Here is a 116,091-nt window from a genome sequence, read left to right as displayed (position 1 = left end):
TATGACTAATGAATGATCCATTTTTCTGCTAGAAATGGATAAAAATCCATCAAAAGTCACATACAAAAGAGACATCCATGAGGAACCTTAATTTCTTCCAATATGCTCAAGATATAAGGTCTAAACTATGTAGTTGATCATTTCTTTTAAAATCGTTATAGAATTGATGAGAGGAGAATATTTGTGACACTAATAATAGATGATTAATTTCTTTCAATGAATTCTATTTCAAGTCATGCATGATATAAGGTCCCAACTTATAAAAACATTTGCCACCTCAGACATGGAGACACTGCGTGCAACACGTACGAAGAAAAGTCAAGAGACAATATGATCGGTTATCAGTTCCTGTGTAGTATTATTGGTTTTATCTTTTGGCTTCTGCAGTATTATTGGTTTTCTTTTGGCTTCTGCTGGCCCTGCATAGCAGCAATGGCTAAGGAGCTTTCATTGAGATATTGATTTGTCAATTGTCATCAAGTCCGGCTAGTATTATTGTTGTCCTTTAAACATTTTTTCTTCTGGTAAGTGTGGTGTCCATTAATTTGGTACATGTTTCCTGGTTGCGCCCTCTAGATGATGTACTGTCCTTTTACACCGAACTTATCAAATTTGGTGGTACAATTTTTTTTTTTTTTTTTTTTTGGTACAAAGACAAGTTTTATATAGAAAATTTTGGTACAATTTTTTTGAATAATGAGTTTCAGGAAGATTGGCATGAGTCTAAATCGTGATCTATGTGCTCCCTCGATAGCTATTGACCACAAATTACAGGGGACTCATAGAATTAAGGTGATAGGTTTATTTTTTAAAATATTTTATTTATTTTTTACTTGTGGGCCCTCACATAGTTTGTGGTTGTAAAACTATTGGGGGAACACAGAGTCAGGAGAAATGATCCACACTCGATTGGCACTCCTTGGTTTCGTGGAGATATATAATTGGGATAAATATTGTCGTCCCCTGTAATTTGATTTTATTACTATTTTATCCCATGTACTTTTTAAAATTACTATTTCAACATTTAGTTTCATCAATAATTATTAATGCCTTCTAGGCTTCTACTGTTAAGCTCTATTAGTTTACGAGTGATATGACATCTATATATTTTATCAAAATCTCAAAAATAATCCTGGAGTTATCTCTTTTACTTATTTATCATTTGATCAAGTTATAATACTATCTTAAATTAACTGTGGAAAAAATTAACCTTAAATCCATTTTCTTCTCTAAAAAGAAACTATCGAATAAATGAAATATGTGATTAAATAAAACTCAAAATATAAACTAAATATAACAAAAGATCAAATTTAATTCAAAGTTAGAAATTGAAAATCATCCAATATAATATATGCTAATTATTGTCAATGTAGGGTTGGTAGAGTGGTAGAGATCCGAGGTTGTGGGTTCGACCCTTGCAAACAACATCTCCCCCCTAAGGATGTAATTAAGGTATGCGCAAGTTGGCCCGGATGAACCTCGTATCCAAAAATATAAAAAAATTTGTAAAACTTCCATCATTGTGATTGTGAAAAATTTAAGTCAAGTTTGAGAGTTTCAACAACCATAAGTATGTGGTCCCACCATTTCCCAAATTAAATTATCATAACATCCACATAACAACGTTGGAAGTGAGGGGGACAATAGTAATTAGCCCTATATAATTCCTTGCCTCAGCTTTGCTGCCCGAGTAAATTAACTTTTTATTAAAAAGAAAATCCAAGGAAAAAAAAGTTTTAGGAGAATTTTTCAATGCCACCCAGAGTTACCCCCTAAAATTAATGCCACCTACTAAATTAACCAATATATCAGTTAGATCTCCTATTACTGAAAATGTTAGTCTTAGTTTTTAGTCATTCATTTTCAATATTACCCCAAAATCCTAAGCAAAGAAGATGGAGAATGAGGAAAACAAATTTGGGAGATAATAGAAATCAAATAGAAGATGCAAGAGTGGAAGAAGACGAGTGATTGCAGATGGTAGAGGAAGACAAAAACAAGTTGAGCACGATTTTCATTTGAGAGTAGTATTCTCTATTTGAAAAGTTTAACTTACTTATATCAACAATTAATTGTGATTTTCTAACAAAAAGGGTGTCATTGCTTTTTTTTTTTCTTTCTTTGTAGGGGGTTTGATATACAAATTAGATAACTCACATTGTGGCGCCATAACATTTTGCATAAGAAAAGATAAAACCTAAACCAGTGTAGCGTAGCTTCAACTTAACGTTGAAAGCCTGAAAGAGAAAATCAGGTGGGTATCATCACAAAGTTGGTAGATTGGTAATGATCAATACCTCTTAATAAAGAGGTCGTGGGTTTGATTTTTTGTGATGGTATTTGTAATCTTCTCATTCTTTACATGTAAAAAGCGCCATTGTACCCAAAAAAAATGAAAATCGGGCGGGTCCAAATATGAACCTGACTTCTAGTTAAAATTGTTTTCCAGCTCTTCAAAAATGGTACTTTGGGTTGGGTTGGGCTGTTTAACTGATAAATTTAGCCCAACACCAGGCAACAACCGAATTAATAGCTCAATCTAACTCGAGAATTTAATATTAGGTCTCCATTTAAGCCCATTTGGGGATGCAAGAGTTTCATGTAAGATGAGGTTTCTCTCAAGTCTGACCAGCAAAAGCCTGTAACTAAATAGACTGGCTTTGGGCGCTTCTCACTAATTAACTTGTGATGGAAAAGTTTTGATGATTTTTTGGAGGCCGAGATTGTGGATTTTTATTTAAGGCTGCTGCCGACGGCTCAGTTTTGGCCACATAATTAAATTATTATTTTATCTAACAGTTTAAAAGTTTTGAAATTTACAAAATCAATCCTTGGCGTTCCCAAACCCTTGTGCGTTCCGCCTCCTCATCGTTCCACCACCACCACAACCTGCAGACGGCACCAACCAACTGAAATTTATCAAATGCTTTTTTGTACTGAAATTTTAGTTAGTTGGTGCTGTCTGCAGGTGCAAGGTGGTGGAACACACAAAGGGTTTGGGAATGCTAGGGATTGATTTTATAATTTTTAACCTTTTAGATAAAATAATAATTTATTATATTTACATATGTACCCTTATTTTCTCTCTAACAACCGTTTGATATAGTCTTAATTATGTGGCCAAATTTGAGCCCAGCTGCTGCCGCAAATAAAAATCCCTAGATTGTATGCATTCCACATGATTTTGGTAAAGACATTCACTTGAAATAGGTGACGACACAATTTGTCCCTTGTCATATTCATGAAGTATGAATTCAGCGGGCAAAAGCCCTGGCCCTGCGGGATGGGCTCCATGTTTTTTTTGGTAAAGGAAAAGCCTTGAGTTGGTCCAGGCCAATGAGGCCCAGCAATTCCAATGCCCACTAGAAGTTGTCACCATCTTAAAATACATTAATGCCTATGTTTGTTGAGTGTCAAGTTTGTCATATTTTCAGAGAGATGAAACTGTGCTGACTCTCCAACAAGGAGGGTCTTTTTTAATCCGTGGATTTAGGATTTGATTGCCTTGGTTCCGTTAATAGTTGTTTTCCATTCTTTATCTCAACAAACGAGGTTTACCAAAAGAAAAAAAATAAAATAAAAATTCAACCAAAGACTTTTCAATTAACATAAATAATAATAAAAAAATATCTAACCCATAAAATGTTCTTGATCTTCTATCTTTTTTGGATATTTTAGAAATGATGCATTCTAGTTCTTTGGTTGGACCCTCCCTTTCTTTAAATATGAAGCTTTAGCGCAAATCTACCTTGCATCTTGAGAGTGGGCCATTCTAGCACGACACAGACACAGAGTTGGCTGAATGATCCAAGCGTCTTGATCAATAAGTTGCTTTGGCTTGCCGTGCTTTTATTTAAAGATAAGCAAGACTTTGTTAGTTAGCCAGTAAGTCTATTTGCAGGCAGGGCGAAAGCAACGAATCGGCATCTTTATCCTTATATTTATGTGATGTGATACCTTAAAAAAAAACAGGTTTTTTAAAAATAGAATAATGTAATTAAAGGTGTCAATTCAGTGCATGATGCGTCCAAAAATTGTTAAGCCTCTGGATCTAAGAAGATGATATGCAAAACAGGATTAGACGTGGACCGATCGCTAAGGTCGGGAGGCCACTTCCGAAGCTTAAGTCAGTCGCTAAACTGATCACAATGCTTTAGCTGAATATAAAGTCTAAAAATGAATACAAATAGTAGAGAAACGATTCAGATACATCTGGAGTGAGCGGATCACTCGTTTATATAGTATGTTATTCCCAATTTTCGACCGTTAAGTGAATTCTCGATCTCCTTAGATGATTGTCCGATCGTAAGGTTTTGCCCTAGATATTCGGGGGTGCAGGTAGTTACTGTTTTTAGTACGATTCCTTCTCCGTCTTGATGGTAGTTGCTTTCTACAAATTAGCTCTGCCTACTGCAAGATTTGGAAGGTCGTTCGTGACTGATAGCAATAGTGCGGCGCACTCATCCGATCGTGAGATTAGGTTAAGGTGGGTCCCGATTGTGGTCTAACCAGGATGGAAGGTTCGAAACCGGTCTGACGGGTTCGGTGTAATTTTCTTTGTATTAGTACAAAAAAGTAAAAAACCAAAACCGACCATATAAAACTAGGCCTGTAAATGGATAGCCGAAATCTGCCTCCGAATTCATTCGTATTCGTTTAAGGGTATCCGTATCCGAAATTTTTATTACCGGAAAATATCCGTATCTGTCCGCTAAACAACCGGATTTGGACTCGGATAATTGCTTATCAGATCGGATAATATCTGGATAAATTTTTATCCTGGATAGAGTAAAGTATTTAACATTTTTACTTTAAAAATAGATGATAATCGGATTCGGATATCGGTAATCGGATTCGGATAGCGGTATTCAGTAATCGGAAATTAGAAATTTATAATAAAAAATGTAAAAAAGTGATAATTATCAATCAATAATCGGATATTTTATCGGATTGGATTATTATCGAATATCCGATAAAGTTTCGGATTTGAATTCGGATGCCTTTTCTAAATTTTTCCCGGATTCGGATTCGGATACTGGTGTATTCGGGATGAATCCGATCCGTTTATAGGTCTATATAAAACCATACAGTTCTCAACCATTATGATATTTAAAAACCATTATCTTAGTTGATTCGTAAAATATGTCCAAACACTGAGGCTATGCACGAGAAAATGTAGCCACATTGTCGACATGATGTTCTTGATTTTGTTAATGTTTCGTAACCTTGAAGGAGCATTTGGAGTTTTCCAAAACTAAGATGTATTTTTCTGTATTTCAACAAACCTTAGGGGTACATGTGAAAATAATCCGCTTTTTCTTCCTAGTTAACACCGAGTCGAACTGCAGAGTGAAATGGCGAGTCTCTGCAGTTCCGTGTTGTCTTTTTTTTTCTTTAAATTTTTTTGATAATTGCCATTCCCGTCGGACGATATCCTCAACGATCTGAGAAGCGTGAAGGCTCTGAACCCCAGTTTTGCAGAAGTCGTTGATTTCAACATTGGAGTGGCTGTAAAGAAATGGCGATTTCGAACGTCCTCCACTGCTCCAACTGTCATTTCTCTCCCAGAAGACATTTAGCTTCTCATATTCCTGCTCTCCCTCAGTTTGTAAGGTAATATCTGCCTGGAGAATTTCAGTAGTTTTGAAGTTTAGTTTTGTGCCCTGTACGCATCTGCTCGATATTGTATTTACTTTCGAGGTTTTACGATTTCTGAAAATTTCATGCTTGCAACTGCAGCTGAAGTCTGAATGTTTTACCATTATTAATGATTTACTTCACTTAATTTCATATTATTGAGGTGATGTTGGTACTTCATTTACCCGATTTTGTCATCTGTAGTTCAATTACGAAAAATAGCGTCGAGGTTTGATGAACATACGCTTGAAGTGGTATACATACTCGAACATTTGAATTTATGAGTTCGGTTTCGGTGAATTTTGTGCTTATTTATTATAAATCGCGAATTGTATCTGGTAATGTTCCTGCGTTCGTTGAAGCATTGGGGACAAAGGTTTCTTCTACGTGGAACGTGGACATGGCATATCTTGATTGCCTATCTGAAAGTGGACCCTCTGGATTAATCACCTCCGAGGCTTGTCAAATGATTAAACTTTTTGATAACACTTTGCAGTCTTCAAATTTTAATTTTTAATCTAGGGTGAATGAGTGACTTCATCTTTCCCATGTGGAAGATTATTACCGAGGCAGTGCTTAAATGGAGCTGGAATAGCAAATAGACAACCCTTTTTCTTCTTATTCTTCTTTCCCTCAGTGCCTCAGTGTTATCATGGTCTTGGTTTGAACAGGTATTCTGGAACAGTTCCCCGGAAGTCGATGGTTGTTCGTATGGCTTCATCTGCTGCAGGAAGTTCTAATCCCAATAGTGATATCAACCCATATGAGGTAACGTCAGTTCATTTTGTTGTTTGACATTCTTCTCAGAATAATAATAAGCAGTGGCCAGTAACAATTTTTCCTAATTCCAATTTGGCTTTTTTGCGCATATATTAGGTTCTTGGTGTAAGTTCCATAGAGGGCTTTGATATGATTAAAGCAGCATATACGAGAAAACGGAAGGAAGCTGAGAGAAGAGGTGATGATGCAACTGCTGACCTTGTAGGTTACAATGGCTCTTCTTCTTCAATTTGATATCTTGCTTTGGTAGATTCTAGAAAATATGTACCTAATTTTATGTTCTTTGCAGTTGGAGAAGGCATATGATAAAGTCATGATGTCACAGCTGACAAATCGGAAGAAGGGCCTAACAGTTGGTTCATTTAAGGTGGATGAACTTCCCTTTTTGTGCAACTTATTATTTTAGAAGCAGGAAATATTGAATCTAATTTTCAAATTGAAAGTGCCATTGTAAACAAATTCCATCAATTACATGTATTCAACATTCAAACTTCTTATTAGAACTTTGTGTTGAACTGTACGTAGCTAAATGTGGTTGAATGGTCCTTATGTTGTAAAAGCTTAAGGGCTCTGATGTAGCCTCAAGTGAATGAGGGCCTGTTCTTCTAGAATCTTATAAAAACCAACTTTAGCTTGACATCCAAATTATGGTTTTAGGTTTAGGGTTTGGCAGTCTAGGGCAGCAAGGAATTAGGGTTTAGGATATGGGAATTTAGGGCAGCAAAGGAATTAGAGTTTAGAATAGAGTCTGGGAATTTTGGGCGGCAAAGGAATTAGGGCTTAGACTGGGGTCAGGTTGGTCCGATACGGCTGAAATTGTGATGAAAGGTCACTAGGGTTGGGGGGATGAGGTTTCTAAAGTTTAGGACAGATCTAATGGTTAGATTGGCGTAGATCTGACCTTGAATTTTGGGGTCCCTAAAAGACTCCAGAAAATTCAAGAAAAATGAGAAAGAAGAATGGTTTGAGAGGGGGAATGGGATGAGCTGAATGATTACTTACCAAATATCATGGGTTTGGGATGGAGATAGAGGGATGGAGTGAAGGCTGACCAACAGTCTGCTGATGGAGAATTCCTTCTAATTGAAACCCTAAAAACTCTTCTCAAAACCTTGGTCTCTCCTGTAATAAAGCTCTCAATAATTTTATTCATTCAATCTGTCTTTGTTACAAAGTATAGGCTGTCTATTTATAGCCTTTAATGATGCTCCTGATAGAATTCAAATAGGACTTCCACTTTAATTAGGACATCTACTTTTAACCTTAAAAGACTCCTTATCATAACCTAGACTGGACTCAAATAATATGTTTAAAACATAATTGAACTCCTAGCAGTACTTAACATCAAAATAGGGCTCTTCCTTATCTCAACCTAGACTATCTCAAGTAATAATTTAAAAATAGATCTGGACACCTAACAAACTCTTAATTTTAATTGTCCTTCGGTCAAAATAAGCATAATCAAGATTTTGAAAGAAAAAAGTCCTTCCACTTTAAACTTGTAACTCCTTGAAAATTGAATTTTTTTTGGAGTTCAGTCTCAAGGTCTAAATAGTAGGTATGAATCATCGATTCATAGTTCAAATATTTTTTGATTTATTCAAAAGGTTTTAGGATAAGTAGAACAAAAACAAGGTATGTAATGTGTAACTTAAGTCAAACTGTGGAAAACAATGAAGTTCTGAGATTTGAGGATCAAGAGATATCGCAGACCAATTATTTTAGGTACTTGGACTCTACCATTATAGTGAAGGTGATATAGATGGAGATGTTTCTCAAAGGATAAGGTAGGATGGTTGAAGTGGAGATCTGCATTGGGTGCGTTATGTGACAAATGTGTGCTTATTAAACTCAAAGGAGAATTCTATAAGGCAGTTATTAGATTGGCTATGATCTATGGTGCAGAATGTTGGGCAACCAGGAAAAGCCATGTGAACAAAATAAGTGTAGCAGAGATGAGGATGCTGAAGAGGATGTGTTGCAAGACTAGGAAAGATAGAGTAAGGAATGATTTTATTAGATTCAACTTGGATGTTACACTAATTCAGGACAAGCTAAGAGAGTGTCGCTTGAGGTAGTATGGGCATGTTCCAAAGAAGGCCGTTAGAGGTGCCTGTAAGGAAGAGTGATCAGATTTGACTGGATGGATCTAAGAGAGGAGGCAGGTTAGGCATAAATTGACTATTGAAGAAGTAGTAAGAAAAGATATGCATGTGCTAACTGCTAAGACTAAATGCCTATAGAGTGCTGATAGAGCTGTCTGGAGTACTAGGACCCATGTGGCTGACCCCATGTACAGTGATGTTCCTAGAATGCTACCTTGACTTTGTCTCCTAACCATGACTTTGTCTCCTAACCATCTTCATATATGTTTAAATTTTACCACTGTTACTTCTCTTTCTCTTTTACTTAACTTTGTAAAGATCCATGTAATTGACCCCATTGATTTGGGATAAAGTTATGGTTGTTGTTGTTTCTGTTTTATTGGCACATAAATACAGACTGGTATTATCCAAGCAAAAGATTCCATTTTTTTAGTTCACTAGCACAGAAATACACCATAAACAAGGAATAGAAATGTTACCAAAAGGGCCCTGTATTACTTTTTGAAAACAACCCCCAGGGTTTCTATCTTTTGTGTTTTGGGATTGGGGGGGGGGGGGGAGTATGATGCATGATTTCCAACGGTCATTCCTGGTACCAATAGTGAAAGCATTCTGATGCAAACGCCTGGTCAGAAAAGCCTATCTGAGTTTTCTATGGACCTAGCTGGATAATATGAGACTAAATACAAGACTTAAATCGTAAAACAGTAAGTATTTTTAACATACAAGTGTGATTGCAGAATTGTAAATAAAAGGCATTATAAAGGGTGATTCAGTAGGTAGGTGGGGGAAGGATTCAAAGGGAATGTATCAAAATAGGTGTGGTCTTGGAACTAAAATTCATTAAAGCTGAAGTAATTGAATGTAAGAAGGGGAAACTAAGTGATAAAAATAAAAAAGTTGAAACCAATAAAACGTGTATATGGTTTATATTCTTCAGCTTTCAGCAAAACAGTGGCAGCAGAATAGCTTTTGGCTTTGATAGGAAGAACTTACCCGAATGAACTCAATTACTTTCAGATTGTAGGATGCAATTCCTATTTGACATGTCAATTATGATAATGGATCCTACATTCCTACTTGTCTAGTACTGTATCCTTCCTTGTCAATCTCCTCTTATTTCCTTCTTCCTCCCAAATCTTCCTGCTACGGTTTGGAGTACCATGGAATAAGAAACTTTTCTACCTTTTAACCTCCATTCTTGTTTTAACCACTATGGCATTGCTACCCTACATAAACTCCCTTGGTTTGTACACTCAATAGAGGGATGGCCGAAATTTCTCTTGAGGCAGAATATAACAATTAGATACTCTTCAGTCTTTTTCTGGACAAATGTAGCATATTTTTGCTGTCTTCCTATAGTGTTAAAAGGAAGGTTAATCTATCTACTATCTCCTGATGCCACCCCATATGCATCATTGTCCCCCGCTAGGAAAAGATTTGTCCTTGAATTTGCTTCGTCTTCACTCGTATCAATCACTTCAAGTGTGGTTTCTTCTGAATGATAGGGTGACAGATTTGCTACACTAAAGGTGCCAGAAACATTGTACTCACTAGGCAGTTCAATCTTGTAAGCATTATTTTCATTGATTTGCTCAAGAACTTTGAATGGTCCATCAGCTCTAGGGTGTAGTTTGCCAAACCTGCCAGTTGGGAAATGCTCTCGCCACAGATGAATCCACACTAAATCACCTTCTTTGAAGACAACCCTTTTTCTATGCTTATCCACCTGTTGTTTGTACTTCATATTTTGTTTATTGATACAATCATGAACCTATGAATGTAATTCCTTGATCTGCTTAACTTGTTTTTCTGCATCTGAACTGAACTGCTTGTGATTTGGCAATGGTGTGAGGTCTAAATGAGTAATTGGATTATGCCCATAGACTATCTCAAAGGGACTTTTGCCTGTAGTGCGATTCTGTGACTTGTTGTAGATGAATTTTGCTTGAGGTAGCACCAAGTCCCATTGTCGCGGACTATCTCCAATCAAACTGCACAATAAATTTCCTAAGCTTCGATTGACAACTTTGTTTGCCCATTTGTTTGAGGATGGTGAGAGGAATTGACCTGCTGCTTGGTTCCCAACTGTTTCCACAGGGTATGCCAAAAATGACTCACAAACTTGACATCATGATCCGAAGTTATGGACTTTGGAACTCCATGCAGCTTGACAATTTCCTGCAAAAACAAACGAGCCACCTGCAAAGTATCAAATGTTTTGTTACAGGGAACAAAGCGTGCCATCTTTGAGAATCTGTCTACAACCACCCATTATAGAATCTTTACTCTGCTGTGTTCTTGGTAAACTAAAGACAAAATCAAGATTGATATCCTCCCATGGAGTAAGTCGAACGAGCAAGGGCATATATAAACCAACATTAGTACTTTTGGTTTTTGTCACATGACACACTAGACACCTTTCCACAAGTCCAGTCACATCTCGCTTCATTTGAGGCCAATAGAAATGTTCACCCAACAAGCCCATCGTCTTATCCACTCCAAAATGCCCAGCTAGACATCCTGCATGACTCTCATAATGAGGGCCTCCCTCAAAGAGCACTGAGGTATGCACAATCTATTATCCTTAAAAAGAAATCCCTCCATGATTTGAAACTGTTGACAGAGACCTATTTTGCACTTCTGCCAAATATCTCCAAAACTAAGATCATCATCATACAACTCCTTAAAGTGTCTTTGCTCAAGGCATCCGCCACTCGATTCAACACCCCTGCTTTATGTTTGATGGCACAGGAGAAAGCTTGAAGAAACTCCACCCATTTTGCATGTCTAGAATTCAGTCTGTGTTGCCCTTTAATGTACTTTAACGCCTCATGATCATAATATAAAATGAACTCTTTTGAAACTAGGTAATGCCTCTAATGCTCCAAACTTCTCGCTATAGCATAAAACTCTTTGTCATAAGTTGAATATCTTCTTTTGGCTTCATTCAACTTTTTACTAAAGAATACCACAGGTTTACTTCTCTGACTCAAGACACCCCCAATGCCAACTCCTAAAGCATCACAATGCACCTCGAAAACTTCACTAAAATTTGGCAGCACTAAAACTAGAGCTTTAGTCACTTTATGCTTCAACAAATGGAATGCAGCTTTGGCCTCTTTAGTCCACATAAACCTGCCTCCCTTAATACAATCCATAATAGGTGCAATGATGGTGCTGAAATTGCAAATAAATCTGTGATAAAATGATGCTAGCACGTGAAAGCTACGAATCTCATGAAGATTCCTTGGTACTTCTCAGTTTGTAATTGCCTCTATGTTGCTTGGATCCATCCAAATGCCATCAGTTGACACAATATACTCCAAAAAGTTCACTTGATCAAATAAAATTGACACTTTCTTATATTAGCATATAATTTCGTCTTAAACACTCTCTTCAAATGCTGCAAATGTTCCTCGACTGAAGCACGATAAATCAAAATGTCATCAAATTAAACAACAACAAACTTACCTATGAAAGGACGAAAATCTTGATTCATCAATCTCATGAAAGTGCTTGGCGTGTTTGACAACCCGAAGGGCATAACCATTCACTCATATAGACCATCTCTTGTCTTAAATGTTGTCTTCCACTCATCTCCAGGTCACAACCGAATTTGGTTGTAACCACTTCTAAGGTCTATTTTTGAAAAGATAGTTGCTCTATGTAATTGATCAATTAAAGCATCAAGTCGAGGGATAAGAAATCTATACTTGATTGTTATTTTATTGACAACACTACTGTTGATGCACATTCTCTAAGACCCATCTTTCTTAGGCACCAATGAAGCTGGAATTGCACAAGGACTCATGCTCTCTTAAACTGCTCCTTTCTTTAATAGTTCTTGCACTTGTCTTTGCATCTCCTCGTGCTCTTTTGGACTCATTCTGTAGGGTGCTTTATTGGGGATAACAGATCCTGGAATGAAGTCAATGTAATGTTGAATGTCTTGCATAGGTGGCAACCCTGCTGGTATTTCTTTTGGTACAACATTAGCAAATTCCTTAAGTAAAGGCATGATTTGCAAAGGAATATCTGGCTGTCAGAATTCTGTTCCATCACAACACATGCAAAAATCTCAAGTGCTTTAACTGCCTCCTCCTGAACTCTAACCTGGACAACATGCTATTCTTTGCTTATTTTCTTAAGTCTGAAGGACCAAGTGTAATGGTTTTACCATCCTTCTTGAAGGTGTAGGTATTCTTGAATCCATCATGTTGTGTCTTTCTATCAAATTGCCACGGTCTCCCCAATAGAATATGACAAGCATCCATGGAAATCACATCACATCATATTTCATCAACATATTTCTTCCCAATGGAAAATTGCACAAGACATCTTTTTGTTACTTTCACCTCGTTCCCCTTCTTAAGCCATGATAGCTTCTATGATTGAGGATGATCCATTGTGTTCAGTCCCAATTTTTCCACCATGATAGTGGACACCACATTCTTGCAACTTCCTCCATCTATAATCATACTATAGACTTTCCTTTACTAGTGGACTTAGTATGAAAGATGTTATGCCTAAGCCATAATTCATCATTTGCTACAATAGTGTTTAAAACTCTTTTAACAACTAGGGACTCACCAATTTCAGCGTAAAGGTATTTCTTCCTCGCCTGAATTATCAGCCTCTTCTTCACCATTGGATTCATCAAATACTAGGGCGTTATCAACTAGGTTCAATCATAAGTAAAAGAGGTGATTTAGAGGATGAGGTTTCCCAAAGAATTAAAATAGGGTGGATGAAGTGGAGAGGTGCGTCCGGGGTCTTATGTGATTGGCGTATTCCATTAAAGCTTAAAGGAATTTTTTTAGGACCGTTGTTCGACCAGCTATGATGTACGGTGCAGAATGTTGGGCTGCTAAAAAGAATCATATAGATATACTCAGTGTAGCAGAAATGAGGATGCTAAGATGGATGAGTGGTAAAACTAGGATGGATAAGATAAGAAACGATCATATTAGAGTTGGTCTGGGAGTTGCTCCCATAAGTGATAAGCTTAGAGAAAATCGTTTGAGGTGGCACGGCCACATTCAACGGAGACCTATAAATGCTCATGTTCGGAGAAGTGATATAATCCATATTGAAGGAACTAGAAGAGCTAGGGGTAGACCTAAGATAACCTTAGGAGAAGTGGTGAGAAATGATATGTATAGCTTAGGCCTTGTATCTAGCATGGCCTCAAACATAACTGATTGGAGGGCAAGAATCCATGTAGCTGACCCCATTTAGTTGGGACAAGGCTTATTGTTGTTGTTGTTGTTGTATCAACTAATGTCACAACCTGTCGGTTTGGATAATCAGCAGCAAAATGCCCAATTCCCTGACACTTGAAACATCGCTTGGCTGTAGCTTCTTCCTTGCTGGTTCCACTACTCTGACCTTCTTTGGGTGTTGTAGGTTTTGAATTCGCACCCTTAACTGTTAATGGTGTTGAACTCGCTGTTGAATTTCCTTATTTGTTTGGAAATCTATTCTAGAATTTGTTACCAGAACTGATGCCCTTTATCTTACACTCCCCTTCCACTTTCAAAGCCAATCTACACACATCCTCATAAGTCCAATACCATTGCAACTGAACAACATTTGAGATCTCTGATCACAGCCCTACCAAATATCAAGCAATGGTTTGTTCATCTTCTTCTACCACATCGTAGCGCATTCGCAAGCGATCAAACTCATTAGTATATTACTCGACAGTGGAGTCTTTTTGCTGAATATTATGGTCTCAATAAACGCTTCCTGTCTATAATGAGTGGGTATTTTTTTTTTTTTTTGGCAGCAACTTCTTCATCTTATCCCATCTATCTATTTTCACCTTTCCTTCTCTAGCACGTTGCTCTTTAACATGTTCCTACCATATGGAAACATGTTTTCTCAATTTAATAGCTACCACTTTAACTGTATTAGCCTTAGTCAATTCTTTTATATCAAAAACTCATTCTACTGTATGTAACCAATCAATGAACTTGTTAGGATGAGCCTTACCTTCAAAATCAGGAATTTTGATCTTCATTCCGATATTTTGAAAAGGATTTTGTGCTCTTCGATTCTATCCACGATTTGGATTGGCAAAAGGATTGACGCTCTCTTCTTCTTCATCATAGATGTCCTCCGATTCCTTTCCTTTTTCATAGTGAGATTGGACGTCCAACCTAACCTGCGCAAGTTGTTGTTCCAAATCTTGGATCCGTCTTCTCTGCTTCTCGAGTTCTATGTCTCGCAGTCTCTCTCGAGACGATTGTTCGTCTGCCACAAGAATGCCTCTACGTGTCCTACCTCCACGAGCACCTCGCTGCCTCTGACCACCACGATTCTGTTCAGCCATTGGTAGAAGCAACCTAACGCTCTAATACCAAAATGATGCCGAAATGACATAAAAAAGGCCTAACAGAAGATTGGATAGAAAAATAGAGAACTGTGTTTCTCAAAAGTTTCTTCAGAAACAACAATATTCAATTGCTCTCCAAAAGACGTACAAATCATGGTTTTATAGTGCCAAGAAACCCTAAAACGAAAAAAACATAAAATTACAAAAATGCCACTGAAAACAGAAATGCCCAAAACGCCCTCAAAACGATCTCGAAATGCGAAAAAATGACGTTCAGTCCTTCTCACGTGCTCGTTTTGGATCAATGTGATGAATTTAGGTATTCCAAGTCTAGGACCCCGAGATACCTCATGTGCCACCCCATATGCATCATTTCCTTTGCAATGTTTTTCATGCACTTTCAAGATTTGTGGTTTAGCTGTTGGTTTTTGTGTTAATGTTGTTCTATAATGTTCTTTATGTCTTACTATTTTTAATGCATTACAATGTAGGTCTCAAAGGACATCAAATATGCTGATAAACAACCAATAGTACCGTGGGGCCCAAGGTAGTTCCTTGCATCAACTAACACAAACATACATCTCTCTAACCTAAAAAGTGATGTCCTTGGTGGATGGTATCTTTGTATCTGTAGGGTTATAAATAAAGCCTAAGAATATATTTACATATGACAAGATTGGTTCTGTTTAGTTCCTTTTTTTTGTTTTTGGTTGTTAGATTCATTCAATTAAGCTATCAATGCATTTGGTATTCTTGGTATAAGCTTCATGACACCATCAAAATGAAAAACATAATTCAGAGTATCCCAGTGCATGAGGTTCCTGCTACCATAGAGTCTGGAAGGGGCAAATGTATGCAGCATCACCTGCTGCTTTGTCTCCAAGTTCTGAAGCTGCAACCAACAAGCTGCAATATGCAAGGCTCGCCCACCAAAAATATACTTATCATGTTACTGCAAGAGAGGCAAATGGGTCTTAGAAGGTCTAAATAGGCTTTTCCAAACAGGCCTTAGTAGCCTGTTATGGAGAATGGCAGGTGCGACCACCAGCCAAGTTTTTAGATAACTTTTAGGTAGATATTTATTTTGTTTTGCTTCTCTAAATTCAATTCAATTGAAGCTTCAATTGTTAAAGGACTTCCCATGTTGAAGTGTCCCGTGTAGCCTTTTGGCTTTTGTGTTGTAGTTTCCTGCTAGGAATTGAGAGCCAAGGCTTCAAGCATTTGATGTGTAGAAGTCTTTATTGTTTTCTTGTGAGGCTTCTGAGAGGACCAGTTTACTGTGAGAAACAGCTGAAAAAGTGGGAAACTCTGGTTTTATTGGGGGGGGGGGGATTCCTGTGGAAGAGTTCTCGGAGATTGCACACTCTGTATCTTCCCTCTTTTTAATACAAAAATCACTTGTCAAAAAAGGAAAAAATTGGAGGGATTGGTAAGAAATCATGTTAGCTGTTTTACAAGGTAATTTCTGCTCTCTTTTTTTGTTGATAGAACGCTGCAGTCTTGAGGATCTGATTCATTTATTCTGGTGGGTTATTCTTTAGTTCATTATCTTGCTGTTGTTTCCATCAGAGGTTCTATTTTAGAGCACCTTTTCTGCCACAATTGAACTTGCTTTACGATCTGACTAGCAGATCACGTCCATCTTCTGGACCATCTCCTGATTGAGACCTTTGACCATGGCTAGGTCGATTTGAATCTCCCAATTCCTCCCTTTTCTTTTTCCAGATTTGGTTCTTTGTTAATCCATCTGAGTCCGACCTTTGATTGTTAGCATCTTTTGGGGATTTCATCTTCTGTTTAATTACTGAAGTCAACCCTTCTCTTAGGCAGATCTGAGTCAAGGATTGGCTGTAATTATAAGAAGCACTTCCCTGCCCCCCTCCCCCCCTTTATTTGCAGCAGTGGATCCATAACCAGGTCCCTTCAAACTGTCCCTTTGTGGTCAACATCAGTGGGGAAACTAAATGGAGAATTTATCCACCGAGGGGAAGCCTATTGCAGTAAAGGCTCTTGGCAAGTCACTATTCTGGCATGCTAGCAATTGTGGAAGCTCATCTACAGGCACCCCTGCTTCTTTTCTCATTTGTTTAGTGGTTTTCTTTGCTTTTTCAGGTTCATTCTGTGATGTTGGTGTTTCCAACCTCTTCAGGCTTTTTCCTTCTTGTGAAGCCTAAATGCATGGGATTGGAAGGACCTATAAGAGATTCCGAAGGAGCATTTTCTATACCTAAATATGCCAAAATTTAGAAACTTTTTCATGTTCTCTGGAGAAATAGTTCTTTGGCTTTGATTCCAGATATGATGTAGTAGAAAGAAGAGTCCTTTGCCTAAGAGTGGAATTTTAGTAGGGCCTGGTGAGTGACGAGAGATTGAAAGCCCTACCTTTAACCGACCCCACTTCCCTCTAACCCACAGCCTACCTTTCAAATTCACAGATGATGATATTTATTCCTCACATCCATAGTAAACTTAGTGAGTGAAGTTGAATCACTTGCTCGTTAGCTGGAGCAATTTTTTTTTTGGGATAAGCTGGAGCAATGTTACCTCTGTGTGGATATGAGCTCTGCCCTACACACTTAAGTGAAGATCAGAATTTTTTTATTTTATTTTGGCATCAAGTTGCTGATATGATTAAAAATCTATCTGATAAAAATGGTGTACATGAACGTGTGTACGGTATCACATATTGGGACACTACACATCAGCCAATTCTTGAGGACCATGGTGGTGAGCAGTACTCTACCCTTGCGCTTCATGGGATATCAACACATTCCATGAAAATTTTTCATAGAGAAATCTTACACGACAGGCACCACCAATTCTGTTTCTGTTTGAGGATCACATAAAAACATACTTTAACAAGAAGTCTAGTTAAATTGGGGTGTAATTTGTCTTTTTTTCTTTTTTTGAGGGAAAATTTCCCAGATCTACTGATTGTGAAAAAGATTTACCTAATAAAATGTCTTTAGAAAAGTTCTACTCAAATGGATTTTGTTTTAAAAAAGAATTACCAAATCCCTAATTTAGTGCTAATGTTTCCTGCCCAACTAATAGTTGACTCTGAACTCCTCCTAGTAAAGTCATTGTTAGGGACCTTTTTTCCCCCTATTTTAATTCCTAAAAGTTAGTTATACAATCTTGTGTTTAGAATTATATCACAAAAACTTTATACGTGAGATTGTGTAACTAACTTTTAGAAATTAAATTAGGTAAAAAGAAAGTTCTCTAAAAAGTTAAAAAATAATAACTATATTTTTATATATATAAAAAAGACTTTACTAGGAGGATAATTTGGGTAGTTCAGAGCCAAATATTTGGTTTGGCGGGAAAAATTAGCGCTAATAGGGATCTAGTAATTCTTTTCAAAAACAAAGTCCATTTGAGTAGAACTTTTAAAAACATGTTGTTGTGTAAATCTTTGTTAGAATCTGTATATCTGAAATTTTTTCCCTTTCTTTAATTTCTGAAAATTTTTATTGTTGCTATTCATATAATCAATTCAATCATTGTCTATTCTCTATTCATTTCTGTCCCTTTCAGTACTCGTTCATGCTCATCTGGCCATGCTTTTTTTACATCTATATCTCCACCAAGGCCCCAGTACTTTGGAGATATTTAATGGCTTAGAAGTTTTGAGCTACTTGTTATCTGCACAATATTCCATTGTTTGCTCTCTGTTTGCAGGTTCAGCAAGTCTAGTGTGCAGGACATGCGCATAAACATGGCCATATCTGCTCTCTTTGTAAGTTAAAAAATAATTGAAACCTGAAATTTCCCCCTAAAGCTTATTTTGGTAATTTCAGTTGGTGGGATTGTTATCTTCATGAAATGTGATTATCTCACTAGATGTCTTTAGTGTACTTATATATTTTTTTAATTTTATCTGCACTATCAAATGACTATGAAGATGGAGTCAGGATTTAGTTCTAGTAGAAGCCATGGAAGAAAATTCGATTGAAATGGTCGAAATTTCGATCGAAATGCCTGCAAAAATCCAACTCGAAACGAAATTTAGTAGTAGGCACGAAAAGTATCCATTTCGTTTCGGATCGACTGAAATTTTGGTCGATACAAGTCGAAATTTTGGTCCGATACCATCGGGCCGAAACGACACTTGCGTAGGCTATAAAATACCCAAAATCAAGCTCATTTTCGACCTACCGTCAGTTTTGTTTCGAGCGATATCACCCAGGAGATTTCGACCTGATTTTGCATTTTTTGCTCATTTCTCTTGCTTTCATCCCATTCTACACCTAATTTATAATATTCCATTTCCTTCAAACACTTGATTTGCTCCTCCATTTGTGCATTTTCTCAAATCTTGCAATGTGAGTAACCAACTTCCTCATTTTTTGATTTTTGTTTCATTTGTGCCTTAAATCATGTTAGATTGCTTCCAAATTTATATATGTTTACTTTAGAGTGATGATCTATGAATTTGTAGTGTCAAAATTATTTTTTGATTCTTCCTATTATTTTTTTATTTTTCTGTTATTAAAAATTATTTGCTAAATTATGTATATTGTTAAAAATGTTTATGTATAGTACATGTATAAGCTTCAAATGGATGTATGTGAGAGTTGAGACACCATATTTCTGTGATGGTGTTGAATTAATTTTTTTTCTTCTGTTAATTATGTAATTTTACTGTATTTAATATATATTTAAATATTTAAAAAATTAAAAAAATAATTAATTTCTGTTTTAAATTTAAAAATAGGAGAGTATTAGTGGAAGCATGTATGCAATTTTTTGAGCATGTTGTGGATATTTTTAAGATAGTTAGTGTGTATTTTATATATTTTAAAATTATTTATATATTAAAAAATACTTATATAGTTATACATATATATATATATATTTTTTTTTTTAAAAATAGAGGTTATTATTAGAAGCATGTATGTCATTTTTGGAGCATGTTGTGGAGCTTTTCAAGATACTTAATGTGTGTTTCTTGTATCAGGCACTCTATTTTAAAGATGTCAGACATAGCTTGGGATCATGGGAGGCCACTGACAGCTGATAAGAGGAAGAGTGAGTGTAATTACTGCAAGAAACAAATAGGAGGAGGTGGGGCCACTAGATTGAAGGTGCATCTAGCTGATGGCAACAAGGATGTAACAGGGTGCCCAAAGGTGCCTGTAGAGGTTAAGAAGGCAATGGCCTCATATATTAGTGGTGGAAAGCAAAAGAGGAAAGAGAAGAGAACACAGAGGGATGAGTTCTAGGATGTCTGCTTAGATGACCTTCCTGATTCTTGAAAACTCAATTTCGAGCCTCAAATGCACTCAGGAAGGTCATCTAAGGAGGCATCCTCGAACTCATCCCTCTGTGTTCTCTCCCTCTTCCTCTTTTGCTTTCCACCACTAATATATGAGGCCATTGCCTTCTTGACCTCTACAGGCACCTTTGGACACCCTGTTACATCCTTGTTGCCACCAGCTAGATGCACCTTCAATCTAGTGGCCCCACCTCCTCCTATTTGTTTCTTGCAGTAATTACACTCACTCTTCTTTTTATCAGCTGTCAGTGGCCTCCCATGATCCCAAGCTATGTCTGACATCTTTAAAATAGAGTGCCTGATACAAGAAACACACACTAAGTATCTTGAAAAGCTCCACAACATGCTCCAAAAATGATTCTAATAATAACCTCTATTTTTAAATATAAAAAATATATATATATGTATAACTATATAAGTATTTTTTAATATATAAATAATTTTAAAATATATAAAATACACACTAACTATCTTAAAAATATCCACAAAATGCTCAAAAAATTGCATACATGCTTCCACTAATACTCTCCTATTTTTAAATTTAAAACAGAAATTAATTATTTTTTTAATTTTTTAATTATTTAAATATATATTAAATACAGTAAAATTACATAATTAACAGAAGAAAAAAAATTAATTCAATACCATCACAGCAATATGGTGTCTCAACTCTCACATACATCCATTTGAAGCTTATACATGTACTATACATAAACATTTTTAACAATATACATAATTTTTAATAACAAAAATAAAAAAATAGTAGGAAGAATAAAAAAATAATTTTGACACTACAAATTCATAGATCATCACTCTAAAGTAAACATATATAAACTTGGAAGCAATCTAACATGATTTAAGGCACAAATGAAACAAAAATCAAAAAATGAGGAAGTTGGTTACTCACCTTGCAAGATTTGAGAAAATGCACAAATGGAGGAGCAAATCAAGTGTTTGAAGGAAATGGAATACTAGAAATTAGGTGTAGAATGGGATGAAAGCAAGAGAAATGAGCAAAAAATGCAAAATCAGGTCAAAATCTCCTGGGCGATATCGCTCGAAACAGGCGAAACTGACGGTAAGTCGAAAATGAGCTTGATTTTGGGTATTTTATAGCCTACGCAAGTGTCGTTTTTATCGGGCCAAAATTTTGACTCGAATCGATCGAAACGAAATGGATACTTTTCGTGCCTACTACTAAATTTCGTTTTCGAGTTGGATTTTTGCAGGCATTTCGATCGAAATTTCGACCATTTCGATCGAATTTTCTTCCATGGGTAGACCTATCAAATAAATGGTTGTAAACTACGAAATGCAACATATTGACATCTATTTATTTTAGTCCAAATGGGAGAGACACCCCAAAAATTCATCTTTTACTCACTGACACCCTTATTGTAGTATAAAACTTGCGTACCTTTTTCTGGTAGAACCATTAGAAATTGAAACGAAAAAACCATTATACCCTTCTATGGAAAGATTAAGAGTGAAGATATAAAGATCAAACCCTAATTTTTTTCCCTTTATAAATCCTTCACTGCAACCCTCGTTTTCCATCTCTTGGTTTTGTGCAAGCTTTTACCTATTTTTAAAATCTAAAACCATTTTGCATCTTCTTTATGCTGAGAGTTTCTGATTGATCAAACCAAAGATGGGGAGAAAGGAAGAGAGAGACAAAAAGAGTGAGTGAAATAAGAGAACGGCACAGCAGGCGAAGAGGAAGCAAAAGCTGAGAATCACAACTGACATTGGAAAATGCATGGCAGATTTATGTGTGTTGGAGGGTTTAGTGAAAGAAGAACCAAGTTGCTCAGGTGCACTATGTGAGAAAGGGGTCTGCAGAGTTTGGTGGCAATGACAAGAAAAGAAAAAAAGTGAAATAGAAGCACAGAAGAGGCTTCCACTTCCATCTGTTCACTGCAATTTGATGATTATGAGGAAAAGAATAAGAAATCTATGAAAAGGTAATAGCAGGATTGAAAAGATCTAAATAAGAGAAATAAAAGAAAAAAAGGTAAGTTCCAAACCCAATCAAAGTGCATCTTTGAACGGTTAATAAACCTTACATCTCTAAACACTGTACTGCTTCAATGCAAGCAAAGCTGCAATGGAGGATTAGGGAAAGAGTTCAAAAACTGGGAAACTAAAATGTGCTAATGGCTGAAGTGGATTTCTCTCTTCATTGTGATCTTTTCAGAGAATATCATGGCTCGACTTTCGAGAGTTAGCGTTTTGGCCTTCAAAGACAAGGATTTAGGGTTTTGGGATTAGAACAATACATTTAAAAAAAGGATTAGAATCAAGAACTGGTGAATTGAATGACACAGTTTCAGGATCACTCTAGGGTTTTGCAAATCGAGCAACACAGTTGAAGGATGAGATCAGAGTTTTGGCTTTCAAGTGCAAGTTAATTAACTACCCCATTTCAATTTGGCCTTGTGAAATAAAAAAAATGAGCATTCACTACTTTATGAAAGTAAAATTTTTAGGCCAAAAAATGGGATCTTGATCTACGGTTGTGAAAGTAATTAAACCTTGGAATAAGTTTGGGCTTCCAGTAGTTTTTGTTTTTCTCCAGTAGAAGCTAAATTAAATCCACATTCAGAAGAGGTTGATAATACCTGTTTTGATTTTCTGTCAGATAATATAAATAGCAAGGACGATGTGGAACTTCAGGTTATTTTTAGGGATTATGTTTAAGGGCAATTGAGTAATCTCATAGCTGTAAACTGGTATTATAGGAAATTGAAAATGAAGCATTATTTTAACAGAAATCATTAACAGATTGGAGTAATGTGTCCAAAGCATGTCAATCTCTAGGGTGTTTGCTTATGAAGCTTAAACTGCATTGTCAGCAAACAAAATGTGTGTTTTAAAAGAGTCTCTGCCATATGCTTCTTATTCCAAAGGTCATGTTGAACCAGCAGTTTATGTTAGTAAATGTCACTTTCTTAGGCAAGGTTTTGATTGAACTTTTCATGGGTTACACCTGAGCTGAGCTAGGGTGCTGGTTATAAGTTATAACATAGATGAACTTCTTTTATTACTGTAAAGAACCCAGGTTCTCTGAATGATATCTTGGGTGACTGTAAGTTGATCTGCCTGTTTTGGATAATTTCCTTAACATTGTCTTGGTCCGTTGCTTTTGGTTTTCTGCAGACAGCTTGGATTGCAATCAGACGCAATGCTGAATGGAAGCCTCTACAGTTCTTAGCATTTGTGTTTGTGTACCGAATGTTTGAGAAGTTAAAGGCTTCTGAACCACCTGTCTCTCCAACATTTACTGTGAGTTAAGAGTGAATTATAAAAGTTTGTTCTTTTTTTCCTGGCATTTAGCTGCAGAACTAAATTGTTCCTTTTGACTTCAGGAAGATGGTGAAGATGAAGGGAGGGGATTGAGAATGGGAAAGCGTTTACTTCGTTCTCTGGCACTAGTTTTTGGCTGTTTAGCTGTTTCCTCCTTGGTTTGTGACTCTGCCTTGTTGTTTGAATCCGATTGTGCTCTGAGTGTTGGTTTTTTCTGATATGATTGTGCTAAAACTGATGATAGGATTATTTGGATTGGTTTTGCTACAACTGTTGGTTAAAATTCTAACTGAGGGGAACATCCTAATCTGCAAATTATGAGAGAAGTAAACAATGAGAGTGAAAATGGTTTCTGTAGCCATGGGAGTTATGACTTAATGTTGAAACACCCTGTTCAATTCAGTATATGGTAATGGGGTAACACATTACGTAGAGGCAAACCGGCGGATACATAGTGTTTACGTGAACAATACCCAGAACATGTTAATGCATTCTGGATGTGTAAAAAACATGAGATCCTCCCTGTGAGACTTGATACACTTTGCATCTTGGGACTGATATGCTATTTCCATTGATGGACATGTCCTTTTTCTTGACTATTTTGGAAGTTACCTATGTCTTTCTTGCTCTGGAAAAGAATGAAAAAAAAAAGAAAAGGTCAAATTCATTTTTCTCACTAAGTTCCTTTTTCATGCAGGGGTTCACTGGTGTCCTAAACGTAATTGAGCTACTTGGTCAATACATACCTGTATCTCTGTATAATAACCAGGTACGCTGTAAACTTTGTGATTAGCTGAAGATTTTAAACATTTATAGGGGGAAACAATCATGGCTGTGTATTTGATCATTTGTTTATTTATTTATTTTATGTAGTTGTGAGTTTTATTTAGCACAATCCAGTTTCATCACTCTACCACTCGTGTGGAGTCAGAATTACAGAACTACATGCAAATTCCAACCGTGCAAAACTGCACCTCAACATTACATGCTTATGCATGTGTATATGTATGCATCCGTTTCTGTTATGTGTATTCCCTGATGCCAAGCTTGTGAAATGTGCAGGAACTCTTTGTGACAGTTGCAACTGCTGTCATGCTCTACATCATGGCTTCTTTCTACAGATGATAATATGCAATATCAGTGAGTTACCGGTTTCTTCTGTTTGAATTTTTGACCATCAAATTTTGTAAATTGAGGTACTAGTCCTGTAAGAGACTTAGAATGAAGAGAAGGGGTGTGGGAGAGGTAGAAAGTTTGGAACAGCAAAGATTGTCCTCCGTTAAATCAGATCAGCTTCAAAGCAAGGGAGCATCTCATTCTTATTTGATGAGATGTAGCTCATAATTCTGGTTCCAGAATGAATCTTCTCTCTTCCTAACCAAGGGGAAGCCATCTCAGCTGATCAAATAGCCCAGCCCTTTTTTCTGGGATTCTGATCAAACAGATAGCGTTAATACAGATTTTATGGCTCTTCTTTTTAGTCTTATTGTTTTTGCTGAGGAGCCTGAAAATCAATGGAACATGTAACCAAAATACACAGCCAGCATGGTGAGTGATGGTTTGGACTCTTTGTCAATTTTTAGATATTAATTAATCATGTATCCTTTTTACCTTGGTATTGGCATGTATGAACTGGAGATGAAAATGCAATTATCCTTTATATTCCCTAATGCTTCACATAATCAAATGAATTGAAGTTATACTGAAAAATGAATTGTCATATAGATGGGTTTGCCTCTCTGGCTTCTCCTCCATCCTCCTCACATCTCTGCAACTGCAGAATACATTGGTGATCGTATTAGCATAGTCTTCACCACTTTTTTTTTTTTTTTTTCTCCTTTGGTCAAACTAAGAATTATATTAAGCTATCAAGACCTACTAACTAACCGAAAAGCTACATAAGAGAAACCAACAGATAGCCTCTGAGTTTCCTAAATTTTCTAAACCAAGCCATTGCTTGGCTAGTTAAGAGACTGGGCTTGACCTTTTAAAGCCTTAATGGCAGGGAGGCAATCTGAATAAAACACGAGTTGTGCACAATTCACAAACAGCAAGATGATGTGTCTCTAATTGCTTCCAGCTCCCTCTACTAGGGCTGAAAAACTAAGACTAAAAGTTGTTTTTTGCTAACACAAAGTGCCCGATGGGGTTCCAAATGATGCAGCCCCTTCCTGAGTGGTTTGAAGCTTTGTCCCATGATGCTTCTTAGTACACTTTAAAGCTGGTGGGAGGAAGAGTGAACCCTTTGGCTGAGACAATAGACAAACTTGCTGAATGTTGAAACGTTGTTGAGGAATTTGCAAATACATTTGAACGCTTGTTCTCACAATACTTCTTTTGAGCTGGAACGTACCAAAGGTATTTTCTTTAAGGTATTTAAAAACTCCGATTTGTGCAATACGGGTTCTATAGTGTCTTCACCACAAGATTAGTTAGCGCAACCTTTAATGTTGCACTCCAGAAAGGTTACTTAAGGTGTATCAGGTTATGTTCATTGCTTAACAGAACAACAACAGGGAGAGAGAGAAAGAAAGAGGAGGAGGAAATCCAGTGTAAAGAATGAACACGAAAAGGTCACCTCTCTTTGTGAGGGTACATTTCAGCTCAACTCCCTTTAGGAAAGTACCTATCCAGCTAACCTCCCTACAAGAGAGTGCCTCTCTAATGGCATTTCCACATTTTCACCCAACAGTGGGCTTTTCAGAATAGGGCCTATGACAAAATGGGCCTTCCGGATCGAGGGTCCCGACCCAAGTCCCAAATCATATAGATTTATTAATATTAATATTTATCTATATAATCATGGTAGGGTCACAACAAGATTTATGCTCGATTCATGTTGCATAAATTAATAATATATGGGCCCTTACTATATATAAACCATATAATCATATCCTCTCAACCCGATGTGAGACTAAATAAAACCATAGGATAAAAGACACAATTAAAACATATATTTATATAAAATAATATTAAAATTTAAACATATTTACAACATTTCGTTTTTTTTTATAGTATAAGATGATTTTTTTATATAGTATAAGTTTTACATCTAGTTTGTAATGGATTTTGAAGGAATTATACGATTTATTATTTTTTTTTTGGTAAACAAAAGAGGGGATGAAGTAGCGGCGACCTAGCACCCCCTTCGCTACACAATATTCGGACTTTTTAACCAGTGTGCCTATGCAAGCATTAGTCCCGTACACTACCAACAAGTTGGTGTTTGCTAAACCCCCGTTTACTTGAAAATGAGGCGTATAATCCCGAGTAGCACTCATACCTAGGTCAAAGAGCCAAAATATTTTTAAAACACTAAAAAGAATATGGGATTCAAACCTGGACATTTTTTTTTGGATTGAAAAATAAGTTGGTGTTTGATAGACTTGTTTTAAGGGCTTCCCGTAATTTGAACTAATGTTAAATCACTTCCGGGATTATACTATCTAACATTGATAAGGAAAGCATCTTTTTTATGCCTCTACAAGAAAGCTTTAGTAGAATTTGATACATCCAATATCTCTGATGCATAACATGATAAAATGAAATGTTATGAAGAAATGGAGACGAAGAAATTGAAGATGATTGTTTAGGATTGAATGTAGATAGAGCAAGTTTGGAAATAAAGTATACGAACGACTAACAGAAAAAATGCAAATTTACCATTGGGTTATGGATATAAAAAGTTCACAAATTAATCTTGCATGCTTCAGCTTTATCATATTAACAAAACATTGTCAGTATTATTTGACTTATTGAAAGAGGCAATTCCTAAGCTCAACTCATTAACAAAGTCTTTGTATGAAACTCTAAAGATTTTTAAAGACTTGGGCCTCAAGTATAACAACATCGATGCATCCTGCAACAATTGTATGCTGTAAAAAAACTATATATATATATATATATATATATATAAAATATTTTTTTAATTTTTAGTATTATATAAAAAAGTTTGAGGTATGATAGAATGGATGTGATAGTTCCTCGATGTTTACGTAAGGGTGTCAATTGGTACGGTTTCAGTAATTCGGTACAATTTTAGTATGATATCAACTTTGAATATCGAACGCATCGCTTGGTATTTGCAAAAACGGTTTAAACATGATATCTAGTGCGGTACAATTTTAATAAGAACGAACCCATGTCATTTTTGTTATTAGTTATTAAGATATTAATGAAATTACGATCAAATAATTGATATAATCTAATATTAATAGAAACAAATTGCAAGATAATAGTTTAGGATTGAATGTAGATAGAGCAAGTTTGGAAATAAAAGTATACGAACGACTAACAGAAAAGATGCAAATTTACCATTGTGTTATGGATATAAAAAGTCACAAATTAATCTTGCATGCTTCAGCTTTATCATATTAACAAAACATTGTCAGTATTATTTGACTTATTGAAATGAGGCAATGATCCTAAGCTCAACTCATTGACAAAGTCTTGTGTTTCGGGAGTGGTGACCTCTCAAGATTTTGACGGACTTGGGGCCTCAAAGTATAGGAGGGCGACATCTCCACCTCCCTCGTAATCCTCCTAATCTCAATATATATATATACTCTTCACCCTCTCAATCATTCCCTCACCTCCGCCTTCGATCCTTTCTCTCGCATCTGGGTTCGCATCCGCAACACCACCCACTTCACCACCATTACTTCCGGCAACGCGCCCCACTCCGCTCCTGCTCTTAACGCCTCATCTAGTCCCTTCCACCACAAATGCTTTTCACCTTGATCCCTCCATCTCACTTGGCACTCGCACCATGTCATGCCCATTCGTAATGCGCAGAATCCCATCATTGTTGCATTGTTTGTTGTTGGTTATTAAGATATTAATGAAATTGCGATCAAATAATTGATATAATCTAATATTAATAGAAACAAAACATGAGTAAATCCAAAAAGATGAGTGAATGACGAAACGAAAAACTAAAATAATAAATTAGGGATAGGATAAAGGTAAATGTTTTAATTATAAAATTACATTCATATTCCTGTAATTTGGTACAATACCAATTCGATACATAGCCATACTGAAGAAATTCGATTTTGGTACATTCGGTACTGAATTTTGAACTCTACGATGTGGTTTTAGATGGCGCTGTTCTTAAGGTTAAACAGTTTCGGTATCCAATTTATACTCTTTTGTATACGTATGCATAACGTCCCCAGCCATCTCTCACCTTCTCGAGAACCAAAAGCCAGAAAATCAGATTTCAGACATTAGGAGCCCATACCTGAATCAAGCTTCAAAGAATGTCGAGAAGAGTAAAACGCTGTATGGGACACGAAAGAATCTCACTTTTTTGATAAGCGTGCTGCAAGGTTCCAGTGCAGGTAAGCAAATAAGCATTCCTTGAGGTCAAGTTAGCTGATTGTCCATTTGTGGAGTAACTTGCGAGGCACTAATTGGATGTGGATTTACGATCAAATCTTCTGTTTCCCAGGCCAATGATTGTCGGAGTTCATCAACAAGATTGGAGTGACTTCCTAGATGGATTTAAAGAACCAGTGCACACTCTGTTGTAGCAAAGTCACACAAACTGATAAACCGTGAGATGTAGGCAGAGCCATAGAAAATGGGGACGACCCTCATTCCCTGTATGGTAAGAAGGCCACAAGTCAGCGGGCTATTAACAAAAGCAAGGATCTTTCCATCTCCTTCTGCTCACATTCAAGATGTTGTCAGGCCAAGCAAAGACCTTTCAACACCAGGAATACAGGTGCTCTCTCAGGAACTGTTTGAAACTAATACCCAGTTAAAAGAATTGATTAACACTGGTAATCTAAATGATGCCAGGCACATGTTCGACAAAATGCTTCAGAGAGACAAAATTTCATGGACTACTATAATTGCTGGCTATGTCAATGCATCTAATGCCTCTGAAGCATTGGTACTTTTCTCATGGATGTGGGTCGACCCTACAGTCAAAATGGACCCCTTCATTCTCAGTCTTGCACTCAAGGCTTGTGCCCGCAATTTGGAACTGAAACATGGGATGTCGATTCACTCATACTGTGTGAAAAGTGGTTTAGTGAACTCTGTCTTTGTGGGAAGTGCCCTTTTGGATATGTATTTTAAAGTTGGATCCATTTCTTTAGGTTGTAGAATCTTTGATGAAATGCCTCTAAGAAATGTGGTCTCGTGGACTGCTATTATTACTGGGCTTGTCAGCAATGGTTACAGTAAGGAGGGTCTATTGTACTTCTCAGAAATGTGTGGATCTGATGTTGAGTGCGATAGTTACACGTTTGCTATTGCTTTAAAGGCTTGTGCTGACTCGGGTGCTATAAGTTATGGCAAAGCAATCCACACACAGACAATGAAGGTGGGCTTTGATTCGTGCTCATTTGTGGCAAATACTTTGGCTACCATGTACAACAAGTGTGGGAAATTGAACTATGGGTTGCGCTTATTCGAAAGGATGAGGATCCGTGATGTAGTTTCTTGGACAAATATCATTGCTACATATGTGCAGATGCGTCAAGAGGAGGATGCAATCCAGGCTTTCATACAGATGAGAGAGTTGGATATTAATCCAAACGAGTTTACATTTGCTGCAGTTATTTCAGGTTGTGGTGCACTTGCAAATATAGGATGGGGTGAACAGTTCCATGCACATACACTACGCACTGGTCATATTAGTGCCCTCTCTGTTGTCAATGCCATCATGACCATGTATTCAAAATGTGGATGCTTAGCTTCAGCTTCAAAAGTCCTTCATGAGATGAAGAGAAGAGATGTGATTTCTTGGAGTACAATAATTGCAGGTTATTCTAGTGAAGGAAATGGTGAGGAGGCTTTCGAGCTATTTTCTTGGATGAGGAAGGAAGGTCTGAAACCAAATGAGTTCACTCTATCAAGTTTGTTGAGTGTTTGTGGAAATATGGCAATTCTAGAACAAGGGAAGCAAGTCCATGCTCATGTCCTGTCCATTGGTTTAGAACTTGATATTATGATTAATAGTGCTTTGATCAATATGTATTCCAAATGTGGGAGCATAGATGATGCTTCACATATATTTTATTCATCAGGAAATGAAGATACAGTCTCGTGGACTGCTATGATTAATGGTTATGCTGAACATGGGCACAGCAGAGAAGCTCTCAATCTCTTTGAGAAGATGTCAATGGTTGGGGTTAGGCCAGATTATGTTACCTTCATTGGTGTACTTAGTGCATGTAGCCATGCTGGACTAGTAGACTTTGGTTTCCACTACTTCAACTCAATGAACATGGATTACCAGATTAAGCCAGGGAAAGAACACTACGGCTGCATGATTGATCTTCTCTGCAGAGCTGGAAGGCTAAGTGATGCAGAGAGCATGATTAAAAACATGCCGTTTCAACAGGATGATGTTGTTTGGTCAACACTGCTCAGGGCATGCAGGACCCATGGTGATGTGGAGTGTGGGAAACGTTCAGCAGAGCGCATTCTTGAATTGGATCCTACTTGTGCAGGAACACATATCACACTAGCCAACATCTATGCTTCAACTGGTAGGTGGAGAGATGCAGCAAATATGAGGAAGCTGATGAGATCAAAGGGGGTAATAAAGGAGCCAGGTTGGTCATGGATTAAGGTCAAAGACAAAGTGTCTGCCTTTGTGGCCGGTGATCGCAAACACCCACTGGGCGAGGATATATATTCGATGTTGGATTTATTGGCATTGAAGGCAGAACCGGCTGGGTACTCTCCGGATAGTGCTTGGTTGCTGCATGATGTTGAGGATTAACAGAAGGGGCTCCAGATTATTGTGTACCAGGTAATTTTCCTCTCTCCTGGGCAGTTCTTTTTCCCATTCTTTAAACTTCAGCATGCCTTTTCAAATAAGAAAAATCATTGTCAGACCAAGTATAGATCCTTGTTCAATTGGTCCTTTATGCGTAATGAGAGAAGGCTGGATCAACGATTACTAACTCCTAGTGGGCTCATGCAAGGTAATAGCCAATTTATTACCCAAAAGTCTGGGTTTAGAACAACCAGCATTGATCTAGAACAGCAGTTCCTCCATTCTGACCAGATGGTCAGAAATTTGAGTCTGGAAACAACCCCTTATCAAGGGATAAGGCTGTGTACACTATGACCCTCCCCAGACACTGCAGGGGTAGGAGTCTCATGCACTGGTTATGTCATAAAGGATTACCTAGATATTGAGTTCTGAAAATAGGAATCAGATTTAGAAACTACTGAAATTAGCAATTAAATCAAGAGTAATAAGTACATAACAGAATAGAGACATGGTAGAGATTAGCAACTATATGGTGGTGAAATTGAAACTGAACCAGTATTTGCAACATATATGAAAATTGGAAGTTGCAGTAGTTATACTGCTGAGTAAAACACTCAAATTTAGGGATCAAACAGGTTACCAGTCAATTGAATGGAAAAGTGTGTTGGCAGTCAAAAGAGGAAGAAAAAAAAAGGTGTGATACTCGAAAACTGACGATGGTTAAAGATCAAGGTGGCAGTTCAAGTGAAAAACATGAATTGGGAGTTGCATGGGCAAGGATCAAGAAAATTAGACTTTGACCTTTAGTAAATAAAAGAAGAGAAAGAAGGGAGATTAGGCCTCTCATTCACTGTGGAGAAGGAATCCCCGAGGTTCTTTTCCTATCATACTCTGCTTCTCACAAAACTCAAGCAAGCTCAAGGCTAATTTGTTCTTCAATTTGTTGGGGTGACCCCCTACTCATTTAACCTCAATGAAAAATTGCAACATAAGAAAATCCCCCATGTGTGGAAGGAGGTTTCCTTATTACTGAAGTTTCACCCAAGATATAAGATCTTTTATAACTCAGCAAAATATAATCCACTGCCTAATTTCATATATTACTCAAATGCCAAAACTGCCTGACCTACAACCCATAGGGCACTTAAACATATTGGTCCATTCTTGTATGATAAAGTGGCCTGGTTTGTTGCTGGCTTTCTTTTTCTTCTGAACTAGATCATATGTACAACGGAACTGGGTACTGATGCAGACTAAGGGTATATGCATGAGGAAGAAAGGCTGGCCCAGCAAAGTTTCTAACTAGGCCCAATAACTTTAGTTATAAGCCATAATTAGGTCCATGTGTTGATAATACTTAAGCCCTTCTTCAACCCCAAATCCTGCCTATATGTAACCACTGACCAACATCTATGGAGAAGATAGTGTGGCTAACTGTGTGGGTCTAAGTTGCTGCTACCTGTGAAGGTAATGTTGTTAGTTACTTCTATCATATTTTGTATTTGGGAAGATTTCTATTGTCTCTTGAAATATTGCATCATTATTGATTGAACCCTGCACTTTCTAAAATCACAATTAACCACCTCATGCCTATCGGTGTTAAATATTTGTTTTGGAGTAGCTCCATAAGTGATAAGCTAAGTGAAATCATTTGAGGTGGCACAGCTGTGTTAGATGGAGGCGTCTAGATGCCCCTATACAGGGGAATGATTTAATCCAGATCAGGAGAACTAAAAGAGATAGGTGCAAACCTAAAAGAACCTTAGGAGAATTGGTGAGAAAGGATATGCATGGGTTAGGCCTTGTATCAAGTATGACATCAAATAGAGCTGATTGGAAGGCAAGGATCCATGTAGCCAACCCCGTCTAGTTGGTATAAAGCTTCTTGTTGTTGTTGTTGTAGTGGTAAAAGTCCATTGCAGCCTCATTCAAAGTACTAAAGTCTGAACTGCCATTTTGCTGTCATAAATCAAATTGCCATACTACTGTTATCTTAATCTCCAACCTCGAACACCCACCACTGCCACCCCCTCACCATCTCAACTCTGAACTACTCTCTTCTATATTGCCTCCATCCTCAACAACTGGATCACTGACATCCAACGTGTTTACCAGGATAAACTTGACCAGAAGCAGTTTGTTATGGGGTGAATGGTGCCCCAGCTTCAGCCATAGTGTTGAGCACACAGTCACAAATACATTCATTTCTAATAATCCTTTGGTTGGACAAGCAAACTATGAAATGAGAGTAGAAGATCTATGTGACAATTTAAACGGAAATGGAAGGTTACAGAGACAGGAAGACAAATAAGAGGTGGGCACATGTGTACAGCGAGTAGCAACGTAGAGCAGGGTTTCAGTTCACTGTCCCACTAAGAATCGAACTCTTTCCTATCAGGGAAGCATCAAGGGAAACATACTTAACTTTATCATAGGTGAACCATTTCCTTCCCAGAACCTCTCTCGTCAGCTCTTTCAACCCAGAATTCAAAAGGTCGGGGAACCATTTCTTTGTAGAAGGAATGAAGGTCCACAGTGTTACCACTTTCTGTTCATGATTCACAAAGAGATCCTTGACATTCCCTTGGATTCCAACTCCAATGAAGATGTGTTCACCTACTTCTCTTTCTTGGCCTTCTGCTTGTCAGTCATTCACATCAGTTAAGCCAAAATCCTTAATCAGATCACCATACACCAGCATTGGTGGGTTCCACTTCTATTTATTCTGGTTCTCTGAAAAATCTGTACATGGGCTTTACTAATGCATTCTGTTCTCCAGTGAGTGTGGGTTCTTTCTGAAACCACATTTTGGAGTGAACGGCTTATCTGTAATGGTTTCCAAGTTCATTTCTGTTTGGGGCTCTTATGTTTTTCAGTTGGATAGGGGAGATTCAGGCTCTCAGCATTCTGGGTTGGCTTTAAATTGGATTGGAGATATTGAGAGGAGATGTGCGGTTTTAGTGTATCCAGAGATTTGACTGCTCTTCTGGCCACAGAACCTGTTGAAAATGAGAATTCATCTTCACCCTGTGTTGAATTACAACAGTTGTTTTGAGCAGTAGTATGAGTCCAAGATATTACACAAGGATTTGAGTTCTCTTCCAAGTGGTTTATATATAATATCTGTTTCCTTAGTATTTTGTGTTTCTATTATTAATTAATTAATTATGGGATAATTACTGTTGTCCCCTTGTACTTTGATTTTATTACTCTTTATCCCCTCTATTTTTTTAAAATTGCTAATCCAACTTTAACTTTGTCTAAAATTACTAATGCCCCCTTCCGTTAAGCTCAGTTAGTTTACTGATGATGTGGCATCTATATATTTTTTCAAAAACCCAAAAATAACCCTACAATTATCTATTTACTTATTTACTCTTTTGCAAGTTATAATACTATCCTTAATTGACATTGTAAAAAAATTAACTTTAAATTAATTTTTCTTTTCTAAAAATAAACTACCGAATAAAGAAAAGACTTGATTTTTCTTCTCTAAAAAGAATGCGCCGAATAAAAGAAATATGTGATTAAATAAAACTTAAAATAGAAACTAAAATATTAGGAAATATCAAACGTAATTCAAAGTTGAAAATTGAAAATCTCCTAATATATGCTAACCATTGTACAAAGTATGTGGTCCCACCAAAGCCAAAATTTATTGTAGAATATAAGATTTTAAGGATATAATTGACATTCAATATAGTTTCTAAAAATGAGGGTAATGTCATATTTTTTAACTTATTTATTTTAATGAAGGGCAAAATAGACATTACATATTTGATGTTAACAACCACCTTTACCCCCCTTTTTAGTGGGGGGGCAACAATAATTTCATAAAGAAAGAGGTTTGATTAGTAATAAAACCAAAGTACAAGGGGGCAATTGTAATTATCCCATTAATTATTTATTTATTTCTTTATTTTGTGTGTGGATGTTGTAGTTGAGTGTCTGCAGTAATTGCAGACTTCAGTGAATGTTGATAATGTCGACTGCTATTTTGTTCTTCTTAGTAGTTCTTTGGCTGCAGTGATGCTTGTTAAGAGAATGCTTCTTCTCAATCAGCAAATTCCAGAGTCAATTTAACTTTGCATATTTGTATATCAATATATATCTAAAGCTAATTTTGCACACTGTGCATGTCTGTCTGGCTTTAGAGATCTTGCTCCCTGGGTTCGTTGCCTTCTCCATTATCCTCTCTGTTACATCTCAACAAAGTGGTGCTGCTCCATTCTCCGGCTACTCAAACCTTGGGTTGTGCTGCTCCAAGTTTTATCGTCTTCTTCCTCACATATCCAAATTCCTTCAGTGCAGGTAAATAATTCTGTTCTCATCCTTCATTCACAGATCTGAACTGAAAAACAGTTTTAGAAAATTGTCATTTAGTGTTGAAATTACTCTATGCGGGAAGAATCACTCAATGCTGGTTCATGTAATGGACATATCTACAACAAATTGTAGGGAAACTCTTGCCTAATAAACTTTAAATAATAAAGAAAAGTGGAAGGGGATTGTTTGAGTCTTATGGTGCTGTTAGTGTTGCCTCTGGATATGGAGCAAAAAGAAATAATAGAAAAACACAAATAAATAAATAGAAAATAAAAAGGTAAATAGTAATTTAGGTGAAGGGTAAAATAGTAATAACATACTACTCTGGGTTAGTTTGAGCATTTTGAAAAATACACAAATGCCATATTGCCATGTCAGCAGTTAATAAACACCCGTTAACAGTAGCGGCTACAGCAAACCTATGCAAACCATAGGGTTTGATAAGTAATTTTAGAGCTAGTAATTTAACAATAGTAACATTAAGTTCTCCTTTTCGGTTTTTATGAACTAGTTTCAGTAGTTAAGCCATCGGCAAAATAAGAATTTCTGTTTTGATGTTTATTGAAACTAAAATCTTAAAGAAAATTCGTATTTTTAAATTCTTCAGCTACTTAGTAGCAATAACTTTGTTCTGTAACCTATGCTTCATAATTTATAGATACGAGAGGTGGGTTACAGCATCCCATGATTTTGATGATTAAACTACTGTTCTATTGTAAAATTGTGCTGGTGTGATGACTCAATTGCAGATCTGAGATGATGAGACCTAGGCTAGTTGGTAATGAATCTGACTCTGAGGTTTTGTGGGTGAATGAAAGAATTCATCACCAAAGGAGAAAAGCTACATGGCCCACAAAGGGGATGGAGGAGAGAAGAAAAAGGAGCAAGCGTTGAGCCTCAGAAAGAGAGTGCTTAGGCTTGAAGGGAGATAAAGGGGAGACCCCAGGAGACAATAATGAGCCTGTTCCTTGGGTGTCAGGACAAGTGCCAGAAGAAGAAGAGATGGATTAATTTCAAGGGAATTGGAGTTCCAAATATGTTGGAAGAGCCTTGAGTTAGTGGTCCATTTCCTGAAATTGTGTTCCATCCAAATGTGATTGGTAGCTGCATTGAAGGTCAGCCTGCTGATTGAGTCACAAATGGTAGAACCAACAAAAGCCTTTCAACCAACTGGCATTTTCTAGTGAAGGGGAGGATTCTTCTACTTCTGGGCCAACATTTGGCTTGGAGCCTTTTCAGACTGAGGCTGAGAAAGAGCAGTTGAAGAATAGATGCCCAACGTTTTCATTTGAATTCCAACAAAGACAGCAGCTATGAGAAGCGTTAAGTTGGTGATGGGAAAGAAAAGACTGCATTGGGAGGTACTGAGTAGAAAACACCCCAGACTGTGAAGCAAAGCCAAAAAGTGTGGTGTTTGGACAAAACCAGATTGCCCAAGGAGCAGAGGAGCTTTGAAGTGAACTAGGTCCCAAGCATCTTTAGCCTTAAATGGACAGGAAAAAATTATTCCTCAAGATAATACTGTCACTTCCCCCAGGAAGACATCTAGGTATAGAGACCAGCATACTCCAAATGTGGGTAGGAATCAGTTGGTTTGAGGTTGGAGGGGCCCAGCCTGTGGATTCTAAAAGATCAGCCAACAAAGCAGTCTTAGGGAGTCCCAACTCCTGTATGATGAATGATTCTCGGGATGACTTGATGGAGGATAATTTCAAAGGGAGGTCAGTTGTCTTACCAAAGAAATATAGATTTGCTGTCACCCAATAAGAGTGCTGATTGAATCCATCGCCTGGGGTGGGCAGCAAGGATTTTGTGCCATGCACAAGAAGAATTCTTAGACACTGAAAGAATCCAAATCTAATCATGCAGTAGAAGGCCTGAGTATAATCAATCAACCCAAATGCGGTTCTTTTTAGAGATGATTTTCCAAAGCTTGATGATTCATGCTAAACTCACTTCTTTGACTCTTCAAATACCAAGGCCACCTTCTTCTTTATGGAGGCAAGCAGAAGCCCAGTTGATGGAGTGAAGGAATCTGCAGATCTCCCTTCCTTTCTAGAGCAAAGAGGTCATCAAAGATTCTAAAGATTTGATGAGTGGGAGATCAGAATTCCAGACATATAGATATAGGCGGATTCCAGGACAGATTTCACAAGAACTAGATGACCCAACTAGGAAAGCAGCTTGCCTTTCCAGAGTTGGAGCCTTTTTCCTCATAAGGTTAAGCATGGGAGTGCATCGGTGCAGTGGTGAGCAGAAAGCCTAGCAGGAATCAGAGGTAAGCCCTACTACTTGGATGGAAACTAACCAAGAGAGATACTAGTCTTATTGATCATATGAGCCTTATCCAAGTCATTGACACTGACCAGAAAAGATAAGAGATTTTGAAGCGTTGGTGTGGCAGGCCAACAGATCTTGGAAACATTCACAGCTAAAAAATGGATTCCAGGGAGGAGATCGAGGCTCTAGGGTTGGTTGTGATACAAAGCCATACCATTCCTTCTTTCCTTTTCTCTTTTTCTTATTTTCCTAAACTGTTCTATAAGTTCCAGCAAGCAATTCTTGTTCTACCATGGCTGTCATTGGATAATTTCTAATCCTTTCATGTCTTATTCATCTGCCATTACTGTCATCTTGTTGCTTTTCTGCATGGTTCCCTTCAGTATTCCTATTCCAGTGGTTTCTATCCTACTAATCACCTATTGTTTATTATCATTATTATTTTGTCCCCCCCCCCCCCCCCCCAATACTACCTTTGGCAAGAATTGGGGAGATAGCTGATCATCCGATTGTGAGTTAATTACTAATTTCTGGTTTTCCTAGGTTTCTATTGTCTGACTGACCAGAATGTGCTCGCCCAAACATATTTCTTTGATATTCTGGCATATAATCCATCTATTAGGACCTTGTTTTAAACCTAGTTCCAGCCCCAATAAATAAAGCGGTTTGGGTTATACTGACCATATTCCCTTCTTCCCACTTGTGCTTCACTGTAGTTCTGGCTTTCTAACTGGTTTTCTAGTCCTTGTGTATTCAGCCTGATCAACCTAACATTTCAGTTACTGTCTTAAAGATTAGAATGAAGTAGTTTCCTATGTGAAAAGTACCACTCCACATAACCTTCTTACATGTTGCATCAGTCTGAACAGAACGTTTACCTAATTTGAGTTTTCCAGTGATGAAAAGACCAATTATGTTTGTTACAATCCAAGACCTCTGTAATAAGCTAAGGAACTGAGAAAAAGAAAGAAAACAGAAGAAAGAGAAAGTAGAGAGGTTTCACAAGCTTTGGAGGAAGCTGCGATTAGGTTGCTGTTTCTCCTAATCGGAGGGTGTATTTATTATTATAATAACAAGTGAAAATTCCAGTTCTGCCCATCACCACTTGACTTCAACAATGTTCAGACAAATGGAGAAAGAATACTGAACCAATTTGACTGTAACCTTCCATTTTACTTGGTCATCCTGCAGTCTTGGGCTACATTGAGTTGTCAAATCATCCCTGAAATTTGTCAAGAAACTGGTTATCTTAGTTACATGTTGCTCACTGAACTTGGTAAAGACGGCTGACTGACCTCTAGAGACACTTGCTGGTACTGAGTCATTCCAGTTAAGTTTTTTAGATTGAGGAGGTCGCGGGTCTGGGCATGGACATATACTACCAGGAACCAGTGCAGATTAGGAGCTTGAGTGTTTTGAATTCCTTTCCTAACAGGAGAGGTTACACTAGTTTCAATTGGAGATTTTAGGTTTTGCCTTGGGATAGATGTCTTAGAATTCACCGATTCAGTATTACCTAGTTTGCTAAGATCTACTTGACCAGGTGGTCGATGTTCATATCTAGCTTTACAAATCGAATTTTTTAAGTTGCTCGATTAATTAAACTGTTTCTAAGGTATGTGAAGTTTTGTTATCGACAGCTAAAAGGAAACATCTATGACTGCCAGTTTTAATGCTTAAAAGATGTAACTATGAGCAAATACTTTACAGGGGCTTGACAAAAGTTGGTAACAGTTGGAGAATACCGTCTGCCTGAGGTCCAAGACTCCCAAGTTGGAACTGTAATGTACTTCGATTTTCCAGGACAGGTGCACCCAGCCAGATCACCTTCAAATTTCATGGAGATGTCGCAGTTTTTCCTGATGATTCAGATGAACATGAAGACTCTTATTCCAGAGCTCCCCATATTGGCTAGAGGATCGTCTTCGTCAGATAAAAAGTACACTGATCCTTATGAACTTGGGAAATTGGCAAGCCTTTCGACTGCTTTGAATTTTTTTTATGGGTAAATTACATATAAACCTCCGGTGTTCAAAATCAATTACATATACTATCCCTGAAGAAAAAAAAAAAAATCAATTACAAATGACCCCTTACTTTTAAGAATTGAAAGCCATAAATGAACAGCTTGTGCTGAAACACTAAAGGGTATATGTAATTTGCCTTTCTTTTATTTATTTATTTATTTATTTTTGGTTAAAATAAATTTTTATTGATATGATTGGTTCTGATGGGTTTTGTCATCAAATGTAACTTCGTAGGAATGGATCAGTTGTAGACTCGGTCGTGAAGAAAAAAGATTTCTGCTGGGTGTAAAGTAAATGTTAAAATCAGATAAAGATCAAAGTCAGGTCAGGTCCGTTTGTGTTGGGTCAAGCTTTTAATTTTTACCTGTCAAGCGTTGTAAATGGGTTGTCGAAATTCACATCCAAATTTGCTTTCGTATTAGTTTAAGAGTGTCTCATATCCAGAATTCTCTTACCATAAAATATTTGTATTTGTCTACTAAACAATCGGATTTGGATTTGAATAATTGCTTATTGGATCAGTTAAATATCTAGATAAAAGTTAATCCGGATAGAGTAAAGTATTCAACATTTTTCTCTGAAAATGGATGATAATTTGATTAAAAAATCTTTAATCAGAAATAAAAAATTATCCGGTTAGAGTAAACTATTAAACACTCTCTCTAAAAAAGGGCTGATAGCTGAATTTGGGAACTGGTAATCGGTAACCGGAAATTGTAGATCGGAAAAAAAAAATTAAAAAAAATGACAATCACCAATCAATAATCAGATAGTTTACGGATCGGATTATTATTGGATATCCAGATAAAGTTCTAGATTCGAATTCGGGTCCATTCTCTATATTTCTACCGGCTTTGGATCTGGATTCGGATTTGGATAACGGTTTGTAGTTTACAAGTCTACCCTTTTGGCTTAGGACAGTCCAATCATTCAAGACAAGTTGGGATTGGCTAAGGATCCCTTTGATAATCGATCGCATAACAATTTTCTGGTATTTCTTGCTCGAGGAAAAAAAAAAGCCGAAAACCATTGGATAAAATTCTTTTGTTTCATGTGATTTTTAAATTGAAATTTATGAAAATTTTTGCTTCAAGAAACATTTTTTTAGGTGCAGCATAAATTTAAATAAAAGAGTTTAGTGTGCTAAGAAGAACCTGTTTCTAATTTTAGAAACAATCAGAATTACTTTTAGTGTTTTTGGAACTAGAGACATTACAAAATCAAACCCACTCAAAAGTCGAGTATAAACTAGTAATCACCGGAACCAAGCCGCAAGAAGCCCAATCAGAGAGTAAAGCAACCCATTAAGGACATTAATAGTAATCTTAAAGTCATTAAGTCACAAAAAATCTGGATACATAAGCAGAAGGCAAAACCAACAAAACCATCACAAATTACTAATTCAACAATGAAAAAAAATGAGTTTCTTCCAGCCTTTGCCTAAGCCACCACATGGAGCTTATCCAAGTCACTAATTTTTCATACCCTTTAGACATTTTTATCACCATTTAGGTATAATCAATTTTAGGGGCAAAAGTGTCCAAAGAAATGAAAAATCACTATTTTAGTTAGTTTTATAAATGCAAACTCAATTTTTATTAGTTTTGTAAAGTGAATCATTGAGTGATTGCTTTTGAAAAGAAAAACCTAAAGATAACTAATCACGTAATTTTTCAAAAAAAAAAATTCAAACCATGTAAATACAATAGTCTACAAAATATAAGGGTTTACATGTAATGTCTCATATATTTTTGTTTTTCATTGCTGTATTGTAACCAAGGTTCGACATATCGCTTCGTGTCGCCGTGTCGCCGTGTCGGTGGCTAGCGACACCACCAACACGGTGACATATCGCGATATATCGAGCGACATTTGGAGGGGGTGTCAATGAAAAATCAACCCTCACTTTTGAGGGGTATTTGGGATCATTTTTAGTCTGAATTTTATTGTGTTAGTTTAACTTGAGGTCAATAAATACATTGGGAGCGTTATTTTGACTTAAAACATCACTTAAACTAATGTTCTTGATCGACACATGTCCGGCTGTATGCGGGTGGAACAGGAAATTTGGAAAACCTATAAATTTATATGAAATCTTGTTTGATTGATATAAACAATATAATAGTTGGCCATAAAAAAGCCAGATGTATTCGTAAAGATCAAAGATTAGAGCAAAATAGGGTTAAAAACTTAAAATACAAGAAACAGGAGAGAGAAGAGACGTTGACAACATATCAGCAACGTATCGGCTATATTAACGATATATCGGCGACATGTCATCGACATATGGAAAATATCGTGTCGCCCCTAAACAACATTCCGATATATTATCGCCTATATCGGCGACACATTATCATGGTTGTAACTTGTAAATGCCGTTGCTTGTTTCGGACCAGCATAAATCTACATAGCGCGCACCCAAATAGCGTTGTGCTTGTTAGTATTTGTTCGTCTTGCCGGGTTCAAACTTCAAACTCATAAACGATTCTGTATAGTCTATACCATGGGTGATCCGTACGAGCGAGTGAAAGGAGGGAGACTAACCTTCAAAGGTGGAGCTCTCGCAACACTCAAATCGATAGATAAGAACAAGAAGAAGAAGAAGAAATCGAAGCAGAATCTAAATAAAGAAGAAGCTTCGGAATTCGCCGGTGAAGGATCTGTTGCTACTGTTGACACCGGTGAAGCAGCCGAAGAAATTTACACTATTGATCCCGCCAAGAAATTGAAGTACGAGCAGCTCTTTCCTGTCGAAGCAAAAAAGTTTGGGTATGACCCTAAAGCGAGTTCTAAGTCGGTCGAAGATGTTCTCGATGACCGAGTCAAGAAGAAGGCTGATCGATACTGTAAATGAGGTAAGAAAAAATTGTGGCTAGGGTTTCCCGTTTGCAATGATTCTAAGAGCGATAACTCTTTTTGCGTTTATTTGTTTAGAAGCTTTGTTTATGTATCCGTTACATTGGTGAAATGCTGTTGATTTTTAGTCCATTGAATGGTTGTGCTGTTTTTGTTCCCTGGAAACTGCTCATGATAGATTTCATACTGATGATAGATGACTAGATATTGGGGGTTAAGGTGTGAATTAGATATTTTTGGATGAACTGGAACGAATGAATTAGAAGAATAGATGAATAAAATCTTTTTTCAGCTCTTAGGAAATTATATCTGGATTTGGATTTTTATCATGTCATAAACATTTAATAAAGAGCTATCGTTTTGGTTTTGTATTCCTGTTTGATGGAGGAGTAAAAATTAGCTATGGTTTTTTTGCACCCACGTCTGAATTCACTGCATTTCTTTCTCTCAAGAACTGTTATTAATTCTATGTTTGTTCCTAGTTATACTTGGGCAGTTACCTGAATCCTGTTCTACCATTATATCATCACACTGTAAAGCATTAATTAGATAATTGTGGGATCTGATGACCTACCCCTTTGGTATATCAAAGAAACCATGTATTGATGACTTGCAAGCTCAATAGGTATATAGGTTTTGTCAAGGGTGACCTTGTTTTGTGCTACTTAACCATCCTTGTGCATGGATCATTTAGGAACAAGGATTATATATGATTAGAATGTGTCACAAGCTGTTGGAATTTTAAATTATAAGATTCAAAATATTTTTTGTGTTCTACAATGAAGGGTTAGAGGTAATGTTATTCCCTATTTAGATACCTAAATAGCCAATGGGTAGTCTATGGAAAGTCTTGTTTGAATGGCTAACAAACAAGACCTAAGGGAAAAGACATGATTTGGGAGGTACGTTTTAGAGATACCCTTTATAGGTGTCTCTTCCTCTTCTATAAAGAGAGGAGTTGATCCCTAATAACTCTAACAGTTACCCAATAAGCTCTCTCTTGGTTTCTAGGGGGAGTGTGCAGTTTGTGAGTACTACCAGGACGTTCTTTGCAAGTAGATTCCATTGGAGTGCATGCCATTGGACTAGGGATTTGGATTGTGGGGGGGGCCCCGGCAAACCGGCGTTCTAATACCTTAAGGAAAGTATGATATGTACCCCCCCCCCCCCCCCGTGGTGTCGTGGGGTTTGTTTCGCCCCCGAATACGGATGCATAGGGATGTGTTCGATTTCTTCTTCAACTTCTACGAAGATATGTGTTCCACTAAATCAGATAAGTTGTATTTCATTTATTCTATAGTCTTATACCTTCTGCCCATATTCTGTTTCCAACACAAACTTATTGCATTCATTCTTGATATTTAGAAAAAGGTCACTAGTTATGTATCCTAGGAAATAAGGCACTAAAAGTCTCAGAGCTCTCTCAAATATCCATCCATGTTCCTTACGGTACTCTTTCTGAAGAATTTGAAGTGGGTTGGGAAAGTAAACTTTTCCACAAAACTTCAAAACCTAGATTATTTGGCTAAGTGGAGTGGGAAAATGACCAAACAAACTTCCTTAAATTAAGGAAGTTTGCTTGCTGATGTGGCATTCCACTTTTCCCACCCCATCTCTTTTTGAAGTCCTACATTTTAGTAGGACTTTGTGGGAAAGGAAAGGAAATGATAAAAGTGGGATCCACGATTTCAACTTTTCCATAAAACCCTTTCCTTTCCTTTCCTGTTCCCCCATCCGACTACTAGTGGGTCCCATCTGTTTATTTTCCAACCTTTTTATTTCTATCTTGCAAACAAATGACGGGTAATGGAAAAAAAATATACTCTGAGCCCAGCCTCGTGGAAAAGTCATTCCAAGATAGCATTTGGTACATGGTTAAACATTATTTAGGTCATTCTGAGATTTTATGATATACTCCTTAAGTACATTATAGGAATTATGTAATGATGAGTTTCAAGGGTTACCATGTTTTATCCTTTGTAACCTTATGCAAGCATCATCTGGAACATGAACCATATATGATTTGGGTACATCGCAAACTAACTGTAGTTTTCCTACGTGTGAAGAAAAAAATCCAGTTACGTATCCTAGCCTAAAGTGGATTGCCAAAGAAATGAAGGCTTGAAAGGGTCAAAGCATCCCCTCAAATGTCCATCAACATCCCTCAACATAAAAAATGCACTACGCCAAGTCCTACGGAAAAGACATTCCATAATAGCCTTGGATGTATGGATAGGGGTTGATTTCTGGTCAAAGATTGTATGACCTATTGCTTAAGTATATTGAAGGAACCATTAATGTAACCAGGCCATTGGCGCACCAGCCTAACCCTTAGAAGGGCATAATGGTCTTTCCCCACCTCCTTTTAATGCCAAAAGGGTCCAGTAATTTCCAGGTATATTTTTAGGATCCTATATCTACTTCTTGTTTCATTTGGATTAGTGTTTAGAGTCCTTGTCTGAATAGGAGTACCGGTTGGAATTCAATTTTCTGAGTAGGATTCCTTCTGTTTTTTGGTTATTGGTTTTGTAAGTTATTTTTCATTAGGAGATCTCTAGAAGACTCTTTTCTAGTTTTGTTTTATTAAGTGGTTGAATTGTAAAGGGAATCCTAATCCAAAGTGGACTCCCTAATTTAGTCCAGTAAAGTTTCCTAGAGTGAGTTTAGTCTGCTTCCCTCATGTGTATGGCTATATAAACCCCCCACCTCATTGTAAGCAATTCTGTTGAATCATAATGAAGTTTTAGAGAGTTGGAGTCGTGGGAAGCTAGCCCACGACCTGGATTTGAGGGATTAAGAGTGTCTCTTCAAATTCTGCAGTTCTTCTCAACTCCTTCACTTTGTTAAGCCTGTGGCAGCCTTGAAGCCTCATCAAATCAGCAACCTTATGTCTGGCCTTTCCCCAAACAAGTAAGTCAAACCCCTACCCCATTCGCTTACCCAAACCACATCGCAAGCATTCCCCTCTCCCTCTTCTTTCCTTCCCCCCCCCCCCTTTCTTATTGGAAACTCGTCACCTTCCTCCTTTGGATCCCCCCTGGATCGCACCCTTCTTCTCCCCTTTTCCCTACTTCTAAACTAAACTACAGCCCACTCCTTGAAGTTGCAGAATTTTCCTGCACTTCATCTTCTTCCTTAGAAACCCTATATCTCCTCCACCCTTAATCCAAAGCCTAAACCCTTTTAGGACTAGGAACCCCACCTCTTGCCCTACCGTAAGACCCTAAGCCCTAATTCATTAGAAACCCTATATCTCCTCTACCCTTAATCCAAAGCCTAAACCCTTTTAGGACTAGCATCCCCACCCCTTGCCCTACCTTCGATCCAAACCCTAACCCCAACCAAGAGTCTTAGGCACACTAGGAGACCTAATTTTACTTGGAAATTTTCTGCAATAGCAGTTTGTATAAAATAGAGTATTTTCTCTTAATTCCAGACCTCTTTCTAACCTAGCTGAACTCTAAAACGCTATCCAATTCAACCCTGTAACTGCATATGCCTACAACTAAGAGTTGGAAACTTAATCAGACCTAGCCGCTGATTTCCTCAAGTGTTTTGAGTACGACACAGCTGCTGTCCTTGAGTTCCAGACTTGAGCTGCAGGGTTTCAAGTCTTTAATTGTTGCCGTCCTTTGAGATTAGACCCCAAACAGGAACCCTAGGCTGTCTGCAGTAATTAAAATAAAAGTAGATTTGGAATCCATATAAGGAGTGGACTCTACTAAGTGAATCTTTCTCTCTAAGTGGGACTCCCAACCAGACTGGGACTCTTCAATAATTTGGCCAAAACAAAATCAAACTCAAAAATAAAAGTAGATATAGACTCCTAGCATCAGCCTGCATTTAACTAGCCCTACTACGGCTCCAAAAAGAGGGGGTAAAATGACCACAATAGCCCTGGTCAGATTTGGCCAGCCCTTGGTGCACATCTTGGGGTTTGTTTTAGGGCTTAAAATCTGAGGTGCCCTATGGTTGCCAATCTTGGTTACATCACCTTGTTTTGTCTTACTCAACTTTCCTTATACATGCATAATTTATGGACATATACTATATATGACTGGGATGTGTCACAAACAAACTGTAATCCTCAATCCTGTTTTGTAAATATCACTAGTTATATATCCTTTCCTAAAGAGGGTTGCCAAAGAAAAGAACACTCAAGAGGCTCGAGTGTCTTTTGAATGTCCCTCAATGTTTTGTAATGGAATAAATGGCTAAGCATTTGGCCTTCAGGTATCCATTCTATGGGCAATACTGAAGTCATCATAATGTGTCACAAGTAGTAATGTACCAACATCAACTTAGTAAATTTGTTGCTAGGATTAGGGGTTTTTAATTTCTAGTAAGATGGATCATGAATTATCATGGACTATTTTGTTTTGTTTAACTGATCGATTGTATGTTTACTCGTTGTAGTGGTTTTAATGCTGCATGTGAAGAAGGGATACATTAGGAGTTTGCGTTGCATTTGCATTTCCCCATGCTTAGCTTGTCTTGGAAACATAGTTGTCAAGGTGTCGCCTAGGCGTTTGGGCACCTTCGGAGCGCCTCAAATCGGTGTCGCCTCATTTTCAAGCAATAAGGCGACCACCTTGGGGTATGAGGCATTGCCTAGGTGTCACCTCAAGAGCCTCGGACGCCTTATTCCCCAAGGCGTCCGCTTTTTTCCCTCCTTTTTTAAATCACATGAAAGATGTCAAATCAAAGGCATACATTGAATTACTTATTAGATGCCAATTGTAAAGTATATATTGTTTGAACCTATATGCATATTTATAACGACAACATGTGATCAAATGTTAAAAAAAAAAAAGGAAAAAAAAAAAAATCGAAAGAGAATAAGTTCTTGACTCGAGTCTCATAGTCTCACTCTCATTCTCACTCTAATCCCTAATCTCTCTCTCTTCCTCTCTTCTTCTCTTCCATTCCCGTGATGACACTCTGGCAAGCATCGGCCAGCGACAAATGACTTCTTCTCTTCCTTTCTTCCCCAACTTTTTATTTAGGACCTATACTATGTGTGGTTTGTAGTATGTTGGATGACTTGAGGTAGGCAAATATTAGTTTTTTTATTATATAAGATATGATAGATTTAGAATGAATTGGAGTGAATGCGATGTACGTTAAAAATTTCACTTAAAACGCCTCAATCGCCTCAAAAGTGCCTTGGAAGGGTGCCTCGTCGACTCATTGCCTCAACTAGCCTAAACCGCCTCACATCGCCTCATTGCCATGACAACTATGCTTGGAAAGCATACCCTCATGACATGATTCTTTTTTGAACTATGGTATAGGTGAGACTTCAGTTCTGGAGTACACTTGGTTGGGTTAGGAGATTGACACCCATGATGTGAATTTCATGTGCTGATTGTGTGATGCAGAGCCAGCACTGAATTAGTGTATTTTCCTTTCAAACCACCTGGGCTTGATAAATATGAGTGTTGGGCCTATGTTTATTATGTTTGTGTGGTCATGCACCTATCATATGGGCCTAAAAGTTCAATGCCTAGGCTTAGTACGGAATAATTGCTTTAATTAATGTAAATTCTGCTTAACATATAAGGGTAAAATAATATTTTCTTATGTTCTATTTCAGTTTTAAAAGTCTAAGACAGTTCAGTTAGTTAGTTTCTATTGAGTTCGTTTCTAATTTCCAAATCAAGAGTCCAGCTTTAAATATAAACAGACACCTCCACTCTATAGGGGAGGGTTTGGATTTTAATATTGAATAAGAAAGCTTCTATTCGAGTAACTCGTGTATTTGTTAGTAAGTTCTAGTGCTATCAATTGAGAATTGAAGATCCAAGGCTGAGAAGCGTTCTAATGGCTAAATCAAGCCTAGAAATCTACAACTGGTTGAAGATTGGAGTTCATTCTTAATTCTCCATCAGAGGATTCCATCCTCAAGGTGAAATCTAGGTAGCTGGCTGCCTACATTCCATTCCCCTTCTTGTACCACCATTTTCTCTATTCTTCTTGAATATTTTTTGAATTTTTGGAGTTCCTAAGACATCTGGAATTCAAGGTTAGATCTATGCCAATCTAACCAGTAGAATTGTCCCACACTTTAGGTACATCATCCTCCTAAATCAAGTTGCCTGAGATCTCAATTTGACCCATTCTGACTGTCTAATTTTAAGATATAGATATCTTCTTGAATTTTTGTACTCCCTCAAACCCTTAAAACAACTCCTATCTTCTGATTAACCATCTAAACCCAGCCAAACTTTTTATTTATTTTATATTTTTGGGGTGGGGGGTTATCATATCTCTATATCATTTACATTGCTTCCAAGTTTTTCACCCCATTCCAATAGCTTTTCATCCCATATCTTAATAGTCTAGCCCATCCACTAGACATCCCAACATTCTAATCTTTTCCAAAACTGGCACCTTATCATCCTTGATGCTACTCCATTCCAATTAATCCAACAAGGGAATTTAGAGGCCACTAACCAGATCCATCCTTCCAAGTAACACCATCCCATTACAGCCCATATCTCTAAGAACCCTCATATCCCATAACCAGAACTTCAAGAAAGTGTTTCTTGGTCTCATATGAGTTGGTTCTCTTAAAAGATCTTGGAAGGAGTGGCCATATTATATTGGGGGTGTGTCATTGTTCCAAAAAAAGGATCATATAGGTTTAGTTACTTCAATTGATTTTGGACACTATGGATATTTTTCTCTTATTCAATTTTGACCCCACATAACGTCACTTGAGATGTAATAAGGCAGTATATGGTACTCAGATATTAGTTGTCAAAACCTTAATCATTTTGATTAATAGAATTCTGTTTTCTTTCAGTTGTTGGTGCTTTGAGTTTCTCTTTGGGCCATTGATATTGGTGATTTGTGGCATGGATGTGAGATTGGCCCAAAACCGTGTGATCTTGGATTGTGTGGTGTGCCAATGTAGCATAGTAGTCATGCTTTGAATCTATCATTTGGGTTGGTTGTGAAAGAAAATAGTACTTAGTATCCCTGTCCAATGCATACAAAAAAATTGACTACAGAATTTAGGATCCTTCATCTTTCTTTTATGCAATGTTAAAACAAACTAGATAGTCACAGAGTTTGTTTTTTCAGGTCCATTACTAGATATTCTCCTGAAAGAATAAATGGAAAGTTGGGATCTTCTAGTCACTGTGAACACCCTTCAAAAGAAAATCATCAATTTTTCAAATGAATGAAAGCTAGACATTATCGGAGGGATACTAGAGAGGGATGATTTTTTAATTGAATATCTTATTAGAAAATTTGATACTGAATTTGATCAACCACACAAGTTGAAGATATAGGAAACAAGGGAAGAAGAAATATGGAAGCCATATCATGAGTGTTATCGTTGTCAGGGAGGTCATAGTAGTTAAGGCTTATGTATTAATTTTTGGTTGGATGAGAATAATACAAAAAGAAAACTTGATAGGAAAAATCAAGGTTTGGCAGGTATTCTATTAAAATATCTCAAACATTGGGTTAAATATGGTTGATTTTAAACCTGTTAAATGGTTATGCTGTTTGTGTCTTGGAGACTGCTTATTTTACAGATTTCGTATGGCCGATGATTAATATTGGGGTTAAGTTATGGAGTAGATAAAAGAACAAAAAGAATGATCAGTGAAATCTTGTTTCAGCTCTTGGAAAAGTATATCTGGGTTTTGGTCCTGGTCATAAATATTTTAGTATAGAGCAAGTAGGCTCTATTTTTTAATTTTATTTTCATCCCCCCTCTTTTTGACTCTTAGAGGGAAAAAGCAAGCTATGGTTTGTTTGCACCCATGTCTGAAATCCCTGCAATTATTTTTTCAAGAACTGTTACTAATTCTATATATTATAGTCTCTAGCTATGCTTGGGTAGGTACCTGGATCCTCTTTTGCCATGACAACAACCACTATGACCTTATCCCAACTAAATTGGGTTGGCTACAAGGATCCAAATAGAACAAAACAGAAAAGCTATGCCAATAGTAGAAGGAAGAAAAGGAAAAAAAAAAAAAAATAGTAAATTGAAGAGAACTAAGTTATTGTTTTAGCAGCATCCTAGGATAATTGTGGATCCTTGTCCTCCAAACAGCTCTATTTGTGGTTATACTTGGCTCAAGTCCAACCATATGCATATCTTTTCTGAGTACTTCTCCAGTGCCTCTGTCATGGGTCCATTCCAGCCCTTTGGTTATATGACTACTAGATCCAGTCAATCTCTTACTTGAGTTCTTGCATATCTATGAAGATCCCAATAGATAAATTGATTGCACTTAGCCAATTTTACACTGCTAAGTTGCAGCTTCTGAATTGGATACCTTGTATACTTCTAATATTTCCACAGCATAGGCCACATCACCTGGGGTTCTGTTCGATATTGCATTCAAACTGTGCTGATCAACATTTTGGACTGGGCCATGGACATAATGCCATTGGATATTATTCATTTTGACTCTTGAGTGTGTGACACATTGACAGTTAAACTATAAACTCCAATGCATGGTATATGGGGAGAGGATGAGATATGGCTTGGATGGTGGTTTTGTCATATTTGCATTCGATTATATACAATTGGCTATTGGACAGATCCAGATGGAATCCACATGGTTATTTATTGAATACAGATAGTTCTAAATTAATATTAACTCAGGTTGGATATGAATCTTCAACTATCCTGTGGACATTTTTACCATTTTGTTGAGACCTAAGAGAGGGTTAGGGTTGAGGCTTGGGAGTTCAGCAACTACCTTTTATTCTACTACCTTAGTATCTGATGTCTTTACTATTTTCAAAAATTTATTATATACTTAGTGTTAACAGATGTGTCCATGTATCATAGTGCATAAGACTATATAAATAAACCAATAAAAATCTTTAAACAGAATCACATTATCTTGTCTTATAGAATTATAAGAAATTTTACCCAAAAAAATTATGAGAAATAAGAAAAATAAAATCCAATAAGGATAGTTAATCAAGTACAAAGAGGAATCGGATAATAATCAGTCGGATATAACTGTATTGGATTAGTTTCAGACGGATGCAGATACGTAAATGGATTTCTGTTATCCATTTACATCCTTAATGGCATGTGATGATTTTTCTTTTTAAGGTACCTAATGCAGAACAAGTGCTGGCAAAGCACATTGTTGCAAATCCACATTCATTTTCTTTGCAAGGTGTTGATCTTTGAACAGCCCTCTTGTGGTTGGTTTATTTGCTTTTGTTTATCCAACTCATCATTTTGATGTGAATTCAGGTGCAGCAGGATGACAAGATTGCTGGAATGTTAGGCTATCTGCTTCTGTTTCTGCCCAACTCATCATCATTTTGATGTGAATTCAGGTGCAGCAGCATGACATGATTGATGGAATGTTAGGTTCATAGACTTCAGCTCAGGTTTTTCATCTGTACCAGTGAACGCTCAGGATATTACACACAGGTGGAAGATACTCCTCATGATGCTCTGCCTAACCACTTTCTTCTAATTATTGTAGACTGTCAGTTTGTAAAGTAGCTGTATTGTCACTTTGTATACTGAATTTTTCGGTAGTTAAATCAAAGTTGGGCATCATAAATCTCTTGATCCGTTAATCCTTTCCTTTCTCTGCAGCTGTCTAGTTCATAAGGAATTCTTTGATGTTATCACTTGCTTTTCATATGATAATGTAAAGGTGCAGTGGCGTACGAAATGTGGATTCTAAATCAGTTTGATGCTCATGTGGTTTGGTAAAGAAATTATATCAATGATTTCGGGGAGCGGTAACGACAACTCAAACTAGACTCCCTATCATCTGCCAAAATTAGTGACATGCATTTGCCTTTAGCATAGAATTTCTAGCTAGTGATATCTTTTATATTGATGGTTGTACATCACTCTACCGAGATGAATTGATATTTGCTGAAATCAGGTGTTATATATACATATGAATCAGGTGTAGTAGATCTGTCAAAAATCCCCACTGGGAGACTCACCCACCACAGCCAGGTGTGCGATCCGGGTTGAACACTGAATTAGTCAGGGCAAAGCCTTGGAAATCGGGGTTGGCAACAAAAAAAAAAAAAAAAAAAACTGCTTGACTGTTTTTGGGTAGAACTTTGAGACCTTAAATGCGCAGGATTGTCAAGCAAAACATTTTCAGCTGCCGGATCGAAATCTCGGTTGAGATTTTGATCTTGGTCTTTGATATTCAACAGTCAAGATTGAAAACTCGATTGAAATTTCAGATAACGATCCGAAATTCGACTTGACAGTAAATGCGCAGGACTAAAGCAATTTATGAACTTTTGCCATGACATTCTTTTCGCCACCCTAGGCCTAGGTCACCTTACATCGAATGATTTGACGGAATCACATTAGTGTACTGGAAACTAGCTGGAGCTACGTGACAAAGTTTCTCAACACGTGTTATTTTTATAATTATAATTTTTTGTTTGTTGGTCTGCAAGTATCTCATTTGTAATTTTTAGATTGATTTTTTTCTTTCTAGATTTAATGATTTTGATCTTTTATGTCCGTCTAATTATAGTCGTTGGATTGAAAAAAACCGTGTATTCTTCTAGTTTTAGTAGAAATTTTTAAAAAATACACATATTTCAAGTAAAAAATTTATGAACATAAGAAAACAAATTTTAAAAAGTAAATTGGATGAGTTTATTGGATGAATGATCGGTCAGAAAGAGGTATTAACATATCCGCATTGGATGGATTCGGATATCCTTAAATAGATATGGATGTGAATTTGGAAGCGGATTTAAGTTAAAATATATAATTGATATTTCATCGTTGTTCTAGAAGAGGGCGATACGAAAGATCCTTTCAAAATGATTTTTACACAATGTCACTGAAATTTCGACGATTTATCTCAAAAAATCACTTTATCGCTGATAATTTGATGAAAAATAAAAAATGTAGGCTCTCAACTCTCTCTTGCCGACGTCTTTCATGGGAGTTGCTATTGCTACTTTTGACTCTCTTCTCCACCTATGTCTTTCTCGAATTAATAAAAAAAATCTTAGAGAATAAGAAGAAAGAAGCACACAAATAGGAATAACTGAAAAATCATATCTGTAAGACCCTAGCTGAGGTGCGAGTTAAATCTCTACCCTAGAAACAACTAGAAACACTCCGTAGATAAATACAAAGAAAAAACCCTAGATCCCTTTAGAAAATAGGATTTCGATGGGGGGGGGGGGGACCTTGAGAGATGAGAATCTCAGATAAGAGAGGCACGTCGTGAGAGTGGAGAAGCAGTCGATCCGAGGAGATGATATGAGAGGGGCACCGTTGTGAGCGGAGAAGCGCAAAAGTAGTCCAGAGAGGCACTGCCATTATTTGTTCTGTCAAAGTTAAAATACACCCGAAATACCGATGAAATATTGCCAATATTTCGGAGTTTCATTGGTTTCACCAGCTAGCGGCACCCCTTGTGTCAGTGATTTTTTGAACCTTGCTTCCACCTAGTACAAGGAACATGCTACTAGAGTCACTAGACAGATCTCTACCTCCTCTTCCCAACCATCCTCAACCAAAAAAGAAGAAAGATAAATATGAGAATAGATTTCATCTCTCAATTTTCATTGGTGAGTCATTCAAGCATTGTTATGAAACTATTACCTAGCTTGTTGGCTTTTTGCCAATTAAAACATGCAAATAGCATCCGTTTCCATGCAATTACTGTTAACTGTCATTAACTTCTATAGGATATCAGTGGAAACTTATCCATAAGTTGGGAAAACCATTGGGCATATCCACAGCCTCATGCCTAGCCTAAGGTCGTTTGATTGTAACCTTACTCATTGCTCTCTATCATCATCTCATAGACTAAATGTAATAACTACGAAATAAATAATTAAAAAAGAGGATTAATGCTGGCTAAGTAGCCTAGCTAAGATGTCTTTTAGCGTTTTTTAACAATAATTCAAGAAAGTTTCACCAAGAAAAGAGAATGCTGAGATTAAAACAGGTGTTTTTGGCGAAAAGCATGGTTGGAAAACTGTACGGCTAGCAGTAGTTTGATCGATCTCCTCATTGTCAAAAGCTTTTTATGTGCCCAGATCATGTACTTGCTGGTTTAAATTAATTAATAAGAGAACAAAAAAGATAAGACACCTACTCCACAGCCACCCAAAAAGTTAAAAATATACAGGAAACTAATAAGTGCGTTATGAGTAGGCAGATGGGTTTCCTTCCACACCTTTCAAATGATAATATAAACCTCCCCATGATATGCACTTCCTCTACTAAGAGCCAAACAAACCAGAGTAAGTTAATCTGTCTTTTATGGCTATGGAGTTCCCCTTCTGCATACACACAGAGAGAAGAGGGGGTAGATTTCCTTCAATCAGGTTTTTCGAATTCTGAAAATCCAAGGACTTACATTCGATTTATGCTCATGTCTATTGAAGCTTTTGTTTTGAAAAGAATCATGCCAATTTTTGAAGTCATTTCCAAAATGAGAGTCTTTATAACTTGATGTTTGACAAGATAAAAGCCATGATGACCAACACCATTGAGCTTTGCCAAGTGAAAAGAAAGAAATGGAGAATCTAAGGAAATGCTTCCCATTAAGAACTAGATTATGGAAGAACTGCGATCCTCAATCCATCATTGAAAGTAAAGGATAATATTACCTCATTGTCTTTCTATCGTACATTCAAAATGAGAGTTTTTTTTTTTTGTCTCTCAACACTGACAAAATAGACCTTCTTTTAAGTATATGATAGTGAAAAATCAGGATGGTGTTAACCAAAACTTAACTTGTTATGAAAAATGACTCTCTTTCACTTTATTTTAGGTATCTCAAATATTTTTTCTATTATTTTATTCTATTATGAATAGTGATATCTAGATTATTATTATTATTGTTTATAATTCACAATTTACTATTGCAGTTGATACTCACAAGCATGGTACAATAAGTCGGCAATATTTCGCCATGTTGATGGATGGCAACATGGGATTTCCAAATATCAGTGATATATCGTGAATATTTGATTTTTAACAATTTTTGTCATTTTCTCTCTCTTCTCCAGTGCTTCTCTCTCCTGTTTCTTGTATTCTTACCCTATTTTGCAAAGAAACTCCAATGCCCAAAGTGACATAGGACCCTCATGTTTGTCGGCAACATAATGGGAAGCATGAGTCATACTCAACATAATTGTATAATGAATTGTAAACTTTAGTACGTCTCTTCATTAATTGTGTACTAGTGTTTTCTTTGAATATTTACGTTGGTTTATATGAGTTTTTTAGATTTCCAGTATCGCTCATATATAGTTGAGCATGTGTTGATCATGAACATTTGTTTATGTGTTGTTTTAGACTAAAATAACACTCTCAGTGTGTTTATTGGTTTAAAATTAGGCTATACAACAAAATCAAGCTAAAATGACCCTAAATATCCCCTGAAACCTAGGGACGATTTTTCACTAAAACCATTCTAAATATAGGCAACATTTCAAACCTTACTTACAAGTATATCATAAATATATGAAAAAGAAAGGTCGAGTATGCCTGCACATACATTGGTATTCCCGTGATCCTGTCCATTCTGTCTAAAGGGTAAAGAGGTCATTCTACAAGAGAAAATTATTGAGGGTTTTGAGACTTGGTGAAGATTGAAAATATTACACTTGAAAAAGAGTTTGATCTTAGTCTTCTATGCCTTCTCAAGTGAAACATTGTAAGACCCATCATGAGCTTGTCTCCATGAAACAAGAAACAAGTATGTGGCATAGCCATTTTAAATGTGCTAGTAGAAGGCGTAGAGGCATAAATTAACATTCAAATCTTTTTTTGAGTTCCTTTATTCTTGCAAAGTGAAAATCACAAGTAACATGCCTGGTCTTAAAATGGAGCTAGAATTGAAATGACAGGTCGATCGATGGTTCACTGTTATTTTGTTGCACCATAGAATGGGAGATTGACAAAGAGGTAAGACAAATTCACAATCAAGGATAGCAGTTTAAGCCAAGCTTTTTGATCTTCATTTTCTGGTTAAATGAGAAATTGTAGTTTGCTCAAGAGAAACTCAAATGGGTATCACATATTAATACCAATTGACAACTAATTTTAGTTGATTAAACCAAAAAATAGAAGATTAATGGATTACCAAATGGTTAAAGGGTTGGTACCTATAGGGTTACCACTTATCCTTTAAATTAACCATGACTTAGGTCTAATTAACCAAGAGAAACCAGACTTAAACGTATATACCCAAATGCCTAACAACAATACTTTTTGTAAACTATTTAAATTTTTTAATGGTTGACCTAGGAAATGTCTTCATCAAGGGGGCCACTTGTTCTAGTGGAGTTGGACACACACACAAAGTAACACAAACCCACCACCAATCAAAATGAATTATTTAAAATAGTTGCCTCTCATTGCTCAAACCCTGATCAACCTGTATTATTTTAGCCTTTATGTGAGAAATTATGTAAGTTGCTAGTTTAGGGTTCAAGGTAAAGAACACTCTATTCTTCCTTTATTTCTCTTTCAATCCTTTAAAAAAATTATATTTAGAAGAAGGAAAAGCCTCGCGTGCAAGTTGCACCATCTTAACTTGTCTTGTCTCATAAAATTGAAAAAGAAAGGATTTCTTATGCTTTTTTCTATATACACGTGTCATGTTTTAGCTGCACTTGGAAGAACTTTTCCCACCAAAAAAGAGAAGTACATCAAAAACGACAATACAAGGGCTAGCTGCCACTATGCTAATGGAGGTGTTAATCTTATTTAGTCTAGGCGTGCACCTAAGAAACAAAACTCTAATCATATTTAGTTTAAGATAATCAGAAATAAAAAGACTACCACACCCCCAAGTGGATTCAGGTGAAATTGTGGCCTTGTGGGTCAATTTAGGTATAACCCATCTGCACCGACAATCTGGTCATTGGATGTTTAAAGATTTTCTGATTAAAGTTTTACTTGGTTCAGCTTCAATGACAAGTCATGAAAATAGAGAAAGGTGAAGGGTTATATTATATCATTCCTTCATGGTTACAATTTGTCCACGTAATCATACTTAGTTTAAGATAAATAGAGCTTTTTGATTAAATTAATTAATCTCTTTTTGAGGTTGGGCAAGGTGGCTTTAGGAAATTAATAAAAACCAACTAATCAGATTTACCCTAAAATGAAAAGGAAGGAAAGTCTTCGAAGTTATCATTTTAGTTTTGCCACCTTTTAGTACATCCATTAGCTTAATTAAAGATGAACCACATATAAAGATTGACTTAACCTGTTATTATCTTGAATGATACAATTAAGGACAAAATTTACCTTGTTAATGGATGTAATTAATTATAATTAAGTTGTTAAGGACCCGAAAGGGTATTCTCAAGTTGACACCAATGGGTTTATTAGAATGGAAAGAAAACCCTAGCGGAGCAATATGTCACAAGGCTTTGAATGACGTATAGAAACACTTAAAACAATAAACACCCACTTATTAAACATGGGTTCCCTCATATATATGCATAAAACCTAGATCTTCAGTTTTAAGGTTAGGATTATTAGCCTTATAATAAGCAATTAATGAGAGTGGAGTGAGTTTTAAATGTCTTCAAGTTTAATGTTCTTGCCTTGGTTGCCATGGAACTATTGAGGTATTTGATGTTTAGAATGTAATGCTTTAAGCAAATCTTGTTTTTAAAATCTAATCCTAATAGGTCTAAGACAAATAGGGAACGTATATAAATTTTCTTCTTATTTGATCATATGGAAGACTCAAGAAGACACCTTATGAATGCTCTACACCTGAGTGATAATGAAGAGCCATTTTCTATCAAGGTAATGAATGTAGCATGGAAAATTTTCTCCATGGATTCAGGAAGAAGAGAGGGTGGAGAGTTGGGGAATCGTTATTATAAGCAGAAGTTTGTTTGTGCTGTTCATGGTTTTCATGTCTGTCCAAAACTAAAAAGACCAAATCCTCTCTCTCTCATTATATGCTGCTTTGGAGCTTATACTATTTTAAGGTAGCTACATAAAGATAATGGTACTGTCTTCTCTGAGATTGAATCTTCCAGAGCATAGTATTTGCCACTAACACTAAAGACAAGATTTGCTTACTTAAAAATTTCTAGATAATCTCTCACAAAAACAAAATTCAAGATTATGTGTTGTGGACATAATATAAAAATGTAATGATTTATTTATTTATTGATGAAGATATAGCTGGAACGGCAGATATATAATTCAATCTTTAGTTTCTTGCAAATAAAGAACTTTAAGAGAACAACGAAGAACAAAGTGAACAGAAAAACTAATGACACAATAAAACCAAGGGAGAGAAATAAGAGACTGGTCCCAAGAGTAGGCAAGGTTTCTATTTTTACTAGTATCAAGACAAAGAACACATTTGTGAAAATTTTTATTTCTAATCTCAAAGGAGAACTTGTTGAACTTGTTCCTTCTACCACAAATTAGTGGATAAAAATGAAATCAGAATATGACAAGGGACTCCAAAAATTAGAAGCATCAAGAGCATCACCTCCCATTTTCAACTACCAATAAATCACTCCCATTATGAATGGTCTCCCACATTTTCCTTTCTCATTATTCCTTATTCACATCGTTGACGTTTGATCCACCACATCAGAGACACTCCTAGTTTATTTTGACTACTCAATAAAGAAAGTTCTCAATTCCATTGTTGAATCTTCGCAGTGGTTCCAACAGTAAAGACCAGATCATCCTTATACTGTTTGCCTTTCCTTTTTAATTGCTTTTCTAGTGTTTTCAATGTTAAATTTCTAGTTTATTGGCTTCAGAACAGTTTATGTTAATTCTTTACAAACAATGTTTCATCTCTGATGTACATAAACCAAGTCTAGTTAATTTCATGCTTTAGTCACCATAATCCCAACCTCTCTCTCTCTCTCTCTCTCTCTCTCTGTGCATATAATCAGTGTTCCTCTTATTATAATACTACATTTGAACCGCTGAAAGAAGAACTATATTCCTTGGAGGTGAAGTTATCCTTCTTTTTAAGGTTTTCATTACTGATAAGCTTAGAATCTCACTCAACTCCTGCAGTGGGAAACCTCCTAATGTGACCTGTTGAGTGACGTTAGGAAAAATTGTCACCCTTAAGTATTTTTTTAATTGGTTCAACTTGCAAAAAAGCCTGCGTTGTACAAGTCAAATAAAGGTGGCCCTCTTAATCTCTTTTTCGGGTGGAATCCTGTATTAGAGCCTGAAACTCAAACGGGTTCATTTCAGTAATCTACCAATCAATTCAAATAAGAAATGCTTTTGGTGCCATTTTTATATATATTTTTCTTGTTTTCTTTGTAAGAAAAGGGGGAAGGAGTGATTAACCAACATATGCAACAAAGGATAAAGAGAAAGGAACCAAATACGAGACAAGTCAGTGAAGCCACAAAAGAAGAGGAGGAAAGAGAATTAAACAAGCATGAATAAAATTTCTTATATACAATTTGACTATACTTTTAGCAAGTGTTCTGTTGTTTCCTTGAAGTTAAGTATTCTCTTAATCATAATAATTTAGTTGTTCGATTGCATGGATTTGTACCGGAGTCACTATGTGACTCAAATACTCAATCTGCTCAAACGGAACCTCTTTTTGCTGTAGCATATCAGGGGTTTAGACTCAACCTTTTTGAAGAAGGTTAAACAAACTTGTATGATCATTTTATAGAAGATTGAAGCTCGCAGGTCTTTCAAAAGACATGTAATTTGTAAAAAAAAACATTTGAGAGAAGATTGAAGCTCTTTTATTGAATTTAAAACTAAAAGCTACAACTCAGTCATGGCCGATGGATAATCTGTGTGTGTATCAAAGAAAACAAGAGGGTGAATTTATACTACTCACACTTCCCTCCAATTTTGAACTTGTTTAAACTCATCCACATTCCTTCGTTGGTTGGGCGTATTAGGTCTTCTCTATTGGACCTCTCATCAATGTCCAAAAAATACTGTGTATGGAATGCATATTGTCATGATACAACTTTAAATTTTAGTGGGATGTGTCATTAAAGAATATATATATACTTGGGTTCCCATATCAAATCATTCTTTGGATTATTTTGTTGACTATTAAAGTCACAAGCAAACTAGTTAAGATAATCAACCTTAAATTTGATCAGTTGGTAATATATACCATGATAATGGAGATGATAAATGATTATATTAGTTACAACACAATAAACCCCAATGAGCAGGTTGTATTTTCACAGTTCAGTTTAATGAATACATGGTTGGAATGGAGTTTACGTGGTAAATTAAAAACTAGATAATTTTCTTCTAGTTGCCCTAGTATGTTGGTATTATTATTAGAATTGTTTACATGAATCTCTTCTATACGCTAAATGGTGTTCCTATAGGAAGTCATAACTTATATTTAGATCCCTCAAAAGTCACTTGCTTGGATTATAAAGCATAAAGAACAAAATTTGCAAAGTCTTAAGGGGAAGATTAGCAGATACAATGGGGGCTGTTAAAACCTTCTGTCCAACACTCTTCCTTACTAAAGGGTTTGAAGAAGGTTTATGAAAATTTGTTCGTGAAAAGGAACATTGGACTATAGAGACTGGAAAAGATGTTAATTTCTGGATTGCTCAGTGGATAGTAACCTTTTCTATTGCTAGTTATTTAAGCTTGAATCATGTTACATGCTCTTCTTTGAAGTTGCCAATTGAGGAATGCATGGAGCACGGGAAATGGGTGCTGCCAAGGGTGAATTCAAAAGCATTCAAAGTCATATTAGAGCTCATTCATTCTATATCAATTATGGATTCAGACCATAGGGATGTCTATCATTGGATGGGGAATGTTGATGGTAAATTTTTGATAAAATTAGCTTGGGACTCTAGTAGACAGCAAGCTCCAACTTTGGGGTAGGCAATGCCTCTATGTCAGTAGTTTTTTTGTTGGACATTGATGCATAAAAAAATTCCTGTTGATGAGGTGATACAACAAAAAGGTATTTCCCTTGCCTCCCGCTGTGATCTTTGTTTTGATTCTTCACAGATTCTCCTCCATTGCATGTTACAGTGTCCTTTTTGATCATGTTGCAGTGGTGAGAGTTTAGCATCCAAATTTGGCCTAGTTTGGTTGGTCAAAGGCTCTTTGCTTGAGTCTATAATGGAGTGGAAAAGACATACAAATGCACATCCTCTTGGCGTGGTTTGGTTGAGTGGTTGCTATCTTATTCTTTACTACATTTGGATTGTTCGTAACAAGAGAGGTATGAAGGACAGATTCGGTCTCCTAGCTGGGTGGTTCGACAAGTCCTTTTTGACCTTGGTGTGCATGAGTTTAAAGTGGAGGGAAGGAAGTTGAGCAGCAACAATTTTGTTCAAGCAAAGATGTGAAATCTGTTAGAATTCTAACCCAATAACCCATCGTTGCAAGTCCAAGAACCTGAAGTGCTGGTAGAAAGCACTGTGGGCCATTTGAGTCCAGATTGTGGATTCGAAAGCTGAAGTCATGGACACAGATAATAAAGGAGATGACCCGGTCACCTTAAATGACTTTGAAAGAAGAAGAAAAGCCAATCCCGATGGTTTAGGAAGGTGGATTTGGCATGCACGGAAATTGAGATTGGAAGACACCGATGCTTAGGTAAATGTTACCATTGAGTCAGTGAGTCTTATTTTATTATTCTTTTGCCTCATACACAAATTGTTTAACATTTGTGGAGGCTAAGAGCTCAAGGAAGGGGGAGAGCAATGGAGTTGGTGGAATCATTGATGGTTTGGGCATGATGAAGCCTGAATCACGCATGTGAAGGCGTTTGGAGGTTTTAAAAAAAAAAAAAAAAAAAAAAAAAACCTCATTCATTCCTTTCTATCAAATTTGTTGAGATATTTAAGGTGGTAGATGGCATTGACGATGGTGGTTGTTAGAAATTGATTGTTGTTTGATGATTTTCATCATGTCTCCCAATCCCATGGAATGGTGATTTATGTTGTTCTCCCCAATTGTGTTAGATTTGTGATCTCAAAGATGCTTAGGGGAAGTTCTTTGTCAACCAATTTGGGGATAAATGTTAGGAGACTTTGTTGGATGCTTTTAGAAGTGTTTTGGGGATAAGAATATTGTTTTATTGCAGCTTCAAAAGCCCCCCAAAAGTTGGGAGTTTGAATGAGCAAAAGTGTGACCCAACTTGGTTCATACCTTGGTGGGCAGATGATCAAAGGCAGTCAACTGGCCCTAGAAGGCGTGATCGAATGGCCCTATCCCATGTTGGATCGGGTGATATTGTCTGATGTGTGTCTACTTAATTTGAAATCCGAATCCTAATATGCCTTATAATGATTGGGTTTTGGGTGATTATTGGCTTTCTCTTGTGCATGTTTTGATGTCTTTGGGGACAGTAACATGGTGGATAGGTGAAGGATAGAACATTATATTTTTGTATTTAATTCATATTCCATCCCATGCTATTATGATTGCCTCTATGTATTCTTCTGATTGATATTGTAGGGCATGTATGTATGGTGGTAATATGATTTTATTTACTTATGTTATTCAGTTATTTATTTTTTATCAATTTATGATTGTGAATATGCTATATTGGGAATTGGGTGGTTATGCATAGATGTGCATTTACCTGCAGTTGTGGGTTCACCATTGCCCTTGGTGCCCTTGCATTTACTTAGACATTATGTGCATTTTTTATAGGTGTCTAGATACATGACTAGGTTATCATTTTTATATGCTACTACCCATTTGGCATGGGTATTGAAGCTGAGTGACCCATGATAGTAATGATTGGGTCATGTGGATGTTCAATAGAAGTAACTATTCTGTGAGGAGACACAGACTTAGTGTCATATCATGCAATGATAAAGTTGCATATGTGGAGGGTTAGGCTTGTGGTTATCCAACAAAGGTAGCCAATATGTGAGGAGGCACAAGAGCATCCGCCTAAGCATATGTGGACGACCATATGATTACTGAATGTTAATCCAACTGAGGTAGTCAGTCCGTGAGGAATAACACTTCAAGGTGGAGAATGATACATGTACCAACAGGGCACTAGGCATGAGGGAAGTTATCAAAGCCACATGTAGTATAAGACGTAGAAGACCTTGCATTGAGCTAAGCTTATCCTTGACATGTGTCAGTTCTTGTACCAATGGTGTGGTGAGAGAGTGGTGGCCTAATCCCCCAACTATGAAAGTGGATGTGGACTGTATCATATACCGTGGGATCCCAACAGAGGTACCTAGTCCATAAGGGATTAGAATGATGAGACTCTCCAGAGGAGGCTTGTGTTATGACTTAATTCGTATCCTCTATAGAGACCAACACTAGATTAGGGGCATACTTGCACATATGCATTACATCATTTCATTTACATTTTATGTGTGGCACATGTGTTAAATGCATGATATGTAATTTTGTTGATTTCATTGAATTTGGTGGAACTCATTCCTTGAGGAAACATTTTTCTTTAGATTATTTGTTATGAAGACGTCGTATTCTAGGAGAGTTCGGTGCCGGTGAAGCCCTATGAGGGACTAATAGGAGAGGACATCAAGGCACATGGAAAATCGTGCCCCCACATGGACTGTTCTTACGAAGTCTAACCATTTTGAAAATCGGGGAAACTTGGTAGGGAACGTGGTTGCCTTAGTTGGGATTATTTTTATTCTATCTAGTTGTTAGGAAATACCGCTCAACATAGATTTAAACTCTTTCTCATACATATGATAACTCTTTTAGACTTCCGTTGACTTTGACTTTGACTCTGATTATAACTATGACTTTTATTTTGGATAACTATAACAACACTATATTTGATATTTTTAATGCTTGCTCTTTTGATTATGTTATTATGTATAACATAGTTATAGATTGGCCATAAACCAAGTTTCTTGTGGTTATGTATCACATCCATAGATATTTGGGTAAGTTCAATACCGACTAGGTGGGGTGTGACAAAAGATCATTGGCTTGAATCTAAAAATTCTAACTTCTTCCCCCCCCCCCAAATCTAAAATCTTTTGGTTTCCACCTAGTAAGGGTTGGATGAAACTCAACACAGATGGTAGCTCTCTTGGAAACCCAAGGAATGCGGGGCTGCAGGTGTGTCAGAAACGAACAAACAACAATCGTTAAATCATATAGATTGTTCTTAGGTGTTTGCACAAACTTTGAAGCTGAAATTAAAGCAACCATCCTAGGCCTTGAATGGTCTAGGCAGTTGTGTAAATAGGCTCTAGATAGAAACCGATTCGGTGGCTGTTGTACTTGCTTTTCAAATAAAGATCTTCCCATAGTGGATCGTTCAGCAATGGAGAGAGCTTGAGGTTTCTTAGACAACATACAATAGAAAATTTTGCATTATTACTGGGAAACAAATGTGATTGTTGACTATATATCCGGATTATCAGCAAGATTGGCATCTTCAGAAGTAAATACATTGTGGTCTACCTTGATAAGTAGAGAACTACAATGGTATGCCTTTGGATGTCCTAAATATAAATTTTAAATCTTCTATTGTTTGTTGTAATTGGTGCTAGTGGAGTCTATTTATTGTCCGTTCCTAATCTATATGGTTTTGTACACCTTTTGTATTTCTTTTTTGCTTTAATATAAATAACTTTTAGCAGAAAGAGAAAAAAGAAGAAATTAAGGATCATTTTATAGTTAAAACTATAACAAGTCAGGTTATATAAAACAATGACCTTTGGCCGAAACTCAAACAATGTGAGTTTTGGAAGACCTAAATATAAAATATGATTTTCTTTTATGAGATGCCTCATTTTAGTATGTTTTGGGGGTTAGCATACAAAACAACTCCTACTATTATTTTAAGCTATTTAATGTAGTGTGAGATTGAAAAGATTTGGTACTGGGTATATGTAGAATCTTTTTTACCACCTTCAGAAAAAAACCAGGAGACATGGAAGAGATTGTTGTTTAAGATATACTGTTTATACACAATTTTTTATATTATGAGGGGGCAAAATAGTACTTTGTACTAAAATGAAAAACATTTATATTGTTAATACTTATCCAGAGAGAGAGAGAGAGAGAGAGAGAGAGAGAGCTTCAGCCTCCAACCCTAAGCTACAGCCTAGAAGACCAACCCTTAAAATTGTTGATGGCCCCTCGTTGAGTAATATAATTATTGCACACAACCTTAGTGGGAAAATGCAGGTTGCATTTTATATTGTCTGCCCTGATAAAATATATAAACTACAACTGTACGTCATCGCCAACGGATAAATACTCCATAAAAACCTCCATACCACCAACAGGAAAGAAGAACCCAATAGCTTTAGCTTCTCTCTCTCTAGTGCTCTCTCTCTCTCTCTCTCTCTACCTCGACCAAGTAACTTATGGCTGAAGAAGGCTCTGAAGTCTCTGTTGCAACATCTTCTTCTACTCCAAACTGGTGGGAGCTCCATGCTCACCACCCTCTATCTTCATGGAACAACACCAATATTCCATGGCACCCCATGAATCCTAACTCTAACTCCTCATGCGATGAGGATATCTCAATCTCACCTTCATTCACTAATGCTTCCAATCACTCTGGCATAAGCGTTGATTCATCTCGTCAACTAGTTGAAACACCTTCTTCCTCAAGTGATCTTATGTGTGAACCTTCATCAGAGAATCAACTTTGGAAGGATGTTTTATTGTAAGTTACTCTATTAAGAAAAGAAAAGTAGGATTTTAATTGATTTTGTTCTTCTTAGCTTTCCTTTCTTTTCCCTTGAATTCGTCTCTATGCATGGTATTGTTTAAGATGGTACATGGGTAGGTGCAACAGATTTAGATTCAAAAGGTACTACAATAATTGAAAAGAGAGGGGTGCAATAACACAAAGTTGTGTTTTGTTTATAATTTCTTTAGAAGAAATGAAGACTTGATTATGTTTTTCTTAATAAAAGAGGAACTGAACTTTTTTATTTTGTTTTCACAGAAGCATCAATGGAAGCAGTGGAGAGTTACAGAGCAGTCAAGATATTGGTGACAATGTTCTTGAAGCACTCTCATCAAATAACATATCAAGAGAGATGTATGAACCAGCCTTTGATTACTTGAAGAAAATGGACAACTGTTGGGAGATCACCAAATCACCATCTTTAAACAACTTGGAGAAACAATTTACTGGTTATAGTGGAAGCTTGATGGAAAACCAAAGGCTAAACTACAGTATATCCTTGAACAATTCTTCCATGGATCAGTACCCAGAAGCTGATTTTCCTCCGATGAAGCATAACTTTCCCAATTCATCTCCATACCTAGTTGCGGGAAACAGAAGCTCATCTGCTTTCTTGCCTTGCTATGGTCAAGATATAAAAATGGAGAGCCATCAAGAGATTGAATCTTTCAGGTCTTCATTTCAAAGGCCACTGAACAGTACTAATGGTGTTGGATATCGCATGGCTCCTAGCAACTCTATCATGGGAGAGAACAACAGATATTACTATGGAATTTCTCATGCACCATTGTCCAGTACAAGGAACCTCTTATCTTTCAACAATGGTTCTTTAAATAAACCACTAATGGATTTTCAGGCTTCCAAAGCTTGCCTAAAACCCTTCAATTCAACAAAAATTGAGAAACAAAGGAATGATTCTTCTTCACTGGTATGCTGAAATGTTTTCTTACTTTTTATCTTGTGCTCTTTTATTATCTATTTTTTGATAACTTAAAAGAGACCATTGATGCAGGCAAAGGGAAATGGAAGAGGAACTGGAATTACTAATGATGGGAAGAAGAAAAGAACTGAGGACACTTCAGAAGCTCCCTTTAAGAAGCCCAAACAAGAGAGCTCCACAGCTTCAACTGTAAAGGTACCATTAGATGAAGAATATTCATTAAATTTGATGATGATCAGAAGAAAAAGAAAACATAATCTTGATGTTTCCAATACTAAAATAATTCCCATAGCCTTATTTTCTCTTTTATTTTTAACTTACAGACACAAGCTCCTAAAGTCAAGTTAGGTGATAAGATCACTGCACTCCAACAAATTGTGTCACCTTTTGGGAAGGTAAACATGAATGACACCAAAAATAAAATAAAACTTCTTAAAATGCATTCTAAAAATTTCTCTTAATTCTTTTCTTTGGATTTTCTCTCTTCCAGACTGATACAGCATCTGTCCTGTGGGAAGCAATTGGATACATAAAGTGTCTCCAAGAGCAAGTGCAGGTAACTGTATAGTTCATCTTTACCAACTCTTTATGTAATAGGGAAGTGTTGAAACCCAGATGATTCTGACAAGATTTGGCAGTGACCCCTAAATGGCTGAACTACCATCAACACTGGCCTCAAATGTGGTTCAGCTAGTTCTGGAAGTAATAATCGCATATCAGAATTGAGTGATTTGATGTTGAGACTCATAGCTAGTAGGGTATACTTTTCTTAAAAACCATTTTCAAAGCATAAATTCTACCTAAATCACCAACTGATTTGGTATTTTTACCATTGGCGCCAAAAAATAGAAATGCAACTTGCATGTAGTGAGGAGTAATGATGATAAGATTGACAATAGAAAATGTAGCTTCTCCTCTTTTTGATGACTTCTTTGTGGAATAAAGGGAAATGTTGTAATTGCATAAGTATCAACATCAATGATAACAAGAATAAAATGCAAGTTGCAGCAATGAAATGGAAGTAGTAGTTGAAGGCTACATCTTTAGCAGCACTAGTTTCTATATTACTGTTATAGAAGGATATTTATTTGAAATACAGATCATAGATTAACAACTTTTTTTTTCTTCATTTGTTGCAGCTATTGAGTGACCCATACATGAAATCAAATGCACACAAGGTATATATATAGTAAGAAATTTCTTCATTGAAATTTAATTTCTTAGCATCTCATCAAAATAATCAATCTTGTTTGAATTTGATACAGGATCCTTGGGGAAGCTTGGAGAGGAAAGATAAAGGAGAGCCAAAGTTGGATTTGAAGAGTAAAGGCCTTTGTTTAGTTCCTATCTCCTGTACTCCTCAAGATTATCGCGAGAACACAGGATCAGATTACTGGACACCGACATACAGAGGATGTTTTTATAGATGAATCAAATAATTGTATCAGCATCAGATATGTGTCTGTTCTGAAAAACTGGTTAATATATAACTTGACTAGTTCATCCTACAGATATTATTTCTAGGAAGAAATCCTAGTAATTAAAAGAAGTAACATTCTCAGGGACTTGTAACAACTAGTTTTTACTGTTAGAGAGTTCAACCCCAAACCACCCTTCTCGTCCTCCTCTTTCTTCTCCCTCCTCATGTTACAGAAAGCTCGCAACAAGAGCTCTCCCATCAAACTTTCTAAGATCCTCAAATCTATTGGGTCACATTGTATGGTTTCAATGAATGGATTGTCAGATAAGTTTATATTTAATCCAGCGCCTAAGACTCGGCTAACATCAAAATCCTTCTAAAGTTAACTTTTGGGATCGCCAATTGTTGAGCCCAAATTTGACTTGAATCTAGTTGCTTTGGCTCTTCTGTTCACAGGGAAGAGAGTGAGTGCGGCCAATTCAGGTGGTCAGACAGGGCCTTTAAAAGTCAAGTTAGATTCGAGTATAACACCACCTAGATTGGGACTTTTGACTGTCAGAACTAAATAGTTTAGAAAGGCTTGGGATAATAAATGAACATTATCATTAAATGTATCAGGTGAAAGGTATTTATAGTGAAATTTAACTTTTCATTACCATTGGATCATCAAAGGGGCAAATATTGCTTGATAAAATTTACAAGTTAAGAGAATGGAAGTCTCATTCTGTTCCAGCAGAGGCTGACATTAGGCGTGGCTCAATAGGCTTAGAGAAGACAGCTTTTTCTTTGTCAGGCAGACAAAAATGGAGGTACGCCCCCCACAAAAGATATAGATGAAAATGTCTTATCAACATATCCATTGAAAAGTATGGATGAAGCTTGGTCCCATTGAATTCAGCTAAAAGCCGTACACAAAAGAAACTCCCGATAACATCGGTCTAAGGCTCTCGACTACCTTTCCCATGGACCCTTGCTCCACCGCAAGGGCTTAGGTTATTTGATGTTTGTTAAGTATACACGTGGCAACCGCTGGTGACTCTAGGGCTAACCCCCGTTCAATACTCTTTGGGTTGACCTTGTCTAAGTCCGGTCAGCCATACTTTGTGAATTTATGCACCACACCACCAAAAAAAAAAAAGGGGAGATTGAGCCAACTTCAAAAAGAATCAAAATTCAAGACAGAATAACAAAAAGCATACAGTACATGGGGTATGATTTTTCTAATAGTAAATGTGAATTACACATATATTGATAAAAATGACAAGGCATCTCAAAACATGCCGGATGATTCACATTCCTATATCTTGGGTTAAATGTATAGTACTGCAAACCTTAAATAATTGATTCAATGGATATGATTCTGTCAAGCATGCTTCAAGGCATGTCTTTTGGGGTCAAAGAAGGCTTCCTAATGACAGTGCTGATTTTGAAAGTAGGCCGACGTCGTCTCCTTCGTCTTATAGGTTGGTGTCTGTACTCTGTAGTAGCTTTTTAACCCTAAACATCATAGCTTTGGTGAAACCCTAGATTGTTTTCAGGCAAACTGATTTCACATTTTCTGGGTGGACCACAAGCTCACTCAGGAAGAAGAAGAACAAGGTTAACCTGTGATCCAGCTGGAGTTGAAAATATATAAACATTGGTTCCACTGAAGCTTCCTTCCTCATGTACCGCCATGTTTGCAGAGCTGAAGGTCTCTGAAGTGCTCTGGACCACAAGAGCACTTGTTGAGGATTTGCAAATTTCTTAGGCTCTTAGCTCTAAGCCTCTAAAAAAGTAAAGATTTTGATAATAAACAAGCATAACCTGACAACCCACTCACTAGGATCGTTCAACTTGCTCAATTTGACGACCAAAATTTAAAGAAGTGCAAAGAACGAGGAAGAAAATGCCTATAATGCATGTCACACACTAGAAGGTTAGGCTCTCCAGAAGTAAGAACAGTCCAAACATGACTCAGGACTGATGTCACTCCCAATGGTTTAAACACTCGCACGTGATAAATTAGGATAAAATAGAAACGTGTTTAATGATGCCATGGCCTGCTACTGTGACGTCACCATATCTACGTTATTTGTGTTAATTAGGAGTTCAACTATTGTTAATTTAGGCTCTTTTCGGTATCAATGTCATTCGTAAGGGTCAAACCAAAACCTCTCCACTTGAGAAATATGGATATTTATCACTCAACTAACCCTGTATTGACCTTTTTTATATCAATTATCATTCTCAATTATGAGTTTTTTTTTCATTATTTTAAGTTGTTTGGCATCTATTATCAATTAAATTTTTATTTAAAATAATAGAAAAACTTCTAAAATCCATAATGAACTTTTTGTCTATTTTGAATTATGGTGAGAATTTCATTGTCTTTATTTATGCACAAGTTTACTTAAAATTTTATGGTTAAGATAAAGGTAAAATAGTCAATATACATTTTTCTTTTACAAAAACCATACTTTTTTCTTCATTTATCATTTGCTCATTATTATTTACTAACAAAATTTTATTTTGACACCAAATTTACTTTTCATTCCATAATATATTTTCGACAAAATTCACCAAACCATTTTTCATTCTTGACCAATAATGAATTTTTGTACTTATTTCTTTTAAATAGGCATAATAAAGAATGAGAATTGATACAAAAAAAAAACCTTAGTTTGAAGATAGATTTGCATTCATATATTTTGATGGGCAATTAGATAATCCGTTTTTTGAGATATGTGGTGAAAGCATCTTGGTCAAGTCTAGACTCGATTATTAATTGTGTTTTTCGATGGAACGCATTGAGGATACAATCTGATCTAATGGGTGAACCCGTTTAGATTGAAACTCTATATATACATATTATCTTATGACTTTTAATGAAGTCATTGTAAAATTTAATTCACTTGTCAGCTTAAGTTTTGGGTGAGAGTTTTTTGTAGCATAGTACTCACGATTAATTGTGAATCTTCATTATAATATTCTTTTTACTTATTCATAAACATTGTATATGTTGATGTCTAAACCATGTTAAATTTTGTATTAATTTGCATCTTTCTGTTTTTATTTATAATTGTTAGTGTTGGTTCTAACCATTTGAAATAAGATGCATGCATGTTTAACCAATGTTCTCCTTTTATTGATTTGAAAATATGGACATGAGAAGTTAGCCAAACAATACCTTAGTGTTCATTTGAATCCAAAGTAAAGTTTCCATGGATAATACAACAAATAGCTCATCTCTGGAGTGCAACAAAACAAATAATACAAGAAGACAATAAAAGTAAGGAAGGGAGCGTGTGGAACAGCTTTAAATGCTTTTCAAACGTGGCCACTAAGGAAGCTTGTCTGGGCACATAAGCATGGCCTAGAAAAACATTTCTCAACCTTTGAAATAATTTTTAAATTTATTCAAGAGAATATACAGAATGGAAAATGGAAGCATGGCAGAAGCCAAGTCAAAAGGAGATGAGCAAAAGTTGCTTTTGGTGCTTCTTCTAACGAAACCCAAAAGAGACTCATTTCGGCTGTGTCTCGACCTGGAATAAGCTTTCCTCCATTATAGGTGTTTAAGCATGAAACAACCTTTTGCTGAATTTCGGTAATTTCGAGGGAAGGCCGAACCGAAACAGCCACCGAATTCAAAATTGCAGAATATTGCCAAATTTTAGGCTATATTTTGTGATATATATATCGCATAAATATCGATATTTTGTCGATTTCTTACCATTTTTAGGCTATTTTTCTTGCAATTCTATAGTAAGATCTTTAGGGTCCATGGGATCTTACCAATTCTATTCCGATAATTCAATATTGAAAAAGCAATGTGCCAAAATGTGATTAATGAGGAGAATCTACATAAAATAATTATTTGAAAATAATTCAAATTAAGAAGACATTTTATAGCAAAATTTTTAAGATTGATGAGCAACCTTACCAATTATATTCCAATGATTTAGGCCTCAAAAAATCAATGTGCCAAATGTAATTAAGAAAGAGTATATACATAAAAGAATTTAGAAAACAATTTAAATTATGAAGGGATTCTATAATGGAATCCTCAAGGTCAATGGGTAACCTTTCTTATTACGTTCGAATGATTTAGACCTCAGAAAGTTACATGTTAAATAGAAAATTTTATAAGAAATAATTCAAATTTACCAACGGTTGGCATCAAATTATAGTAGAGACTAAATTTGGGCCCAAATTGACCAAAAATATCCCCCAAAATGGGAGGGTTAAAATCTATCGAAACAAAGGCAAAATCTCGTAAAAATTTTGGCCAAATTTAGCCAGTTCGCCTGGTTCCCCAGGTAGTGAACAAGCGAACAGTAGTGAACTTTCATTCCTTGGTTTCAAGGGTTATATGGTAATATTTTTATTCTATTTCTCTATTTTTATGTAAAAAATAATATTTCTTTTTAATATACATTTTCACTATTTCTAAGTGCTAAAATTATATATAATTTTACCCCCAAAAAAAATTATATATAATTACGCAAGAACAATAACCTATTCTTAATATTTAAAAAAAAAAAAATGCCCCTTCACCTCTGAAAAGAATTTTTGTTATTATTACCTTTTAAAGTGTGCATATGCCAGGGCAGCTTGTTCAAAAGATGAAAAAGAAAAAACACACACAAAATTTTATGTGTCTAAATCTAACTCGACCACAACCTTCCTTCCATCATACAAAATAATCCTGTTAAAAGTACACCAACTCTTTAATCCGAAAGCCGCCTCTGACAACCAAGTCAGTTCATGCACCACCCAGGTATATATACTCTTTTTGGTGACTGCAAAATATAAATTTGAGCAAATTGCACAGGCACCCCCAAAATGGAGGCCTTAAAGCATTGACACCCCACTTTATGTTTAAAAAACACATAGGTCCTATTCCGTTAGAATGGTTAGTTATATTATTACAAAGACTATTATACCCTTGACTTATTCTCCAAGAAATCTTACTCATTTACCAAAAAAAAACCCCTGCGCACAACTGTTCAACCATTTTCTTCCTTGCACATCTTCTTTTGCTTATGTTTTTCTAAGGGAAGCTACGTCTGGTAACACCTCTGCAACAAATCAAAACCCCCACAAAACACAATTGGTAATCTTTTCCATTATCGTCCTCCACGGCAGGACCACGTGTGGATAAAGATGGAAGAAAAAACGCAAAGGATCTTGCGAGAAATACCGGACAATCAGGCCTAGGCAACGTGAATTCTCCCACTAGCTGTTCAAACGTACCAGCCCAAGCATAAGTTGGAGGAGAGGTTGAACATCTTCTTTATAGTTGCAAGTATTGAAGAATGCTCAAACTCAGAGCTCGGAGTTGGACTCACTACAAGAAATTATCATTCATAAGAAAAGAAAAGGATAAAATCAAACTGAAATTACCAGTGCGTTTCTTGATCCAAGGAGACACTATGATTGTTGGCACACGAACTCCCAAATCTATCAAACTTGAAACAGTCAGGAGTAGAGCCTGTGTTCCCATCACATATGGAGTAGTAACATGATCGAAGAACCCACCATGCTCATCATAATTAATTATCAAAAAGGGTCTCATTCCATTAGGGCTCGATCTTAAAGCCTCATAAACCTCCTTCACGATCTTCTGCCCAGCGGCAACATCATGTGAAGGGTGATCATCGTGATGAGGATCAATTATGCTTCTGGATCCGACTGAGCCTCCTCTCGTATCCGGGACGATGAGTCCTGCAAGAAAGGTTAGATGCGGGCCGGCTTGTGTGCCGGGCAGCCGCCTCCGATGGCAAAGTTAGATGATGAACAGAATGAGGTCTCGTGCAAGAAGCTACACAAGATTATGCTCAAAGTGTCTTGGTTCCTTACCGGAGGGGTAGATCTATGCATTTATAGTGCGGGTGTTACCTTTTACGTGTTTGGTAAGTTGGCCTGACAAGGACTGATGTTTCTCCTCGGATCATGCTCCCTTGTCGTTAGCCCCCTTCAATCAGCTGTCGAGTTGACCTTCTATAATAAGGATGATTGCTATATTTGTGGCGTACGTTACGCCTTCGGTTATAGAAGATCGGCATCCTTCCCGACTAATCAGCTATGTGGAGCCCCATTCAGCTGGGACCCGATTACGTTGCATCATGATATGGCCGGGTGTAACCCGATTAATATGTCGGTACCCATTAACTCGGGTTATACCCGCCTGGTGCATATCCTTCCGTATCATAAGCCCCCTATCCCGATCGTTGCTTGCGATGTTCGGGATAGTTAAGTGGTTGGAATGAGTCGTGTCTCGGGAGGTTCCACGACTTCCCTTCCCTCGGGACATTTCCAGGGATGTCCCTTAGTGGGCGCATTGAATGCCTGCGCACTAAAGTGACCAGCCGTTTTTTGTAACGGCTGTCCTCAGGACTTCGCCCAACCTGGGATTGACACGTCAGGTGGCTAGGCGTAGGCCTCATAATGAGAGCTTCGGGGGAGGCGAACCGTTTTTGCTTTGCAACCGTTGATCGTCAAGAGTCGTAACCGTCGATCCGGAGTGTAACGCCTCTTCCGGTAGTATAAATAGGGGCCTTTACCTTCCTTTTCTTCTCACTTGTTTTCTTCGCTCTCGACTAAGCAACGCTCCCGACTGACTTCTGAAGCCTTCTCAAGCCTTCCCTGCTCTTTAATCAGTAAGTTTCTTTTTCCTTATGGCCCCGAGAAGATATAAGGCCCCGAAGAAGCCAAAAGTAAGCTTGAGAGGGTTTAGGTATCAAAACAAGGTTCCCGTCCCCATCTACCGTGATAGGCGTCGTCGGGCTGAGGGTTATACCAGCGAGGGTGATAGCGATCAAACGAAAAAATACAACCTGACCGGGGATCGCCTGAAAGAACTCCATGAGCAATCTTCTGATGAGGAGAAATCCAAATCTAATAGCTGCTCAACCCAGGACGACGATCCCCGACTCTATGATGAGATTCAAGAGATGTTCCGTAAGGACAAAGAGAGGCAGGCGATGCAAGCCTCGGCTCCATCCCTCGCACCCGATGAAGTGGAAGGGGAAATAGAGACCGGGGTAGAAGCAGAGGAAGAGGCCGAGGTTGAGACCATTCCAAGTGTAGAATCTCGGGAGGGTCCTGATCAAAGTTTCGACTCGAACCCTGTTCTTGTTTCTGATTCTGCCACTCCTTCCGCTCAGAGTGCCCTAAGACCCGAGTCTACGGCCACTTCTCGAGATCCCCCTGCCGTATCTTCCCAAGCCTTTCTTCGGACTGATGTCCCATCTACCTCCCGACCATCCAGATCAAAAGCTCCCCCTCGACCGCCCTTTCAACGTCCTAGCGGTTTCCGGGGGGCCATCCCTCGTAAACCTGACGTTAAAAAACTCGACTCCGCGGCCTTAGAAATTCTTCAAGCCGAACCCTTAACTCCCTGGCACATTAATTTTGTCCAGAACTCCTCGGGACCTGAATTCTATCTTTGCTCCTTGTTTCCCGAGGATCTGGATAGGTTCTTGGGTAGTTTTGGTATTCCTGAGGGGTATCAGGTTATTATCCCGACTGACAGCCAGAGAGTAAATAGTCCTCCCGAGGGATTTTATCCCTTATATTATGATGCTTTTATCGGGGGGTTACGTCTCCCGTTGCATGATCTTTTCATAGATGTGCTTGAGCATTATAAGCTCAGTCCTTCCAATTTGAGCCCGAACAGTTGGAGGATTATGATCGGGTTCGTCGGTTTCTGTAAGTCGATCGGGGTCTTCCCGACTTTTGGCTTATTCCACCATTACTATTCCCTTCATCCTCACAGCCAACGCGGCTGGTTTTTCTTATCCAAAAGAATTTCCCCTTCTCAAGGGAACTTTATTCTGAAGGATTCCCTCCCGTCCACTACCAAGAAATGGCGGGAGTTTTATCTCTTTTTTAAACCGCCTTCTCCCGAGCCCTTCCGTACCCAATTCCAAGAAGTCTCCAAGGGGAAGATTGACCGTCTGAATATTCCTGTCGCCCTTCATCCCGAGGAGGAGGACTATGTAGATATAATAAACTCGGTTGACGATGACGAACTCGCAGTCCATGGGTATTCCATGGAGTACGAGTCAGTTCTTCAGCTATGGGGTTTCTCCCCGAGTAAGTCTCTTTTTGTTATTTATGTGTTGTCTATGTTGTGCTGACCTGATACGTACTCTTCGTCTTTCAGTGAGTCAAAACATCTCCGAAGATGATCTTCTGGCCATGGCGCTCGGGAATATGGACGAGGCCAAGCGACGGAAGCCTGTGTCTACAAGCAAGACTCCTTCGGGAGTACTCAAAAAAGTCCCGGCTCAAACTCCTGCCGCTGCCAAGGCGATAGCCCTTCCTCCCGGGGCATCCCCGGACAAGAGTTTAAAGAAAAAGGCTCCTTCCTCGGGAGCTGAGAAGCGTAAGGGAGACGGCGTCCCTCGTCCTTCAAAAAGGGTTCGTATTGACGAACCGGCTCGGGAGGTTGCCCCTTCTTCCTCGGGTGGTGACCTTGGTTTCAACTCCGTTTTCAGCGACTCGGAGTATGCTGAACAGTGGCTGAATGATGCCACTAACGATGCTGATGCAACATATCTGTGCAACCTCCCGAACAGGGAATTTTTTAATGAGGGATTCAGGTACCTGTCTTTCCTCTTTTTTCTCCCGAATCACTATTATGAATCTTCTTACCCGGTAAATTCTTTCTTCGGATATGTTGCTGGTCTTGTGCACATTTTTTCGAGTCTCTTCGCGAGCTCGGGACCAAGCCAAGCGATTAGCGCTGGCCGAACAGCTCCATGGGGAGTCGAACGTTCGGGCCCGCACTGCTATTTCTGCCAAGGAAGATGCGGAGAAGAAAATGAAGGACGCCGAAGAGAAGGCGGCGAACCTGAAGAAGGAAAGGGATGTCCTTTCCAAAAGCAAGAGCAAATACAAAGGGAAGGTCAGTGACTTGGAAGAGAAAGTCGGGAAGATGTCCGAGGATCTGAAGGCATCTGAAGCCCTTCTATTGGTGGAGAAGAATGAGAATGCCCAGCTGAGAGACAGATTGAAAGAGCTGGAGTCCTCGGGTACAGGAGCTTCAAGGCGAAGTGTGCTGGAGGAATACTTCTCGACTCCAGAGTTCAAGAGTCTCCTCCTGGCGGTGGCTACTCCCTCCTTTAAGAGAGGTATGCGGGTTGCCTTTAAGAAGGCTCTGCAGCAAACTGACCTTCCTCGCCCCCGAGAGCTGGAGAAACTACTGGACCCCCAGATTTATGATGAACTCAAACGCCCTCGTCCCGAAGGCCTTCCCGAGATTGAGGATTTCCCCTTTCCTGATGCTGTGGACTACATTGATCCTCTTCCCCAAACCCCTCCTGAAGACGAAGTAAGGGAGGAAGATGAGGACGAAGCAACAACAGTTCGGGAAGGAGATAGTGAGTTGCCGGAGGAGCCTGAACGGGGCGAGGAGGAGATCCAAGGTTCGCCTGCCAACACTGTAGGCCTGCTGGAGTCCCTCGAGGGCGTGACCGAACCAGCTGTTGCGGAGGACCTTCCCGGGAGTCCTTCAGTTAAAATTGATTAAGTCTTAATGCTGAATATTGTAATCCTTTTATGACTGAATCAAATTTTTCTTCGTTTTTGCATAAACCTGAGTATACGATATTTTTAAGAAAAAATGCAATTCCCATTTAAGAAGGAAGTAATTAATCAAACGGGAATCATCCCGAGTAAATGGTATCTTTAAGAAAAGATGCAAGTTCCTTTATAAAGGAGTAATTAATCAGACGGGAATCATCCCGAGTGTATGGTATCTTTAAGAAAAGATGCAAGTTCCTTTATAAAGGAGTAATTAATCAGACGGGAATCATCCCGAGTGTATGGTATCTTTGAGAAAAGATGCAAGTTCCTTTAGAAAGGAGTAATTAATCAGACGGGAATCATCCCGAGTGAATGGTATCTTTGAGAAAAGATGCAAGTTCCTTTATAAAGGGTCGTTTAATCGACGGAATCATCCCGAGTGTATGGTATCTTTGAGAAAAGATGCAAGTTCCTTTAGAAAGGAGTAATTAATCAGACGGGAATCATCCCGAGTGAATGGTATCTTTGAGAAAAGATGCAAGTTCCTTTATAAAGGAGTAATTAATCAGACGGGAATCATCCCGAGTGAATGGTATCTTTGAGAAAAGATGCAAGTTCCTTTAGAAAGGAGTAATTAATCAGACGGGAATCAACCCGAATTTATTGTGTCTTCTTTAGAAAGATTCGATCCGAAAATGTGAAGTCACAAACGGTATTGACCCGATGTCTTTATTGGTAAAACTTCTTCAAATTTGTGGAATGCCATGAGCGATCAATCGGGTTTCCGTCTTCGATTCTCTTCAGTCGGTATGATCCTGGCCTTGTTTCTTTTCCACCAGATAAGGTCCTTCCCATGTTGGAGCTAATTTTCCTTGATTTCTTGGGTCTGAAGCCCCTGTTCGTCTTAAAACCAGATCCCCCGATCTATATCTTCGGTTGTTAACCCGAGAGTTGTAGTGCTGTGCCACTCTTTTTTGATACAATAGATTTTTCTGTTGTGCTTTTGTCCGGGTTTCTTGCAAGAGATCTAAATTCTCCCTGAGTCCTTCATCATTTTGTTGTTCATTAAATGTATCATAACGCAATGATCCCGCCAATACTTCCACGGGAGCTAGGGCCTCGGTCCCATAAGCCAAACAAAAGGGGTTTCGCCGTTGGGGTTCATACCGTAGTTCGTATGACCAGTACACTCGGGAGTTCCTCGACCCACATTGCCCGATTATCCTCCAACCTCTTTTTGATCCCGTCAAGAAGTGTCCTGTTGGTGACCTCAACCTGCCCATTGCTCTGGGGGTAGGAAACCGAAGCGAATCGATGTTCTATATGGTACCTCATACAAAAGGCTTTGAACCCGGCACCTTCAAATTGTTTGCCGTTGTCTGTTACTAGTATCCGGGGTATCCCGAACCTGTATATTATCTTCTCTTGAAAAAACTTTTCCATCTGTTTCTCCGTGATGGAAGATAATGGCTCAGCCTCGACCCACTTTGTGAAGTAGTCTATTGCAACCACCATGTACTCCCGATTCTTGGGAGCTTTCGGTAGTTTCCCGACTAGGTCCATTCCCCACATCGCAAATGGGGTCGGGTTGGAGATGGGTACCATGGGGACCGCTGGTAACTTTGGGACATTAGCGTGTTTCTGGCACCGTTCGCACTTACGAACATATTCAATCGCGTCTTTTTGTATTGTAGGCCAGAATATTCCCGATCTTAATATTTTTTGTGCTAACGCCTTCCCACCCATATGTGCACCACATATGCCTTCGTGGATTTCAGCAAGGGCGTAACTCGCTCGGGACGGTCCTACACATTTTAAGAGAGGATTCGTGAAGGACCTTCTATATAGGTGCTCCCCGACCATGGTGAACCGAGCAGCTTGGTTCCGAACTTTCTTTGCTTCTTTCGGATCAGTCGGGAGGATGTCATCCCGAATATACGAAATTAGAGGTGTGGTCCAGTCTGATTCTTTGCTGATCTCAAGGGTTTCCAGTTCTTGGATACTCGGGCTATTTAACTCTTCAATGTAAACCGCTGAGTCCAAGTTTTTGTAACTTGCCATTGACAGTCGGGAGAGTTCATCTGCATTCTCATTTTCCTTTCTTGGTATCTGTCGGTATGTTACCTGCTCAAAGAAGGTTTGAAGCTGTCCAACTTTGACCAAGTATTTAGCCATTCTTTCATCCTTAGCTTCATACTCCCCCCTGATTTGGTTGACAACCAATTGAGAATCACTTCTCACTTCCAGCTCCCGAACCCTGAGAGCTCGGGCCACTCGCAAGCCTGCTATGACTGCCTCATACTCTGCCTCATTGTTTGAGGCTGGGAATTTGAATCTTATTGCGTAGCTGATGGTGAAGTTCTCGGGACTACAGAGAGTCAATCCTGCTCCCGATCCTGAAATATTACTCGAACCATCAACATGTAGAATCCACAACTCGGATTTTCCTTCTGTTGGCACTTGGTCATTTCTCTGTGGTATAGTGCTTTCGACTATAAAGTCGGCCAACACCTGGGCTTTTATAGCCGTCCTCGGCCTGAATTCAATCTGGTACTCGCTAAGTTCCACGGACCACCCGACCATCCTCCCTGCTACATCTGGCCTTTGAAGTATTTTCTTTAACGGGAAGTTAGTCGGGACTATGATCGGGTGCGACTGGAAGTAGGGTCTTAGTTTTCGTGATGCCACGAGAAGTGCCAACGCTTGCTTATCAATGTCCGGGTACCGTTTTTCAGCATCTATAAGCACATGGCTCACATAATAGATTGGGTTCTGAACTGTATCACCCCGAACCAAAACTGCACTGACCGCTGTTGGCGAGATTGCCAGATAAACCGTAAGAGCTTCTCCAGACAGGGGTCGGGCCAAAGCGGTGTTGTCCCGAGGTATGTTACAAGATGATCGAAGGCCCGTTGACACTCCGGTGTCCAAGCAATTGTTCCCGAGCGACGTAGTCTTCAAGGCTTTGAAGAATGTATTACACTTTTCCCCGGCTCGGGATATGAACCGATTCAAAGCGGCCACCCTCCCGGTTAAACACTGGATTTCTTTTATAGTAACTGGTGGTGTCATGTTGGCCAATGCTTGAATCTTTTCGGATTAGCCTCGATCCCTCTTTGGGAAACCATGAACCCAAGAAACTTTCCCGAGGATACCCCAAAGGCGCATTTTCGGGGTTCGGCGCATTCGGTATGTCCTAAGCACATCGAATGTCTCCTCCAAGTCAGCCAAATGTCCTGCCCGAACCAAACTTTTTACAAGCATGTCGTCCACATATACCTCCATGTTCCGCCCGATCTGTTTTTGAAAGATCCTATTGACACCCTCGATAAGTTGCCCCTGCATTTTTAAACCGAATGGCATTACTCGGTAGTAATAGCTCTCCCGGTCAGTCATGAAGGAAGTGTATTTCTCGTCTTCCCGACTCATTAAGATCTGGTTATATCCAGTATCGTCCATGAAGCTAAGGACCTCATGACCTGCGGTAGCATCGATCAAAAGATCAATCCTCGGGAGAGGATAGCAATCCTTGGGGCAGCCTTATTCAAGTCGGTATAATCGGTACACATTCTCCATTTCCCATTTGCTTTTTTCACCATAACTACATTGGCAAGCCAGGTTGGGCATTCGATTGGTTCTATGAAACCCGACCTCTCCAATTTTTCTACTTCTACCCTGATTGCCTCATGCTTTTCAATTGCGAAATTTCTTCGTCTTTGGATGACCGGGTAGCATCTTTCGTATCCGAGTTTGTGCTCTGCTACCCGTCTGTCTATCCCGGCATATCATTTGCGACCATGCGAAGATATCGCATTATCACACAAGAACCGGGTAAGTCCCTTCTTGAAATCGTCTGGCTGCTCTGAACCAATGAACGTTCCTCGATCGGGAAAGGATTGACTAAGTTGGATCCTTTCCAGCTTTTCGACGGGTTCCGCCCGCTGCATGCTTTCTTCATCACGGTCATCCCGAACCTCGACGTTCATGCCGTTCCGAACTTTCGGCTTCGCTTTTCCTTCGGATAGTTTGTATAACATTGTCGGGAAGCCGATTGATCCGAGCAACATTCCCCGACTCCGGATTCGGTCGGGAACTTTAACTTCATATGCACGGAGACACTCTGCTTCAAGTGCGTTCAACGTTGGTCGCCCCGAAATGACGTTGTATGCCGACGGTTCCGGACCACCATGAAATTTACCCGAACCGAAGTATCTCGGGGTGACACTCCCACTTTGAGATCCGGATGGATAGTTCCTTCGCTCTTGTGGATGATCCCGCGAAACCATATAGTGGCGTTGATGATGGTGTTAACAAATCATCAGCCAACTTTAATCTTCGAAGGCATCATACGAGATGAGGTCGACAGAGGATCCCGTGTCCACCAGAACTCGGTGAACTTCCCGGTTGGCTATCTTGACTTTGATGATGATTGCGTCATCATGCGGTGACATGACACCGTCAAGGTCAGCGTCCGTAAAGGTTATTGGCTCGGGCATCTGGATTTTGCCTTTTCTTAGGCAAATGTACAGCCCCCACGAACCGAGCCTTTTGTTTCGCCTTTCGATCGACTCCACGGTTGGTCCCCCTATTATGGCGTACACGGGTGTTTCCTCCCGATCTTCCTTCTCTTTCCCTTTGTCCGCTTTTTGTCAAGCTCTTTTGGGCTTGGGGATCGACCTCTCTTCTTTGGCGCCGGTGAATATGCTTGACTCTTCCCCGACTGCCTCACGTATTGACCCAACTTTCCTTGTTGAATCAACTTTTCTATTTCGAACTTGATTCCGACGCAGCATCCGTATGGTGCCCGTAATCTTGATGGAATCGGCAATATTTGGTCATATCCCGGTCCTCCGGAGGTGCACGTATCTTCCCGGGCCATTTCAACTCCTTTTTATCCCGGATATTCATCGAGAATCTCGACGGCTTCGAGTTTAAAGGAGTATAGTTTACCTGTTCACGCTTCCGGTTACTTTTGGCCTTTGATGCTTGTCACTTGGGGATGGTTTTCCTCACGATCCGATCTTTTGTCCCGATCCGATCTCCTGTCCCGATCTGCTTTAACCCGGGCATCTATCACCTCATAGACACCGGCTTGCTTTTGGCACCTGCGTAACACATGCCGTCGTTTTGGCTTGTCCGTAAGCAAGACCTCCGAAGCCTTTGGTGAGTAATGCCACTCCAAAGCGCGCTGTATGCCACTTGGTCATCTAGCTCCTCGATCTCGATGGCAACTTCATCAAATCTTTTCGAGATAATCCCGAATGGACTCATTTCGGCCTTGTCGTATGCCAAAGAGACGTCGGATGTCTTTTTACTCCCGATTGCGCTTCGGAACCGAGCTATGAATTTTTGGGCCGCTCCCGGAAATTATTTATTGATGCGGACGTGAGACTAAACCATTTTATAGCCGGGCCCTTCGGTGATCTGAAAGGTTCTGCGAGCAATTCATCCTCCCGACCTAGCACCGTCATCACCGATTTAAAGTAGCTGATGTGCTCTTTTGGATTTGTTTTCCCTCAAAAGGGGTGAAGGTTGGCATGATAAAATTCCTTGGTAGAGGCATGTTCATGATTTCGTCGAGAATGGCTCCCGATCTACTACATCAAGATCCTCGTCATGATCCCGATCTTCTAGTTTCGCTCGACCTCGGCCACTCGCCTCCGCACCGGTTCCGCCTTGTACCTTCCTCATCGATTCGACTCGTTCCTTTTTGAGTGAAGGTTTGTAGTTTCCTTCCTTTGGGATGGTGCCCGAGAGGTCGAGATTCTCGATCTTGAAGGTTGGGGCTGGCTTTCTCCTTCTGCTCCTTCTCCACGATCTTATCAACATGCTCCCGACTATACCGGGGCAGGACCTGTTTTGGCGGCAGAAATACGTTCTAGAGCACCATCCTTGTCCCATTGCGTGGTTTGGCGCTGCCGATCGTTGTCCTCCCTCTGCTCCCGTTATTTTGTTCTCGATGCGCCTTGATGTCGGGCTCCTCGCACCGTCCGAGGCTCTCATTAGCCTTCCCGCCGGTGTTCGCCTTGGCCTTGTTCGACCCCAATTTGATGTACTAAACCACGTAATCCCCTTGCATTTCGAGCATACCTTTACGCGTTCGTCCATTCCCATTGGCCCGTCCCGGGCCTCGTGATGTCCCTTCTTCAATTGGATCGTCCCGAACCATATTGTCCGGGAGCATCTCTTGTTCTTCGTGACCGCGATTAATCGTTTCTTCGGGAATTACTCGATCATCCCCGCACTTTCTTGTCGGGAACGTCCATTTGTTCGCTTACCATGACTTGAAGGTTTGTCTTCCCACGCGCCCCCGTGGGATCAATTATCCCGGATCCGACGGCCTCCTCTCGTATCCGCCTTTCGTGTTTGGTAAGTTGGCCGACAGGACCGATGTTTCTCCTCGGATCATGCTCCCTTGTCGTTAGCCCCTTCAATCAGTGTCGAGTTGACCTTCTATAATAAGGATGATTGCTATATTTGTGGCGTACGTTACGCCTTCGGTTATAGAAGATCGGCATCCTTCCCGACTAATCAGCTATGTGGAGCCCCATTCAGCTGGGACCCGATTACGTTGCATCATGATATGGCCGGGTGTAACCCGATTAATATGTCGGTACCCATTAACTCGGGTTATACCCGCCTGGTGCATATCCTTCCGTCCCCCTCCTTTGGTTGCGCTTCCTCCTGGGGGCGCGCCCCCCGCCCCGCCCCCCGCCCCGCGGCGCTTTCCTTCTCTCGCATCTCTCTTGAACTTCAAATTGTATTGGTGGAACTTAGATATATATATATTTTGATTTCGGTAAATTCCTGTAAACCAGAGTGGCAAGGATGCTCTGGAAGTAAATACCAAAATCAATCCCATTCTCATGGAGAGAATCGAAGAAGATGGTTTTCTGTGGGTATCCATGCGCAAGCTATTTCTTAACATGGCTGATTGACCCATGAGAAGTTGCAGAGTAGACAAATAGCCAGGAATCGAAGAGAACCATCAGTCGAAGACGGCGAACTTATGAACCAGAGATTCATAGATGGGTAACGATTTAGGATGGAAGCCATTCATCACTGCATCGGAGAGGTTAGAGGAGATGGTTAGAGCTTGTTTGACGAATCCAGTCATGGAAGGAACAAGACTGGAGCCAAAGAGTGGCCTGGATCAGAGTCTACATATTCGGCGCCGTCAGTGAAGTAGATGGATTGGGAACCGGAGGTTTGATTTTTTATTTTATTTTTTTCTCCTCAGTGTAAGGGCATTTTTGGAATTAAAAGAAAATTAACAGTGGGTTAATAGTTTCATTAACAAAATGGACTAGTGTGTTTTTTGAATTGGGGTGTCTGTGTTTTTTAAACATAAAGTGGGGTGTCAGTGTTTCACAGCTTCCATTTTGGGGTGGCAGTACAATTTGCTCTATAAATTTTATATTGAGAATAACACCAGGGCTTTAAAGTTGATGAGCTAAGGGAAGGGGATTTAAAAATATCAAAGCAAACCAAAGAAGTGACTTTATTAGAGGATCTACTGCAGTTTACATATTACATAATTATTGGCATTGCCAAAGGACTTGCAAACTCCATAAAAACAGAAAAGGAAACAAAACCCATATTACAAATTATAAACACTACATTTTCACACCAAAAGCCAACTAATCTCCATTTTCATCTATTGCGAATTGATCGAAGCGACAATAACTGAAGAGCAGATACAATGTGAGGCTCTGAGCTAAAATTCCATTTAGCCAGAGATTTCAATTGGCTTAATCTCAAGCTTCTTCACCACTGCTTTGGGAACATTCACAATGAGCACTCCATTCTCCATATTTGCCTTCGCCTGATCAATCTTTACATTCTCTGGTAACTGAAACCTTCTCAAGAACTTGCCAAAACTGCGCTCCATTTGATGCCACTTGTCATTCTTCTCTTCTTTCTCTCTACTTCTCTCTCCGCTGATCTGAAGAATATTATCATCTCCAACTTCAACCTTCACTTCTTCTTTCTTTAGCCCAGGAAGATCAACTTTGAAGATATGAGCTTCTTGGGTTTCCTTCCAATCGGTGGGAGGAGTGACCAAATCAGAAGTTGGAGAGTTGGAGAAAACAGAAGAGATGAAGGGGCAGCGCTGGAAGGGATCCCAGATATCGAGAGAGAGTGGGTCGAAAGTGTTTGTTCTTGGGCCGCTGAGAAGAGATGAGATGAAGGGGCACTGCTCGAAGGGATCCCAGAGATCTCTAGAGAGTGGGTTGGAGATGTTTGTTACTGGGCCACCTAAGACTCTTGGGATGAGAGACATTATTTTCTTGCTGGGTTTAACAGCTAGATGAGTTGATTGTTTTGTAGGAATGCTGATTTGAGAATTGCAGAGAGAGTGTTTGGTGGTTTCAGATGAACTGGGAGGAAAGGATTTGGCTATTATATAGTTGAGAACAAGGCATTCTAGCACAATCAGGGAAGTGTTGGTGTCTTTTCTTTATCCAAGAGGAAACTAGAAAGAGCTGTAGGTTCCATGATATACTGTCATTTTCTTTTCTCACATTTTCTAGGGTTTTCTCTTAGCTTCTAGCTTGTTCTTCTTTATGGGTTGCGTGAGGCCCATGCCCATTTATCAAAGTGTTTTTTATTTTTTATTTTTGATAAGAGCCCATTTATCAAAGTTACAGTGTGGAGAAAACTTTTCTTGGTTCAGGAGGATGGAGTATCTCTAGGCTAGCACTACACTTCACATTCCAAATAAGAGCAACCAATTCACGCAGTCACATAGTATCACCTACGTGGCCCTCAAATCGCAACACTTGGGTGATCGATAGAGAATTAGTACCGTGAGGGAAAGGTGAAAAGAATCCTCACCAGGAGAGTGAAATAGAACATGAAACTGTAAGCTCCCAAGCAATGGGAGAAGACCAAGGCATGCCCATTGAAGATCGAATGAGCCAACAACTCATAAGTAAGAGATGTAGCAAAAACGAGTCTTCCTAGGACAGTTATCACTGCTTATGGACTCGAAGTTGGGTGACCCATCCATGACTAGGATGAAGCTTGGTAAAACAAATAGATATCTAAACTAACTGATGTTGAAGAATCAACGAATGAGTTGTGGCTAAGGGTGAAATGCCATTTGAACCTAAAGCTAGCTAGTTCCCCTCTGAAATGCATTGAGGTGCAGCAATTGCTTGGACATCTATGGATAAAGCATAGTTTCGATGTGGACTACTGCGAGGGTGGTACCAAATTGAGGCAAACTCTAAAAGTGACTATGTCCCTAGATATGGACTAGTCAAACGATTGTGTTCGAAGGCTTGCTAAATAAAAGGATCAGGTGGGCTTGAATCATTTTAAAAATCACAGGCATGGACCAAGTTCTTGGTTTGATTATGAACTTCTTCAAGTTGGTGCTTCGATGAACTGGGGAACAAGATGCCATATATGGGGGGACTTGAGTAAAATCTTCAGAAAATGAGGAAGTAAATTGATGAATGAATTTGTAATTTTGTCTTATCTAGCGAGTTCTCTCATTCTACTGGTTAGGGCTTTTAAGGTTTTCCATGCTATCACATTTCAAATGCCACAGTTTATCATTTTTTTTTTTTTTTGTACAAAGGAGTTTTATTAAGCCCGGGGATAGGGATATTAATATGCTTCAGCGAGAGTCTAACCAACGACCTCTTCACTAAGAGGTGTTGGTTTCAACCACTAGAACAGCTTTGAGTTAGCCAGTTTATCACTTCTATCCATGAAAATTTATGATGTCTTTAGTTAGTTTTTCTAAATACTATAGAAGTAAATACAAAATGTCATTGTAGATAAAAAAATTACTAAAAAAAATTATTTATTTTACCCTTTTATCCCTAGGTTTTATTGGAGGATTGGATTGGGCTTTTTTTTTTTTTTTTTTTTTTTTATATCAATTATCATTCTATATTATACCCATTTAAAAGGAAAAGAGTACAAGAATTCATTATGGATCAAGAATGAAAAATGGCTTGATGACTTTTGTCAGTTATAAATTATGGAATGAAAAATAAGTTTGGTATCTCAAAATAAAAAAATTGTAAAAAAATGATAATGCAAATTAATACCAAAAAAGCCCTATTAATTTAAATATTAAAATTACATTAATACAAAAAAAACCCTATTAATTAAAATGTAAATAATTAACATAATTATCAAAAAATACATCAAACAAAATATTATGTTAATGATTTTCATATAAACTATAAATCTTGCTAGAAAACAATCATACTTATCACAACTTCAATGTAATGTTTACTACAATTAAAACTACACCATATACTTGTAGCAAATAAAATCTACACCGAATTCCACTAGCAACATTATTGACAAAAAAATTTAGAAAAGATAGAAAAGGAAAATAAAATCTACAAGCATTAAGCAAAAAAGTACACATATAATTGAAATTCCCATCCACGCATTAACTCACATCATCCCCCAAAACTGCACAAACTAGAGAATCCAAAACAACACCAAGCTTAGAGAAATAAGTGAATTAGGCAAGAAGGAGATGGAAGACGACATGGGTGGATTTGGTGCTTGATGATTGGTGGACTAGGGAGTCGGATTTGTGCAAAAAGCTTTCACTCGAGCAAATTTTGGAGAAGAATGTGGGCTTTAATGCTTTGCCTTCGTCTTTTGTTACAAGTAGGCTGTCATGTAAAAGGAGGCGAGGAATGAAGAATGATTATTGCTGCTAAACAATGAATCAATAAAATTATGCAACCTTGTGATGTTGTTTCAGGAAGAATGAAAGACCATTGCCTTCCAGAATACTTGCAAGCTGAGAAGCAACAGGAGGAGGGAGTGCCAAGTGATCTCATTGATTGGGAGGATTGCATTATTGAATCACTCCTACTTCATATGGTGAATGCATGAGGAGGAAATAGAACAGGGTCACTACAACACCTTATTGGATTTGCACTTTTTTAATTCAGGGTACAACATCTAGGTTTTGGTTATGGATTGTGGTACTTCAATTTTTGTATCTTACTTCAAGGTCTGTATTATGTTTACCTCTTTCTTTAGGGTTTCATGCTTCTTATTTTTTCTTGATATGGCATTCTGGTATTAGTAAAGATGCATAGTATTTTCACCCAACTCCGCCAGTGTTTTGCTGTCAGGTCCCAAGCCCGGGTAAAGGAGGAGGGTTGGTGCGTCAGGTCAGCAGCCGGCACCGAAAAAAATTTAGCCAAACATTTTTTCATGGATTCGACCTTATATGATAAAAGCTATGCTAGGGTGTTCCCCGACAAAAGAAGCGACGCACTACACTATGACCCGGGTGTAGTATTTTCACCCAAAAACCAAGAAAAAAGAAAGGTAAAGATGTATAGTATGGTGTTTGGAATTTATCTAAACTCTATACTTTGTAATGTAAACCTAACAGGAGCTGTAGCAGCCATGTCGTTTGAATTTGGAGGGCTTGGCCTAGGAGTAATGGTGGGTATGGAAGAACTTCTTGGTGAAGACACACAAGAGTAATAGGAGACTGAAGGTGAAGTTAACAAAGCCATGGTAAGCAACAAGATGAACCAAAAGGTGGAAGTCATTAATGATGACTGAAAACATAATCTCTCGCTAAAGGCTTTGAAGAGAAAAATTAGAACAAATGATTCAAATGGATCTGAGAAACGGAAAAGGAATGGAGACAAACTTGAAAAATGTAGAGCTTATGATTCTTCCAAAGAATGACGAATCTATTGCAACATTAAGGCGGTGGAGCATTCCTACTTACGTTAGAATTTGAGGTGAGAAGTGAGAAAAGAAGAAAAAAGGTATGGTCTTCATAAAAGAATGTGTAATGACTATTTTACCCTAGTCTTAACTTCAAAATTTCAAATAACCTGTGAATAAATTAGAATAATGAAATTCTCATCCATAATTCATAATAGATTAAAAAGTCTATTATAAATTTTAATAGCTTTTTCATTATTTCAAATAAAAATAAAACCGATAATAAAATTCCAAACACTTTTAAAATAATGAAAATTTCCTACAACTGAACAATGATAATAGATACAAAAAGAGCCTTAGTATTGGAATTGGTACTGGGTTTGATTCAGCCAAAATCGACCGATCTGAATCAGGATCAGCACCATGTCCATCCTCTTCTTCCATTCCAATTGGGCCAGGTTCAGCTCTGGTTGGGGTAGATCCAGAATCGTAGCCAATCGCAACGCATAACAGTTGGGTCTGAAGTCTGCAACCCTGGACAGATTGCATTTCCGCTAACGACAAAACTGACACGCAAAACAAAACTCCTCCGTGGACCCCACAACTATTGAATGCTCTCTCATGATCTCATCAAGTACCAACTTAAAATGCCCAAAACACCCCCCTTCCCCATTCTCACTGATCTACGCATCTCCCAAACGATAATATGAAAGCAATTTATCACTATAAATTGGTTTTCCCCATTGTTCTGGTTGACCACAGTCAACCTTCTGCTATAGACCTTTCTCTCTCTTAAGTCTCTAACAAGCTATACAGCCTGGTCTCTATTGCGACGACAAGAAAAAAAGACAGAGCCAAGGGCAAGGCCACCGTTTCAAATGCCAAAGCCATGTCGGAACCTGCGAACACTTCGGCGCTAATCCTACTCGACCACCGCTACAAAACCCAACAACCGACACCTACACCGGCGGCGGCGCTGGTCTCTTCAGGCGGCGCCACCACCTCTACCACTCCTCTCGTCCGCGAGTACCGAAGAGGCAATTGGACTCTCCACGAAACCCTGGTCTTAATCACGGCCAAGAAGCTAAACGACGAACGGCGGATCAAAGCCGGCTCAACCCCGCCTGACCCTGACAAACCACAACAACCGAACCGGTCGGCGGAGCTCCGGTGGAAGTGGGTAGAAAACTACTGTTGGAATCACGGTTGCCACCGTAGCCAGAACCAGTGCAACGACAAGTGGGATAACCTATCGCGCGATTACAAGAAAGTTCGTGACTACGAAGCTCGATCCGACGGTTCAAATGACTCCGTTTCGTACTGGAAGATGGAGAAACACGAACGTAAGGAGAGGAACCTTCCTTCAAATCTCCTCGTCGAAGTCTTCCAAGCCCTTAACCAAGTCGTTCAAAACAGACACACTCACGCTCAGAGAACTTCTACAACTCCACCACCGGCGCCACCTCTTCTGCCGCCAACGGTGGTCGCTTCAGGTATTAATTGTATTTTTTTCACGACATCGGAACGCTAAACAATCATTCGAAGTTGTGAACAACCGCTCCTAATGATTCTGATGTATGTCGTTCTTTTTTTTCTTTTCTTAAAATAGAAACGTCGAATTCATCCGAAACGGGTCGGAGCGGAGAATCCGAGTCCGAGTCGAAGCGTCGTAAGGTGGAAAATGTCGGTATCGGATCGAATATCATTGAGAGCGCGACGGTTTTGGCCCGAACACTTCTGGATTGTGAAGGGAAGAAGGAGAAACGGCACCGAGATTTAATTAAACTTGAAGAAAGACGGATTCAAATGGAAGAAAACAAGAACGAGGCGAACCGGCAAGGGATTTTGAATCTGATTGCAGCTGTTAATAACCTTTCTGGTGCAATTGAGGCAGTCGTTACGGACCGGGTCAGAACCGGAGATAAAATGTGATTTTTTTTTTAATTATTCCATTCTTTTCCGAAATTCGATTTATCTGAATCTGTAGGAAAGAAATTTTGGCTATTGAAATTCGATTTATCTGAGTCTGTAGGAAAGAAAGTTTGTGTTATAGTGGTCTTTATTGGGGAACGGGGTGACAGAGCCCTTTGTGTCACTTTCTAATGTTTGGAAAACCTTTCTGGGCGTCTGATCTTTAAAATGACCGAAGTATCCTCAACTTTTATGTATGTTAACCGATCTTTAAAATGACCGAAGTACCCTCAACTTTCCACGACATTTTCATTAAGAAATGTGAGTCTTCTAACCAACCAATCAACCTTATGCTAATCAGATCATATTTGTTAAGCATCTGTTTAAGATTTTGGATCATGGTTATAGTTTTTTGGGTAATTTTCATCTGGATCCTGAGGTTTGATCTATGTCATTTTTAGTCCAAAGAAATGATTACTTTGCATCTGCCTCCCTTGAGGTATCCTATAAGGTTAATTAAGGACAAATTGTGCTTTTTATGACCAAAATACCTTATATCTATTATTTCGTAAGATTTGCATCATATCATCACAATTAATCCAAAGGTGATAATAAAAAATAGTATTTACATCTTATAAATTTATGAATTATTAATCTTTGAATGTAAAAAAATTATTAAATCTTTAAACCCCAAATGTTTCAGCTTCCTTAACTCCCATCCCCACCACTACCGCCACCGTCACCGCCACCTCCAAAGCCAGATTATACACCACCACCACTACTACCAACCGCCTCTGCCGGAGCCGCCGATCATCAATTCACGAAAGACAATTAAAACACCATATCTCTAGCTTTATTTTGTGGGTCTCCTTCTTCTCCATCTCCATCTCCATCTTGTTCTTCACCAACATCACCTTTCATGGTGCGGTTTCAGAAGCCATGGAGTAGTTTCAGGTCTTCCAAGAATGAGATTTCGGAACCCAGCATCTCGAAGAGGAGGAAGAGACCGACTATGATCGACATTCCAACTTCTGATTGGAGTTTAATAGCATCCAATCCCGTTTTGGTGGAGCTAAAGAGGGAGATTGAATTCGAGAAGGATGGGTTTTCTGTTTACGGAAGAAAGGAAGGAGACAAACCATGGAAGATCGTTATTCTGCTATCTTTGATCTACAAGGAGACCCCAAGCAGGTATGTTACGTTCTGTCCAACTCTACTCTTTCCACTCATCTTGTATCTTCAAAAGGAAAATTGGAAAACTTTAATTAGTCTCTCCCAACATTCAATTGAGCACTGAGAAATATGGGTTCAGTGAATTTAAGTTCTAATAGATACATGTTGTTTGGTTTCTTGTTTTAGGCTTTCTTAGGTATCTTCGATGGACATGGAGGTTCAAAAGTTGCGGAATTCGCAACAGAGAACATGGATAAGAACATAATGGCTGAATGGTGTTTTAATTGTCTTTCCTGAACTGATGATCGGCAGCTCCAACAATGGCAGTGGTAGTAGTGGTGGTGGTGTATAATCTGGCTTTGGAGGTGGCGGTGACGGTGGCGGTAGTGGTGGGGATGGGAGTTAAGGAAGCTGAAACATTTAGGGTTTAAAGATTTAATAATTTTTTTACATTCAAAGATTAATAATTTCATAAATTTATAAGATGTAAATACCTTTTTTTATTCTCACCGTTGGATTTAATTGTGATGATATGATGCAAATCTTACGGAATAATAGATATAAGGGTATTTTGGTAATAAAAAGCACAATTTGTCCTTAATTAAACTTATTTGATACTCGGGGAGGCAGATGCAAAGTATCCATTTTTTTGGACTAAAAATGACATAGATCAAACCTCAGGAGTTCAGATGAATATTACCCTAATTTTTTTAAAGCAAATATACTTAAAAAATTAAAAATTGACAGCTGTGGGATTTGAACTCACGCCCTTTCGGACCAGAGCCTAAATCTGGCGCCTTAGACCACTTGGCCAAACTGTCAGATGATGATGATATTGAAATACATACCATTGAACATCAAAAGTTATACAGTACCAAAAGAGAGAAGATAAAAAAAAAAACTGATACTATTAGATTGACATTGATTAGTATGCTAGTTAGTGCATTTTGTTTACAGCTCTCTTCTCTCATATGAAATGGAGTCTACCACCAAGAGGAGTTTATCAAGTTAATTGTGGCTCTTCTGACCCTTATCAAGAAGAAGAGCACAACTGACACCGAATTTTTTTTTTAGGAATTGGGAAGTTGAACCAATTATAGTTAAATTAATGGCATCTAAGTTTCATTTGGTCGAGGTTTCAACAATAGTGATTGGGGTGTGGGTGTGGGTGTGGGTGCAGGCTAGTCATATTCAGGGTTGAGTCACAGTTAATTTGATGATCATTTGGTTATATTCTGTGAGTCATATTTTACGTGTCTTGTTGGAAGTTACATTAGACATGCCACTTGGCTCTTTTTCGTTTTTTTCCCATTTCAATCATTTCTGTTATGTTTTTAGTTAGTGATCAAATCCTTAGGTTTTTTTTTTTTGGTAAGAAGTTAAAACTTCATTCATAAACTTGAAAGAATATATAAACACACACCGAATAAAAGAAAGAAATACAAAAGATAGATGCATGAAATCACAAGGTTCGGTCCAAACTAGGAAGTGGAAATTAACCAAATTGTCGTACATGCAATAGACAGAGACATCCAAGTTAAGGGATGGGTCTAGCCCAATAAACCCTTAGTATAATGGTTGTAATAACCGCAATACCAATTAAGCACAATGGATACCAACGCCTACGGAGACACCCCACAAAGGCGGGACACCAACATATACACAGACATGCCACAAGGGCGGAGACAAAACATGCCACAAGAACGGAGACTCAATTGTCACAGAAAAGGCGTTGGATCTCGGTTCTGAACTACCATCCATAGAAGCTGCAAACATGGAGATCACCAGCAACAATAAACGACTAAAATTTGGCATAAAAACACCATGTCCACAGAATGCACGACCAAAGCTCGCATCAACTGTCTTCTTTTTTTTTGTTAACCGAAAGCTTCTACCTGTTAGACAAAGAGAAAAGAAACAGAGAAAATGAAGAGACAGGGAAGAAGAGGAGAAAGACAAGAAACAAGAGATAAAAAGCAATAAGAGAAAACAAAGAGAATGCAGGGGAGACAAAGGGAAACAAAGAAAGAAAACAGAGAAAAGATTGATGAAAAAAAAAGGCAGAGAGATGAAAGAGATGCAGAGAAAAGCAGAGGAGGAAAGAGACAGAGAGAGGCGAAGAGAAGAGGATAAAGGAGGAAAAAGGAGGAAAGAGACGGAGAGAGGCGGAGAGCCTCTCATAGTAGAGAGAGAATGTCTCCGCCTCAAAAAACGACGCTAGGTTTACTCATTTCTTCTCTTTCGCAAGGGAGAAGAGTAGTCAATTCCTTAGTTGAGGAAGGCAAGAAGAGTCGGACTCCCCAGGCAAGGCAACCCCGCCACACGGATGAGGCCCGACGCCAAGGCCGGCAGGATAGGATAAGTAGGAAAGTCAAATCCTTGCTTTCATTACAGCTCGACTGATGGCCGGCACATAAGCCGCAACCGGATCAGCGAAAGCCTCAACCCGTGACTGGTGCATTTTTGGGGGTTGGGAGTAAACAATTCCTTTGTTTTTTTTTTTTTTCCAACCAAATTATTTTTTCTTCCACAACCAAATAACTATTCAAAGATCAAACGAGTAAATTGGTGATTAATTTGGTAATTTTTTGATATTGGAAAATAAGGTTCCCAATCAAAAATGTAAAGAACAGAGAAGGCCCCAGACAAAGGCTAAGAAGGATAAGCACGTTCTCTAGGTCTAGATTATCACCATTACGGGTACAGGGTCAGATATTTACGGACAATGAGTAGCTGGCAACCAAAATGTCAGAGCAGAGAGAGGGCCTTCAATGGTATTAGTCAATGCTGTCTCTTTGACAACTCGGCACATTTGGCCACAGAATCTCCATTCCTTTTCCGTCCAAAGGTTCTTTCTCAGACCCCATGATTCCCGTTTCCCAAACACTACCTGAATGAAGCCTTCACCTTCACCACCCATTCCTTACTTTTTCTCCGTCCGTACGTTCGGCCTTTCTATTCTTAATAATTGAGTGACAATTCTGCCCCTTGCCTTACCGACAGCTGACATCTCCAGTTCCGCGTTTTAAGCCAACTTCTCGTTGGACGTTACGAGATCTTCGTAGGATAAAAAGATTCGATATGGGCATATGGCAGCGCAAGAAAATTAAAAATATTTTAAACTGGAGGTGCGGGGAATCGAACCCCGTGCCTCTCGCATGCGAAGCGAGCGCTCTACCATATGAGCTACACCCCCATTGTGATTGTTGGATATAAAAATATTTAAAACAATCTTTATTGAGCTGACGCAGCAGTATTAATTCTTCTCCAATAATAATTGGATGGTGTATTATGGGATTTGTATAAGTTTTTACAAACCTAAAAATGATATAGCATAACTCAAAGTAAGAACTACCCATTTGTTTTTAACTAAATCTCATGGTAGCGTAGTTTGTACTTACGACACAAAAGGTTCTTTTCTTCGAGTGTCACATTTGGGATTTTGGTTGAAGTACATTATTTAGATTTTAGGCCTAGAATGAATTAGAACTTAATGGTTATTCCTTTCTTGTTTCATAATCATGCTTCTTTTAATTATTATCATCGTAATGGACCCTGATTTGAATAATACATATCACTTTTATTGCCTTAAGTCTTATTATCATTTGTATGATGCTAGTTTTTTGAGAAAAAAGATCGATCGTATAACCTATTCAACAATGTAGGGCCAATGATAACACAAGTAGACATTATAACTTATCAATTTCATCACCATAAAATTTAATGGTCTTTGCTACCATTTACAACTCTTCAAAATGCAACAAGAAAAACTTGTTAAAATAATGACTTGCATGGCCTTACATTTCTCTTTAATTTTCTCCTAATATATGTCATTTCTTTGCCTTTAATCTATAAAAATACTTTTAAAAAAAATTAAGAGATCTAAAATTAAGCCCCAAAATATCTTTCAAGACCAAGAATGAAGATTTTTTTTTTTGGGCTCAAGGCATGTCTAATGACATTTAAATATCATGACATCTTATCATCCTTGTATATATTTCTGAGTCATCAAATTTCTTTAAGTCAGCTATCATATGCAAAATATTATTTTTTTCATTTGGTATTAAGTACACCAAAAGATGCATCCACCACCAACAAAAATGCAATAACTTTATGCATTGTTCATGATTGTCTAGTGTTGATGGAGATATGATTCCAAATTTGATGCGTCACGGCCAAACAATTATGTATCTATCTAATCATTAGAATTACAAAATGTGTACTCCACATGTTGAATCACTTACATATGATATCTGACTATATTTTTTTAAATAAAATCTTCCTCAAATTTTAAATATACATTAATCTTTTTTTTCAAGTAAAAGGTCGGCTTTATTGAAAAAAAATGGAAAATATGTACAACTATGAACAACACCGACAAATAATTCTAAATTTATCAAAGAGCCAACAAAAATTCAAAATTGCAATGGAAGTAGAGGAACCTATATCATGGAATACAATTAGCATTCAATTTTGAACTCATTGATAATCAACCTTGGCTAGATCTTGTCTCAATTGTAAAATATGTTACAAAAAAAGAAAAGAATTGTAGGATATTTTACCGCCATCTTTGCTAAGAAATCTACAATTGGACTCTCTTCACTAAGACGATGAGAAATTTTCCATTGTATACCTTGAAGGTAACTTTATAGTGGCCTCCATCTTTGGGCAGCTTAGCCATTACAAACTCAGTTTGGAGGGAATCTAAACATCTCTTAATAGTATTTGTGTGTAAGCAATAACTTATTCCAAGGAGATGAACTCATTGTGTGGAGCATCCATTTGTGTAATTGTTGTTCTTAGGGCATGAAAAGTACATACATGTCTATTCGTGTGTGTATATATATATATAATTTTTTTATGGTATTTTTCTTTTTTCAAAAAAAGAAGTTACATGGGGGAGGGGAACTTTAATATATTAATATACATCTCCAATGTTCCAATTAAGGAATCCACCAAAGATATGGATCGTTCTTTCGTAATGAGAGGCTTTTTGAAATCTTTAAATTGCATTTTGTAAACAAAAATAAAAAATTGATATGAAAGAGAAATTGCACTTTGTGAGCAAAAGTTTGATAAATCTTTTATAAGAAATGAATATAGACAATATCAAATCTGAAGAAGGTTTGAATTTCTACAACCTCCTCACTTTTTACTTAGCTCTTCTGTCTTGGAAGGCATTAGAATTGCTTCAAAACCCCCCATTCGCTTTGGGGTTGCTTAATGCTGAAGAAGTACTGTCAACACTCCTCGTTTCTTGAAGTGTCCCTATCACCCACAGACTCTTGGGGATGGCGATCCATCTTACTCAGTAGAGATTTGATAAAAAAGGATTCCTATGACAGGTGGGAGACAGACATTTGATCAATTATTGGATAGATAAATGGATTCCCCATATAGATATAGATTTGGGATACTTTACCTTCGCATCATCCGCTCCAAAGAAGGTATCTCAACTTATTGATGTCCACTCTCACTCATTGAAGAAAATCTTATAGCAACAATGGTGGCCTCCTAATGTAGTTCAAGGGATATTAGAGATTCCCTTACCAGTCACAACACAAACAGATAGACTGATCTAGCACTGGACCTCATCAGGGATTTTCTCGGTCAGATTAGCCTACAGGTTGGCTACCATTCCTTCAACTAATACTGTCACCCACCAGAATAGGGAAGTGTTTTTGGAAAGTACTCCTACCGCCACACACTAAACACTTTCTTTAGACGGTATTGCATCAAAAACTGCCTACTGCTTCACTTTTAGTCCAGTGAGGCTGCTTATGCTCCAATTTTTGTCTTCATTCTGGAGAAGAGCAAACAACCCCAAATCATATATTTGTCACCTGTCCTCTCACACACGCTGTTTGGGAGGCTCTATACTTCCCTATAATGATTCGATAGGGTACACTAGTCGAGAAAGTCATATGCTTGATCAACTAATGACATGATAACTCACTGACAAAATGGTCAACTACAACTCTCACAATGTTATGGCTTTTGTGGAAAGCATATACAAGTCTCTTTGATAATCAGGAGTGACCCTCAACATCACATGTAACTTTTCAATTTTGGAAAGGTCTTCAATTCTAGCCAAGGAACCTAGAATAACCTGCCTCTAAGAACAACACCATCATGAATTAAATGGGAAGCACCAAATCCTCCTTGTTTCAAGTTGAATGTGGATGGATCATTTTTTAAGGATCGCAGAGCATTAGGATTTGTAGGTATTGCAAGGGATCATTAGGGCTGTATGATCTTTTGCTTTGGTTAGGGAACTGAGTCTCAAGACATTCTCACTATAGAAACTATGGCGATGCGTCAAGCCTTATTGTGGGGCCTGCGATTTTCATTTGCCTGATATTGAAGTAGAAATAAACAATCAAGCCATGTTTTGCATCTTGCAACACTGCCCATATGAAGCTCTTTGGAAGATATTCCCAATTATCTCGGACATTCTATATTTCAAGACTTCATTTGCCTCTCTCATATTCCGACATATATATTACGAGGCTAACATGGTGGCTGATGTACTTGCGAAGGAAAATGCCCTTGTGCAAGATGCATTTTTAACTATTATTTTACCCCACCCTTACCTCCACCGGGTTTTACTATTTGATAAAATAGGTCTAGGTTGTAATCGTGATTCTCCCTCTAAATAAATAAATCTTTGTCCTACCAAAAAACAAAAGAATAGACAATATCAATGCCCAAACTAAGGAATAATGAAATAGCTGCCAATTCCTTATAAAAAGGAGAATTTTATCCTCATCAGAATGCCATCAAATATAATCAAACGATCTCTTCATTAAGAAATGTTGATCTTATCAACTGAGAAATCTTGTAGTGGTAAATTAATAACCCGGCATCAATATAAGATATTAGTAAAAAAATACATATGAAGATGGATATAAATGACTATTTCATTGTGATTACATAAATGGCCAAGGCCCTCATTTTTTGACTCGGTATCCCAAATCATGCAGAAGAAAACCTCCTCAGCCATTGAACCTTAAATGTCTAGAAGGTTCAAAAATTTGGGTGGTTGACGACCTTTTTTTAATTGAATCCCAAGTCCCAACGTTTACATTGGGGAGGATTTTTTTTTTTTTTGGGGTAAGACATTGGGGAGGACTTTGAATCCATAGCGTGTTGGCTTCTTGTTGGGTCTGCAAGTAAAACGAGGTTACATTTGTAATTTCAAAAAGTTTGGTTTGGCTATTGGCGTAACGCGTGAGCTAATACTTTAACGTCTTCTCTCATAAAATAAATGGGTCTTATATATGCTAAGAATTTTTATTCCTTCGGAGCCAAGTTTTTCGTCCACGTTTTGTCCTGGATAATTTATTACCATCGATCATTTCATTTCTGATTTCTTTTGAGTTTCAATTTTTGCTTTGTGAGGCTTGAAATCGATCGTAGTTCGTAAAAATTCTTTTGTTCTTCCATCGATTTGTTCTGCAACTGCAACTCGATCCTCCCGTTCAGTAATTCTAATGGCAACCATCGGAAATAACAATATCAATGCAAAACTTGTGAGTCAGAACCTCCTCTCTAGGGTTTCAGTTTGGTTTCATTTGTTCGAAGTTCTGAATTTTCCGGTCTCGATTGCAGGTTCTTCTCGGGGATATGGGCGCTGGGAAGTCAAGTCTCGTCTTGCGCTTTGTCAAGGGTCATTTCCTTGAATTCCAGGTTTGTTTTTTTTTTTTTTGGGCCCTTTCTCGGCGACTTGATTAGGAGTTTTGGATGATAGAATTACCTTTGGTTTCTAGGGTATTTTTGTTTGTTCTGAATTTCCAGTTCTTTTGGCGACAGGAATCGACAATTGGAGCAGCGTTCTTTTCGCAGACACTGGCCGTGAATGATACGACGGTAAAATTTGAGATTTGGGACACGGCTGGGCAGGAAAGGTACCATAGCTTGGCCCCCATGTATTACAGAGGAGCTGCAGCTGCCATAATCGTCTACGACATTACTAGCACGGTTTGATTTTAATAGATCTTGTCCTGGCACATAATTTTCCTTTTCCATTCGTTTAATGGCTGTCTCTCTTTTTTTTGATAAATTCTGCATTTTCCATAGATAGTTGATTCTTATGTGTTTGTACTGAGGCGGCATCATGCCATGTTATTGACTTTTAGTTTTTTTAATAAAACTTCAGGAGTCGTTCGTTAGAGCCAAGAAGTGGGTTCAAGAACTACAAAAACAAGGTGTGAATGATTTTTTCTTTGAATTATTGGTTGTGGAAAATTAAATAATTTGAGGGGCTTGTGGCATAGGTTGTCATTTGCTTCTGGTACCATTTTCTGATATTTATGGTGATTATTCTGTTTTTTTCTTTTCTTACTGCTCATATATGATCAAGAATTATGAGTTGTAGGGGGTCATCCGTCCACCTATCATGTTATATTAATGTTTTTTGTTTGACTCCAGGCAATCCTAGCATGGTTATGGCACTGGCGGGTAATAAGGCTGACCTGGAAGATAAAAGGAAGGTGACAGCTGAGGTAACTAATTGCGTAAATTTGAATGTTACACTTTCCGGATGTGCTTTTGATTAGATTATGGATATCAGGTGGCACTTCCGTGTCTTGCGTAGCTTCAATTTGATGTATGGCAACAGAGTACTCTTATCTTTGAAAAGAAATGTCGTACCCCGAGGGGTGGTGTAGCTGGTAAAAAATCAACACTTGTAGGATGTCAGAGTTCGAGTCAGCTTGGGGCTAGGGATGAAGCCCCCCACCGTATATTATGTAATACCCCCCATCCCCAATATATAAAAGCGCCAGGCGCCCCCACCAACCCCCCCCCCCAAAAAAAAAAAAAAAAAAAAGGAAAGAAAAATATCCCAAAGAAAGAAATCTCGATACCCATATATTAGAAACCATGTTACCTGGATGGTTAAAACTTTTTCTGTCTTGTTGGAATTAGTTCTATTTTCGCTGTAAATAATGTAAGAATACAGATATGATATCATTAATTGTTTGTGGAGGGAGAGACATGTACATACCATAAGGATCCAAAAGGGATTTCTAAGCTAAGTTGTTTAAGGAAGCTGAGTTTCAGGAGGTCCTAAAATAAGCAATGTGTTAGGATTGAAGCAATCTTGGAATATATTTGAGCAGTTGCACCAAAAATTGTATGTAAATGCTTGCACAGTATGTAGGTATGTAGAAGTTGGAACTTATGACTTGGTGACGATGGCAGAGTCGGTCCTATAAGTGTCGTTAAAGCACAGATGTTCTTAAGTATAAGAATATAGAGTGATGAGAATTCTTATTGTGATTTGAGTTTGAATTTCATTCCTTGTTGACTGTTTATTCATACTATTAAGATGAATGGAATGTTGTGTTCTTTTTTCTTCATGTTCTTCCATTATGCATCATTATGCAGCACTGACACCCCTGCCAAACAGTCTGTAGTACCTTCCTTTTATCTTAGTGGCTTCAGAATTCTTTCATCAACTCTCTGCATGATAGATAGTGTTAACATCTTTTCATTGGAGGAAGCAAGTAAAAGAGACTTTGTCTACCGATATCTGATCTTCCTTTGTCATTAATGCATAACTTGTCTGAAATTTTACATATTACACACACCCGGTTCCTTGTGAATGTCTATTTGAACTCTCTCTTGTTGTGTATCAGTTTTGTCCGTGTAAGTGATTTTCTCTAACCTGTCTCATTGCTTCTTAATATTTTCTGATACAGGAGGCTCGTGTATATGCAGAAGAAAATGGCCTTTTCTTCATGGAAACATCAGCTAAAACAGCTATCAATGTCAATGACATATTCTATGAGATAGGTTTGTTTGATTTTCTCCTTGTTCTTGATCAATATGATACTGTATATTCTATTTTGTACTTCTACTTCATCAATTTAAAATTGGATTTGTGTAATTTATGCGTGTTTACGTAAAACTATTTGCAATTCCCTAATTGCTTTTTTTAGCTGGATCTGATGTTATGGACTGGCTTTTCTGCTTGTTCTTGATCAATATGATACTGTATATTCTATTTTGTACTTCTACTTTACCAACTTAAAATTGTATTTGTGTAGTTTATATGTGTTTACGTAAAACTATTTGCAATTCCCTAATTGCTTTGTTAGCTGGAGCTGATGTTATGGCCTGGCTTTTCTGATGATCCTTGCAATTTATTCAAGGCTCAGCTAGTGCGCCTCAACCAATTTGAATGTAACAGAATGGCACATGCCAGGAGGGGCAGCAGGGAAGGCTGTTAGTGTTGGACAGTAATGATATTGGCAATTTATGCAGTTCTGTGAAAGGGTTATGTGATTTTCTGTGGTTGGTTCGAAGTTCAAACAGAGTTGATGTTGCATATGTCAGTTTTAGGCTTATGTTTGTGATGCTTCTGGTTGCATTTCGGATGATGATAGTTACTTCCCGTGTGGCCCCTTCTTTGTATATGTGTGCATATTCTTAATTGGTAACTTTCTAGGTCTATTATGATTGACGGTGACATCGCTTTCTGTTTTGATGTGAGCAGCTAAGAAATTGCCTCGAGCTCAGCCAGCACAGAATCCAGCAGGGATGGTTCTTGTGGACAGACCAGCAGAAAGATCGTCTTCCGCAGCATGCTGTTCCTAAGTATTTTCTTAATTCTCTATTCTCTCTTATTCATGTATATCTTACCCTCTTCTGCAGCGCTGTTCCTGATTACTTTTCCTTTTAGATGAAATTTCATTCCATATGTTGTGTTTTTTTTCTCTTTCTTTTTCAATTATGATTTTAGCAAACTACTGAGTTAAGATGTGTGGCACTGATGATGCATGTACAGAAATCTTCATCTGGGCAGGCAGTTGCTACATGGAATTTACTTACATTTTTTAAGTTGCGAAATATGGTTGCAAGTGCCACTTCGTGAGCACTGCATGATTTGTTCATGATATAGAACTATTATCTGGTTGACTTTCTGGTCAGGGCCATAGCAAATGCCTCCAAGTCCTGATGTCATGTTGTGTCAAACAATATTTTGTGGGCTTTACCTACCATGTTCAAATATAGTCATGTCTGTTGACCGACAGGTTCAGCTTGAGGCACATTCACAGTTTATTAAGGTGATGGAAGAGCACCTGTGAACTTTTTGAGTTCTGTTTTGTACTTGGCAGCTGTTTGAAGCTATATATCGCTGTCTATTTCTGTTGCAAACCATGGAATTCTGGGAAAAATGAATAATTGATTATCAAATTCAACTCTGATCTCGGATATAAGAGAAGTCAGGAAGGGATACTGTGAAACAAGTGGAAAATTTTAATTTATATAGACTTGGTACTCTGGTTGATAAAGAACTAAATTGGTTAGGGTTGAGTTTGATAATAATTATTAATTATTTGGAGCTAAAACTATAGGCACTTAATTTTGCTTAGTAAGCTCAAATTTTTCTTATGTTCGAAGGTGTAACTGGATTAGATTTTCAGTCTTCTTCAAGAGTTGGAGGGAGGTGTTGCATGGGTTTGGAGTAGGAGGGAGGGTTTGGGATAAGAAACTATAGTAAGTTGCTACTTGCAGCATGTGTGATGTCTTCTTTTGTTTCTGAATGATCAATGGATTTTGGGGCTTGTTCTGATATGTGTAAATGTTGAATCTATGTTAATGTGTATTTTTCTTTAGGGTTCTACTACCTTCTCTCAGGTCGATAGAAACTCAAATTTCTCACACTATGGTTTGACAGGTTCATATTAACAGCGACTGCAAGGGCTGTTTGAGAAAGGGCGTAAAAAGAGGCAAAAGTATCATTCCAGGGGGGAAATCCAAAGTTACGAGGCAAATATTTGAGGGATCGACGCCTTTGACCTTATCAGAGGAACAAGTTCTCTCTTCGTGGTACTGTGATGCCTTTTATTTTCTGAACCCTGTAAATAAATATGTGTGTTGACTGAATCTCTCGTACATACAGAAAAAGAGTAGGGGGTTTGTGGCAGGCATGGAGGCCGGGGGTGTTGGGGTGGAACCATTGTGTAATCCATGTAGTCTTCTTTTCTTTCATTAGTGTGATTTTAGCAAAAGTTGTCATTTCTGTGGCTTGAATAAGATTGCCCCTTCAGATATGAAATAAATGATTAGGAGAACTGTAACCAACAAAATCATTTATTAATTACAGGGAAAATTGCCTAGATCTACTAGATAAGAAAATGAATTACAAAACAACTAGGGCTGGCTGGCTTTGTTTTACAGTTTACAGCCTCTTCTCCTGTGCATTTACTTGGATCTGTAAGTATTTTGTTAATGTAGTAGTTGTAGGAAATTGCCCCTTTTATTATTTGCTACCTTCTTTTGATGCTCTTCTTGTCCAGTGTGGGAGGATGGCAATCTCTTGGAGGGGACCTGAGGAAAAAGTAATTTCAAAGGGAAACAGCATAAGTCTCTCCTTGATTATATATTGTAGTGACTTGATAACTAGATTTGGAATGTTCTTTTTATTCCTTTGGCACACGAAGAGACCTATTAAAAAAAAAAAAAAACCCCTACTTGAAGGAATCAACTATTCTTTCAGCATCAAGGAATGGTTTAATTCTGTTACAGAAGATTGTGTTACCTTATAGAAGTTGTATTTTCAAGTTTGAATCAGTTTTGCTTCTCTTTTTCTATTTTCCTGGCAACCAAATCTAGGGTTTACTGTCACTTATAAAGGCAAACATTTTAAGCAAGCCAATCCACAGTTTGTGATATCGCTAAAGATCCTGGCATGTGCCATCGTTACCCTTGGTTATACATCATCTTGAGACAGTGTGTAAGTATAAGCTCTCTGAAATTTTAAGTTCGAATGGGAGGAAAATTATTATAACTTGGACCAAAGGCTTATGTAGAACCGTTGACCAGTGGAAGAAAATCTCCTGTGAGGTTTTAATTCAATGGAAAATTTTCAATACTCACTCCTGAATTACTCCCTAAAATTAATGCCACCTTTAGTTATATGATTTATCAATTAGACTTTCTATTGGGAATAAATATAAAAATGACACCACCTACTATCAAGAAATCAAGGTTGAGTACAACAACAACAACAACAAATAGATCTTGTCCCAACTAAATGGGGTCGACTACATGGATTCTTGCCTTCCAATCAGTCTGTTTCGAGATTATGCTAGACACAAGACCTAAGTTATACATATCATTTCTCACCACTTTTCCTAAGGTTATCTTAGGCCTACCCCTAGCTCTTCTAGTTCCTTCAATATGAATTACATCACTTTACCGTACAAGAGCATTTATAGGTCTTCATTGAACGTAGCTGTGCCATCTCAAACAACTTTCTTGAAACTTATCACTTATGGAAGCAACTCCCAGACCAACTCTAATATGATAATTTCTTATCTTATCCATCATAGTTTTGCCATTCATCCATCTTAGCATTCTCATTTCTACTACACTGAGTTTATCTATATGATTCTTTTTAACAGCCCAACACTCTGCAACATACATCATAGCTGGTTGAACAATGGTCCTATAAAATTTTCCTTTAAGCTTTAATGGAATACGCCGATCACATAAGACCCCAGACGCATCTCTCCACTTCATCCACCTTATTTTAATTCTTTGGGAAACCCCATCCTCTAAATCACCTCTTTTACTTATAATTGAATCTAAGTACCTAAAACAATCACTCTGAGAAATTTCTTTATCGTCAAATATCACTACCTCATCATCTGCCTGATCATGCCTAAAGTTACAAACTAGATATTATGTCTTCGATCTACTAAGTTTAAAGCCTTTTGATTCTAAAGCTATTCTCCATGAATCTAATTTGGTGTTAATCCCCACTTGGGTCTCATCAATCAACACAATATCATTCTCAAAAATATACACCAGGGGACTTCATCTTGAATGTTTTTGGTTAATTCATCTCAATACTAATGCAAATAGCTATGGACTTAAAATTGACCTTTGATGTAACCCAACTGTTATCGGGAATTCATTACTTTGTCCATCTACTGTTTTAACATTAGTCACTGAACTATCAAACATATCCTTAACTATATTTACACATTTACTTGCAACACTTCTTTTTCTAGTACTTGCTAAATTAACGCTTTAAGAACTCTATCATAAGCTTTTTCTAGGTCAATAAATACAATATGAAAGTCTTTCCTACATTCTCTATACCTTTCCATAAGTCTCCTAATTAGATAAATAATCTCCATTGTAGATCTTCCCGGCAAAAACCCAAATAAGAAATCAAGATTGAGTATTAACGAAAAATCTATGCCTGATTCGTTTTCATCTTCTTCTACTATTTATAGTCACTCCCCTTCTTTCATAATTTGCCTCGTTGTGATTTCTATTCTTGCACAAATTCTTCCCCCTCTCTTTTGCTAAATGCTTCCCTAAAAATGTGAAGTTAATATTGGAAAAGACTAATGGTGTATTTTTTTGATGATAAAGATAAGATTTTGTAGAAATCAAATTTGGTGGCTACATCCATCGCAATATAGCCTTATTATATGTACATCTGACAAACTAAGAAGCAAGTTTTTAACTGCATCCTATTTTAAGGTACACACTACTAATTTTGATGTGATTGATATCATCATTGCTCAGGGATGGCGTTGAAATTTTTCGTAATTTAATTGAATAAAGATTATACCCTCGTAACCTGATTCTGAAATTCGATCCCCGCCCCCCAAAAAAAAAAAAATCATCCCTAAATATATGATAAACTATTTGTAAATAAATAGAAGGGTAATTTTCATCTGGACCCCTAAGGTTTGGTCCATTTCATTTTTAGTCCAGTTTAAGTTTCTTTTTGAAGATGGCTTCCCTGTGGTTTCAAGAAATGATTAAATAAGAACAAATTAAACAGAAACGGTTAGTTTAATAATTTTTGTGACAAAAATACCCTCATTTTCCAATTTTGCAGAGGTCGTCGAAGCTATTCCTAGGGTTTGTGATCCCCTGTTTCATGGTGGAGACCGCCTGCAAGATATGGTGGTTCAGCTCAGTCGCGAGTCGAATCCCTTTATTAGGCAACAAGTTTGTAAGTGCCACAATCGCTTGCACATTAGAGCTATGTTCATGGTTATACAGAACTTCCATCATCTACTTGGTGTGCATCTTATTCCGGTTGCTCTGCTACCTGCAAATTCTCTTGACTACAAGACTTTGCCAAAGTTCTCCAAGTAGAATCCGACATAGCATCTATATTGAAGGAGCACTTAAGGATTAGGAAACATTTCAGGATTATAAGCCATAGATTTCGAGTTTTTCATCATCTTTGCTCTGCTATCTATCATGGCGATTCAACTAGCTTCATTGCTTATCCTCACTCGCTCGAGCTATGTGGTTATCATCTTCAATTCCGACGAATTAGCTGTAAGCATTCTGCATTCCTTTCTTTCTTCCTCTTCGATTGTTCACAACACCTGCAACATTAACATGATCATGATTGATGTTATAACACAGCTATGTTCGATCACACTTGTGACGGGTTGTTTATATGCCAGAGGAGAGCAACAAAGATAACACACAAGGTGCAGGCAGTGATGCTGAAACATCACTATTGGCTGTTTATGAGGTGGCGCCACCTCATGTACTTGATTTTCCGATCAATGCTACCAGAGAATGGGACGATGAGGAGCCTGTTGATTGAGAAAGTGACGAGCTCAAAAATACCAATAGTATCATGCCTCTCTGTGCCAACACCTTGTCTTTCCACAGGAGACAAGCATTAGGTAGTAACACACTAACCCCACACCCAAGATTTACAAAATTAAAATAAGGGCATTTTCGTCACAAAATTGGTTAAACTACCAGTTTTTCTTATACTCGTCCTTATTTAATTATTTGTTGAAACCACAGGGGAGCCATTGGACTTAAAGTGACATGGACCAAACCTCATGGGGTCCGGATGAAAATTACCCTAAATATAGAATAAAACTTTGATTTAAGAAAAGGACCAAAATGTTTTATATCAAAAAATGCCCATAGGGATTAAAAACAACTCCAAATAAATTGGGTTTACACCTATCGATCTATTTCTTTTTCGGTAGAGATCTGACCTATCTGGCGGTGGTGAATATTATTTCTCACCATATTAGATGCATTTTATTTTTCAAAACAATTACTGACATATCTGAGTGTTTAAGGGCCTGTTTGGTTACATGAGAGAGATTTCAAATCTCTGGATTCATGAATCTAAGAATTATACCCGTTTGGTTGTAAAAATCTCTAGATTCATGAAATCTGAGATCACCTTTACACTAAAACGGCGGTGAAATCGAGATTTATCATTTGCACATTCACAAAATCATGTCGATTAAATAGGTTTTTAGGATGAATCCACAAATTTCATTCCACAACCAAACATCTAATTTTATAAATTGCGATTTGAAATTTATTTGACTGATGTTAAATCTCTGTTAAACAGGCTCTAAATCTTGTTATCAATTTTCCGATTTGTCATAAATCGGGAACAAAATGGCGGGGAGAGCAAGCTGGCTGCTGGCGTAATTCTTGTGGAGCGTAAGTTAGCATTCGCTGCGCACTGTTGTCATCAGGCATTTATTTCCCTCGTTGGATTAAATGATTATCAATCCATTGCAGAAAAAACTCTCATCCGTCAAAATAGAATCAAAATCATTCTTTTGACTCAGATTCATTAAGAATCTGATCCGACGGTATAAACAATCACTTACAGTTGCTTATTTATAAGGCTATACGCATTGAATAAATCCTGCCTAAGTCCTCCCGTTTCAAGATTTGAATTGCGAAGCATCTGTCAACGGTCAAATTCGAAGTGGCATTGAAAACCCAGAAAGGAGAAGAAAGGTCACTTTCGCGACCAAAAACCTTGTTCTCGTCCGGCTTCGTTTCCTACCAAACCCTCCGAGAAGCCGTGAATCTTCTTCTGCTTAGATCTTTTCTCTTATTTCTCAGTTTCTTTCCCTCTCAATCTACACATTATAGGGTTTCCTGTTCTCAAGTTGAAGCCCTAGAATTTGCATCTCAAGTAATCTTCGATTTTGAAGGACTTTGAAGTTCGATCTGTTGAAGAGAAACGCTCCGGTGTTTTAGGTTTTATTTAAGGATCGGAAAATGGAAATTCCTCAAGAAGTCGATGTTTTCATTAAAGAATCAATAGATTACTCGCTTGGTCTTCCTGTGTCAGAAAATACGTTAGAGCTGAAACTTGAGGCGTCGGAGAATGCAAGGCAACGACTTCAGGATCAGTACTTCTATTTGCATAGTCAATTAAAGTTGAAAGATGAAATACTTGAGCGTACTAGGGTTCGTATCTCTTTGTGATTTGATTTTCTTTTTCTTCTTTTCTAGTCAGGGTTTGTATAATTGTGATTTTGGACGGTTTATGTTTTAGGCCGAAGCAAGCATGAACGCTCAAGCTTTGAAAAAGTTTGTTGAGGAGAATCAAAAGTTAGCAGTGGAGTGTGCTAACTTGATGAGCCAGTGTTCGAGGTGGGAGAAAGAGTGCTCTCTGTATGATCGTGACAGAGAGGCTTTGATGGAGTTTGGCAATGAAGCAGATGAACGGGCAAAGGAGGCTGAGATTCGCGTCATTGAATTGGAGGAGGAGAATAGAAAACTTACAGAAGAAGTGGATTTTTATAAAAAAGACTGTACAATGCGAAAGGTATTTTCTCAATTTTCGTTTTTAGTTTTGTTTTCTTAGTTATCATTTTTAGTTATATTTCTGCCCCATTGGATAACCTTATCTACGACAAATTATGCTGCATATGTTTTTGATGACAGGATAGTGAAACAATGCTACATGAAGAGTTGGTACTTGTGAAGGAGAGGATAAATGAACTTGAGCTCGCCAGGTATTAAGGGATTTTCAGGCAATACGGGATTGTCCTTGTTGTAATTCTTGATTTCCCACTCTCTATGCTCCTAAGTGATTATCCTAGTGTCCTTTTCTTTTATGATTTAGAATAATCAGTTTTCAAATATTTAACAGAACTTCTTCTTTTGTAGCCAATGTTCTTCATCAAAGACAGAGAGTCAAATGACAAGGTCCCATATTCCAGATTCAATGCCTGTGAGATCCAAATCCTTACCATTTTGCAGTATTTCTAGACTAAGTGTTGAATCTTATCAATAAACTATGTTTGCAAGTATTATATTTGTGTGAGGTGTCATTTTGATTAATCCAACAAAGTCTGGTGCTTTACTTAACTGAATGCTATACCGTTTACGTTTTGCCAAATTATGAAAGAATTTCTGTTTTGCCATATTTATATTTAGTGTGGTATCTGGATCTACATTATCCTTACAGATTTTATTAGATCTTGGATTTACCCTCTTCACTGCTCATTCTTTCAGTAATTGCTATGAAGTGTAAGTTCTGGATTACTGAAACCCGGTATATCAGAATGCAGTTTAAGGAGCTACCTGCTACTTTTTCATCACCGTTAGAAGATCCTGATTTCTTGTTGTGGGATGTTATGTTTATGGTCCTTAATCCTGATAAACCTTCATCAATCGATCTAGTCTGACTTAGCAGAACTTACAAATTTAAGGTTTGATCCTAGTGTATCAGAATGCAGTTTTAGGACCCACCTGCTATGATACTTTTTTTTTGATAAATCCTTCTTGAGTTCAATTGGTCAAACTTAAGAGAACTTACAAACTTAAGGTTTGAACCTGGTATATCACAATGCAAAGCAAAGATTCAATTGCTACTTTTTCAGTAGTCGTAGAAAATCATGATTTCTTGTCGTATTAATTTATGGTCCTCAATTTTTGATGGAACCATCCTCAATCAATTGGGGCCAAATTAACAGACCTTACAAATTTAAGGTTTGAACCAATAGTTCTTTCATTCACTCCAATAAACTAGTTCGAATTTGCTTCAGCTTACATTCCCGGAGCTAGCCAGCTGACTGAGGGGTGAATTTCCTTGAAATCTTGGTAGTGATTTTGCTTTTGGCTTTATTTTTATTTCATAAAATAAGTTATATTAGTGCTGGGGTAGGGTTGGTGCAATGGTAATTTTGTTCCAACATGATCAAGTGGTCATGGGTTTGAGTTTGAAAACAGCCTCTCTGCAAAAGCAGGTGTAAGGCTGCATAGATAATGACCCTCAAGGGATCCCACAGTCACAGGAGCTGCATTTTCTCTGTACACCCAATCTTAAGATATATTGTATTAACAGTTGATGATCTACAATGGTTATGTTTGGCTGACTTCATCAGACTTACTAAAGCATATTTCTATATTTTTAAAAGTAAATCCATAACCTATCCGAGTAGTTTGCCAGCAGCAGATGAGCTAACATCTTCAGAATTCTTCAGAATAAGGAAGATGTTGCTGAAGAGAAAGAAGAAGAAGAAAAAGAAAAACATTTATCTTAGGTATTGACATTAGCATTTTGAGCCCCATTTTCTGTACCAGAAATAGTCTGAAGCCACACATTTTTGGTTCCACTTCCACGATTTCACCTATTTACTTGACCAACCTTCATAAATGAGATTCACCAAAATGAAAAAGCACCTTCGTAGAAGTTCCTGTGAGGTGCAATTAAATAGCTTGAGTTTCTGAAGGATAATGTGGGTTGCCATGGTTTTCAAGCCCTCCATCAACATTTGTTTGAGAAATATTAGTGGCTACAAAGTTCTTGACAAATTACTGTCTGGTTGTGATGTACTTTTATTACTAAAAATTCTTTGGTATTATATTTTGCAGAGCTGTAATGTCTGGTCAAACTTGTCAAATGTTAACTGAATATGAGACATCCAATTGAAGTTAAAAACACATTATAGCAAGGTGCTCTGAAAAATGTCGCATGTAATCTACTTCAAGGATCATAGCCAGAATCCTTTGAATTCAAAGTTGCAACATTTGACCTTCTGAACTATATGGATAGATCCACGCTAGATTGCAAAGCTTCTGTTGTTAAAATTTTGGTTTAGCAGAGGAAATTTCAACCTCTAGAGTTTGGGCACCCATGTCATCCTTTGGATTTCCTTCCTGTCATATGGATGGCTATGTACATGATTTTGTAAATCTATCTCCATAATGTGGGGTACAAAGCTTTGTCAAATAATGAATGAATAGGTTTAGAGGAAGTCACCGTGATCACATTGTCCTTGTCTCATCATGAGTGAACTTCACCCATCAAATTGTACATCGAAGTCATTCAATTTTCAGAGGAGTCTCTTTCTGTTGTTGTATTATTATTAGTATTATTTTTTAATTTAAAATAAAAACCTTCTTCCTCCTAATTTATTATATTCCAGCTAGTTTTCTTCAGAGAAGAAAAAGTGAAACACCATAATGGGGTGCTAAGCTTTGTTAAATAACAAATCAGTGGATTAATAGGCTGAGATCACATGGTCCTTGTTTAACTATGAGTGAACTTCATCCAAGAAAAAACTTCACCTATCAAATTATATGTTGAAGTCATTCAGCTTTCTAAGGGATCTTTCTTTTGCCAGTTTTTGTTATTTGTTTATTTGTTCCTCTTCCTAGTTTCTAATTTATTATTTTTGTATTCCTTTTAGGAGAAAAATGATATAACTTCATGTAGGCTGACAAATGTATTCCATGGTTATTTTGAAGGTTGATAATGGAGTCAGTACAATCTTCGAACGGCATTTGGTTGATTCTTTGGTGGCCTCTTTGATTGGCAATGATCATGCTGCAGCGAATGCACATGCTTTTCTAGAGGCAAACAGTGAAGTTGAATCTTGCCAAAGATTGCTTAAGATATGGGAATGGTGAGGCCTTTTATCTTGTTCAATAGTCAATGAGCACATGAATGCTCACTCTGACAAACTATCTGTAGATATATTCTGTGAATGATTCCATTTGTAGGTATATAATGTGGACATAGTCAAAGATTGGAACTTTGTTACTGTTCCTCAAGAGCCCACTAAGCCATTTCAAAGACAAGATACAATTGGTTGTCAAAGTACATTCCAATTTACATTCTAACAAACAAAAATTAGAAAGAAGGATAACATTATAACCAGTTATCTGATAATCATTGATTAAATAAAACAGATATGTAATGTTTCACTATATAATATTAAAGGATGTTCATATACTAGGTCATGCACAACAATGTTGCTTGCTCCATATTGTAGATCCGAAAGTGATGCTTCTGATTTCTTGAGATTTTTTCTTTCAGAAAGAGCCTACAGATTTACACTCAGAGGGGGATAGAACATGTTCTGTTTAAGCTTCTAATTTATGAAGACTCTATGCTCCAAATCCACCCGATATATTAAAAAAAAAAAATGGTCCCAATACCCTAATTTATCTCTTAGATTTGAGCCTATTGGTCAGATTGCTTTTCAATTAACTTAATGGCATGCATTTGACGTTCATCTTTATTTAATGTTGGAACTTGGTTGTGTTTGCTTGCAGTCTGAGACCATCAACCAAAAACGTTCTTTCTTTGGCTGCTGAGGTTAGTGCACTGAAGACAGACAAGGAATATCTAAGAATCAACCTAAACAGAGCTGAAGAAGAGGTGAGAATTCTCTTTTTCTCCATAGATTGTTGGTTTCATGTCTATGCTAGACTAAACTGCTTGAACTTCCAGGTGAGAGTTTTGTTCGAGGAAAATAACATCTTGGATGAGGAGAACAAGAAATTATTGAGGCAGCGCCACAGAGAAAGGAACCATCATGGGTCTGGTGGCAAAAATACAAACAGTACCCCTGCAAAGGTTAAAGTCTTCCTGCATCATCTATATAACCAGTTTATGTTTTTTTCTTCCTGTTTTGGTGCTGAATTCTGATTAATCATTTGGTGTTTTCTTCTGCAGGGGAACAAGCGAAAATCAAGCCCCAGGATGACTAGTTCCTTTGAGGGGATGCTGGATTTTAGTGGTCCTGATTCCCCAAGACATCCTTTATCACCTTTGCATAATCTCTCTCCGGATTCAAGAGTACATAAGAAATAATGAAAAAGAAGAAATAGGAAACAATACATTGTCATGAGTTTTTTTTTTGGGTGAGGTAAACATGAAGCACATTTGAACTCTCCTCCATTTCTCTTTTGGTTGTTTTATTCAGATTTGTGTTACTTTTGGTAACCAGTTATCAAGAGATTGGATTTACATTCTTTTGAACAATTATTTCCTTTGTACAGACGAGAAATTCTAGTAAAAAAAATGTGTTGAAGGGGGACCTATGAATTCTTGCTGTTACTTTTTGTGTCACTACAGGCTTCTCTAGTCATAGATATAATTCCAAGGGGAAATCTTAGTGTGACAAATCTTTGTAATGCGAGTTATGTAATGATGAATATGTATTGCCTATCAGTGCCTCTTAAGGTCTCAGAGTTTCTGTCCTAACATATCCTATGCATGAGGTATTTCCTAAATTCTTAAGCACCTTTTTCCCCCCATTGCAAACTTTGCTTGTCTTGAAATGTGACATGTGAGTAGAACACACATGAACTCTTTATTGCGACCATAGTTTGATCTTCAGGTGTGCAAATTGCAGAATGCGTAGAAGGATAGAAGAGTGTTTCTTGTAATGAACTGAGAAAGTGAAACATTACATTTTATTTGATTCTATACTGACATGAACAACACATTTTTATTTTGAAGGGTTACCACATAACATAAGTGAAGACAATATAAGCTTCTTATGATACATACACTGTTTCATGTGAAGAGTGAACACTGCATTTTTATTTTATAGAAGAATAAGCATTATTATTTTAACTACAGAAGCAGATTCTTCTTCTTTTTCAATCAATGTCAGCAGGGTTTGGTGCAACGGCATCTTCCAATGATCTCTTTGCAATACCCTCCTGTATATTTCTCTGTTTTGCAAACGTTGGTACAATCACTGTCATTTATGCATAGGCCCTTGAAGTGTTGGCTCCAGTCTGAGCAAGTCCTTCTTGCCTCTGCTACCATTGGCTTGATTTCCCCCATTTCTGTAATACCAATGCAACAAAACTTCAGAGTCTGAAATTTAGATAACTTAAAAATGAAAAGCTTTTCTGAGTGTGGGCTTGCTTTGGGCTAGTAGTGAAAGCTTTTTCACGCTGAGATTATAGATCTAATAAAGAGAATTAAGAACCTGTAGCCAGAAGAAGTAACCCGACGGCGACTACGACTGCGGAAGATGATATAAGATGTTTGCTGATCTTTGCCATAATTTTGATGTCTTAATAGATGATAATCAAAGAAAGGTTGATGATACAT

The 116,091-nt window shown here is 37.9% G+C and overlaps 8 protein-coding genes, 2 non-coding genes and 1 pseudogene across 13 annotated transcripts; 7 read left to right on the top strand and 4 right to left on the bottom strand.

Annotated features, from left to right (window-relative positions):
- Positions 1-5,350: 5,350 nt before the first annotated feature.
- Positions 5,351-25,253, top strand: CJD1 (Chloroplast J-like domain 1). The gene is made up of 10 exons (XM_089158108.1): positions 5,351-5,613; positions 6,309-6,405; positions 6,514-6,618; positions 6,707-6,784; positions 15,354-15,409; positions 18,547-18,604; positions 23,303-23,428; positions 23,512-23,607; positions 24,147-24,218; positions 24,512-25,253. The coding sequence occupies exons 1-10, from the start codon at positions 5,519-5,521 to the stop codon at positions 24,572-24,574; spliced, it is 846 nt and encodes a 281-aa protein (XP_089014234.1). The 5' UTR covers positions 5,351-5,518; the 3' UTR covers positions 24,575-25,253.
- A 3,314-nt stretch (positions 25,254-28,567) lies between these two features.
- LOC149012906 (Tetratricopeptide repeat (TPR)-like superfamily protein) lies at positions 28,568-39,947 on the top strand. Of its 3 annotated transcripts, XR_016173973.1 has the most exons (4): positions 28,568-28,791; positions 28,902-31,220; positions 35,342-35,498; positions 39,504-39,947. XR_016173973.1 is itself a non-coding variant. In XM_089158809.1 (2 exons), exon 1 carries the CDS (start codon positions 29,034-29,036, stop codon positions 31,188-31,190), a length of 2,157 nt encoding a protein of 718 aa, XP_089014935.1. In that variant the 5' UTR covers positions 28,568-29,033; the 3' UTR covers positions 31,191-31,220; positions 35,342-38,234. The 3 variants fall into 3 exon arrangements, 1 of the variants encoding a protein (XP_089014935.1); XR_016173972.1 differs by lacking the exon at positions 39,504-39,947 and adding an exon at positions 36,263-38,234 and having other exon boundaries at positions 28,568-31,220; XM_089158809.1 differs by lacking the exon at positions 39,504-39,947 and having other exon boundaries at positions 28,568-31,220; positions 35,342-38,234.
- Positions 39,948-42,260: 2,313 nt separating this feature from the next.
- On the top strand, positions 42,261-52,660 carry LOC149012905 (uncharacterized). 2 transcript variants are annotated; one of them, XM_089158954.1, is made up of 2 exons: positions 42,261-42,675; positions 51,921-52,660. In XM_089158954.1, the coding sequence occupies exon 1, from the start codon at positions 42,324-42,326 to the stop codon at positions 42,672-42,674; it is 351 nt and encodes a 116-aa protein (XP_089015080.1). In that variant the 5' UTR covers positions 42,261-42,323; the 3' UTR covers position 42,675; positions 51,921-52,660. The 2 variants fall into 2 exon arrangements, with proteins under 2 accessions (XP_089015080.1, XP_089015081.1); XM_089158955.1 differs by having other exon boundaries at positions 52,007-52,658.
- A 13,277-nt stretch (positions 52,661-65,937) lies between these two features.
- On the top strand, positions 65,938-69,421 carry LOC149012904 (uncharacterized). Its single transcript, XM_089159048.1, has 7 exons — positions 65,938-66,291; positions 66,577-67,246; positions 67,331-67,453; positions 67,582-67,653; positions 67,749-67,814; positions 68,398-68,436; positions 68,524-69,421. The coding sequence occupies exons 1-7, from the start codon at positions 65,987-65,989 to the stop codon at positions 68,686-68,688; spliced, it is 1,440 nt and encodes a 479-aa protein (XP_089015174.1). The 5' UTR covers positions 65,938-65,986; the 3' UTR covers positions 68,689-69,421.
- Positions 69,422-73,634: 4,213 nt separating this feature from the next.
- On the bottom strand, positions 73,635-85,793 carry LOC149012903 (non-specific phospholipase C6-like; annotated as a pseudogene).
- LOC149012902 (18.1 kDa class I heat shock protein-like) lies at positions 85,755-86,771 on the bottom strand. The gene has a single exon (XM_089158635.1). It carries the CDS (start codon positions 86,476-86,478, stop codon positions 85,924-85,926), a length of 555 nt encoding a protein of 184 aa, XP_089014761.1. The 5' UTR covers positions 86,479-86,771; the 3' UTR covers positions 85,755-85,923.
- A 3,886-nt stretch (positions 86,772-90,657) lies between these two features.
- On the top strand, positions 90,658-91,802 carry LOC149012901 (uncharacterized). The gene is made up of 2 exons (XM_089159751.1): positions 90,658-91,363; positions 91,480-91,802. The coding sequence occupies exons 1-2, from the start codon at positions 90,760-90,762 to the stop codon at positions 91,800-91,802; spliced, it is 927 nt and encodes a 308-aa protein (XP_089015877.1). The 5' UTR covers positions 90,658-90,759.
- Positions 91,803-93,695: 1,893 nt separating this feature from the next.
- TRNAL-UAG (transfer RNA leucine (anticodon UAG)) lies at positions 93,696-93,775 on the bottom strand. The gene has a single exon. It is a non-coding gene; the product is annotated as a tRNA-Leu (tRNA).
- Positions 93,776-96,077: 2,302 nt separating this feature from the next.
- On the bottom strand, positions 96,078-96,150 carry TRNAA-CGC (transfer RNA alanine (anticodon CGC)). The gene has a single exon. It is a non-coding gene; the product is annotated as a tRNA-Ala (tRNA).
- A 4,073-nt stretch (positions 96,151-100,223) lies between these two features.
- On the top strand, positions 100,224-105,957 carry LOC149012898 (ras-related protein RHN1-like). Its single transcript, XM_089159016.1, has 8 exons — positions 100,224-100,486; positions 100,566-100,643; positions 100,767-100,934; positions 101,113-101,161; positions 101,385-101,458; positions 102,659-102,752; positions 103,456-103,556; positions 104,641-105,957. Exons 1-7 carry the CDS (start codon positions 100,448-100,450, stop codon positions 103,554-103,556), a joined length of 603 nt encoding a protein of 200 aa, XP_089015142.1. The 5' UTR covers positions 100,224-100,447; the 3' UTR covers positions 104,641-105,957.
- A 3,705-nt stretch (positions 105,958-109,662) lies between these two features.
- LOC149012897 (uncharacterized) lies at positions 109,663-115,493 on the top strand. The gene is made up of 8 exons (XM_089160098.1): positions 109,663-110,192; positions 110,281-110,553; positions 110,673-110,743; positions 110,898-110,961; positions 113,484-113,641; positions 114,294-114,399; positions 114,472-114,597; positions 114,697-115,493. Exons 1-8 carry the CDS (start codon positions 110,001-110,003, stop codon positions 114,832-114,834), a joined length of 1,128 nt encoding a protein of 375 aa, XP_089016224.1. The 5' UTR covers positions 109,663-110,000; the 3' UTR covers positions 114,835-115,493.
- Positions 115,494-116,091: the final 598 nt, after the last annotated feature.

The sequence above is a fragment of the Hakea prostrata genome, chromosome 6, assembly GCF_041222555.1.
Source record: "Hakea prostrata isolate BN-2017 chromosome 6, UWA_Hpros_2, whole genome shotgun sequence".
NCBI lineage: Eukaryota > Viridiplantae > Streptophyta > Magnoliopsida > Proteales > Proteaceae > Hakea > Hakea prostrata.
The sequence above is the reverse complement of the archived record's forward strand: the minus strand, read 5'-3'. Positions and strand labels throughout refer to the sequence as shown.

What these genes read in the sequence shown, in the direction of transcription:
- LOC149012905 (XM_089158954.1), top strand. Translation starts at nt 42,324, where the DNA reads ATGGGTGATCCGTACGAGCGAGTGAAAGGAGGGAGACTAACCTTCAAA.
- CJD1 (XM_089158108.1), top strand. Translation starts at nt 5,519, where the DNA reads ATGGCGATTTCGAACGTCCTCCACTGCTCCAACTGTCATTTCTCTCCC. An exon ending in GTGATATCAACCCATATGAG is followed by an intron (nt 6,406 to 6,513) that starts GTAACGTCAGTT and finishes CGCATATATTAG; the next exon opens with GTTCTTGGTGTAAGTTCCAT. An exon ending in ATAGTACCGTGGGGCCCAAG is followed by an intron (nt 15,410 to 18,546) that starts GTAGTTCCTTGC and finishes CTCTGTTTGCAG; the next exon opens with GTTCAGCAAGTCTAGTGTGC.
- LOC149012902 (XM_089158635.1), bottom strand. Translation starts at nt 86,478, where the DNA reads ATGTCTCTCATCCCAAGAGTCTTAGGTGGCCCAGTAACAAACATCTCC.
- LOC149012897 (XM_089160098.1), top strand. Translation starts at nt 110,001, where the DNA reads ATGGAAATTCCTCAAGAAGTCGATGTTTTCATTAAAGAATCAATAGAT. An exon ending in TTGCTTAAGATATGGGAATG is followed by an intron (nt 113,642 to 114,293) that starts GTGAGGCCTTTT and finishes GTTTGCTTGCAG; the next exon opens with TCTGAGACCATCAACCAAAA. An exon ending in CAAACAGTACCCCTGCAAAG is followed by an intron (nt 114,598 to 114,696) that starts GTTAAAGTCTTC and finishes TTTCTTCTGCAG; the next exon opens with GGGAACAAGCGAAAATCAAG.
- LOC149012901 (XM_089159751.1), top strand. Translation starts at nt 90,760, where the DNA reads ATGTCGGAACCTGCGAACACTTCGGCGCTAATCCTACTCGACCACCGC. An exon ending in GCCAACGGTGGTCGCTTCAG is followed by an intron (nt 91,364 to 91,479) that starts GTATTAATTGTA and finishes TTCTTAAAATAG; the next exon opens with AAACGTCGAATTCATCCGAA.
- LOC149012906 (XM_089158809.1), top strand. Translation starts at nt 29,034, where the DNA reads ATGGGGACGACCCTCATTCCCTGTATGGTAAGAAGGCCACAAGTCAGC.
- LOC149012898 (XM_089159016.1), top strand. Translation starts at nt 100,448, where the DNA reads ATGGCAACCATCGGAAATAACAATATCAATGCAAAACTT. An exon ending in GTCATTTCCTTGAATTCCAG is followed by an intron (nt 100,644 to 100,766) that starts GTTTGTTTTTTT and finishes TTTTGGCGACAG; the next exon opens with GAATCGACAATTGGAGCAGC. An exon ending in TGACATATTCTATGAGATAG is followed by an intron (nt 102,753 to 103,455) that starts GTTTGTTTGATT and finishes TGATGTGAGCAG; the next exon opens with CTAAGAAATTGCCTCGAGCT.
- LOC149012904 (XM_089159048.1), top strand. Translation starts at nt 65,987, where the DNA reads ATGGCTGAAGAAGGCTCTGAAGTCTCTGTTGCAACATCTTCTTCTACT. An exon ending in GGAATGATTCTTCTTCACTG is followed by an intron (nt 67,247 to 67,330) that starts GTATGCTGAAAT and finishes CCATTGATGCAG; the next exon opens with GCAAAGGGAAATGGAAGAGG. An exon ending in TTGTGTCACCTTTTGGGAAG is followed by an intron (nt 67,654 to 67,748) that starts GTAAACATGAAT and finishes TCTCTCTTCCAG; the next exon opens with ACTGATACAGCATCTGTCCT.